The 144179-nt window shown below is 39.9% G+C and overlaps 9 protein-coding genes across 15 annotated transcripts in view; 1 reads left to right on the plus strand and 8 right to left on the minus strand.

Annotated features, from left to right (window-relative positions):
- Positions 1 to 4119: 4119 nt before the first annotated feature.
- Positions 4120 to 7912, minus strand: LOC134869386 (taste receptor type 1 member 1-like). The gene is given in 7 exon segments (XM_063890974.1): positions 4120 to 5048; positions 5384 to 5504; positions 5866 to 6072; positions 6241 to 6773; positions 6776 to 6965; positions 7093 to 7390; positions 7740 to 7912. Coding segments are annotated over 7 exon segments (2451 nt in total).
- Positions 7913 to 18550: 10638 nt separating this feature from the next.
- On the minus strand, positions 18551 to 22544 carry LOC134869221 (taste receptor type 1 member 1-like). Its single transcript, XM_063890703.1, has 6 exons — positions 22372 to 22544; positions 21715 to 22012; positions 20863 to 21588; positions 20475 to 20681; positions 20113 to 20236; positions 18551 to 19726 (listed from the first exon to the last, which is right to left on the minus strand). Exons 1-6 carry the CDS (start codon positions 22542 to 22544, stop codon positions 18798 to 18800), a joined length of 2457 nt encoding a protein of 818 aa, XP_063746773.1. The 3' UTR covers positions 18551 to 18797.
- A 2534-nt stretch (positions 22545 to 25078) lies between these two features.
- Positions 25079 to 28854, minus strand: LOC134868715 (taste receptor type 1 member 1-like). The gene is given in 7 exon segments (XM_063890019.1): positions 25079 to 25176; positions 25179 to 26006; positions 26318 to 26438; positions 26736 to 26942; positions 27227 to 27952; positions 28088 to 28385; positions 28673 to 28854. Coding segments are annotated over 7 exon segments (2460 nt in total).
- Positions 28855 to 34450: 5596 nt separating this feature from the next.
- Positions 34451 to 41475, minus strand: LOC134874440 (taste receptor type 1 member 1-like). Its single transcript, XM_063898484.1, has 6 exons — positions 41300 to 41475; positions 39449 to 39746; positions 38606 to 39331; positions 38153 to 38359; positions 36584 to 36704; positions 34451 to 36330 (listed from the first exon to the last, which is right to left on the minus strand). The coding sequence occupies exons 1-6, from the start codon at positions 41473 to 41475 to the stop codon at positions 35402 to 35404; spliced, it is 2457 nt and encodes an 818-aa protein (XP_063754554.1). The 3' UTR covers positions 34451 to 35401.
- Positions 41476 to 42216: 741 nt separating this feature from the next.
- On the minus strand, positions 42217 to 50031 carry rer1 (retention in endoplasmic reticulum sorting receptor 1). 4 transcript variants are annotated; one of them, XM_063882373.1, is made up of 8 exons: positions 49878 to 50031; positions 47888 to 47969; positions 47030 to 47134; positions 45601 to 45697; positions 45384 to 45462; positions 44346 to 44481; positions 44089 to 44143; positions 42217 to 42731 (listed from the first exon to the last, which is right to left on the minus strand). In XM_063882373.1, exons 2-8 carry the CDS (start codon positions 47966 to 47968, stop codon positions 42721 to 42723), a joined length of 564 nt encoding a protein of 187 aa, XP_063738443.1. In that variant the 5' UTR covers position 47969; positions 49878 to 50031; the 3' UTR covers positions 42217 to 42720. The 4 variants fall into 4 exon arrangements, with proteins under 4 accessions (XP_063738443.1, XP_063738426.1, XP_063738420.1 ...); XM_063882356.1 differs by adding an exon at positions 48285 to 48342 and having other exon boundaries at positions 42217 to 44143; positions 49878 to 49974; XM_063882350.1 differs by having other exon boundaries at positions 42217 to 44143.
- Positions 50032 to 50244: 213 nt separating this feature from the next.
- On the minus strand, positions 50245 to 66210 carry tp73 (tumor protein p73). The gene is made up of 12 exons (XM_063881306.1): positions 65982 to 66210; positions 64898 to 65146; positions 57879 to 58065; positions 57543 to 57658; positions 56981 to 57090; positions 55488 to 55630; positions 55247 to 55335; positions 55012 to 55139; positions 54615 to 54769; positions 54371 to 54503; positions 52872 to 52965; positions 50245 to 52159 (listed from the first exon to the last, which is right to left on the minus strand). Exons 1-12 carry the CDS (start codon positions 66000 to 66002, stop codon positions 51758 to 51760), a joined length of 1827 nt encoding a protein of 608 aa, XP_063737376.1. The 5' UTR covers positions 66003 to 66210; the 3' UTR covers positions 50245 to 51757.
- An 8263-nt stretch (positions 66211 to 74473) lies between these two features.
- On the plus strand, positions 74474 to 89524 carry wrap73 (WD repeat containing, antisense to TP73). Of its 2 annotated transcripts, none has more exons than XM_063881321.1 (13): positions 74474 to 74641; positions 75236 to 75317; positions 75485 to 75637; positions 76545 to 76661; positions 82851 to 82923; positions 83662 to 83765; positions 84064 to 84150; positions 86335 to 86469; positions 87173 to 87250; positions 87328 to 87430; positions 87549 to 87674; positions 88504 to 88695; positions 89018 to 89524. In XM_063881321.1, the coding sequence occupies exons 2-13, from the start codon at positions 75249 to 75251 to the stop codon at positions 89128 to 89130; spliced, it is 1350 nt and encodes a 449-aa protein (XP_063737391.1). In that variant the 5' UTR covers positions 74474 to 74641; positions 75236 to 75248; the 3' UTR covers positions 89131 to 89524. The 2 variants fall into 2 exon arrangements, with proteins under 2 accessions (XP_063737391.1, XP_063737400.1); XM_063881330.1 differs by having other exon boundaries at positions 74482 to 74641; positions 75233 to 75317.
- A 285-nt stretch (positions 89525 to 89809) lies between these two features.
- Positions 89810 to 94272, minus strand: tprg1l (tumor protein p63 regulated 1-like). Its single transcript, XM_063881343.1, has 6 exons — positions 93915 to 94272; positions 93643 to 93734; positions 92559 to 92609; positions 92329 to 92454; positions 91739 to 91892; positions 89810 to 91310 (listed from the first exon to the last, which is right to left on the minus strand). The coding sequence occupies exons 1-6, from the start codon at positions 94134 to 94136 to the stop codon at positions 91116 to 91118; spliced, it is 840 nt and encodes a 279-aa protein (XP_063737413.1). The 5' UTR covers positions 94137 to 94272; the 3' UTR covers positions 89810 to 91115.
- Positions 94273 to 101963: 7691 nt separating this feature from the next.
- Positions 101964 to 144179, minus strand: part of prdm16 (PR domain containing 16) — a 169028-nt gene continuing 126812 nt past the window's right edge. The window contains exons 4-17 of one of the 3 annotated variants that reach the window (XM_063886978.1): positions 125424 to 125564; positions 120626 to 120728; positions 117015 to 117216; positions 116755 to 116902; positions 116404 to 116557; positions 114278 to 115922; positions 114043 to 114130; positions 112084 to 112253; positions 111867 to 111944; positions 111063 to 111232; positions 110098 to 110269; positions 106919 to 107176; positions 106309 to 106486; positions 101964 to 105523 (exon numbers count right to left, since the gene is read on the minus strand). In XM_063886978.1, coding sequence (XP_063743048.1) covers positions 105389 to 105523; positions 106309 to 106486; positions 106919 to 107176; positions 110098 to 110269; positions 111063 to 111232; positions 111867 to 111944; positions 112084 to 112253; positions 114043 to 114130; positions 114278 to 115922; positions 116404 to 116557; positions 116755 to 116902; positions 117015 to 117216; positions 120626 to 120728; positions 125424 to 125564 — 3642 coding nt within the window. In that variant the 3' untranslated portion in view covers positions 101964 to 105388. Of the gene's footprint in view, positions 105524 to 106308; positions 106487 to 106918; positions 107177 to 110097; positions 110270 to 111062; positions 111233 to 111866; positions 111945 to 112083; positions 112254 to 114042; positions 114131 to 114277; positions 115956 to 116403; positions 116558 to 116736; positions 116903 to 117014; positions 117217 to 120625; positions 120729 to 125423; positions 125565 to 144179 lie in introns of all 3 variants that reach the window. The other 2 variants (XM_063886969.1, XM_063886986.1) reach the window with 2 other exon arrangements.

Here is a 144179-nt window from a genome sequence, read left to right on the forward strand (position 1 = left end):
GCGAGGACCTGACAATGCTGCTGTAATAATTGGACTATTGGGGAACTTGTTAACAACAATTAGTGAAGCAATTATGCAATTACTGCAATAAACTATTTTCTTCCTAGAGGGAAACTGAGACATTTGCAAGCCAATGGTTAGGCCTATACCCAAACCGCATAATAGAAATGCAGAGGATCTACATCTCCATTTAGGCTACTTCTTAAGACAAAAACGCTTTTATACGTATGTAAACGAATATTGATAGATTACAAAGAATACTATGTTTTAGCAAGATGCATGGCCATTTAATTGTAAACTTGCCATGTTGGCTTTTAAATAATATAGGCCTACATTTACATTATCATATTATAAAACATAACCTAATTTTTTACATTTTGTCGTTGGCTTTAGGTCAATATATATTTTGGAGGACATTTAGAGACACATAAAGTAATGAAATTGGTCTAAATGAATGTATTTATACGTTACTACGTATTCATGTCAAAGAAGGGCTGTTAAATTATGCAGGCCCCATAATTTGGTGCACCATGAGCGGAGCAAATCGATGAACCGCCTTCCATTCAGATGTACCCGAGGCAGCAGTGGTGTGACCAAACTGCTTATTGTGAGTAACAAGGTCACAGTAAGAGTATCAGGTACATGAACAGGTGCACTGGAAAAATATTTGAAATGTACAAACAGGATTTTCTGAAAAGCCACGCGACGGACATGTCGACGATGCTCTATCAGACTTCAAATAGAAATAGCGTCATGAATTTCTATAGACTGGTCCTCGGGTTATTTAAAGACTTCTTACTTTGGTTTGGGGACACAATAGCCGCTGTTTGCCTGTGTGTGCCGGGGTTACCGCATGAAAAGACCAGAGGTGCACATTAACATCGCTTAAGGTTTTCTCAAGGACCGAAATGAACTGACTGGAAAGTAACTTTATAACTCGCTGGAGGATGAAGCCTTTGTCGAGCTCTGAACAGAAAGACACAAGTGCCTGACAAAAGGGGAGCTCCATTGTTAAAGACTAAAGCACATGGGCATTGATACGCCTTGAATTGCAAAGCATCTGCCATTTACTCTGAACCACTTGAGAAAGATTTGAATGAGAATAAACAAGCACCCTTTAGCGCACTGTATTTAGCCGTGCGTAAAACAACAGTGACCAGGCATAATATGACCAACGTGGAAGTTAAGCGTTTGGTTTGAGATTAAACGCATATTAAAAACAAACGTAAGAGGACATTATTTAGCATTTTCTCTGTATTACCACATTACCCAAGCGCTGACTGCTACTCCTGATGCCTCAACACTGTCGCCTTCCTAACATTTTACAGTATTACTGTTTTTCCTTAATTTATCTCTTTGAATTGTAGTCCACCGGCATTTTAGTTTCCAGTTGATGGATTTATGACAATGAAGTGCACCTAGTCTTATTGTTGGGATCCATCCATCGCACTAAGTCAATCTCAGATCAAACCCACTGTTGGTGATGAACTATAGCACAGGACTAAAAATTAACTCGAACTAATTGTCATTGCTGAAAGGGAACTGACAATGAGTGGACATTCAAACCCAGAAAAACAAGAATGAATTTAGTCATTGGCTTGTCTACTTGTTTATGATTAAATCAGTATTCTCAAAGTAAGGACTGTTTCAATATTTATAATGTCCCCCTGGCAAACGTTTATTGCAACAAGGACCAACACTATTTAAGCATTTTACATTAATTGTCACACTTTTTTCCATAATTACGATTAAAGTAGAATTCGGGATGAAGTTTAGGGAAATAGGAGGCTAATTTGCTTAACATCAGCATCCTTGAGGGGCGAGAATGTGCATTCAAAAGAAGCCATTAAAGGCAGATTCCATATGGCCACCAAACGCAAATGGCCTCTATTTAAAGTGTGTTTTGTTTTTGCTCTCAGCGCAAAAAGAAGGACCAGTTGCCGGCCAACTTTTTCCCAGGGTTTTCCCCTTTATCTGACCAAGGTGGAAAATTGAAAGTTACAAGTGAAAAGCCATGGGGCGTTTCTCCGATTTTCCTCGCTCCATATTTTATAACACCGAAATGTGTGTCCTCTCAGCAGAAATGCTGCATTCATCGACTTAAACTAATACCAATACAAATAATGATATTAACTGAGGTTATTTAAGACGTGATAGAAATAAAAACGTTTGCAGGAATAATAAATAAATAAATGCTAACGATAACGACGCGATTTTTAACCTCGTGTAATATGAACAGTTTAATGACACACAGCCGACCATTTAGCAGGAAACACAACACTTTAACTTCTCCTGTGTGGATAGATAAATTGAATTCTCCGTGACAACGTGTGTGGCGAATGTTGCTCGGAAATTGGTATGAAATTGTCAATTTGTTGGTGTCAGCGTTCAGCTCTCCAAACGCGCCATATGCCTTGCTAAGTGGCACTATTTACCAATTCGTTCCTAGTTTCACGGTCCATCCTCCCCTTCTCCCTGCCAGGAAACTGAATAGCAACAACAAAATGGCAATTTACTCTCTGGAATTGTCACATACCCCCTGTGGCAGGGCTCTTTCCGTTTCACTTTGTGGGGTACCCGAGCTTTCAGACCATCACAGCGTGAATCATTGACTTTCAAATGAAGGCATAATTGTTCGACCGTCACTTCTATCTCAGTGTTTTGACGCATTGCTTGTGTCCGTGACCTACTGTCAGAAAACCTGTCGAAAACAACCAAAACACAAGCTTCTTGTCGAGGTAGGCTACATGTATTAAAGCAGATGAAGAATACATGGTCGGCCTTCCAACACAATTGGAAAGCACCTTTTGATGAAAATAGATATGGTCAAGGCTGCATCTCCATAACAAAAAAACAAAAACAACAACAAGGTCATTTAATGTGTCTAGTAGGCCCTACGTGTCACAGCCAGCATCAGCCATAGGGTTTTGAATTTACACAAACATTTACTGAGATTAAATCTATTCAAACAGTGGAACCAGAGGCAATACACACAAGAAATCAGCTAGCATCACACCTGGAAAAGTGAATCATCACTCAATACTTCCACAATTAAGGACATAACGAGTCAATAAGTTCCAGAAACAAACCGACACGGGCCAAATAAAAAAGAAATATAGCATACGTTTCGGAAAACTATTACTGCAATTTATTAGTTTAATTTAAATTAACTGTTGAATTTATATATGTACAAATCCTGCATAGAATGCATGTAATCTTGCACAAAATAGGCATAAGAACCCTAAAACATGTATTCTCCACCCCAAACCTGAATTTAATCTATAATAGATAATGATTCCTTTTTAAAAAAATCCATCTTAAATGATTACAAACCGTCTTGTTTTTTTGGACAATGTCCCCATCCAGATTATGGCTTCAATATCCCACAGTGGTGGAACTGTCTTTACCATGTAGACAGAGCGACTGCTACGTAGTGCCATCCTGTGGTAAAATGTGTTACTGCAACCTCAAAAACTTGAAAGCAGAAAACCACACTCATCATTGCTTTATTGAGTCATTCACTGTTATATTACTACATATACACACAAATATCTGCATAATAACAGGGACCTAACAGCAATCACTTTAATTGGATTGTCACCAAATGCCTTGAGGCTGATATATAAGATAACTTCAAAATATGTGTATTGTAATAACTTCCCAACAACAAGATCTATATCTATGTCTATATAGTTAATTTTGTGACAATATTATCCTTCATATCTCATGACAGTATAATATAAGTAATTTATTTATCCCCTCGGGGAAATGTATGTTTCTGGAGAGTAAATAGTTTATATGTCTCCAACACTATAGGCACATGATCTCAGAAGTAGAAGCTTACAAATATTGCAAAGCAGTAAATGCTGGTCTGGCAAAGTTTGTATATACAAAAATGTGCAAGTTAACCCTCACAGTAAGTATACATCAACTCTTTAATAATATCTAAATAATTAAGCTCCTTACATTTTTTGACACCACATGTGTGCAACAATTTGAGTTTTTTTTAATCTTAATTTTCAAACTTGTGAAAAATAACTGACCCGAACTGAAACAATAATACAATTAGAAGAAGGCCAGATCAGTTTTGTGTCAGAGACGCATAGTTACTTCAAGCCTCTACTGGCTGATTGTTTTGGTATAATTCTGAATGAGTCCTTGGAAGAACTCATGTGTGTTTCTGTGGGATTGAAAAATGATGATGTAGCATTTTGGAAGGAAATACCACAAGAGAAAGGAGTAGAGACTGGAGAGTATGGCCAGAGCGTTTAGTATGGGGATGTACTTTCCATGGTAAAGCACATATTCAGTGGCAAAGGCGATCCATGTGAGGATCAGCAGGAGCAGACAGAAGGTTATTGCTTTGGCCTCATTGTAATTTTTCGGGAGGTCTTTTCCCATGTAGGAGAAAATGAAACAAAAGGAGCACAAAGACAAGAGAAAAAGCACAGGACCAAAGGTGGCTTTGAGATTAATGTCACAACCAAGTATGGTTTTGTCTGGGTACCAAGTTCTTTCCTCTGTGGTCTCAGGATGCGAACAAGTATAGCCAATAAGAAGTAGGATTGCCTGAATACTGAATGCTGCAGTGATGACCAGCCATGGTCCATGATATTTCATCCACCAACCGTGGAGTTTGGGGAACTTGGCAGCTATTTTGAAAATGAAAACAATTTGAAAAGAGCGCACAAGAAAACAGGCCAGACAAACCGTGTAGAACAAGAGAAATGGTAAGAACCTCAGGATGCAAAAGGAAGTTGTTGGCTTTCCAAAGTAAAAGAACACACTTATACTACACAGACTGAGGCAGCCTAAAATCAGGAAGCACATTGGTCCCCCAGCAGATCTGACAACAGGTGTGTTGTAGTTGATGGCAAAGAGAACAGATATGGCGAGTGTGAAGCCCACCAAGGCCCAGGCCCCAACCATGATCAGTACAGCCCAGGTGTCTGTGAACGGGATGTACTCCACCACCCGCAGGTTGCATGATGTACTTCCTGCTGCAGACCATTCTGTCACGTTGCACTTGATACACCTGTAGGCATCCTCTGTTTTACAAGAGAGAAAGACGAGTTGTCAAGTTAAGGAACACTTTTGAGATAAAAACATTAGTCGGAAAAGCGAGAAATTGAATCTGTGAAACATTGTTATCCGTGAGTTTTTACTTCATGTCAAACTTGCTTTACAGTTGAATATTGATATACAGTAGATGCATCAGTAACAATACAGATAATGTATTGTTCTAGTTTAATTGGTGTGTGCAGTTCAGCGTGAACATTTCAACTTTAAACTAACTTCACAATCAGGAGGAGAAACCTGGTTAATACTTTTAGCCATAAGAAATTATCTTAACAGCTACTTTTCTTTCTCATTTATAATTTACCTGTGATGTTGACATAAGTTCCATTTGGACAGATTTCACAGTCGAAGCAGCATTTGTGGGTTCCAGTATACATTTTTACAAATCCAACAGGACATTCTGGTGAACAAACTGAAGTAGGCACCTACAAAAAACAATTATTCAGCATGGAAGTACATTTTAATTTAAAGTTAGTTCAAGAGAACACTTTTAAGGGTAGTCATAAATAAATATAAATGATAGAGAACTGGCAGTATTTAGGCCTATACAGTGTTGTTAAATCATGAACAGGGTTTTTATCTATAGTCAACGTCCCTTCAAATAACACCATGACAACCCCTATTGGATGATATTCCTAATGTAATGTGTGTATATGTGTTTAAAACAATACCTTGATACATCTTTGTGTGCTCATCCTCACACTCATAGTTACAGAAGAGGGAGGAGATCCAAAAAAAAAGCATTTATATATCAATATAAACCTTAGGAAAGGGAATATAACTTACTTCTCCATTTGTGAACCACTGAATGTTGCTGTTATTGATAAAGAAATGGACTGATCCATGAAATGCATAAAAGCCAATCTCCTCTGCATCACCACTGTGGTTCCAGAAAAGTATAGAATATGATCCGTAGTTAGGGTCACCATTCTCATCAAACCGAATGCTCTCATTTAAAAGTGTAAAGTTGGACTTCTTCAGCTCTGCTAGAACCTGATGTGGGGACAAAAAATAAGAAATGGCCATTACTTCCATTTTAAATAGGCATTTACCACCATAACTGTGGTTGAATGAACTGCGATGTAAAGCTCCTTTTAGAAATACTTGTAATCTGAAATTTTAATACAAAGACAAGAGTAAAGAGTAAATTTTGGGGGTTACCATGTGTGGATACACTGTGATATTCTCATTACATCTGCCGGATCCACATTGCAAGGCATTGTGTAAGGCATGAGCGATGGCATATACAGCAGTGTACACAGGAAAATCAAAAGATGGGTCGGCAGCAAGGACATCTTCTACACTCAGGCTGCTGTAGTTGAAAACCTGATTACAATATGTATTTTGATCTGAATTTCCACAATGAGTCTGTCTTCTTGAAGAATAGATAAAATCATTGACACCAGGTACTTTCACTGCTTTATCTGAAATCCCAATTACAGTTCCAATATTTCCGATTCCTTTTTTCTTTGGGAGATTTTTGTTTAAGGACCATTCCTCATCTGCGACCCACACCTTTTTGGTGATATTCAGTTGTATTGCCGACTCAATGAGAACTTCAGCAGTCCATTTTGGAGCAAAAACAACAATGATGTTTATCTTCTGTGCCTCTATCTGTTTAAACGTTTGGGAGTGGTCTGTATATTGATTCAGGCCTTGGTTGAACGCCAGGCAGATTTCAGTGTCCTCAATCTATTAATGAATAATGCAAGGCCATCTTTGCCATAATCATCATCACTGTTGAGAAAAGCAACCCAGCGCCAGTTGAAGTGCTTCACAATGTTCACAATCCCTTCTACGGCTTTTTTGCTGGAATGCACCGTTCGTAGAAAAGAGGGAAATATCACGTTTTTTGAAAAGACGGAACTAGAAGCTGCATAACTGACCTGTGAATAGAGTAAAACAACACATTTTCCAGTGACACATCATTATTAAATCCAAATTTACCATAACCTGATAAGAATTGATATACATTTGGATAAAACATTTAAACACTATAATGTGTAGGTTTACCATAGGTATGAGATTCGTCAAGAAGAGTGGGGAAATACTGAGGACCTGAGTGCTTCTATAAGGACCCACCACTCCCATTATTTTGGTAAGATTGTTTTTTGGTTCATCCCAAGGTTGGACCAAGCTGTTGACTGAGAAGAGTTTCAAAACATCTGGAAAACTCTGTACAGAGGAGCAGTGATCAAATATCTCATAGCCGAGAGAGACGTTTGGTAGAAGGTTGGTAGAGTTATTGATTTCTTCCACAGAGAATCTCATCACCTGAAACCTCCGATAACTTGGGAGAACGAGTGTCTGACTGGGAACAAGTACAAAAGGAGATTTTCTTCACAACCTCCTATTTCCAACATTTGTGGCTTCATGCTTCAAACATTACTGTTTAAAAGGCTCAAATCACATTATTATTCTTGTACATGAACAGATTCCATGGAACATGCACCAAGATGTGAATTTATTTTGTGCTGCAACTTTAATAATATAGTACTTAACTGAATTGGGATAGTGTTTTAGCTACTGGCTGTACTGTATCTATTGAACTGTAGTTAAATCAATGTCCTAAATGTATATTATTGAAATAAGTAACACAAAGTATTCTTTATTTCTTTCAACTCGAGGTAGCAGCAACTGAAATTAATATTAGGACTCACCTGGAGCAATAGATGGCTTCTGGTCTGTCATGAAGAATGGGTTCCCTATGATGAATATCAAAAAGTCCACCCAACAAATAATCTCCCTCCAGCTGAAACTCTGAGGCAGTGCATTGGGCAAAGGCATGGAGAAATGTTCCCAGGAGACACAGAGAAACTAGGAAATGCTTCATTGTTGTAACTTTCTTCCACTGATTGGTGATAGTTCCAATGTGATGTGAACACTGACGGGATTTGCCTCTTCCTTTTATTAAGTCATCAGACACTTGTTGAGGATGGTTTTCAGCCACTGTGATCATTTCCATGCATGTGGGGAATGCTTACTTATAAGTGATCCGAGGAGGATTTACAAATCAGTATGCAAAAATAGTCTCAAATGCTGCTCCACAGAGTCTGTGATGAAGCTAGTTTGAATTGTATTCAGTGTGATAGATATTAGGATGACAGAAACAATTACAAAATATGTAAGCAAACATTTCTCCATACCAACCAATGGTTTCAAGGACTAACTTTAGTATTAGATCAAGGCCCTTGATGTTTATTTATTACATCATATTAATGGTTCAAATTGCTAATAGATTTGAAGTGCAGATATCATTTTGCAAATATAAACCAGACCGAGGGTCATGTTTTGCCTGACTGTAGACTGAGAAACAGTGGTGCTTTAGGTTAATACTAACATAGGCATGCTAACATTATGTCAAATTAATTATGTGAAAGAGGTACCATGTTTACTGTGAAAAAGGCCCTCTCACTTGGACTGTTCCGTTTCCCCCCCTTTAGTTTGGATTAGTCCATGTAATGGTTTGGCCCAATATCTAACGTCTCCGTAGTTGGTGACGAGAGCTGTGAGTTCCTGCTGCTGTATTTCCAGTTTACCTGTGTTAGTGTGCGTCCATTAAGATAAACCACACACACACACACACAAGCAAATGCATGTAAAGAAAGTTTAATAAAGAAAGAAAGAAGATAACAACGTGATTTACTGTCACTCAATGGTGGATTGGCATCTGGAACATTAGTTTATAATAGACGACGGACAAAGTCATCCAGTCTATTTTTCATGGTCCTTCGAGCCGGAGCTGATTCATCATTGATAAAGATGTATGCGATGTCAGAAGACCCGAACAGTGCGCGTGTCAGGAGGAAGACTACCCTCCCCGCGTACCTGGAAAGCTACGATCTCACAGCCCTCAGGAGAACATCCAGACCTCCACTTCATTCACTATACGGCCACAGGCATGAGGATGAAGAAGCAGAGGAGCATGAAGGAGCAGTGGGTGGTAGGCGTTCACCACCGCCCATCAGTCAGTGCAGCCTTCAAGACCTTCATACAAGGGATGAATGGAATCCCAAGGATGATGAGTCCACTGAGAAGGTTAAGAAGCCTAGCAAGGAAGGAAAGAGAGCCTTATTCAGTGAGTTAGAGCTGATACAGATGGAGAACGAAAATCTTCGCAAAGAAAATAAGAACAACGAGTTCAAGATGGAACAGCTGAGTCGCAAGAGTGCCTTTGAAACAGAGCAGCTACAGCGTCAAGTTTCACATCTGAGTAGTCTGATTCAGACATTACACACAGGCGATTCCCCTGCAAAAGACAGATCAGCCCCTACTCTCCAATCAGAGGTAAAGGAACAGACCAGAAGAGGAGCATCACCATCACCCCCCAGGATGGAGTCAAGCAGGGAATCACGCCTGAGAGAACCATCACCAGCACTGTCTAGGATGTCAGAGGCATGGAAGGAATCACATCAGAGGGAACGCTTTCCAGCTCGGCATAGGATGTCAAGGGCAAGTAGACAATCAGATACAAGAGAAACATCTGAAAGCGAAGATGAAGAGGCATACTGGAGGCGGCCTGCTAGAACTCCACAATCCCGTGGTTATAGCCAGAGGCCCTATAGGCACAGCCAGACACCAAAGTCTCGTCACTCTCCGTCTCGATCGCCAAGCCCTATCGGTGGACGGGAGCAGACTTACCGTGGGCCGAAGCCTACTATTCCAGATATGACACAGCCCAGTCCAAGAGAATTCAGTCGTCTTCGAATAGCTCTTGAAAATCTTCTGCCCAGGCACTCATCAGAAAGGTTCAGATACCAGATCTTAGTTGATCATCTGAAGAACGAAGAGGCACTCCTGATTGCTGATTCATATAGTAATTCAAGACATCCATATACAGACACAATGGGTGCACTCGACCTCCAATATGGGCAGCCCCACCAACTTGCCTTGCAGAGGATAGCAGAAGTTATGGATGGGCCCAATATAGCGAGCGCCGACATCAAAGCCTTCAGGATGTTTGCTCTCCGGGTGCGTTCTCTGGTGGGCATGCTGGAGCAGCTAGGAAGAAAAGGCAAAGTAGAGTTGGAGTGTGGCTCACATGTCTCCCGGCTGCTATCCAAACTCCCACATGATCTCCGCTCTCATTTCCGGCGACATACCCATCCACATGTGGTACCCATACCCACTCTCCTTGATCTGGCTGACTGGTTAGAGTTCGAACTCCAGGTACAAGAGGACAACTCTAGATTCAGTATCAAGAGCACGATAGAGAAGGAAAATAAGAGCAAAGATCAACAGAGGACCTTCAAGTCAAGAAAGGAGTCCTCCACCGTCCTCCTAAGCACAGGTGTGTCGCCTACACAGGTGAAGACAACACCGCCTTCTTCTGACACCAGTAAGAAATATTGCCCATACTGTGACAATGATAAGCATTCCTTTAACAACTGTGCAAATTTCAAGCTGCTTAGCACCACTCAGAAGCAGACCTGGATAAAGAGCAATAACGGCTGTTGGCGTTGCGGCAGGGCACATCGTGCATCTGAATGTGACCTGAAGATGCGATGCAAGACATGCAACAACCGACACCTCCTTGTTCTGCATGACCTCAATGAGCGGTCTAAAGAGAAATCAGGGAAGGAGGGCAAAGACTGGATCCAATCCAAGTCAGAGACACATAAAAGCAACACAGAGGAGGTTTTGTATATAGACAGGCCACTGGAAGGACGGAAAGTGCTACTTAAACTGATCAAAGTTGTGCTGCGGAACGGAAACAGGGCCATCGAGGCCTATGCCATCTTAGATGATGGTTCCGAACGAACCATCCTCCTCCATGCAGCTGCCCATCAGCTGGGTCTCGAAGGCCAACCTGAGGAGCTCCACCTGAGAACTGTCCGGCAAGAGCTACAGACTGTTCATGGTGCTGTTGTGTCCTTCACTATATCTACAGCAGCAGAGCCTCAGCAAACATTCCGGATCACCAGAGCCTTCACTGCTAAGCGTCTGGGTCTAGCCGAACATACTTACCCCGTGCAGAGCCTTCAGAAGAGATATCGGCACCTACAAGATCTGCCTCTAAAGCCCTTTCAAGGTGTGCGTCCACTGCTGCTGATAGGCTCCGACCACCCGCACCTAATCACCCCGGTTGAACCTGTGCGTCTGGGGCCACCAGGAAGTCCAGCAGCTGTGAGGACTCGACTGGGATGGACGCTCCAGGGTCCAGCCCATGGAATGAAGCACTACCTCAATGAGCAGCAGTGTTTGTTCACTGCCACCACATCCACTCCACCAGACATCTACAGCCATGTAGAGAGGTTGTGGCAGATGGACACACTGCCCTGGCATAACGAGAAGCTCAGCACGCGCTCTCGTCAGGATACAGAAGCCATCGCCATCCTTGAGAGCCAAACCACAAGGGTGGAAATAGCCGGAGTATGCCGCTATGCTACTCCTCTTCTTCGGATGAAGGACATGCCTCCACTTCGAGCCCCGAAGGAAGCCGTTCTTCCCCAGCTACGGAGCACAGAGAGAAGACTGGCCCGAGAGCCAGAGAAAGCAGCAGCATACATTGCTGAAGTCAAGAGATTGGTGGAAGCTGGTTACGTCCGTAAGCTACCACCGGAGGAGGAAGACAACCACACCCGCTGGTACATTCCACACCATATGGTGTTCCATAATGGCAAGAATCGGGTGGTCTTCAACTGTTCATTTGAGTATGGAGGTAAGAATCTCAACAAACTCTTGCTTCCTGGTCCAACACTGGGACCCTCTTTACTCGCAGTGCTGCTACGGTTCAGAGAACACGCTGTGGGTATCAGCAGTGATATTCGTGGCATGTTTCACCAGGTCAGACTTCAACCACAGGACCAACCCCTACTCCGTTTCCTGTGGAGGGACTTGAAGCGTGAAGAGCCACCAGACATCTATGAGTGGAGAGTGCTTCCCTTCGGCACAACGTGTTCACCCTGCTGTGCGGTATTTGCCCTCCAAAAACACATCGTGGACCACAGCAGGGAGGGAGATGCCATCAGGGACGCTGTGCTGCATCTTGTCTGATTGTAATTGTCTGAGGAGCATACCTGCTGAGGTGGATGGCAAGGCCTTGGTGGATCAGCTACAAGCTACTTTGATTAGTGGAGGCTTTGAACTGAGACAGTGGGCAAGTAATAAAACCTCTGTCATTGCTCATCTCCCACGAGAGATCAGGTCAGACAGTGCAGAAATGTGGATAGCCCAAGGCCAGCTGGATGCCCATGAGTCTGCCCTGGGACTGCACTAGCATTGCCCTTCAGATACACTGTCATACAAGTCTCGCCCCTTGGAGCACTCTACTATCACCATGCGCACCATTTATCAGGTGCTTGCGAGCCAGTATGACCCTTTGGGTTTTATCGTGCCATATACCACCAGGGCTAAGATGATAGTTCAGCGGCTGTGGGACAAAAGACGGGACTGGGACGATCCATCGTTGCCTGATGATCTGTTACGCACCTGGCAGGAGTGGGAGAGCGAGCTTCCAGTCCTACAGACCATCAAGTTGGCAAGATGCTACACCAGCCCTGGTATGGATTCCTCAGCCATTCAGAGGGAGATACACGTCTTCTGCGACGCTTCCGAAAGGGCCTATGGCTCTGTTGCTTACCTGAGGAGCGAGGCGTCCGGGGGTGATGTTGAAATAGCCTTCCTCAGTGCCAGATCGCGTGTAGCCCCAAAGAAACAACAGTCCATCCCTCGTCTGGAGCTCTGTGCAGCGCTGTCCGGAGCGCAGCTGTCTAAGGTGCTGAAAGAAGAGCTGACACTCCCTATACATCGAGTGACCCTGTGGACGGATTCTACCACCGTCCTCGCTTGGCTGCAGTCAGACTCCTGTAGGTATAAGGTGTTTGTGGGAACACGCATTGCCGAAATTCAAGATCTGACCGACAGAGAGGCGTGGCGGTATGTAGACACAGCAAGCAATTCGGCTGATGACATCACCCGAGGGAAACTCCTTTCAGAACTCACCGCAGACAGCCGCTGGCTTCGAGGACCTGCCTTCTTATGGGAGAAACCAGACCAGTGGCCTCAAGCGCCCATGCAGCCAGCAATCATTGCAGACAGCGAGGAACAAAGGAAAACCATTTTCTGTGGTCTCACCTCTACGGCAGTCATTCCTCCAGTCCCTGATGCTGATCAGTACCAGACTTTTCATGATCTAGTCAAAGCCACTGCTTTGTCTTTACATGGGCAGGACAGCGCACAGCTTACAGCTGACAGTTACAGAGAGGCTAAGAATATTCTTCTTCAGCAAGTCCAACAAGACTGCTTTGAGGCAGACCGTCAGCAGCTCGTGGCGGGTAAGCCTCTGTCCAGTACCAGTCGCCTCCTCTCTCTCGCACCTGAATTTGATAGCACCTCACAGCTAATACGGGTCGGCGGACGCCTGCGTCAAGCTACTACACTGGAGGCTGGGGCAATACACCCAATTGTGCTGGATCCTAAGCACAGAATCACCCAGCTCCTCATCCAGGAGTACGATGACCAGCTTCATCACCCAGGCAGTGAGCGTGTGTTCACAGAAATGAGGAGGAAATATTGGATTCTAAGAGGAAGAGAAGCCATTCGTCGGCATCAACACCGCTGTGTTCAATGCAGGAAGTGGCGCGGCCAGCCCGCCATCCCAAGAATGGCGGATCTACCTCCAGCTCGACTCCGCTTACATCAGCCTGCCTTTTACTCCACTGGAGTCGATTGCTTTGGCCCGTACAGCGTTAAGATTGGTAGGAGAACTGAGAAGAGATGGGGTATTATATTCAAGTGCATGACAACCCGAGCTGTACATTTGGATATTCTCTCTAGCATGGATTGTGATGCCTTCTTAATGGCTTTGAGGCGGTTCGTGGCACGTCGAGGCAAGCCCTTCGAACTACTCTCAGACCACGGAACCAATTTTAAAGCAGGTGAACGTGAACTTAGAGAGACCTTCAACTCACTCAGCTCAGACCTACAAGCCCAGCTTGCCACTCAGCAAATTCAGTTCACCTTTAATCCCCCAAGTGCTCCTCACTTTGGGGGTTGTTGGGAGAGGGAGATAAGGTCACTGAAGCAAGCCCTACAGGTGACTGTCGGCTCTCAATCCCTCTCTGAAGAGGTCTTGCGCACGCTGTTAATAGAAGTAGAGGGGATCTTGAATGCCAAGCCCCTGGGCTACACTTCATCTGACGTGGCTGACCCTGACCCAGTTACACCCAACACTTTGCTGATGGGGCGGCCTGACGCGTCCCTTCCTCAGGTGGTGTACCCTGAGTCAGAACTCCTCAGCCGACGGAGATGGCGTCATAGCCAGTTGCTTGCAGATCACTTCTGGAAGCACTTCATCAGGAGCTACCTGCCAGGTCTACAGGCTCGTCAGAAATGGCACTCAGACCCACCAAGCCTGAGTGTTGGGGACACCGTGATGGTGGTTGACCCTCAGCTACCTAGAGCGTTGTGGCCAGTGGGGAAGATCACCCGGACCATGCCTGGACTTGATGGTCGGATCAGAGTCATCGAGGTGAAGGTGGGAGATCGCTCCTACACACGTCCAGTGGCAAGAATCATCAGCCTACCCAGCATACCGGATTAGATCGTGTAGACTAAGTAGGTTAGATAGGCCCTTTAACAGGTACAGATTTCCTACAGAAATCTGGGGGCGGCTGTGAAAAAGGCCCTCTCACTTGGACTGTTCCGTTTCCCCCCCTTTAGTTTGGATTAGTCCATGTAATGGTTTGGCCCAATATCTAACGTCTCCGTAGTTGGTGACGAGAGCTGTGAGTTCCTGCTGCTGTATTTCCAGTTTACCTGTGTTAGTGTGCGTCCATTAAGATAAACCACACACACACACACACAAGCAAATGCATGTAAAGAAAGTTTAATAAAGAAAGAAAGAAGATAACAACGTGATTTACTGTCACTCAATGGTGGATTGGCATCTGGAACATTAGTTTATAATAGACGACGGACAAAGTCATCCAGTCTATTTTTCATTTACCATGTTGGAAACCTTACGTAAGTTTTTCTAAAAAGCACGAAACACAAAAGGCAAAACCACATTCTCTGGCATTGCAATATCTAAAGCATAAAAAGTATGTCCATAACTTCTGCTCCCATTTAGTCATTCACTTGGTACAACATAGTATGTGAGAACAATGCACCACAGTAACAGAGGGCAAGACAGTTTCAACAAGTCAACTGGTCCCACCTTGCCTTTAATGTCTGAAATGATTGTTGTATCGTTAATCCTGAAGCAGAACAGGCTGGCCTGTTGGAACCGAGGCACAGCCTAAAACTCTTTCATGCCCAAAACCAGGTCATTGCTATTGACAGAAGTAGCAACAACTGCACCACACCTGCTCTCTGGGGCTCGACTCATTCATCCATCTATCAATTTATCGTTATCCAGCCGAGGGCCCAACACTTCCATTGACCTGGCCACATTACCCAGCTCTGGCTGGGGAGTTCCCAGGCCAGGTTGGAGATACAATCCCTGGCTCAGCTCTCTCTTTATCACAACTGTGTGGTTAAGTGACTATAATACCGCTCCCGCTGCAAAAAATGTCAACCTTTCCTGCTCCATTATACGATCACTAGTGAACAAGATCCTGAGAAATGTGAACTCTTTTACTTGGGTTGCTGACTAGTACCCTACCCAGAGTAGATCGCTCTTTGGTTTCCTGCTAAGCACCATGGCCTCAGATTTAGAGATGATGATCCTCATCCAAGAGAACTGAACCACATAATCTGCAAAAAGTAGCAATGCAATCCACAGCCCACAGAACTGCAGCCCCCCCTCCCCTGTGGTTTTGGATGGTTGCATACTTCCCCCTCCTGTGGTGTTGTAAGTTCTCAAGAACCACTACGGTGCTGACGGAAAGTCTTCTGTATTGCTTCTCCGAACTTCTATTTTGGGCCTGTCGGTACCTTGCAACATATTCCAGAATGCTTCCTTCTTCAGTGAGAAGACTTCCCTGACCAGCGCTGTCAACCAGGATGGTCGAGGATTCCCCCCCTTGTGTAACTAAGACCTTATGACCACGGCTCTCAACTGCATCCTTTGCAATCAAAGCTTTGAACGTCTCTCATTCAGGTTCAATGTCCCGGTCCATAAAAAACTCTGTGAGAGCTTGAAGGCATCCCGGATTGGGGCTATCTCCAGACGCTACCAGTTAACACTTGCACAACACGTTTGGTCTTACCATGTTTCTCCAGAGGATGCCACCCGACTTAACTCACCACGTGATCAGTGTACAGCTCTACCTTTCAGTTCATCAAACAACATTGGGTTCAATGAACAATTATAAAATTGATCGCTGTCCCTCTGCCTAGGTTGATCTGGTACCATGTACACCTATGAGCATCCATATGTCAAAGGGTGGTGTTTGTTATTGCCAACCCATGACTATCAAAAGTCCAATAACAAGCCTTTGTTCAGGTTCAGATCAGGGATGCCATTCCTCCTGATTATGCCCTTCCAAGAATGTGTTGGTTACCACAGGCGTTCAAGCCACTCAGCAAATAGAAGACCAAATACACAGATTTTCTATCCAGACCACAGTCAGAGTTTCCACCCAATAACCAGGTGTTAGGGTTCAAGCGCTGAGGCTGTATGTAGGCTTGAGCCCAAACAGGTCCAACCGGTAATGCTTCAACACAGGTCGACTGCCTTTTTAAGAGGTGAAAATAATGATTTTCATGCCATGCAAGTGGCTTAACATCCCATGCTATGTGTTTTGCACCAAGTCAATTAGGGATAATGCAACATTATGTTCAATCAATCAATTACAGCAAACTAAAAAGTGTATAACCTGTTCTAAATTCAAGCGAATAATGGTATCACATTTGAAACTTCAACACGTTTTTCTCTGTATATGTTGCATTAGCACATTCAACACAATGATTTATTCTACCCTTGAAAGGCTGTAAGTGCATACATGTTACCCTTGAGCAAGGCACCAAACAGCCCTCCCACTCCCCATTGTTGGGTTAAATGCAGAGATCAAGTTTCACTGTGTATGCTGTGTGCATGTATGTGTGACAATTAAAGAGGGTTTTGACCTCCCAATCTATCTTATAAAAAGCGTTTTCCTTTATACGTCATTATTAAGCACACAAAATCACTTTTATGTCAAACAGGACTTTAGAAGAATATTATTCGATTACAACGACTTCACCATGCAAATACACCCAAATTCATTTAATTCAACCCAGTGGGTTTGGTTTATGCTAAATGACCACCTCCTCTTACAAGTGATCCCTGCATGATTTAACACAAGACCACAACACAGGTCATTTAAAATAGGAAAATGTTCAATGGCTATGCAGATTAGTCCTGATAAAAGTTCAGGAATTTGAATTTATCGTAGCAAACGCATAGATCTTCTTTGTTCTAATAAGTCAAATTATATCATTCTATATTTGTTGAAAACCCCATTATACAGTACAATGTGTAGTGAAATGCCACAAAACCATGGACCAGGATTGTTCAACAGCATTGACTTGCAAGTTAAAATATCTTATTGATAACTTTACATCAAGATCAAGAATTCTGTCTGATTACAAAGCGAAGTGGTTTGTGTTTCTAAATATAGCAATAACTTGTAAATCAGATGATTCTAAATAGTTGTCACAGTCCATACTTATAATTGGAGTGTTTTAGAAGATTAATGAGGTGAATAGGGCACTTCACATTAGTGTTTGATGCAAGCAGGCATTGCTCTGATAGGTTTGCGCTTTCATAGCAGGTAATTACTTTAACATTTTGTTTCCTGCTATGGAAAGAGGACGTTTTGTTTTAGGTAGTGGTATTTTCTTTTCTGCGTCTGTCTGTCTTAATACTAAATATACTTCTCTGAACCAACATATTTTCTGATAATGAATTTTAACTCTATTTGGAAACTGAATAAATAAACTCTCAGAAAATTGCAGTTGCCATCCGGCTTAAAAATAAGCTAATCATTATTTAAAACTGCATCCCCATTTAAAGCTCAACATTTAAATCCAGAGGTAAATTAATTACATTACTGTATACAGCTTGTATAAATTATGCCATCATGTGGTGAGATTAGTGAAAAACCAGAAAAAAACACTTTTTATTGTATCTCCTTTATTGAATGAACTTCATCGAATAGTTAACTTTATGTTATTTACCCTTTATTGTCATGAGGCTGTTAAGTAATATAACATAATGAGAATTAGCACATATAAAGCATTTTGAACTATTAATATTTCAATTTTGTGTTAATCCATTTAACAACAACCTTGTATTCTCTTGTATATATTGTGCTATTCAAGTGCAAAGATTTAACTCGTCACCACCACTCCTTTTCCTGTTAAAGTACATTTTTGACTTCGTAATGTTCTTGAGCTTATGAGAAGTTCAGTATTGCACAGGTTTAGTCAATTTTACACATGAATAGAGTGGATGATTCAATACTTGCAAAGCCGAACAAGCTATTGCACTGAGCACAAACAAGTCCAACTCATACAACTTTGTGTATTTGCTAGTTTTTACTATTGATCTATTGTAGTATTGATCTTTTCACTTCCCACGAGTAAAACAATATAAATATTTCTTAAATTGTTGTTAATCTTTGAATGATACATGTACACTTTAGTATCTTTAAACATACCTTATCTTGGTGTCACAGGGGGAAAGAATACACCATCAAAAATATATATATGATGGATGCTAAAAAGCAAAGTAATTAGATGGAGGCCATTTCAGTTTTGTGTGTGTAGAGACAGAAATATACTGGAAGCCTCTACTGGCTGATTGTTTTGGTATAATTCTGAATGAGTCCTTGGAAGAACTCATGTGTGTTTCTGTCGGGTTCAAAAATGATGATGTAGCATTTTGGGAGGAAATACCACAGGAGAAAGGAGTAGAGACTGGAGAGTATGGCCAGAGCGTTTAGTATTGGGATGTACTTTCCATGGTAAAGCACATATTCAGTGGCAAAGGCGATCCAGGTAAGGATCAGCAGGAGCAGACAGAAGGTTATTGCTTTGGCCTCATTGTAATTTTTCGGGAGGTCTTTTCCCATGTAGGAGAAAATGAAACAAAAGGAGCACAAAGACACGAGTAAAAGCACAGGACCAGAGGTGGCTTTGAGATTAATGTCACAACCAAGTATGATTTTGTCTGGGTACCAACTTCTTTCTTTAAAGGGCTTCAAGGGATTAAAACTGTAGCCAATAAGAAGTAGGATTGCCTGAATACTGAATGCTGCAGTGATGACCAGCCATGGTCCATGATATTTAATCCACCAACCGTGGAGTTTGGGGAACTTGGCAGCTATTTTGAAAATAAAAACGATTTGAAAAGAGCGCACAAGAAAACAGGCCAGACAAACCGTGTAGAACAAGAGAAATGGTAAGAACCTCAGGATGCAAAAGGAAGTTGTTGGCTTTCCAAAGTAAAAGAACACACTTATACTACACAGACTGAGGCAGCCTAAAATCAGGAAGCACATTGGTCCCCCAGCAGATCTGACAACAGGTGTGTTGTAGTTGATGGCAAAGAGAACAGATACGGCGAGTGTGAAGCCCACCAAGGCCCAGGCCCCGACCATGATCAGTACAGCCCCGGTGTCTGTGAACGGGATGTACTCCACCACCCGCAGGTTGCATGATGTACTTCCTGCTTCAGACCATTCTGTCACCTTACAGTTGATACAGCTGTAGGCATCCTCTGTTTTGACATGAAACAATATGTCATTAAAGGTATGTTAAATAAAATTAAGAAATATCAGACAGCAAATGAAGTAATGTTCCAGTTCTTCCGGTTGAAGTATTCTATAAGTTGATCTATATTTCACTGTACTGCATAATGAATCTAAACTTGTTCCCAATGTTGCTAAATAATAATTAAAAAAACATTATGTGAACCATTTTTCAAACGATTTATTACATAGCAGTCGTTCACTCAATCATTTATGCACTTATTGACATATTAATTCGGCACAGCGGAAATGGAAGCCAATATTTGACTCAACGGTTCATCTTTCTATCCCACTAAAGCTTGAGTAACAGTACTGCTTTAATTAATGATTTTTCTAATAATTTATAATAATTTACCTGTGATGTTCACATAAGTTCCATTAGGACAGATTTCACAATCGAAGCAGCCTTTTTTGTTATTTCCATCTTGCTTTTTTGCAAATCCACCAGGACATTCTAGAGAACACACTGAAGTAGGCACCTACACAAGATTATTTATCAATACATAAAATGTTATTGAATCAGAAATAGGTAGGCAATAAAGTCAATAAAGTCTTTTTATTGACTTTATTTATAAACAGGTTTTGTTAAATTGAACCAACTTATTAGACCCTTTATTTTTAGACTTCACTGCATATTAATGTAGTTTTATACATATTAATAAACTTCATTAAACTGCAGATATTAGAATTAGGAAAACCTTTCAAAAAACAACTTACCTCTCCATTTCCATACCACCGAGTTTTGCTATTGTTGATGAAGAAATGGACTGATGGGTAAAATGCATAAAAGCCAATCTCCTCAGTATCACCAATGTGGTTCCAGAAAAGTATAGAATATGATCCGTAGTTAGGGTCACCATTGTTATCAAACCGAATGGTCTCATTTAAAAGTGTAAAGTTGGACTTCTTCAGCTCTGCTAAAACCTGATGTGGGGACAAAAAGTTCAGATGACTAATACATCCCTTTGTTCACAAAAAAGATGTGGTGTTATTTAAATAGGCTTTGAACATCATATGAGACCTTATTGAAAAGGGTTATCTTTAAGTTAAAGCAATTAAAAAAAATGTTAAGCAAAATTATCAAATTTTGTATTTGTGTGCTTACCATGTGTGGATACACTGTGATATTCTCATTACATCTGCCGGATCCACATTGCAAGGCATTGTGTAAGGCATGAGCGATGGCATATACAGCAGAATAAACAGGAAAATTAAAAGATGGGTCGGCAGCAAGGACATCTTCTACACTCAGGCTGCTGCAGTTGAAAACCTGATTACAATATGTATTTTGATCTGAATTTCCACAATGAGTCTGTCTTCTTGAAGAATAGATAAAATCATTGACACCAGGTACTTTCACTGCTTTATCTGAAATCCCAATTACAGTTCCAATATTTCTGATTCCTTTTTTCTTTGGGAGATTTTTGTTTAAGGACCATTCCTCATCTGCGATCCACACTTTGTTGGTGATATTCAGTTGTATTGCCGACTCAATGAGAACTTCAGCAGTCATTTTCAGAGCAAAAACAATAATGATGTTTATCTTCTGTGCCTCTATCTGTTTAAATGTTTGGGAGTGGTCTGTATATTGATTCAGGCCTTGGTTGAACGCCAGGCAGATTTCAGTGTCCTCAATCCTATTAATGAATAATGCAAGGCCATCTTTGCCATAATCATCATCACTGTTGAGAAAAGCAACCCAGCGCCAGTTGAAGTGCTTCACAATGTTCACAATCCCTTCTATGGCATCTTTATTTGGATGCACCGTTCGTAGAAAAGAGGGATAATTCGCTTTTTGGGAAAAGACAGAAATAGCAGCTGAATAACTGACCTGTTAAGAGATACAAAAACATTTGACATGACACATTGACATTAACAATTATTTGATACATTTTTTTTTAAAGTTTGTGATTGAAAAAAAAAGTTTGTAATTTGAAACAATAATTCACAAGATTACCATAGGAATCAGATCCTTCATAAAGAGTGGGGCTACACTGAGGACCTGAGCACTTCTATAAGGACCCACCACCCCCAATATTCTAGGAAGATTCTTGTGTGGTTCATCCCATGGTTGGACCAAGTTGTTGACTGAGAGGAGTTTCAAAACATCTGGAAAACTCTGTACGGAGGAGCAGTGATCAAATATCTCATAGCCGAGAGAGACGTTTGGTAGAAGGTTGGTAGAGTTATTGATTTCTTCCACAGAGAATCTCATCACCTGAAACCTCCGATAACTTGGGAGAAGGAAGGGCTGACTGTGAAGAAGTACAAAAGGAGATTTTCTTCAGAACCTCCTATCTGATACATTTGTGGCTTCATGGTTCAAACATTACTGTTTGTAAAGATTCAAATGAACATTGTCACTCTTGGGTCCCCTGTAAAGATATCAATATGTTCAGCATGGTCTAAGGTGGGAAATAACGTCATACTGCAACTATATATAATAATATCACAATTACCTGGATTAGATGAAGGTTTTAGCTTCTAGCTTTATCATTTGAACTGAAGTTTGATGTTAATATCTTGAATGTATAATATTAAAATGTGGTTTACCAGGCATTTTTGTTAGTTTCAAATTCAGAAGACGGCAACTTAGATTTATATTAAGACTCACCTGGAGCAATCCATGGCTTCTGGTCTGTCATGATTAACAGGGCGTCTATGATGAATATCAAAAAGTCCACCCAACAAGTAATCTCCTTCCAGCTGAAACTCTGTGGCAGTGTGTTGATCCAAGGCTTGTAAAATCGTTCCCAGGAGACATGGAAAAACTAGAAAATGTTTCATTGTTGCAGTTTTTACCAATATGATGTGAAAACGTATTTGATGTGTCTGTTCCTTTTAGTAAATCATTTGACACTGGTGATGGTTTTCAGCCACTGGTATCATTTTCATGCTTGTGGGAAATGCATAGCCTACCTATAAACAGTGGGCGGAAGATTCACAAATCATTATGCAAAAATAATTTTAAGTGTTGCTGCCCAGAGTTCATGTGAGCCATCCAGAAATATTTTAGCAATCACCATGAGCAAACAGTGTAATGCCTTAAACATAAAACTGATGATGCGCTTGACCAATGTAATTCTCTTCTTGAACTTGAATTGTATGTAGCGAGCAAACTAGCAGCGGACGTAACCATGCACATTAAACTAACAAGCTGTTTTATTTTTGGTAAGCAAAGCACAAATTAAGTATGATCTGTGTAGTGCCTTTTAAGCATGATATATACTTTAAGCCACTGAAGGATGTGAACGGGAGAACGTGTTCGGCGCATGTTCCAGAATATAAAACAATGTCCGATCAGTCGATATCTTTGAATCTTTCGATCCATTTATTTACAGCGATGAATATATCCACACTGCTCGTCTGTTACTGATCAGTGAACGATATCTCTGATACAAACACTTACACACGGTTCGACTTTACTCCACGACACTGTCTCGACACGACAGGACATGGTCAAAAACGGTTTGCTTTTCCCGTCCCACACACCTGATTCTGATCACCAGGTGATTACATATATGCGCTCTGCAAGGAATGCTCTATCCTGTGGTCAAATGTCAGAACTACATTATACATTTAACCTATGCAGATAAAATAAAACACCAAATGCATTATGGCTCCAACCATCTGAATGCAGCTAAAGATATGTTTTAACGTTTTCTTCAATGACATAGAAAGCTTCTATTAGTCTTAAAAACAGCAGTTGCTTACAAATGACTGAATGAGACAACTAGCATTATCAGGCCTTACATGAGTCTGCTTTTAGCTTAACCGTGGTGACGAACAGTCATTTGACCGTGATGTAGCTGGTTTACAGTCTGACGCTGGACTTCTTGCAATTGCATTTATGCTTCAAAAGTCATAAAAACTGTGTTTATATTTGTATATGACAATGCTGAAAAAAATGTGTAAGTGCAATAAACCTGGTTGCCACAGATCATATTTCCAGTAATATTCTAAAATCCTTAAAAAAAAAAAAAATCCTATTGATTTTGGTCTGGGAATCCTTTGCCATGCTAATTTACCGGTCAACCTTCAAAAATAATGCATGTCATCGCCACAGTACTTAATTGGCTTGAGGCCAATGACATCATTGATGATATTCAAAGCCTTGCTGCCTGTTGAGAACATGTGACTGTTAATGCTTTTATTTCATTGTTTACAGTCATTTCCAAGCCTTTACTTTTCTTTTCACAGTGATGGCTTTATCTTGCAATCACTGTGAATTTGTATGCCACGTGAGTGCTTTATATTATATACAATGTGTGTTGCAGCAAGGCAATTGACTAAATGAGATAACACAACATTATTCAATCATGTACAGCAAACTTAATAATGTTGTTTTTAAAAATCAAGTTTTTCACCTATTTCTAAATGTATAAACAGATTTACTATGTTTTTTTTTTTTTTTTTTTTTTTACTAATTTACTAAATGCTTTTATCTTTAAATGATGCACTTGCGCATTGTACAACACATGGACTTCTTCCACCCTCCAAAGGCTGTAAATGCAATCATGATGTTCAGAATATTTTTTTTCTTGATACGTCATTGTTAAAACACCTAAAACAACTTCCGATCTTTAACCAACAAGAAATTGTTGTCTCAGTAATAGTTTTTAAATCAAACAGGACTTTAGAAGAATGTTTTTTGTTCGAAATAATCTCATCATGTGCAGTTGTAGACTTTGGTAGCTCACAAAGATTAAACACAGGCAAATACACACACATTAATTTAATTAACCCAGTATATTTGGTTTATGCTGATGACCACCTCCTGTTACAAATGATCTTTGCATGATTTAATACCACAGAGGCCATTTGAAATATGAAAATGTTCCAAGGCTACGCAGATTAACATGATACATTTTCAGGCTCTCACCAGAATTTGAATTCTTCCTGGCATAGTGTTTATGATCTTTTTGAACCAACTTCAATGGTAGTAAACAAATACAAACATTTCCAATATTATTGTTAATCCTTCAATGTGACATACACAGTTTGGTGTCTTTTAAATATGCCTTGTCTTAGTGTCACAGGAAGGCAGAATTCTGCATCAAAGGCATCTTCCAAAAACAAAAAGTCCACATAATCTTTAACAAAAGTCTCTGTTTATGAGTAGGGAATGTTGTATATCTGTAATTACGTCTTGTTCTAGCTCATTTAAAGGCCAAGATTATTAACATACTCTTCAAAAACAAATGTACAACAAATACATCAAACAGTCCAAACTTTTAAAAGAAGCTTAAAAAGTACTCCAAAAAATAAAGCAATTATTCGAAGGACATCACTTCTGTAGAGACACATATTTACTCAAGCCTCTACTGGCTGATTGTTTTGGTATAATTCTGAATGAGTCCTTGGAAGAACTCATGTGTGTTTCTGTGGGATTGAAAAATGATGATGTAGCATTTTGGAGGAAATACCACAAGAGAAAGGAGTAGAGACTGGAGAGTATGGCCAGAGCATTTAGTATTGGGATGTACTTTCCATGGTAAAGCACATATGCAGTAGCAAAGGTGATCCAGGTAAGGATCAGCAGGAGCAGACAGAAGGTTATTGCTTTGGCCTCATTGTAATTTTTCGGGAGGTCTTTTCCCATGTAGGAGAAAATAAAGCAAAAGGAGCACAAAGACACGAGTAAAAGCACAGGACCAGAGGTGGCTTTGAGATTAATGTCACAACCAAGTATGATTTTGTCTGGGTACCAAATTGTTTCATTAAAGGGCTTCAAGGGATTAAAACTGTAGCCAATAAGAAGTAAGAGTGCCTGAATACTGAATGCCGCAGTGATGACCAGCCATTGTCCATGATATTTAATCCACCAACCGTGGAGTTTGGGGAACTTGGCAGCTATTTTGAAAATGCAAACAATTTGAAAAGAGCGCACAAGAAAACAGGCCAGACAAACCGTGTAGAACAAGAGAAATGGTAAGAACCTCAGGATGCAAAAGGAAGTTGTTGGCTTTCCAAAGTAAAAGAACACACTTATGCTACACAGACTGAGGCAGCCTAAAATCAGGAAGCACATTGGTCCCCCAGCAGATCTGACAACAGGTGTGTTGTAGTTGATGGCAAACAGAACAGATACGGCGAGTGTGAAGCCCACCAAGGCCCAGGCCCCGACCATGATCAGTATAGCCCTGGTGTCTGTGAACGGGATGTACTCCACCACCCGCAGGTTGCATGATGTACTTCCTGCTGCAGACCATTCTGTCACCTTACAGTTGATACAGCTGTAGGCATCCTCTGTTTTACAAGGGAGAAAGACGAGTTGTACATCTTAACTGTTTTGGGGGGCTTTGGTGATGATATTTATAACAAATATTTAGTCCTTTTAATTATCAGAGTGCATAAATTGAATAAGACCGAATAAAAACGATGTGTTAGCTTAGGCGTGTGTTTTTTTGGTCAGAGATTTTTAGGCAAAAAATACAATTAAGTTGAAGATTTTGGTAACATAAAATAACAGACAATTGAGGTAGTGTAGTGTTACATTTGTATATCAATCTCTTACACTGCAAGCTTTCCCAAGATGTTTTTGGGTAATAATAATTCACCTGTAATGTTGACATATGTTCCACTCCGGCAGATCAAACAATTGAAGCAGCATTTGTGCATTCCCTCTTGCTTTTTTGAAAATCCTACTTGACATTCTTGGGAACACACTGAAGTAGGCACCTGTGCAAGATAATTAATTACTTAAGCGAAAAGAACATTGTCAGGGATGGGGCAAACAAGGGAAGTGTGAGTCACATTGCATGACTTTTCCCAATATTTCACAACATTTGTTTAATGTGAACATCATATTTTGTAAACTGAGCTTAAGACATTTGCTGAAATTGTTCCTCCAACTTTTTATTTTCTTGATAATATATTTTGCCACTGTAAATTCAAAACTAATGTGTTTTGCAGACACATACATCTCTGTGGAGAAAGGGTAAAAAACAACAGGATTTGGTTAAGAAAAACACTTACTTTTCCGTCTGTGTACCACTGAATTCTGCTATCGTAGATGTAGAACTCAATTGATGGGTGAAAACGATATTGACCGATCACCTCTGCTTCACCACTGTGATTCCAGAACACTATAGAATAGGATCCAAACCTGGGGTCGCCATTCTCATCAAACTGAATACTTTGATTTAAAAATATAAAGTTTGACTTCTTCAGCTCAGCAAGCACCTGGAGTGGGTGAACAACATCATATGACCGTCAGTTTATTTGTTTTCAGATTTGTTGGATGCATTTTTATACATCTGTTTTTCTCTTTCTCTATCTCTGAAAGGTTTTCCTGATATTATTTGTCAGACATTGTCAACATCTTTAATTTTTCTATGAGAATGTACAGTTATAAATGCTGTGTGATTACAAAAGACAGATACATCCTTAGAGTTATGACATTCCTTGCTGCAGGTTAAAGCCATCAAACACATTAATAAAAATAAATCAATTATTTGTGTACTTACAATATATGGATGGACTGTAATATTGCTATTACATCTGCCGGATCCACATTGCAAGGCATTGTGTAAGGCATGAGCAATGGCATGAACAGCAGAATAAACGGGAAAATTAAAAGAAGGGTCCACGGAAAGGATTTGTTCTGCGCTCAGGCTGCTGCAGGTACAAGCCTGATTACAAAACTCTTTTTTTTCTGCATTTTCACAATCAGTCTGATTTCTGGAAAAATAGATGAAATCGCTAAAACCAGGTATTGTCACTACTGGCTGAGACACTCCGATTACAGTACCAATATTTTTGATTCCTTTCATCTTGTGGAGCTTTTTGCTTAAGGACCAGGTGTCCCCTGCAATCCACACCTTTTTGGTGACATTCAGTCGTATTGCCGATTCAATGAGAGCTTCGGATGTGCTTTTCGGAGCAAAAACAATAATGGTGTGTATCTTCTGTGCCTCTATCTGTTGGAATATTTGGATCCCATTTGTATCGTCGTTGAGACCTTTGGTGTATGCCATGCAGATTTCAGTATCCTTTATCCTCTGATTGAACAATTCCAAGCCATCAATGCCATAAGCATCATCACTGTTAAGAAAAGCAACCCAGCGCCAGTTGAAGTGCTTCAAAATGTTAACAATCAAATTTATGACTTCTTTATTGGAATGCACTGTTCGCAGGAAAGAGGGAAATTTCACTTTCTTTGACAAGGCAGAGGATGCAGCTCCATAACTGACCTGGCAAAGGAATTATGGAGTAATTATCACAATTCTCACCATTAATTTGACATAAATGTAACATTTAAAATGTCAATACTATATGTATATGACTGATTGTTATAACTGCTAAAACAGAATAGTTAGCGAACTTACCAAAGGAATGAGATTCCTCATGAAGAGTGGGGCTACAGTCAGGGTGTTAGTGCTTGAAAAGGGGCCGACCACTGCCTTGACTTTGGACGGATTCTTGTGTTGTTCACCCCAAGGTTTGATCAAACCATTGACTGAGAGGAGTTGCAAAATTCCTGGAAAATTGTGTAAATCTGAGCAATGGTCAAATATCTCATAGCCGAGAGATACGTTTGGCAGGAGGTTGGTAGAGTTGTTGATTTCCTCCACGGAGAATCTCATCAGCTGAAACCTCTGATAACTTGGGAGATTGAAGGGTTTACTGTGCAGAGAATAGACACAACAATCAACATGATCAGTTTTCAGATGTCAACACAGACACAGATGATACAAAAAGGATCTCATGGATACAGGATGTAATGTAACATGTAATGGTGTATAGGAACTCAAATGGATTGAGTGAGGGTCGAAATGTGCCACAAACTCTTGATCTAGCAGTTGAGGTACAGCTCTCAATTCTCGTAAAGGTTATGATCTGTTACATTTGGAGATTGCTATAAGTTTGTGAGTGAGTTGAAGTTATCAACCCAGATTTCTTAAAATACTCACCTGGAGCATTCAGCGGCTTCTGGTCTGTCATGATAAACAGGGTCATCATCGTGATGAATATCAAAAAGTCCACCCAATAAATAATCTCCTTCCAGCCGAAAATCAGAGTCTGGCGCACTGCATTGGGCCAAGGCATGTAGAAACGTTCCCATGAGACAAAGAGAAACTAGAAATTGTTTCATTGTTTTAAATACTTTCTACCAATTTGATGTGAACTCCAATGGCATTAGCCTCTGCCATTGATTAATCAATGCTATGCTTGTAACAGCAATCCCAAAGTGTTAGTGTGCATGACTTAGGTAATGCATAACATCAGGTTTATTACATTTCCTGTAAATGGTTGGAGGAGGATTCACAAATCAGTATGCAAAAAGCCTTTAGGCTGCAGGCTCTCTTTGGTGGCTACATGAAATGTACCAATATGTAAAGCACTAACCTGTATTATGTTTATTATGAATAAATCTGGACCTTTTGTGATAATTCCTCCTTTAGCCAAGATGACAAATGTACTATATGTAGTGCTACTAAAAACTCTGTGGACCTTTAATCATTTTCTGTATTTCTGCACAAATATCACCTAAATGAGATCAGATATTTATCCATCCTAAACCTAGATAAAGAATACCCAGTTGAACAAATAATACAAAAGTTGTTTTTCAATTTATTAAGTTTGAAGGAGTTTAATTTAGATCTAACAACCTAGGGTCTAAGATCACACACGGTCACAAGCAAATACACACAAAATTTATGTATTCATAAATTCAACCCGGTATCGTTGGTTTATGCTCAAATGCTACATCCTCTTACAAATAAGATATGGATGAGTTAAGATTTGACCACACAGGTCATTTGCAATAACTCTGTGGGTGACAATGACAGATGGCCAGGCCATGCCGGACTAAGTTTGAATACAGGCAACCTCCTGATAGGGACGCATTTCTGCTTGGTAGGAAAGTTGGGGACCTCATCTGCAGGACAGAGAGGTGACAAAGTGATGTGATGTTTGATAAAACAAATAATTAAACCATTTTATAGAAGGCATGTGAAGTGAGTATACTGACAAACATTGCGTTTTGATGATTAGCAGGGACTGCTTGCACTTTCAAGAGCTCACCTTCTAATCAGTAGCTTGACAGTACAACATTTAATCAGTTTGTGTTAAGAAGTTTGATTTTCTAAATATAGTGCTTTTTTTGTTTCAATTTTTACATTCATTTCAACTTTATGCTTATACTTTCAATGGTAGCTATCAAATAGATGTGACAACTTGAACAAGACTTAAACCACAACTAAAAACTTAACTGATAAGTCCATAGTAAATGGATCAATGTACTATCTGTTATCAGCAGATGTGATCAAAAAAGCTAATACATGTCCCACACTGAGAACATGTCTTTATTGATTGACAATATAAAGGCATATCTAAGACCAGTTGGTAGAAAGACGAGGTGAATACTAAAATGTTGCCCTCACAAAACCTGATTGACATGAAGTATTCACATCTGTGTAATGTCATTACAGCTATTTCCCTGTACAATGACAATAGAAATAATTAAATCACTGATGGATGGGTAATCATTTTAAACTCGATACAGAAACATATTTTTACGTATTTTCAAGGTGTGTCTGTAGTATGTAGACAGTATCAAAGCGATGTCAAGTGGCGCCTACATGTGGTGACATTAATGTTTCTCAACCTAAAAGCCCCCACACATATAACATGTTGATTAATCGTAAATACGGTAGACAATAACTAGAACTAAAGTTAAGTAGGTGCAAAAGCTTAAAACATATTTAAATCGCTATCAGCATGAGTACAAAATGATCAAAAATAACTGTATTCTTTTTAATATAATTATTATTAGCCAGCCTAAATAAATGAATGTTTCAAGGTTTCAAGGTTTCAAGGTTTTTATTTGTCATATGCACAGCAGATACAGCGTATATGTTGGCAATGAAAATCTTATGTCGCGTGCTCCTCCAACAACTCAACATACATGGTGCAAAAGATAAATAAAATAGTGAAAAAGAGAGAAGAATATTTACAATATCAACAATACAGATTTGAGGATGTGAAATATATACATATGTGGAATACATTGAAAGTATTTAAATACTTTACACTGTTGAATGAGGAGGTATGGACAGATGCATATATTATGTATAACAGATGTATATGGCAGATATGTATAATATATAGATATGTGTACTATAAACAGATATGTATAATATATAGATATGTGTACTATAAACAGATATGTATGGCAGATGTGTATAATATATATATATATGTATGTGTGTACTATAAACAGATGTGAGTAGACATTCACACAGCTCAGGAGTTCAGTAGTCTTATAGCCTGTGGTATAAAACTGTCTCTGAGTCTGGTGGTCTTGGTCCGGATGCTGCGGTACCGTCTGCCAGACGGCAGCAGACAGAACAGATTGTTGCTGGGGTGATGGGGGTCCTTTAATATCCTACCGGCCTTCTTCCTACACCGCTGGGTGTAGAGGTCCTCCATGGATGGCAACTCCGTCCTGGTGATGTGCTGAGCAGTTTTCACCACCCTCTGTAGAGTCTTACGGTTGAGGGCGGTGCAACTGCCATACCAGGCGGTGATGCAGCCAGTCAGGATACTCTCGATGGTGCACCTGTAGAAGTTGCAGAGTATCCTGGAGTCCATGTTGAACTTCCGCAGCCTGCGGAGGAAGAAGAGCCGCTGTCGAGCCGTCTTGGATATGACCCTGGTGTGATGTGTCCATGTCAGGTCCTCACTGATGTTAACCCCGAGGAACCTGAAGCTGCTGACTCTCTCCACAGGAGTCCCGTCGATGGTGATGGGTGTGTGTGCTTCTCTCTGCCTCTTCCTGTAGTCCACAATCAGCTCCTTTGTTTTGCTGACGTTGAGATGGAGGTTGTTGTCCTGGCACCAAGATGTCAGGGCTCTGACCTCCTCTCTGTACGCCGTCTCGTCGCCGTCTGTGATCAGGCCGATGACGGTCGTGTCGTCAGCAAACTTGATGATGGTGTTGGAGCTGTGTGTGGCCACGCAGTCGTGCGTGAACAGGGAGTAGAGGAGAGGGCTGAGCACACAACCCTGAGGGGCTCCGGTGTTGAGGGTCAAGGTGGAGGATGTGATGTTCCCCATCCGCACTGCCTGGGATCTGCCCGTCAGGAAGCTCATGATCCAGTCACAGAGGGCGCTGTTGAGCCCAAGGTCCCTGAGCTTAATGATGAGCTTGGAGGGCACAATGGTGTTGAATGCTGAACTGTAGTCAATGAACAGCATTCTCACATAAGTGTTCCTCTGGTCCAGGTGGGAGAGGGCAGTGTGGAGGGTGAGGGAGATGGCATCATCCGTGGACCTGTTTGCTCTGTAGGCAAACTGCAGGGGGTCCAGTGAGTCAGGGAGGGAGGAGGTGATAAAAGTTTTGACTAACCGCTCAAAGCACTTCATGATGTTGGAGGTGAGTGCAACTGGGCGGTAGTCATTGAGGCAGATGGGTTTTGTCTTTTTGGGGACAGGGACAATGATGGACTCTTTAAAGCATGTGGGGACTACAGACTGGAGCAGTGACCTATTGAAAATGTCTGTGAACACATCTGCCAGCTGAACTGCACACACCTTGAGAGCACGGCCAGGGATACCATCAGGTCCTGGAGCCCTGTGTGTGTTGATTCATTTCAGAGATCTACACACATCTGCACTGGTTAAAACCAGTGAGCAGGGATCCTGGGCCTTTGGTGCCTCCACAGCCGGGGGCTTCTCAAAGCGTGCATAAAATGTGTTCAGTTCATCTGGGAGAGATGCAGACACTTCCTCAGCACCACTCGTTGTCCTTTTGTAGTCTGTTATTGTTTTTAGTCCAGACCACATATTTCTGGCGTTGGAGCCCTTGTAGTTCGACTCCACCTTGTCCCTGTATTGTCTTTTCGCACTGCTAATAGCTCTCCGGAGTGCATACCTGGAATTCCTGTACTCATCCAAATCACCGCCGCTGTGCGCGATGGCCCGTGCTTTAAGTTTAGCTCGGACCTCGCCGTTTATCCAGGGCTTCTCATTTGGGAATGTCCTTTACAGTAATCCGCGGCACGACGTCATCGATGCATTTGCCGATGTAGCAAATGACCGCGTCAGTGTGTGTGTTTATATCGTCCTCCTCAAACACAAAACCACTCCGTGAGGGCCAAAGCAGTGGCGGAGAGCAGAGTCAGACTGTCGGACCAACGCTGCACTGTCTTGTCACAGGTCGGTCCCTCTTCAGTCTCTGGCCGGGTCAAAATGGAGAAGGAAGATGAGATATGGTCTACTTGCCGAAGGGGGGCAGGGGGAAAGGGTTTCCTACGGATCTCATAAACCTGAAAGGAGTTAATTACTTGGTCCAGTCGTATTTTCAGATCAACCAGCACGATGAAAAAAGGACTCATGGAAAAGGTTATTTCGTGTAAGGTGTTAACTCATGGTTGGCTCGGGTTAAAATCCGGCCACAATAATTTGACGCTTGCGGTACAGTCTCTTCCGTAAAGTATGATCTGATACAGGACTGCTAAGTTTGTGATGTTGTTTCACCCGTTTCTTTACCATAACACGGCTGTTAGAAACAACAGGATGTGAAACATCCCACGGCAATAAATAATGCCCTTCACCGAACATGAGGTGCTCTTGGCAGGGTAGAACGTCCAGAGACAAAGAGAAACTCAATTGAGTTTAAACCTACATTTTGTTGAATCCAAGGCATTACCTCTCCATTGATTTCCTAGTTTTGTAACAGATCCCGATGTATGGATGATTAGGTTGCATAAGCAAGGTTATTACGTTCCGTATCGTGGAGGAGGACCCACAAATCCGTTGCAAAAAGCTTACCAGGTCTTTGGGTCCATGAAATGCCACATGTACGAGTATTATGTTTAGCTTAATCTACCTTGGATTTGCTCTTGACCGAAGATTAAATCGTTAAGTAGGCCTGTTTTCAAGATTCCTCGTGGACCAATCCCGCCCGAACCTTGGTCTTTTATCCTGCCTACACAGGTAGAAGCTCCAGAAGTAATACACAAGTTTTTTTCATTTTTGAAGTCTGAAGGAGTTTAATTTGTCCAACCAGCGGTGATACCAGGTGTAAAAATTGTTCTTATTCATATTGGATTTATGCTCGCTTCTTTGAAATTTTTTATCAACATGAGTTACTCTGTTATTTTAATTAAAATAAATGATACATATAAATTATAAACATAAAGGCTAAACATAAGATAAATGTGTTAAAGAATGCAATAGAATTAGATATCCCTTCAAAACACATGATCTTTATGAAGGTTGAGATTTTCAGCTTTGGTAAATACACTGTTGAGGGTTGTTGAGTAATATCTACATTATCTTTGTAAAAAGGTTATTGCTAAATAAAGTATCCTAAATTATTGTAATGTATCTTATTTCTTTAAGTTCAGTTAATGAGTGAGCCTTCAACAATGGATAGAATAACTATTACAAAATATTCTATTAATAAGTCAAATCAAGAGGCAAAAGCTCCTTTTTTTGGGGAAATGATAAAAAACTATTTACAAAACCTGCAACTTGCAGAACATTTAGACAATAAACTAATGAACGATTACATTATATTTCTAAAAAGGTGGACTACAAGTGTCATACAGAATACAGAAAGATTCTAACACAGACACCTGAAAAAAAGGGGATACGGTAAAATTGTCCCCGTTTTTTTTACTCCAGGGGATTGGTTACATCTTGAAGTGTGAACTGAATATGTGAAAAATCAACACATAAACTGACATTAAGCACAGCAATTTTATTCACAAGACAACATGTTGTGTTACACAGTATTTCCAGGGTTTAGCTTTATCCCAGCTTGTAGAAAGCGTCATAGTGAAGTGGCTCCCTCGTGTGGTGAGGTGGTGAATATCAGCAACAGTCTCTTCATTTCTGAAATGATCCACTGTTTTATCTTCAGAGTATCAAAAAGAATGTATTGATATTTGCACAAGAAATGGGGCCTGTCTTTCACAATTAGACCCCATGCTGTAGGTAGAATAAGATACCCCTTGAAAAAGAGAAGAAAAGTAAACCAATTGATGTGATATTAACAGTTCTAGTAGGTAATAAAATCAGAAATAGACAGAGAATGCACAGCCGCAAAGACAGTTAATTAGTTAGAAATCTCCTTAAAAAAACAGTTCACCACCAAATGAGAAATGTATGTTAGTAGAACCTCTTAAATAAGATAATAAAAGGACTTAATTGAGCCATGACAAATACAAATGAAGTTGCGATTGCCAAAGAAAAACTAAAGTCAAACAAAGTTCCCATTGACCATAGGTGTTAGAATGTAAAAAACAATAAAAAGGTCAGTGAAGGGACAAACAAAACAAAAACACAGAACAGATGCAAAAAAACTGTAATTAAGTCACATAATACCATAAATACAATTTATATAAAACTAATTTTCATAAACGTCAGCTGTGATTGCCCAAAATCTGATATTTTCTCCCGTAAATGTGGCAGAGAGAAAAATGAGAACTTTCCCTGATTGATCATTCCCATGCAGGGATAAAGTTACCATCAGCTCCGGATCTGTTCAGTGTTTCCACAGTATACACTCATTTATATACTCTGGAAACATGTTTTGCAAACTGTAGTGCATTATCATAATTTTCGTAAATCAGAGGGCTTGAAGCACAATATTTCTTCTATAAACAGTAACATATATTTACTTTAAGCCTTTACTGGCTGATTGTTTTGGTATAATTCAGAATGATTCCTTGGAAGTATTCCTGTGTATTTTTGTACGATTGAAAAACAATGATGTAGCATTTCGGGAGGAAGTACCACATCAAAAAGGAGTAGAGACTGGAGAGTATGGCCAGAGCGTTAAGTATTGGGATGTACTTTCCACGGTAAAGCAAAACCACAGTAGCAAATATGATCCATGTGAGGATCAGCAGGAGCAGACAGAAGGTTATTGCTTTAGCCTCATTGTAATTTTTTGGGAGGTCTTTTCCCATGTAGGAGAAAATGAAGCAAAAGGAGCACAAAGACAAGAGTAAAAGCACAGGACCAGTGGTGGCTTTGAGATTAATGTCACAACCAAGTATGGTTTTGTCTGGGTACCAACTTCTTTCCTTGGTGGTCTCAAGAGGGGCACAAGAATAGCCAATAAGAAGTAAGAGTGCCTGAATACTGAATGCCGCAGTGATGACCAGCCATTGTCCATGATATTTAATCCACCAACCGTGGAGTTTGGGGAACCTGCTGGCAATTTTGAAAATGAAAACAATTTGAAAAGAGCGCACAACGAAACAGGCCAGACAAACCGTGTAGAACAAGAGAAATGGTAAGAACCTCAGGTTGCAAAAGGAAGTTGTTGGCTTTCCAAAGTAAAAGAACACACTTATACTACACAGACTGAGGCAGCCTAAAATCAGGAAGCACATTGGTCCCCCAGCAGATCTGACAACAGGTGTGTTGTAGTTGATGGCAAACAGAACAGATACGGTGAGTGTGAAGCCCACCAAGGCCCAGGCCCCGACCATGATCAGTACAGCCCCGGTGTCTGTGAACGGGATGTACTCCACCACCCGCAGGTTGCATGCTGTACTTCCTGCTGCAGACCATTCTGTCTCCTTGCAGTCGAGACACTTGGAGGCATCCCCTGTTTTTACACGAGAGAAACACAATTTGTAAATATTACGATTCACTTTGGAAATGTCCTCAAAAAAGTTAATTTCAAACTTGCTTTACGCTGATATACCCTATAGGTAATTGTAAAGCGAGCCTTCATAAAGATATCCACTCAACATAAATCATGTTAAACCTTTTTAGCCCTAGAAACATTTTTATAATGAGTTCCCATCATAGCCAGAGTGACAGCACAGTTTTTACTAATCCTCTTCATCATAACTTACCTGACTTGTTGACATAAGTTCCATTTGGACAGATTTTGCAATCGAAGCAGCATCTGTGGGTTCCAGTATCCTTTTTCAAATATCCATCAAGACATTCTTTGGAACACACTGAAATAGGCACCTGCACAAAACAATTATTTATCATTAAAGTAAGTGCAAAGAGTAGAGAGGAAAGTACAAGAGAACACTGTCAGGGGAGGATACATATATAAATGATAGAGGAATGGCAGTATTTATACCTAAAGAGCTTAAAAATATTGAATAGATTTGTAATTTGAATTCACAATTGAGAATTATTTATAAACATTCCAGCCAAATATCCTCTGATATGCTACTACTACATTTAAAATCTGTATTTAGCTTACACTCATCAACACATTCCTGCTAAGACTTAATGGGCTAGACTCATGAACAAACATAATCCTTTTTGATGCCGTAAACCAACAGTCATAAAATATTTTAGATGTGACTTATAATTGAGTCTATCGATGACAAATAATCTAGAGGTTGACAGATGGGTGTGTAATTTGGAATAAGAACTAATAGTATGCTAATATTTACCCATGAGGTACCACAAGTTCTATCTTTCAAGAACTTGGCTACACTTTTTTTATTATCTGAAAACCAAGCCTACCTGTCAGACCAAATCGGGCAAAGTGACAGCAACAGGAGGGGAGGAAAGAGAGCCAAGATAGAAGCTAAGCTAATCTACTAAAGTAATGGTGTAGCATAATGGATTTAACTATAACTGCTAGTGTTGGGTTAGGGTACTCATTCATTTTGGATCCAGTGGCTTCTTATTGCCGGGTCAGCAGTCAGAACTCAACTCACATCTTATAGATATTTATATCAAATTTCAAAATAAGTTAAATCAAATAAAAGTGGTATGTCCTACTCATCCATGGTTATAATACACTGCTGCCAGTATGGTTTGAAGTCATTGAGTCACTTAACACTGTAGATAATTCAAAGGAAATTGGACTTTGATAAAGAAAATAAAGACGGTGTGTAGCACTATGAAGTAATTATTTCAGCATACATTTTATAGGTTAAATGACATTGACACATATTTTTTGTAGGATCAATGTATGACAAATCAGAAAAAAGGTGTGCTGCTCAAGACAAATGTAATACCATTAAATATGAGCAAGTTAACATGGAGTCATTTGTGTCATTCAAATAGTAATTTATTGAAGAACCATTCATGAATTCCGACGTTAAGAGTGAGGGCTTGGGAACGAGAACTGATGATACTTGAAGTTCATTTATCAGAAAATACTTCTGTACTTTATGTTATTCTGAAGTGGGCCATTGTGCAGGATGAGTGCTTCTTGTTTTAAAGTACATTTAGATGCTTATATGTTTGTACTTTTACTTGTAGTGGAGTATTTTAAGACCATAATATTTGTACTTTTACTTATGTAAAGGATCAGAGTATTCTTCCAACACTGATAATAATACAATTCAAAATGCACTCATAATGTATTAGATGTGGTCTTCTGAACAGTATTACCAAAGTATTTTCAAGTCAGCATATAGTAAACTTATAAAACGGACGAAACAACTTACTTCTCCATCTTTGTACCACTGAATTTTGCTTTCATTGATGGATAAATTGGCTGATTGTTTAAAATGATAAAATCCGATCTCCTCTGCATCACCACTGTGGTTCCAGTAAATGATAGAATATGATCCGTAGTTAGGGTCACCATTCTTATCAAACCGAATGCTTTGATTTAAAAGTGTAAAGTTTGACTTCTTTAGCTCCGCTAGAACCTGATGTGGGGGGAAACAAGTTCAGATTACTTCATTTATCCATAAATGAACATAAATTAAGAGGTTAAAAAATATTTCTGGAGGGAGGTCCGACCCCTTTAGAGTTTTAAGGTTGTTTATTAGATTGTGCATCATTACATTAGATTAAATCATTACAATGCAATAGGTATGTCTGTAAGATAAACCTGGTAAGCATAAATCTCCAAGAATACATTTAATGAATGATCAAATTATTTGTGTGCTTACCATGTATGGATACACTGTGATATTCTCATTACATCTGCCGGATCCACATTGCAAGGCATTGTGTATGGCATGAGCGATGGCATATACAGCAGAATAAACAGGAAAATTAAAAGATGGGTCGGCAGCAAGGACATCTTCTGCGCTTAGGCTGCTGTAGTTGCAAGCCTGATTACAATATGTATTTTGTGTTGCATTTTCACAATGAGTCTGTCTTCGGGAAGAATGGATAAAATCGCTGAAACCAGGTATTGTCAGTCCTTGTTCAGAAACCCCGATGACAGTGCCAATATTTCTGATTCCTTTCTCCTTCCGGAGCTTCTTGTTTAAGGACCATGCATCTGATGCTATCCACACTTTGTTGGTGATATTCTCGTTTATTGCCGACCTAATGAGATTTTCAGCAGTCCATTCTGGAGCAAAAACAACGATGGCAGCTATTGTATGTTCCTTTAATTGTTTGAATATTTGGGGGTGGACTGTATGTTGATCGAGACCTTTGTGGTATGCCAGGCAGATGTTAGTATCCTTAATGTTCTTCATGAATAATTCAAGGCCATTGTTGCCATAATCATCGTTAATGTAAAGGAAAGCAACCCAGCGCCAGTTGAAGTGCTGCAGAATCTTAACAATCAATTCAATGACATCTTTACTGGGTTGCACTGTTCGCAGGAAATAGGGAAATTTCTGTTTTCTTGAGAAGTCAGAACTAGCAGCCCCATAACTGATCTGTTAGAGTATTAGAAAAAAAGGTCACAATTTTTAGTGCAACATTAAAAGTTACCACCAGTTTTTATAAATGTACATAAAACAGATTTTATTATTTGATCCATTTGGGAAACTTACCATAGGAATACGATTCATCGTAAAGAGTGGGGCTACAGTCATGGCCTTAGCGCTTGTATAAGGACCGACCACTGCCGTCACTTTGGACAGAGTCACGTGCGGGTCACCCCAAGGTTGGACCGAGTCATTTACTGATATGTAGTTAAAAATGCCTGGGAAATTGTGTGTATCTGAGCACTGGTCAAATATCTCATAGCCGAGAGATACGTTTGGTAGGAGTTTGGTAGAGTTATTGATTTCATCTACAGAGAATCTCATCAACTGAAACCTCCGATAACTTGAAGGAATGAAGGTTTTACTGCGGACAGAGAAAATAAAGTTAGGATTACACTCATGTTTCAAGTACATTTGTCTGAACAAAGAATTCAAGTTTGATGATATAGCAATAATACAGTTAGATTTGCAGGGAATGTGCCACTATCTATACCAATCAGCCTTAAGATTATGACATCCTTCCTAATAATGTGTAGGCCCCCTTGTTGTGGCAAAAACGGCCCTAACCCGTCGAGGCATGGACTCCACTAGACCTCTGAAGGTGTGCTGTGATGTCTGGTACCAAGAGGTTAGCAGCAGATCATTTAAGATCTGTAAGTTGCGAGGTGGGGCCTCCATGGATTGGAATTGACTATCCAGCACATCCCACGGATCAGTTGGACTGAGATCTGGGGAATTTGCAGGCCAAGTCAACACCTTGAACTTGTTGTGTTCCTCAAACCTTTCCTGAACCATTTTTACAGTGTGACAGGGCGCATTATCCTGCTTAAAGAGGCCACTGCCATTAGGGAATACCGTTTTCATGAAGGGGTGCTTGGTCTGCAACAATATTTAGGTAGGCAGGACCCTAGGTATCCCAGCAGAATATTGCCCAAAGCATCACAGTGCCTCTGCCAGCTTGCCTTCTTCCCAAGGTGCATCCTGGTGCCATGTCTTCCCCAGGCAAGCGACGCACACGCACCAGGCCATCCACATGATGTAAAAAAAAAAACATGATCCATCAGCCCCATACGCAACAGGCTCTGATGCACTGTGTGCTCTGGCACCTTTCCAACAGAACCAGCATTAACTCCTATGCACCATACATATGGCAGCCCACTGCTCCTAACACTAAAATGGGTCAAATGCAGAATTTATTTCCCCTCCCTGGCTGCGCGTTTCACTGCTTGGGAGCGACGTGGTGTTTTCACATTATTATGCTTCTTACGCAACAATATAATATTTAACCTCATCCATTTCTGTGTCCGTGTCTTAATGTGTTTCTATTGATTAAGGTTGTGAGTGTATAAGGTTTCGGATCAATGATAGGATTATTAAGGGTTCCTCCTTCTATTTATTCAACTGTTTCAGCAATTTGAGCTACAGTAGCTCTTTTGCTGGTTCAGACCACCCAGGCCAGCCTTCCCTCCGTATTAAGGATCCTGTCGCCAGTTCATAGGTTTTCCTTCCTTGGACCACTATTGGTAGGTCCTGACCACTGCAGACCGGAAACCCCCCCAGACGAGCTGTAGTTTTGGAGATGCACTGACCGAGTCGTCTAGCCATCACAATTTGGCCCTTGTCAAAGTCACTCACATCCTTATGCTTGCTGATTTTTCCTGCTTCCAACACATCAACATCGAGGACAGTGTTCACTTGCTGCCTAGCATATCCCACCCACTGCCTTGTGCCATTCTAACAAGATAATCACTGTTCTTCACTTTAACTGTCAGTGGTCATAATATTATGGCTGATCAGTGTATATCCATTTACTCGATGTTTAATGCAAGTCTTTATGATATAATCTGGTACACAATGCATTTTTATTAATTATTTTCCACCTTGGAAGGTATCCCTCAGATGTATTATAAGACTTACCTGGAGCAGTCGATGGTTGCTGGTCTGTCATGCAAAACAGGGGAAGTATCATGATGAATACCAAAAAGTCCACCCAACAAATAATTTCCTTCCAGCTGAAACTCAGAGTCACTGCATTGAGCCAAGGCATGTAGAAACGTTCCAAGGAGACAGAGAGAAACTAGAAAATGTTTCATCGTGGTAGTTACCATTTACTGATCTGATGTGGACTTGGGGGTTGTCATATATGTCTTTGTTGGATGAGAATAAACAAATCAACATGCAAAACGCATAGACTCAGACTCCCTGCATTGCATGTAGAAAGTATTCAGACTTTTTCAATTTCTTTAATTATGTAACCTTATTATAAAATACTTCAAAACCAAATAATGAAAAACTACAAACAGTAAAACATGTTAAATGTTATAACTTCTGAGAACATTTATTAAAATACTAGCTATGTGTATATATATATATATATACACACATAGCAAAAATTGGACATGACAAAAGCAGTCTTCTAGATTTAAGGAGCCTATTTGTACAGATGTGTGATGCTGTTGTCCCCATAGGTGCCTATATTTTAAAACCTAACCCCACTGTATAAATATAGCTTTTGCAAACTCTAGGACATTGGTATTTGAAAGGGTTACGTGCCCCGTAAGAGGTCCTCTTAAGTAACCGCAGATATTCTAAGGCCAAATACACTCTAAACTTGCAAAGATTTAGACACAAGGTGGCATATACTATTGAAGAAGATAATTGGCCTTCATATAGCTGTTGCACTCTTTCATCTTTTTTTATTACTTATCTCCAATCTAGAGATGTTTGGAGTGACGGATGTTAATAAATTGGAAATAGACACCCAGATTAAAAGCGATGTTTTTCCTTTACCTCTGCTCCATTAACATCTACAACATATAAGGCAGAGACAACTATGAGGTTTGAAGGGACACAGCCTCTTTAATAGCATTTGGAGTGAAAAAAATTACACTTAAGTTATTAAAATCAAGTTTTTGTTTATAACTGTAGCACAAGAAAACAATAACATGCAATCCATGAGAAACATATTTAATTCATCAAATCTAGAACCCACGTAACCAGTTCTGCTTTATCAATTTCAACTTGAATGGATTTAAACATTTGGAAACAGTATGGTGGTTGGAAGAAAAACGAAAATAAAAATAATCTCAAAGAAATTTCATATTTTAAAATATATATATATACACAAATCCTCCAGACAACCCTTTGAAACACAGACTTTTTACACACAAATGTTTTGATCCCGTACTACAGTTCTGATCAAAGTTTAATAATGACAGATAATCCCCAGCAGTCAGAAGAAAAATGGAGAAAAAGAAAACCAACAGATTTATAGAAAAAAAAAAAGTGTGATCACCACCCACTTCATCCATTTGTTATAATAAAAGCTCTCTGTTTTCTTATGTTTCCTCTGCAAAAGAAAGAGAACAAACGTTTGCTTGGAATGACTACATTTACCACATTTGTTTTAAAGTAAACACAGATCATAAAAGTACTACAACAGCTAGTCCACATAAATTGAATTTACCTTGATACCCAGATAAATGTTTCAAAGAAAAGGGGCATTGGGATAAACATGTAACTGCTTTGACTATTATCTTAGATTAATCCTTGTTAGGGAATAGACTTCAATACTGGTTGTGCACTAAGAAGAAATGTGTATATTTTGAGTAACTATGCACATTGGTGTTAAGATCTGACTGAGAATGACTTGCCATTTCAAGATAAATACACAATGATCCATAGAGGAGCTCAACGACAGTGTGAAATCTGTTAAACTCTACAGCGGAGATAAAGTAGACAGAACTCATTTAAGGTAGGCTACAGGCTACAGGAGGCTAAACGGGTTGGGACTAGTGACATTCGCTTTGAATTTTGCATTCAATGACGTGGGTGGCTGAAGATTTGAGTCCCTGTTAATCATCCATTTCGACATTAGCTCTACTGGCTATGTGAGAATCAGGTAATACAAAGAATTGTTGCCAATTCAAGATAGAAAAATGCAAGATTATTTGTGAAATTGTTCAAGAGATCAATAAGAATAGGTGCTTTTTTGCCTTATCATGAACGCATATTCAAGCGTAGTAGGACTAATTTCTCCAAAGTGTCTGTATGGGTACAGAGGACAACTGGTGAAGACACTTGTGGGTCAGAGCAGTCGCACACTTTTATAACAATAGATGAAGATATTCAACTTGAAGACCATAGCTTTTACTTCAGATTCCTCACACACTCATGTTATCTTTCTAACTCTAATGACTTTCAATATATAACTTGTTACAAATAAGAAGGTACCAATATATTAATCAAAAGTTGGCAGATTTATTTCACTTGTGATAAGGAGATGTACTGGAATCATTATTATTGAAAAAATAATAACAAAAACAAAGAAGAATCATTCATTTCACTGCAACTTTTTTCAGTGTGGTTCCTTCTTGGTGACTTTATACTTACCCCATGGGGTTTCAAAGGCAATAGGCAGTACTGAGTCTCACCAACTACTGAACAAATGCAGGCCTATCCTAAAAAAAAAAAATTCTACCCCTCAATAGACAAAAGGCTAACTCGAGCCATGCTGCTCATATGAAAACGTGTACTGTGTGTTATTTTTCCATGTTAATGTCCCGCTCACAAAAAAAAGAGAAGAAATCTCTAACAACTCTTTGTCATTTCCCACTGGCTGTGACCAATTAATTTAAAATCAGGGGGAGAGGAGGGGTATGTGGGAAGGTTTTAACTAGCAAAAGTTTTCCCTGTCTCGTCCTTGCCTTTGTATGTCCTCTTCCCGTGTGTGAAGGGTAGGTATCTGTACTTGACCATATGCTAGAGAGAGTGGGGAAGAAATGGAAGAGAATTAACAGGTAATTCTAGATTTTCAAACATTCTCGATCAACTTATCTAAAGAGGTATAACATATTATCTGCATTACCCAAATAACACAGCTTGGTTAAACTGCAATGTTCACTGTGACTCTAGAACAGTGTCAATGTAGGCAGTGTCTGTATACGTCAGTTAATGTGTTTACCTTGATCTGCCTCTTCATGGTGATGCAGAAGAGCATGATGAAGTACATAACAAGTATAGGCCAGAACACTGGCACATTGAAGGCTTCAAAAAATGTGCAAATCATGGCGATGACGATGCCTTTTGTCGCCGAATGCCTGCCAAGGAAAGTAACAGTTAAGAAAAGTATAACCAAATTAGTGAGGACTCCACAATTGAATCGTTTCCTGAATGTGTGATGTTAAAGTATCTGTAATGTTAGGAAGGGATTTATGAATTCATAACAGGAAATACGGAGGATGAGTGGAAACATATTTGACAAACTCTCATCAATAAACAAAAAGGTTGTAGGCTAAACTTAATACCTGTGTACTCTAATGCATTGTTTTTTCTCAAGTGCAGTTGTTGCGGCGACAAATGCTGAATTCATGAATTTACCATTTCAGTTACATAACATTTTAAAAACCACACGGCCATAACATGGAAAGAGGAACCAACAACTTTCTTTTCATAAAATACGCAAATGCAAACTGCATGAGGGATGCAAAACACACCTTTTCCTCTTCCTGCTTATGCACACAATAGCACAATACTTTGCATAAACAAATTGCGTGAAAGGCATAACTCAAAGTGTTGATCCAAACACAGCGAAATGCTGATTCATTCTCAATTAGTACCATTTTTATAATTGCTGTAACTTCAACTCCTTTCTGACATTTACTGTCACGGTGAAAGTGTTTCAAGGCGTACAAGGGTCTAATATGTTTCTATGTGTAATGTCTCTTTAGGAGACATTCATGCTAAAGACACGATCAATGAAAGACAAGAATGAAATAGAGATTAAGTTGAAAAGAGGCTGCAAGATCACATCATACGGTTACATGCAAATACATGCAGCTTCATTGAATTCTGCGTGTTTGGTTAATGCAAAAATTCGACTTCTTCTAAAAATGAGCTCTGCATGGCTTAACCATTGACCACACAGGTCACTCTAAAGAATACCATGGAAATCTCGATGTGGATGAGAATTATAAATGGCAACGCGATGAGCTGGACTCACCAGAATTTGAATTCAGGCAACCGCCTGATGAAAGGGCGGAACTCCTCGTTCTGCTTGGTGGGAAGGGATGGGCCCTCATCTGCAGGAAAAAAGGGAACATGGCATACATTTACCTTAAAAAAGGTATATATAAATAGATAGTGGATTTCTTACTGGCAACATTCCCACATACAAAAAAAAGAGACTGAAATGAAAAGTTTTCATTTCGTCAACGTACCTTCGTCAAGCATTGAAGGATCCACTTTTGGCGATAGAAAAGCAATGAACAGGTTGAGATGGTAGATTCCCAAAGCATATGTTACTATATACCAACCCTGAAACACAAGGAACATCACACCACATTAAAAGGCTGTCTGTGCAGCTTTGTTAGTGAATATTTCTTACACAAATGATGAACAATCGCAACGAAACAGAACAAGAAGGCAAAAGACAGATATCATGCATTATATACAGTGGGGCCAAAAAGTATTTAGTCAGCCACCAATTGTGCAAGTTCTCCCATTTAAAAAGATGAGAGAGGCCTGTAATTTGTATCATAGGTATACCTCAACTATGAGAGACAGAATGAGAAAAAAAAATCCAGGAAATCACATTGTAGGATTTTTAATGAATTAATTGGTAAATTCCTCGGTAAAATAAGTATTTGGTCACCTACAAACAAGCAAGATTTCTGGCTCTCACAGACCTGTAACTTCTTCTTTAAGAGGCTATCAGTATAAAAGACACCTGTCCACAACCTCAAACAGTCATACTCCAAACTCCACTATGGCCAAGACCAAAGAGCTGTCATAGGAAACCAGAGACAAAATTGTAGACCTGCACCAGGCTGGGAAAACTGAATCTGCAATAGGTAAGCAGCTTGGTGTGAAGAAATCAACTGTGGGAGCAATTAGTAGAAAATGGAAGACATACAAGACCACTGCTAATCTCCCTCGATCTGGGGCTCCACGCAAGATCTCACCCCGTGGGGTCAAAATGATCACAAGAACGGTGAGCAAAAATGCCAGAACCACACAGGGGGACCTAGTGAATGACCTGCAGAGAGCTGGGACCAAAGTAACAGAGGCTACCATCAGTAACACACTACGCCGCCAGGGACTTAAATCCTGCAGTTCCAGACGTGTCCCCCTGCTTAAGCCAGTACATGTCCAGGCCTGTCTGAAGTTTGCTAGAGGGCATTTGGATGATCCAGAAGAGGATTGGGAGAATGTCATATGGTCAGATGAAACCAAAATAGAACTTTTTGGTAAAAACTCAACTCGTCGTGTTTGGAGGAGAAAGAATGCAGAGTTGCATCCAAAGAACACCATACGTACTGTGAAGCATGGGGGTGGAAACATCATGCCACTGTAGGTGTGAAAAACAATTATGTACAATCAACTCCCAATCTTTCCACCATTGCTCTAAATCATCCATAAACAGTGATCCTTACATGACACAATACCGTAAAACAACAGCACAAGTTTAATAACTACTAGTAGAGGCAAATGAACACTTCAATTGCAGGGCGAGTGTGCGTCACTGTGTTAGTAACAGTTTTGCTTTTCTTACAACTCTTTAGAGCTCTAAAGGCTGGCTTACATCTGTCGAATTCCCTCAGCACATAACAAAATAGTTTATTACAAAAATCTAACATGAAGGAGTACCTGTAGTATGTACACTCTGATCATGTAGATAGCAGTAAGTAGTAGAGTGGCTGCCCATCGCACTGCGTAGAATGGCGTTGACTTGTCTAGCCATGATTGATAGACCTGTTACAGAAATGACAGAAAGTAAACAAAATGTGGCGAGCAGAGGTAGAGAATATAGTTAATGAACAAGTTATTTAACAACATAAAACCTTAGATAGATGACCTGAAACCTCTGAAGTTATTTTCACTTTCACGTTATTAACCAAGAAATTCTGTGTATGTATATAAACATGACCTCAAAGACATTCCTATAAATAATAAAACAAGAGAAAATGATCATTCTGAACTTGTCTCTTAATTTTTCCCACGGCTGTGTGTGTGTGTATATATATACACACACACACACACACACACACACACACACACACACATATATCCACTCAGTTAGTATAAAGCAGGGCAATAGTAGTCATGATTTAAAATACATATATATTTCATTTGTATTATAATTCAATGATCCCCTAAATGCATGAATTACTCTTACTGACAGACCAATACAGTTAGACAAATCAAAGTCCAACCTCCCACTTACAATCACAATTCATTGATAAAGTTTAAGCACTGATACCATAGCTGAGTTGGAACCTTAAGGACTACTACTGAGAGTGGTTATTTTTACATAGAAAAGGAGCGGTGACACCAGTTTCATGAAACCTGCTCAGTATTTAAGCAGAAAATCTGTATACATAAAGTTCTGTAGCATTAGTAGACTGGTTGCTTGAAACATATGCCATCCAGTGTTAAGGTAGGAGCGTCAAATGATGCAATCCATTGTTATTTTAAATCCATGTGATCTTTGCAATAGATACATACCTGTCCAACCCGTGTGAAAAAGGCAGCGACTACAGACGTTTTCCCATGGATTGACTCCCCAACACTGTCCCCTTCTGACATTCTGACAGTGAAGAGGAAACACACATTTTGATTAGTGGTGCATGAAATTAGGCACATCTTACAGAAACAGACTTAAGATGAAGTGTGTGATTCCAATATATTGTGTGAACAAATCTAGCATTTTCCACACTTATGCAGATTTTTAAAGCCAGGTTAGTAAGGCAGAAAGAGGGACGGTTCAAGCCGAAGCCATTTTAAAAAAATGTTTTTAAGGAGAAAGACACTTTAAAATGTATTTAAATGATTGATTACTGTCTTTTTAAGTACTGTTTGACATCTTATCACTAAATACATGCAATGTAAGTTTTTGAAGTACCTTATTACCCTGAATTTGGGATACCACTTGAACAAGACACCTTCGCAAACTGTAACGTCTGAAACAAAATGCAGTGCTTCTAAAATGAATAAAACTGATAGAATTATAATCATGAAATACTGCTAGGACTTTAAGTCACTGAAACTTGAAATCACAATCGCCTGGAAATATGAATGGGATTGTGTCAGTTAAAGGTCAATAACATCTTAAAGTTAACAAAATGAGGTGTGTATAAATATCTACTGCAATGATGTCTACTGTGATAGACGTACGCCAAAGAAAACATGAACCTGTAGAAGAGGAAATGGATATTTCTTTCTATACACACCGGTACAGTATGTGTTTTCTAAATTCTAACTCCACTTTTTGCCTGCTTTTTGACTGAACTGGCAAACAACCTATACAGTAAGACTTGCCCCCACATAAATCAGTGCCCAGCTTTTTGGAACTGTACAGAATATAATCTCTGTAGTTGTTGTTTACTCTTCTAAGTGAGATGAAGTAAATCCAGCTGGGCAGCTTTCTGACAGGTTGACATGATGAGTGCGAGAGGTCAGAATGATATCTATGTAGATTACGGAAATAGCCTACAGAAAAAACTAAAACAATTAATCGCTCCGATAAATGAAAATAAGCAACGTAACGATTAAAACAATCTAAATCTATCAATTGGCGTCATCTTTTGGCTACTTTGGATTTGGACTTTTCCCAGATAAATTCGCATCGTAACGAGTGGATCATGAAATGTCTGTAACGTTAGCCGGTTGCACCATTTAACATTTGTAGCTTGGGTTTACGTTTCAGATATTTGATTCCCAACTTGTATTGTGTTGACGTATCGGTTAAAAGGCCGTTTAATTACTAATTTTCACATGCAACATTATCTTAAAAAGACAAAACCGTGTACAGCTGTTCGTGGTTGTGGCTAACATTAGCTGCATAACTAGCTTACAGGCTTTTTGAAGTCTGCTAACAAACAAGTCATATTTATCACAACACGCTCTTTGGGGAAAGTATGACGTGGGTACGATACAAGCAAATCATTCACTAACCTAACAACGTTTCTTCAGTGATAATATTTTAAAGTCACTCGCGTTAGCTTGCAAATTAAACCTAGAAATGGCTAACTAGCCATCTAAAATATGCATTGCCCTTTGGCCAAAATGACTGCTTTTATGGGTTATGTAGTTTTTGTATAGCACACAGTTCACCCCTATTGGCCCGTTAAAAGCACGTATGCAACAACATTTCCCACAATTCCAGCGTAGCAGCTATTATAACCTGTCAAAATAAAATGTAGTTCGCCATGATATATTTTCATTGGAATTTACGTTCATCAGGAATACGTTGAACTACAAGTACCAGTAAGGAGTATGATAAACTGACAGCTCACTTCCGGAGATACGGCACTACGTTGCCATTTCTCCACAGCTAGCAGCTAGCTCAGTTAGAAACCAAACCGTTCCTTAGTAACCACATTCACTTAATGGCAGACTCGTTTTGAAATATGTTTTCTAAGTTTGAATACATGTGTGATCTTCTTAACTGTGTTTTTAATTGAAGTTAAAATATACAATGACAGTTATTTCTCACCTGAATCGGCCGCTGTGTCACTACCCGGCTCTCAGCTAGCTAAACTAGCCACTTCTCGTGCAAACTGGTGTGAACACGTCAGTACTTCCGCGAGGATTCAAGCTGAACGCAGACTGGGTAGTAGAGCCCGGATAAGGATGAACTACTGATCGAAGGCTTCCGCCTATGGGCTGTAAAGGAACACAAGCCAAAGCGTACACTATAATATAAATAAATACCATATTTGTTTTGATGCATGTCGAATAAAACACTGCCGATATTTAGAAGATACCCATAACATGAAAGTGTACTTTCATATACAACTCAGTGTAATCAATAAAACAACATTTTGACTTTGAAAAAGAGACATAATAATGGAAGGCAAATATTTTAATATCCATGATTTAAAAAAAAAAAAAAAAAAAAACATTGAACAAACTCAGAAACTAATGGGCATTAATGAACAGCAATAGATATACAGGTACATGTTTTAATATGTGTTACAAAACTGCTAACGAAAAACTACTACGGATATAAAAACAATCACTTTTTTATGTACAACGTGGTAATTCATAATACTGATCATAAGCACACATAATCCTAAATGTTTTTACTTTTAAAGCATAAAAGTGCTTTTTTTGACCAGTTGGTAATTAGTGGGTGAAGGTATAACAAAGTATACAAATCAGATACAAATTATTATCATGGTACAATGTCAAGTATTTAAAACAAACACATTTGACACAAATAGAATTGCACCATGATTAATCATGCTTGATAGCAATCTAAAAAATAAAACCATAGATAGATCACTATCTCCTGGAATGTTGCTATTAAATATCCACAAACAAGTGCCATGAAGATACATATTAGTACATACACAACTAGTGATAATCATTATATGAGGACCTTGCCCTGCAAGGTTTTTCAAATACACAGAAAGACAAAAATGTTACAGTCTTGTCTAGTGCTGTGGTAAACAGGGATGCTATTCCCAATTTATTATTCACAATTCTGATTAAATCCTTGTTAATAAGATATAATACTGTTTTTGATATTTTTTCTCTCAACTGTTTTGAAATGGCTTTCTCTACAATGATTACAGTCTTCCTATGACTTAATAAAAAAGGTAATGGATCAAATGTGTAACTTCTCATATCATGTTGACTGAATACACACTATTAATACTAAAGCTCATTGAACAATTTCTGACAATGAAATGAGAAGTCTATGCTGAACATCACATTTCAATAGCCATTAAAAATATACATGGCTATGTGTTCCCATAGCCGTGAGATGAAAAAAAAAAAAGATTTACCAAACAAGAATTAAACCATTCTGAATCAAAATACCCCTTTTTAACCACATCTACTGACTCAAACATTTACAAGATACAATATATACATTTGTACAAATGAGAGGAAACTGACAAAACAATAAATAAGTCAGCTTAGAACAAATGTTGCCTATTCAAACACAAGTTGTGAAATAGTTAGAAGTCTATTGGGACATTTGTGGGATTTTCATTTTGTTTCATTTTATGTGGATGCTTTAAAATAACTAAATGTGTCATGTATTATTGCACACTGCAGTCAATAAACATTTTGGTTTGCAGAAAAAAACACAACACATGTCTGCATGCACTTATCAGAGTCTCAGAAAGTATATTCCTCACTTGTGACAACCTTTTGTTTCATTTCATGTTCAATGTTTTGGGTTGAAAGTGCATTAGCACAATAAAATGATCAAAGTCAACTTGTTTCTCTGCAATATCACAGAGTGTAACATAACTTAAACACCTAAAAGAACATTCAGAGACCCAAACCACATGTGTTTAATGTGTAAATAAGGCTGATGCAGACACAAGTATTGGAGAACCGGTCCAAAGACTTTCTTCAGGCTCAATGAACATCACTTTCCATGAACTCTTCCTTGATGGAGTGCTTGTTACGTGACAGCTTGCAGTCGGGCATATCAAAACCAAAGTCAGCCCACTCATCAGCAGACGTTGCCATCCCTGACGTCCCAACAACACCTGCCCGATTGGGGATGGTGATGGTGTGGCGGACACGAAAGTGCACAGCTTCCATGACGCGCTGACGTTGAAGTTCCCCGCTGGCAGACCCAATCGCCGCCATGGCAGAAGCAGTCATGTTGCTGCTGGAGCGAAGGAGCTGCTGGCCATGATAGTCATGGTGATGAGTAGAGGCAGGCAGTTGGAGGGGAGCAACTTGTTTCATTTCCTGAAGACCTCGCCAGATTGCAAGGCGGAACTGCTCCGGTATTTTTAGTGCACCTAAATCCTGTTGATGGCACAAAGTTAGACATTGGAGTGTGAGAATGTCGGAGAAAAATACGAACAAGGAAGGAAAATAAGAGTTCATGTTCATCCTCTGTTTCCTTATGAAAGAAAATGAGCGACTGCTATCGTAACACTACTCTTCATCACCACTAGGCGTCCTAAAAACTCCACATGGTACCTTTAGTAAATTTCCATCCTCAAATGCTTTGCAAATACCTTTCCATGGTAGCTTTCTTTCATTTCTTCATACCATGGTGTTTTGCTACAATACTTTATTTCTATTTTCTTCCATTTCTCTTTCTTTTTATAAAGTATGGCTGTCACATTATCAGATTGTTGATAATGGAGGCCAACACAATTCACAATAAAGATACAATTGCATTATCTACCAACATTTTGAACATTTCAAAAATAGAAATGCTATCAATCAAAAACCTGACTTAAATGAAATTGTTTTTATAGGCATTTTCACTCTTTTTTGGCAAATTAATTGGGGGAGGGAGACAATGGGAAAACGCAAACAATGACTTAAGAAGCACTGCATTATTCACACTTTACTATCATATGTGTATTATAAACATGATTTCAATATTTAATATTTGATTATCAAAATGATCATTGCTACAGGTATGTTGCTTCACCCTTATTCTGAAGAGCAATTTCTTATTGTTATATTCACTGTGAGATTGTGAGTGCAGGAACGAAGCGGTTACCTCCATGGTGAGAGTCTGGAGGTGGTAGATAGACTGGAGGCCTTGGGAGGTGAAGTACTCAATGACGTTCTGACAGCCCAGACTGGTTAGAAAACTGTAAGAGGAGAAAAGCAGGGCTGCTTAGACTGCCATTTGACCACAGCTTCAAAAGTGTGACTTTGATACAAAATCAACTTCCTCAACACTGATGAAAAGTGTATTTTTACTTGAGAAGAATAAATAATATCCTACATCATTGTTAGGGTCAGAATTTATTTTTAGACACAATTGAAGACAAAAGTAACTTAATATATTTCTCTATAATTTAATCAAGCTTATAACTGAGTGTAAGATCTAGGTCAAAGATTAAGCCTCAGGTGTACAGAAAGTTTGCATCTTGACAGATGCAATGGAAGTAAAACAAAAAAACATGCATTTATATTAATGATTCATAAGGCCATTCTTGCTTTGATGAAGAACCTTTATTATAAATACATGAAATGTTAACGTTTTGGCAACATACAGTGTAATTGAAAAAGAAGCTAACTGTACAATTTAACTGTACAAAAAACACAACAATCTAGAAACCAAAAGTGGACAAAAAAACAATTTTAAATTGCAAAAGCAAAGTCTAAGTATTGAAACAACTGCATTCACAAGTTATCTTAGAAAAATATGGAAACAAACTGTTAAATTAAACAGAACATAAACAATGAACATTTCTATTAAAGAAAATGTGCTGTAGTGCATTGCAAAGGACGGCTATATACATACTGACAGTGAGAACGACTTAAGATTGTGTATAACACCTATATAAGTGTATGATACACATTTTGGGTTTTTGGGTGACATATCAAACCCTCTGGCAGCCGTAGTGGGGTGTTACGATGCTTGAGCTGCTTAGCTGTATGAGCAGAGTAAACAGACATGAATAATGTGCTGTTTTTGGATAGGAGTTCATCACCACATCTGACTTCTAACTAGCTTGGACAAAAATACCAACTGTTTTTCAAATTACTTTTGGTCATATCTTGTACTTCTGCATGGACAGAACAGTTTTTTTTTCAAAGTGGCCAAACTTTGGTAACAAACCTACCATAACACAATTCACTTTAACTTAAAACATTACTGAATTATCTTCTACCATAACATTTAAATAACGTCCACCATATAAAAAAAAAAGTATTTATAGACATTATTTCCATGCAGCCAATTCTTAAGTGGACCTTCATTATGGTACCAGCCACGGATGCAAACAGGTTTCTGATGTTAATTGCAAGCTTTTACAAAGCAGCTGTAGTCAAATAGAACTTTTTTACTGGATAACAGAGTTCCATCTAAACACATTGGGAACTTTTACAAAAACCTGTTTGTCCAAATTTATGTAAACAATGCCAAACAAACTAGCTGTTTTGGCATCAACATGGCACCCATTCGTGTTTAACCCAACAAGTGCATCTAATTGTCTGCAGTTCCTTTACAGGAGGATAAATAAATAGTGTCATTGGAGGGTGAGGTACCTGACGAGGCTGGGGTCAGGGTTATATGGAGGGGGCGGGCTGCAGTGGGAGGCAGACACTATAGTCTGACTGTTGTGGCCACCATTCATATCACCATTCCCCTGCATGTGGTGGCTGTTGAGCATGTTAGAACCTGTGAAAAAGAGGGGTGATGAAATAATAAGAAGCAGAATTGGTTTTAAACATGCAATGAGTGAATGTGATTTGATTTTTGATTTGATTTAGACATGCAGTAAATACCTACCCATATGAGCTATGGAGGTGGGGGTAGTGGGGTGTTGCTGGTGCTGCTGCCCCACCAGCTGGTTAACTGAGGACTGTTTGTTGAGGCCTCCGTGGGTATGAAGCTTGTTCATGTTGGACATTGGAGAGTATGGGTTGGGGGATGCTATATGGCTCCTTGAGAAAATATGAAAATTGGGTTGAGGTTAGAGAAATGTGTTTATTGTTTGTTAGTGGGTGCAAAACAACTTAACTAAATGAGGAAGTCAAAAAGACTCTACATTTTATAACTTTTACCTCTTCCTTATTTTACTCATAGACTTCAGCAAAACATCTTTACAGTCACACTTTTATTATACAGTCTGTGTTCCAGCTGCAGTCTTTGTGCCTATTCATACGTTAGTGTTGGAGTGACTCACGGTCTCTGCAGAAGCTGCTGCTGTGTCTGTTGTCTGTACGAGTCCACCAGCGGCTGTGGCACCAGCTCCACCAGCTCCAAACTGTCTTTGATCTTCATCAGCAACTCAAAGTTCTCCCGGCCACGGACCTACACACAACAAATAATAATAATGACTTGTGAGCACATCCTTTTAAATTTGCTTTCAGTGTTTGATACCATTAGATTGTCATTGCATCAGTGTGATAGACTCTTACAGGAATATAGTAAATTTCTTCTTCTCCATGGCGCCTCTTCCTCATGTTGATATTTGGACTGGGAATATTTGGTGGACTCTGTTTGAAGTCTGTAAACGACAGAACAGAATGATGCTCAGGTTTCAAACTAGATTTCACAATCACAATCTCTTTAAGGATTAATACATCCATAAGGATAACTCACATAACTATTTAAATGTGTGGTTAACATGAACGTGTAATCCAGTTTAATTCAACTTACTGCGTTTGTTGGCACTGCCATTTTTGGCCACACTGTCATTCAGGGCCTGTTGTTCCCTGAAGTGATCCTCATCTGCTTTGCGGTCACGGCCAGGACATGCACATATCCGTCCTTCAAACGACCTTCTGCCCAACACTTGACCACTGCAGGGAGAATTGAGGTTTAAAATATACTTAGGAAATGTAGGTTACCGAGACAAGTATATGTCTGATATAACTATTTATAAAGGCATATAATTCAAATACCAATAGTAGAATCATTTCATGCATATACAAGGGTCTGTCTAATCTTAAAACACATTCGACTTCATACATTAAAACAAAGTGGGAGAAGGAAGGGGGGATAAGTATATCTGAGGAAGAATGGACAACCATATGGGGATATCAGTGGAAGTGTACCAGATCACAGCAATGGAGGGAGTTTGGTTGGAAAAACCTGATAAGATACTTTATTACACCCTCTCAGAAATCCCACTATGATAACAACCTCCCTGTTTGCTGGAGAAACTGTGGAAATCAAAATGCACACCATCACCATATTTTCTGGGACTGCCCCGTAATCATAGACTACTGGAAAGGGATACAAAGTGCCCTACAAGATATGTTTGACTGTGTAATTCCCCTAGAGAGTAAGACCATGTATTTTGGATATATACCTCAAGAATGGTTGAAAAGAGATAAACAGTTAATGAATATACTGCTGGTGGCTGCTAAAAAGGCCCTTACCAGGAAACGGTTATCACAGGAGAGACCAACTGTGAATGCATGGATGGAAATTACAATGGACATTTACAAAATGGAGAAGATAACAGCCCATGTTAATCATAATTTGGAACAACTTGCTTCATACTGGGAAAAATGGATTACCTACATAACGCCCCATAGACCTGATTTTGTTTTTTCAAACCACTGATTGGGCCTATGTCAGGAAGACAAGATCATTCCCTACCTGTTCATAGTTTTTGTCTCCTTTTTGTTTTTCTTTCTCTTTTTAAATATATGTATCTTTTATAAAAAACTGTTCTGACATTTGTGGCAAACGTGGATATATGGGATACTGTATCTGAAGTGTATTGAATTGATAATGTTATGCTGAATGTCTAAATTACAAAAAAAAGAAAATGTAGGTTATTTAACACTCCATTTCCAAGCATGTCTTTAACTTTCAGTTTAGTTTTATTTTGGTGGATCAAACACTGAAAAGCCTCACACAATTATATGGCTGCAAAAATAATACTTGAACGTTTATCATCATGGTAGATGGCACTGAATATGACGTTATAGATGAGCATACAATTAGATGTGTATTAAGTAGTAGGTCCAGCACTTTGGGCTTGGTCCTTTATCAGTAGCAGTTTTAGAAAAAAGGGCATATTTAAAATTATAAATACCAGTGCCGAAATAATCCTAATACAGCACATTACAAAGGGCAAGGAATTTTCTTGTTTGATTCAGAAGAGGAACATTGTTTGAAATTGTGAATTGTGGACTTACTCCCTGGTCTCCAAAGTGATGATAATGAGGATGGGCCTCCTGTTCATGCCGCCCACACAGCTGCTGTTGCACATGAAGTTGTACAGTATGGTTGTGAACTCAGTCCCCACCTGAAAACACAACACAACGAATCCCACCAATAAATGAAAGCTATTTTGTTGATTTAGTTACAGTAAATATGGCCGTTCACCACCAGAGGGCAGTGTTGTAGAGCGCTCTGATGTCAGGGAGGCAATCGTGCTTTCAATAATCTCCTCGAGTCGAACAACACACATGATGAATTCTCACTCTTGCACTTGTTCGGACTTGTCAGGCATCTTTATTTATAGATGTGTTTTCTATTAAGTTCCACACAGAAATTGACAGGATCTTTGATATGAGCTCGACTGACCCATTGTGTGAACAAGCAGAAGCCACATCTCGAAGTCACTTCTCATATTTCATGAGCAAATATCCCAAACATTTATGTTTACTGTAGACTATCAGTTCTGTCCCTAATGTAGGCCTACCTAATGCAATGCATTGTGGGTTTCTGATTCAAAGCAGATGATGGACCACTAACCTGTGGACTTTCATATGGCAAGAAGACACTCTGCCTGCCAGTGACAGGATCATCCACATACTGAGAGAGGTTATTCCCCTCCACTCGGATCAGGTGACTGGCCGGAGCTGCTTGACCTGGTGAGACAATGATGGAAGAAAAGGTGAGGAGTTGGTCCATCTAAGTCCAAATATCCCACATAAAACACAGATTGCACTACATGCAGTGATTAATGAATTATGTATACTGGTTGATTTAACAGTTAACCTAACCCAGAATTGTTCACCCAACAACAAAATAATTGTAATTGGGCATTGGGGTCTATTATAGTCAAAAGACCAGATTTGTGGATCATACCATCATTGAAGTCTCGTCCTAGTTCGTGGTTGGGGCAGCGTTTGACAACTTCTGTGACGTGCTCCGCCTTCTTGTAGACAGGCATAGCTCTGAGGATGCTGCCATGAGGAGGAGAGGAGGACAGCTTGATTTGGATCGGACAGGTCTTGGCGATCTGACAGTAGAGCTTCTTCAGCAGGGGGGAGTACTGAGGGGGAGAATACACACAGGACCAGAGAGGATCGAGTCAGTGGTCTGGTTTGACACAAGGTGTTCAATGATGAAAGAGCTGTCAGCCTTGGGTATACCGAGTTATTATACAATCAGTCAGTCTCATAGGATTGTGTACTAATACTTTGTCTAAAAAACGATTAATATCATTTCCTGCAGATGGGAAGTTTTCATTCCATTTTCATGGATTCATTTCTGAACAACCTATTGCAAATTCAACTCAAAAGACATATAAAATGAGAGTTGTATTTTTGCATTTTCATAAATGCTCTCAAGAAGCAAATGAGATAATAAGGTTAATCTCAAACTCTCTGCTACCAATGACATCATAGCACGAATATTGTATCAGGTGGGGAAATCTGTTGAAATAACATTTGATTTGAGCCATAAAATTAAATTAACAGGGATGAAGATTTTTTTTTTAAATGTTTAATTACAAGGTGGACAATCAAAGAGCTGGATAATAATTTTAGAATAACAGCTGGCTTCGACCACAGGATCCTTTAATTATCACAAACAGTTATGACTGGAGGACCAAGTGTATCATTTAAGGGAATAGAGAGCATGAAAGGAAAAGGAATTGGAAAATACATGAGGACAGTAAATCTGTGGTAAATTATCGTCTGTGTAATAAAAGTAATTATGATAAATGATTATTATCAGACTGGGTTTTTGGTAGCAATGTGAGATGCTACAACTGGTGAAGGGAAATATGTTGAGCGGGGATAAAGACAAATCTTTTGCCATTCCTCAGTTTACGAGCATTTTCACATGCATGCATTCGCGCATGTATGTATGTAAATGCCAGATGCATCCAAAGACACCGGGTAAAGTGATGGAGAAGCCTAAACATGCCCCAACACAATCCTGAAATCTCAGGAATATTCCCTGTGGAAATCAAACAGAGCTTTCAGAAAAAAATTGAGGACTGTTATCCTGTGTATACTTGATACAAAGGGCATGAATACATAATATCGCAATCCTGTGGCTAATAAATTATACTACAGTACAGAGAGTGACAAAATCACACTAATGAATTGTCAAACCCAACCTTTTTCATGGTCCCATTTATAGCATTTTTGGAATCCCATTTATAGCATAAGTTCTCCAAGCTTTTGTCTGAAATATGTTATCAAATCATCTTTATTTGTTGAATAGTCCATGGAGTAGTTCAGTATGTTTTGAGCCTTTGACTTAAGCCCTGATTCCCATTAAACAAATCTGTTAGCCAAGTAGTACCCATTAATTCTCAGTGATTTTAGAATGTCTTGTTAGCATCCACCGTCCATATTGTTAGTGTCCAAGTTGCTGCTCTACCACTCCAGAAGTCCCACCATTCTTCCACTATATTTCTGTTCTCATAATAGTCTTTTCAAAAAATACTTTTCCATTTTATTCCTTCCTTTGATTTCCAGAGTCTCTTCCCACTCATCCATCATTTGGGATATTAGTTACAATTACTTACTTTGGACTTTGTTACTTCTGCACCCTACTGTTATTTAGAGTGGTGTGTCCAGGATTTAAGGCTCTTTATATTGCATGAAAAATTGGATTGTTCAGATTCCTTATTGTGACACCGCTACTAAGCCCCTCACACACAATCACACACACACACACACACACACACACACACACACACACACACACACACACACACACACACACACACACACACACACACACACACACACACACACACACACACACACACACACACACACACACACACACACACACACACACACCCTAAGCCTTGAGCCCTACCCTGAGGGGGCAATGGAAATACCTGGGAACAACATTGCCTTTTCCCACCTAGCTTTTCCTGACAAGTCTCAACAGAACTTCCATACCATGAATACATAATTTCTCAGAGATTCTCTTAGTTATCATTTACAAAGACAAAAACTTTGCTGTTTGCTACGACTATAAAATGTTTCCATCTTACAAACTGTTCTGAAATACAGTCAATAAGGATTTGAAATTCCACTGTAAAACATGTTTCATCTTTTTAAAAATTAAATCCTTTTAGTTCTTTTTTCTAAGCTGTGGGATCAATGGACACTAACTTTCAATATTGTTTGTGAACATCACAAAGTGCATGAGATAGTCATAAACTGCTTTTTTGTGTTTTCAGTCTGGGATACAGAAGCTGGTAAGATGTTTCAACTCGTCCACCACACAGACAAGTGTGCACATGCACCGACAAGGCATAGGCATGCACACACACACACACACACACACACACACACACACACACACACACACACACACACACACACACACACACACACACACACACACACACCTGTGAGTTCAGCTCCATGTGTCATTGTCAGAAGTGAAGTTCAGCAAAAATAAATTTACAGTATCTGATGTGTATGCTGTGGCAGAGACAAGTAATGTTGAGTGATTAATAACCTGGGTTTCCTTTCTGGTCTTATAGAAAGTGAATGAATGGAGAGAAATGAGAAAAAGATCAAAAGAGAACAAACATGCTTAAAGGCTTAAAAGATTATTTGCTTTGTCAATGATCTGGAAAATATCTTCACGGCTAGTGACAAGAGGAAATATACAAAAGGAATAGGAAAAAGATTTGATAACATGAAATGTGAATGTTCAAAAAATTCTTAAAAAACATTTACATTTTCTGACTCTGTTAAACGTTCCAGCCATTAATTTGCAATCTGTTGAGCAATGAAATACATCAGCAGCCCATCTATAAATTCAATTTAATCAAACAGGGTTATCTGGTGATTTACTATATAGTTTCAATTTCCACACAATTAATTTAGCCATCCAGCCCTGGTCCTGCATCTTCGCGGCGGACCAGTGAAGGCAGGTCCTGACAGGCTCCTACAAACAGAGTGATAATTGCCAGACCGTCATCCATATTTACAAGCAACGGCTTGCCCGCCGCAAATTCGCTTAACTGTCCAAATATTAAATACATTGGCACATACAGCCACAGAGCGCTGACGATGTGAACATCCACACAGTCTAAGCTCACTTTCTATACAGTCTGTAATTATACTTACAGAGGCTTATTCTTTGACAACAGGGGGCTCTTTTCTCATTTGGTACCCTGTAGTTCTAACCATGATGTGATTGATGAGTCGTTTAAATCTTCCGACAAAACAATATTGTGGAATTTTACTGTTTTTACTACAGTAAAGGCTTCATATTTCCTGATATTAGACATACATGGTTTACAGCACTGGCACAGACTTCTTGACAGGATGGCACACACACAGTATGACACAGTAGTCCGCAACATTTCCAGACCGTCCATCAAAGATATCAATAAGGCTGTTTTCTTTAAGCCCCTTATCTACCAGTACAACTATAAAAAATAAATTGTATTTGCTGTAAAACATTGATTTGACTCACAAAAATCTCATTTAATTTACTAGTGTGTTGATAAAACACATTTGAGCAAAGAAATGTGTGTGAAAATTAGTTTTCCCAGCTCTGATGCACTGCAGGTAGGCCAATTCAGTTGTGGCCACAGACAATGTATTGGGAAAGGAAGGGAAGGATGCATTATGCAAGACGTGTTGAGACTTGTGTCCTAACGGAGAGAGTCTAATAGCTGGGAAGAGCAGCTTCTGACAAGCCGCCTTGCAGTGCATGCTCGAGCCCGCACCCACCGCATCACACTACCTCCCACTCCTGACACATACTGTACACACACGCACACATGAACTGATGTCTGAGTGCACGGAACAAGGTCTTATTATTTGACAAGGCCAAGGTGTTAGATCTCATTTCCAGCAACGATGATGCTGGCGTCAAAGCCAAGGAATCATCTTCAAGAGGCAAGAGAGCGGCTGAGTTTCAGAGCTATTGTCAGTAATGCACAGTGTCTTGCCGAGACAGGAGGGGGACTGGAGGATTACCAGACTAGCTTAACATGGGCTTGGATGGCTTACTGTGTATGGAAACATCATAATAATAGATGGGATAAAAAATGGAATCGTATCTTCTGTTCCGATCTCTCTCTCTTCACTTCTGTTCTCTTCTATTCTGGTCTCTTCTCCACAGAGGACTGGCCAGTTGTATGCAGCCACAAACTCCAATGTCAATCAATCAGTTGACAACTTGAGAATATGGGATTAAATGAGAAATGCTTGAGGCAATAGGCATTTCTCGTAATCTCCCAAAGCACTTCATGCCACCCGCTCTTAGTGGGAGGCAGAGGGGTGGGAACAAGGGGCCGCTGGGTAACTGATTATAGTCAATATGCCCCTATGGCATTCGGCATTCCCCATTGCTGGAGGCCACAAGAAATCAACAATAAACACAGAGACTGTTAACTCCTTCATTCAAACAAGGTGACTCAGTTTGGTCCACATAGCCATCCTTTTGTTTCAAGCATGTTCAAACCTGGGTCTTGCAGTGAATTTTGCATACATAGACACACCCAGATGTAAATGCACATAAGACACAAATCCTCATGCACCCCGGTTACTTTTTTGGAAAACCCCCTCCCATTAGTACAAAAGTGTTCATTCCGACAGGCTAGACCGTAATCTCCTTTCTTTTCAACTCACACTTCTAACGCTACCCGCCAACATAATGTCAAACCTGGCATAGACTTGGCTTTCTTGGTTTCTTTTTTTTTTTCCTGTTGAATATTAACAAACTAGTAAATGCCTGTATTCAATTTAGTGTATTAAGATCTGGAAGGCTTTTTGTTAGGCGATTATTATTGTCATAGCCTACAAGATCACACATAATCATACTGCATCCTTTTACACATCAAAACAGTTTTTGTTCTGAAGCTTTGCATAATAACATTTAAATACATCTTATGAATCTCTTAATAAGACATGCAGGCTAAAACTAAGCTTTACAGTAAACTTCATGAGAGTTATGAACAATCCCCCAGTCTCTTTCTTGTTCTAATCCATCTGTTTTAATAGCAGGAGAGGAATCTGAATAATCACAGGTTTCCTCACAATCCTTTTCCTCCTGCATCATCATCTGTATCTCAAGTCGTGTGCCCGTCAAAAATGTTGTCCTATGTCTCTGGTTGCCTGGTGCAAAAAACCGTCTTGATATGTGACGGCATGTGATGGCAAAAGGTCTTCTTGGTGTGCACAACTATCCAACAAGCTTATTTTGTTGCAAAAGGGTAGATTTGGTTGCTGCATGGCGTAAAATAAATTAGTCGGCAGGAGCCATGGGCTATTCTCAAGCTTTCCTTAATTAAGTTAGTTGGACTATTCTAAACTGAAATCCAATGGGATGGCAGATACACATAATAAATTAAGTTTAACCAAAGTTGAAACTGGTTTCTTACATATTTTAGGATTTCATTGCAGTTATTTGTCAGTTAAAACCTGATAATACTTGTTGTTTGTCCTCAGTTTCTGTCGTTGTAGTGTGGCCATGAGAAACACCTGAATCAGAGAATGAAAGCAAGGGAAAGGGGATGATAGACATATTTTAGGAGAGGGAAGGATGAAACTTAAGGTGCCAGAGGTGACAGCCATGAGTGTGTGTTAAGACAAGAGGAAGAAAGAGACAGACAAAGAAAAGCAGCAGGTCAAAGACCACCGCACTAATGTCCAGAGGGGGATCTTCTTACATCACTGAGGGCTGAGTAAAACAGCCCAGCATGCATGGTTACTTCCAGCAAACACAGCCGCAGAGGAGCCCCTCAGTTGATCACCCAGTCAACATTCACAGGCCTGAACACTTACACACACACACACACACACACACACACACACACACACACACACACACACACACACACACACACACACACACACACACACACACACACACACACACACACACACACACACACACACACAAAGTGGAGGAAGTGCAGTTTGTCTCTTGGTTCTCTTGTTTCAGGGAGGTCAACTGTGTGACAGACGGAGGTGACACCTTTCCAGCTTGAGTCTTCTCATCGGGTCATGACAAATTATACACTGCTCCCATTTCACCTGTCTCTCACCGCCATCACATCAAAAGGTAGTTGTTTGATAACGTCTTGCCCAGGTATTTTTCTTTATTGGTATTCATGTACCCCATGAAATGGCAAAATGTATTCTTTCAGTATTGTACTCCTATTGCTAAAGCTACTACGACTACAGCTACTGTGTATTCATGGCAACAGCAATAGCAAGATTTTTCTTACATTTATTTCTTTTGATTAGCAATAAATGTAAACATATCATGTTTCCCTTTCTTTTTTTCAACACATAAAAACATGCATAGTAGGAAGCCCAAAATATACCAGATGTTGCATTTCTGTAACTCATACAAAAACGACGATACATACTTACAAGAAGGGAATTACTGACAATCTATACCAGCCTCTTACTATACATTGAACTTATGATGTGTTGTGGTAACAATTTCTATACATAAACTCATTACACATAAACTGTTCATTGAGGTTTGTAGCAAAAACTATAATTAACTTCATGTTTTATGGGACAAAATGGTTCTATATATTAATATTATGACAAAACTTTGTTTGCTTTTAATAGATTGATGACCCAGGTTAAAAACATTCTGGACCTCGTACCAAACTTTCCCTGCTGCATTCATCACATCAGATTTGGCTATGAGAGGTGAGTGGAGGTAATGATGAATCACTGAATGATGCTCTACTTTCTCTTGCACACAACACGCCTGCACATGTGCAGGCTTGAGTGAGTGTGTGACAAATAATGTGCAATTTCATATGTGTGCGTCCAATGGTTACTCAGTAAGACAGAGAGAAAGAAAATGTACCAACACACATACACACAGACACTACATGTCAAAGTCAAGAAAGTGTGTTTACTCACGGTCCATGTGGCAGACTTGGCGGTGCTAGACTGCTGGAAGGACACCTGGAAGTTGTGCAGTCCGGGGTAGTCGGTGTTGGAGGGGATGGCCGGGGCAGGGGACAGGCCCTCAAAGGTGGAGTTGGGCTGTGAGTAGGGTGAGGGAGTGGGCACAGCGGACGAGGAGGCGTTCTCGGAGCTGTAGGGACTGGAGGACGTTGCACGGCTCCCCAGGCTCTCCATGCTGCTGCTCAGCATGTTGTATTGGGACTGGGGAGAAAAAGAAGAGGGAAGAGAATGAGGGAGGCAAAGAAGGAGGGAGGGAGCAGAGAGGCAGAGGGAGGGCACAGGTAGAGGTTCCAGGTTCAAGGGTTTGGAGACTTAAAGGGAGGTCAGATTACAAGGAGTTACAGGTAGTGTTATGCTGCATGTGTGTGGGACGGGTTCATGTGTAACTGTCTAGGTCAGTGTCCATGATGATGACATGCAAAACAACTGTGATTTAGTGATAATATCATGAGATATGCAGGGACACAAACTCATGTGTTTGTACAGTATGTGAATGAGTGTAAGTGAGCGGCGGTTGCAGTGAGGTCCCCACAGAAGTTTCATTGGGGCTATACGAGACAAGTTGTAAAACACAGGCTTAATCTGCCTAATTGCCTGCCATTCCCCTCTTATACTCTCCACTGTGTTTGAGAACAGGAAAGATTTGTAGCCCTGACGTGTGTGAGGTGACACGCACACTGTGAGGCCCTTTTATTGTAGCTTAGAAGGAAACGGCTTTGTGGCTGCATTAATTGTTATTGATTTGATCCCGAAAAGAAAAGTCAGAAAGCACAAAAAAAAAAAAAAAAACTAAATTACTTTAAGTCCTCATGCCCCCCTTCTAATAATAAACATCAGACAATCACTTTCTTCAAACATGATTTCATTATCCACCAATTTACATCAGCTGATTCACCATTAACAAGACAAACTGACCTACACTTAGTGTTTAAAAATCATTGACTTGTATATACTATATGATGACATTTATCCACACTGAAATATACAAGTGTTAACACACACAATAACCCTATGAGCAGAAGAAAAACGTTTTTACCTTCTTTTTCACGTAGTACATCTTCAAGTGCTTTACTCTCAATAGTCAACTCTGCAGTGAAAAATGTCCAAACACAGCAAAGCAACGAGAGTGCGGGCTCATAGCCTAACCAGAGTGTCCAAGTGAGGCGTGCATCAGTGGATACACCACACACTCACACACAAAAACACACACACAGACTCATACAGCCAGGACAGGGAGAAAGGTGAGGACTGGTCTGGAGAGAGAGAAATGATACACTGAGACGAGGGGAGAGAAGGAGAGAGGGAAAGACGGATGGGAACCCAAAAAATGGTACAACATTCTAATTATGGCAAGCCCGGACATAGACGGCAATGCCGGGGCACATGTACACACATGCTCCAAAACACCTTGTGAAGGCCTGCACTAAGTAAACACTGTCTGGTCTGACAGAGAGAGAGAGAGGAGAGAGAGAGAGAAAAACATGATAGAACAGTTCAAGGGTTAGACCCCCCCACCCAGTATTGTATATCAATAAAGAATTAAATCAACAGTCAAGGCTGAATGTTGTTAAAAACAGAAACTCTTTTACACTTTGGAAGGCTTTCAATACATCCTTAATAATTGGATGGAAATGTGGATATTTTATCATTTTTGATCTTGAATATTTGTCACAATCTCTGTCTAAACTCCAACCAAGCAAATGCCATAATTATAGAAAAATAGCATTTATGAAATAAACTATGATTTTTGGCTTAGGAGTATTCAGATATTAATATTTCATTTGTTTGCAGATAATAGGTACAAAAATGGATTTGCTCAAACTTTATCAAAGGTGACTACAATTATATAGTTTTAAAAGTCTGCCTGCACATTGAACAAAAAAAAAACTCCTTGACCAGTCAATCATTTTGTTGTTTAGGGGGGAAAAAATCCTAAACAGGATCTTTATGAAGACTTTTTCTTGTTTCCTTTGCACTCTGAGTGAAGGGAGTACGACAGATACCATGGGAATGCCAGCTGGATGTTTGAAAACATTACGATCTTTCACCTGTTTACCCAATTGCACACCTCATGTTCGTGAGACTGAGGGTACTGGAACTTGGTATACTCACTTATACTGTATTCTGAGTTATAAATTCAACCTAAAGCAATATACACGATCATTTCAGCTCTGTTTTGTATTTTCAACAAAGCATCACACACTGTTGACTAACACAAACAAACTGAGACAAAGTTACATAGGGTGTGTTATCTCAATGCCATGGTTTCCTGAATATGAAAGCAAAGGTACAGGTCAATGTCCTAGACTTAATGCAAACTGTGTAGGTTAAATGAGGAGGTATTATGCGTTGGTGTGCACATATTGACTCTGACTCTGCAACATAATACATAAACAGTAGAAGACAGACGGGTTCAAAACAACTGATGCCTGTTTTGAATGGATTAATAGTCAAAAGTTAAAATACTTATACCATTTTCTCAGGTTTTCAAATGTTAGTATTATAAAATGTTCTTTGTGTTATAGCAGTTGTACTTTGTATAATCAAAGCATGTTTACAATTTACTGATATTTTGAAAAAACAAAACAATTAATAGGTTGATTAATTCTAAAAATTGTTGTCTAAACGATTAAATATGTGTTGTTGAAAGTCTCAATCACGCATTTCAAATGTCTAGTAATGGAAAATAAGGCCACTATAGAATTTGCTGGGATAAAACTGAGTTCACCATCAAATATGAAAATGAGTAGGCTGATGTGCTATGGGGTTAGTTTTCTTGTGAAAATACAGTACAAACGAGTCATTATGTCCTCTCTTTAATATTTGACTGTTTATTCCCTTTGAAATTCTCTGCTGACAGGTATTGTCAAAGGGGCTTACGGGCACAAGGTTAACCCAGGTGTATGTGTCAACAAAAATTTAAAAAACACTTAACAACCACTGCACACACACTCTCACAGAGGGCGATGCGCTCACAGGTGTGCTTGGTCTTAATACCTAAACTCAATTTGCAACAAGTTGAAACAGAGCTAAAACCTCCGCCGCCTTGTGAGCTGTGTGTGTATTTGTGTGTTCACTGTGTGTGTAAGTGCTTATGCTTCCCATCCCAACAGCATCTAGTGTCCCCCTATGGGCAGGCATCCTGGTAGCTGCCACTCAAAACTGAGCTTTAAAGGCTACAATCATTTAGAAACATAGATAAGCAAGCCACAACAAACCTCATCTGTCAAGATGAGTGAAACATTATGAGCTGACTGTAAGGAAAGCATCACTGCGATTAAGACCTCTGTTTACAGCTACTTATTAAACAGTTAACAACACAGACTGGGACACATATGGCCCTGTTTGGCCAATCAATTCATTAGTTTATCTGAATTAATCATATGGCATCATATTAAAGCTGCAGCATGCCTTAACAATGCAAGCTATGTTAAGTACAGGTGAGGATGAGAGGTGGAAAAATGTGTAGCGATGTGATAGAAGGTTGCCCCCTGTTGGGTATTTTTGGCAAAGTGCAAATATATACTTAACCTGCCATCATTCATGCCAACGTTCATGCTGTTTGTAAACAAATACAAATCTAAAGTAAGCATCACAGAATTTTCCAATTCCTAAATACTTGTGAATACAATTGTTGTCAGAGTAAACTTAAGGAAAGTTAGACTACAGACAGTCATTGCATTTAGTGTTTAGATCAAAAACACCTTTTTTTTCAGGGGCACGAGTCCCCATCTATCATTCCAAATGAATCCAACTTGTAGTGTTATCATAATCAAAGAAACTTGATTATAGCAAAAATATATATCTACTCTTGCTATAATAGCCAAACAAATTCAAATCAAGTAGCCATGGCTTCTTATGCATGCAGGATTAAAAATAGAAGGTGACACCGGCTTGTTGTTCAAATATAACAAACAGCATGAGTCATGAACATTTGATTCACTCTTTCATCTGTTTTCCACACATTTGGAAACACACCTGCACCAAACTTCTACACTGCTTAACAGAAACCATTGTAATACGCCATTTTTGAACATTTCGAAAAAAGGCCTCAATATGCCAGAACAAAAAACAATGTATTCCGGTTCACTTACCATGGCACACAGCATCTTAAGGCTCCTGAAATAATAGATGTGTAGCTCCTATTTCTCTGCAACACATCTATCCTAGGACTTAAAGTCTGCTGTGATCAAGTGTGACTGTAAGATTAGAGCTCTCTGCTGCCAGCGGGACATGATGGAGGAAGCAGGGGACATCCTGCCTCTCTTCTCCTCCACTTATCTCCCTTGCCTGACTGGGCCTTCTTCACTTGCCTTGCATAGGTGCCTAATAACAAATCCTTACTCCGCCCCATTATGTCTGTCATGATTATTCATTAACCAGCCAGGCAGGCCCAGGCTTGTCCATCCAAAGATTAGATTCAACCAATATTGCAGATCATAAGGGGAGGACACAAAAAGTAGGCTCATGTTGGATTTTTTTTAATGATTTCATTTTTGGAAGGCATAGACATATAGGGTGGACAAAATATGTCCAAAATAGACAGGGCAGGAGTGCAATTCTGCAAATCTTGACCATTGGTGAAATTCTAACATACTAAACAACATCCTTTTCAACTCCTTTTGTGAAAACCTCTTGTTAAACGTTTTCAACCATCTAAAACATTTGTGCATGATTGTTTATTTGCAAAACACAGCCTACAGATGGCTCTAAGGTAAAGCAGCAAGGGGCTTGGGGTTAATTAGCCCTCCCCCCACCCACACCCCCACAGTCCCTACCGGCTGCTCTGTAGGGGAATAAAGAGAGGGAAAATGCTGCAGAGAAGAGGGAAACTATTAGGGAGGGATTCTTCCCAACACTGGAGGGAAAAAGAGAAAGCAATAGACAGAATGGGAAGGAAAAGATCTTTGGAAGTGTGTGCATGCATGTGCTTACAAAATAATCATTAGATCTGACACAGAGGAGGAAAACATCCTGCATGGAATAGAAATAAGCTGCTGCTTTTCAAAAGCAAGGGATTGACCACAAAAATGAACAGAAACTAACATCAACGGACACTCGTTCCTACCATTACATTGTCGTTCATGTCCCTCATTTGGAAGACGTCCATGGAGACCTCAGCAGCACTGCAGTGGCTCCCTGGGGTGCTGGTAGAAGGAAGTGGACGTTCTCCTGGCTGGCTGCCTGGGGGGAGCTCAAAGTAGGTGCTATCTGGCTCCCTGTGAACACACAACACATGGATAAGTTGATAAAGGGGATGACTTTTTAAAAAATGTACAAAGCACAAACATGTAAAATGACAAACCTGATCAGCAAAGAAATAGACGTTGGCAAAGAATATCATATAGAATAAAAAGTTACCATAAAAGTTAGATAATGTTAATCCTTGATATTAAAACAATAATAATAATAATAATAATAATAATAATAATAATAATAATAATAATAATAATAATAATAATAATATTTAGGGACTTCTGGTTTATGCAATCTGGTATTTCCAAAGTGCTTTCAAGTGGAAAAAAAATAAAAACCTTAAAATAAAAACGTGTATCCAATATAAATAATGCTATTGTGGAACATCTTCAAATGTTGGATGTAGGGTTATTGAACCATTTAGAGACTTTTGTTTAACATTTTTTTTCTTGTCTAAAGCAGAAAAAAACTCCCAGAAGTTTCAATGAATTGTTAACTAGAATTTGAAGTGCTTGGTTGGAGCAAAATACAATGTCTGTTAAAAGTGCAGAAAAAAGCAGAGAAAGCCAAAGATGGAAATACAGCATGTGTTTGCCTTTGACTGTGATTGTGTTACGTCTTCACATCAAAACTTCTTTAAGGCATTAATAGGTTTTCAGCCTAACTTGTCACTTTCCCCCACCATCTGCTGTTTTAGATAGTGCTGTTTTTAAAACTAAGCACAATTTTGGATTGTAGCAAGCTGATGAGAAAATAATATGTGTTTTCTGATCATGGCATGACCAATTTCCTTTTTTAAATAAAACCATTAATGTGGAAAATGTGTTAATGAACAGAAAATAAAACAATCTTCAGCAGGTGTTGTTGATAACTCACAGGGAGCTCCACAGGTGCTCAAAGGTGCCTCCTTCTTCAGTGACAGTGGACTGAGACATCTTAGAGAATGGGTAGTCTGGCGAGGGACAGATCACTCTGCAGAGCACAAACACACAGGAAAGCAGGCAAATCAAGGATCATAAATCATAAAATAATTATTAATAATTCAGGTTATAATGGTGAAAACAAACTACTGGACGATATTAATCACTTTAATATTGTTCCGAAAGGACACACACACACACACACACACACACACACACACACACACACACACACACACACACACACACACACACACACACACAAACTCATCCAGGTGTGATCACACCTATGTGGTCCCAGTGAGGTGGCAGGGTGTCAGGGGGCTTGGGCGTGCCCAGACCTGCCTGCCTCATCATCGTCTCACTTCGGAAAAGTCTGAGCATCACCTCCTCCTCTGTCTCAAAATAACACAGACTGCACTGCAACCTAAACATGTGTTCAGACTTTATGGAGCTTCAGAAGCAATATGTATTGATGAATATAACGTACTCGTGTGGATTTCTAAACTACAATACGCACTTTTGAATAATCGACACTCCAACTTTATATAAAACGTTGCCTTAAGGTGACAGACTAGACATAATCATGAAGGTTTACAAATGTACCTGCAATGGGGGACATCCTTGCTCTTTGCGATGGTTTCACTACAAAAACTTCCAGTTGTCAATGCATCGGCGTTTGTTTGTCATAATCAGCAACAGAAAATCGAATGGAGAACAGGCCTAACGCGTATAGCTGAGACATAGAGGTCTGGTCTCTACTTTCGCTTGGATTTGTCAATGTTCACATTCAACAGAAAATCCTGTCGGACATTTTTGTTCGTACCAAAGTTATATTCACTGTTGCGCACCACAGCAGCGTCATATCTCCTTAGTAACCCCTCTGAAAGACTCTACCATAAAAACTGTGGCAAAGGTGCCTGACTTTAAAGATACAAGCAGCAATCAGTGACTGTGTTTAGGTCGCAGGTTGCTTATATGTGTGACCTTTTCTCTAAATTGGTTCTTTCGTTTTTTATGCGCTCATATGGTTTGGCTCCGCAGCAGCTGCTGCAGGTTCCCGCTGCTCCCGGGGTGACTGCCGCCGCAGAACCAGTAAGCATTCCCATATTGAGATTGATTCCCAGCTTGATCCTCAGTGCCGCCTCGTCAGATCCCAGAGCAGCTCGTATCGCGCAGGGGATCTGACAAAACGACACCGCAGGATGAGCACGAAAAAGGCAGGGTTGGCCTTAGCTCTGCTCCGCACTTAGAGAAGCTTAATTGGGATTCCACCTGGACACAGACGACTTTTTCACTTAGTCTGCAACTAAAACCCTGACCAGAAAAATAACAAGAGCTAATAATCTGCCCTAAAATACTTATTTTTTTGCCTACTTATGAGATACATTACCATACAAACGTATGCCTTTGAGAGCATTAAGATGGGGTGGAAAACATGAATATATTTTCCCCTGACGGAAAACATAGCCACTGTATTGCATTATATACCCCATTGAGCCAAACGCGATACCTAAAAAGATTTCAGATTTAAAATTCGAGTCAAATTTAATGTGAGACAGTTATTGGTGAGCGTTGAATTTGAATAAATGTAATGCATTGACAATAAATGTTAATTTCTTGATTAATATTAATTTACAAAGTATTTTTCAGGCTTAAATAGATACAAAAGGAAACCAACACGCCTGTTATTTCTGTGAAATACAGCATCTGCTTTTTCTGCCCAAGTGTCACATCGTCCTATAGCTTAATGTGCTTCACTGATATTCACCTGTTTCTACTTTGTGTGTCCCCTCCAGGGTTACGGCACCCATGACAACACACACACACACACACACACACACACACACACACACACACACACACACACACACACACACACACACACACACACACACACACACACACACACACACACACACACACACGCACTGCCTTCCCAAGGGCCATTTTATGCAAGGAAATACAGTGTCCCAACTGAGAATTAAATTAATTTAAAAATTGGTTTATATTCAATCCTCCACATCATCAAGTGAAATATTTCGCATATAGGATTCAAAGGACAAGGTTGTCGTTTTTCATCTAAAGCATTTATTTATGGAGACAAATACTTTACATGAAAGGGTAATATTAGGCCTATAGGTTTAAATATAACGAATCTATCGTGTTTAATAGACCATTTAGCAAACGGATGATACAACGTTTAAGATTTGAAAAGAATGAACATTCGATTTTTTTTGGATTTTTTTTTTCAAATAGCCCATATGTTTGAAAAGATAACCTTCGAATGGAAACATTATTTAACACTTATTATATCGGACATGATGTCTTCTATATTTTTTTTTTAGGCCTACATTTTTTTGTTATCGTTTAAAGAGCAGATCTTTATCGTCAGACCTATACTGGCATGAGAACAGGCACGCCTAAAAGACCATTATAACCAAACCTCGAGCAGCTGAAAAATCACACCAACAAAATAACGAAGAAGTAGTTCAACTCAAACACTTCTTATGAAAGGCATACAATTCTAAAGGCATTTAGGACCTACTTGACAACAACATCGTTTTTTAAAAATATATATCATTTAAAAAATGTGTCACATTTTGCGAAACACAAAAAATACGGACATAACGATAATAAACAGAAAACAACAACACAAAGCATCAGTTAAATATCTAAACCAAATAGAGTAGGCGATTCAAATAATTCAACGTACCTGAAGGTTAAAATTACTCCAATCCAAAAACTCAAGATTTATGTTGCGCAGAGCACCTGTCTGTTTATCTTCAAACATGCCAAGAGAGTGACCCTCCATAAACAAACAGCAACAACAAAAAACTGAGATATCGACCGACTTTACAGTATGATAACAGCAGTTGGAGATGTTTGACTTTTCGGAGAAATAGAATTAACTGCGATGACACTAGAGGAAAACTGATTTGCATGCTGTTCAGGGAAGTGTGAGGTTTGCTGAGGGAGAACAAGGAGGAGGTGAAGCGTTTTTTGAGCTGGGAGAAGAGAGGCGGTAGCGCGGTTTGGGCACACATAAGCGGGAAAGCTTTTAAACTGGATTATGTGGAATGTTATTACATTGTCCACTTCATACCCTAACATTCAAATGTGTGAGATAAAACATTACCACCTTACTATAACATGATTATTGATGAAATAATAAAATATGATGATATTAGAAAAATATAGGCCTAGCCTATCAAAATTTACCAAATCTTTTCACCTATACAAAATGCAAGATCCTAAGGTGATGAGGCTGTAATAAAAACATAAGTATAAATTGTTGCCTCGTTTGCCACAGGCGCACATACTCCTACATGCACAGCACGCAGAAAATATAAAACACACTAGTGAACTACAGCTCCCAGAAGGCAATACACTGCAGACGCGTGCTGATTGGACAGCAACTGCATGTCGTCATCGTCCCACACAAACAAACTAGCAACAGTTGGATTGATAGCCTGTGCACCGAAGTCAATTATGCCAAGAAAAAAACTATGTTAATCTTCTCTTGGGACTTTTCGCGGCTCTCATATGATATACAAAAGCAGGGAAACTGCCATTAGCGGTAAGTGTTCCATTGAGGATGAAATAAATTAAGGTTAGCTACCTGCTAAGTTGCTCGTAGTGATGCTAACGTCAGTAAATGGTGAAGTGACAACTAAGAGCTAACTAGTAAGCTAGTGTTCGTCTCTCTATTTGTGCCGTAGACCTTATTTCAAATATATCGATAGCTAAACTATCAAATGGCAATGAAGATGCGAAAAAGACTTGGTTTATGTGTGGCCCTTGTTTTTGTTTAGCTACTACTTTTATTGCGAGCCAGCTAGCATCGATAACTACCTGCGGCTAATTTCTCTCTGCAGTGTATGTGTCTTGAAACGGACTTTCTCAGATTTCTGTCTTTTATGCAGTGCTTTCCTTTTATAATGCATGTTCTTGCAAGAGAAAAAAAAACTATAACTAATGTGTAAGCACTGTGTGATTGAACACAGCGTATTTATGTATTAGTCTTATAGCGCCGTCAAGTGTTACATGTAAGCAATTACACCACGTGACTCGGAGCAGTCAAACCAGTGATAACCGTTTTTATGAACGTTTTTATTGGGCTTAAAAAAACAATCTCGTGATAACGTGTTTTCTTTTTCAATTTTCAAAGCAGCCGTGATTGTAAGATGAATTTCTCTGAGGTTTTCAAGCAATCCAACCAACTCTGTAAAGTTTCCCCAGATGGGAAATATTTGGTAAGTGGTTTAGTTTGAAGAAAGTTACATTTGTTCATTTGATTTCTTTGTTATGTGTTGTGCATTTCAGTAGGACATAAAACGAATTCCCCTAGTTAGATTGCTAGCTATACTGAAGTGTGTTTGAAGTCCTCTCTCTGATTTGTCTCTTTGGCTATACCTGTTAGGCTACCTGTGTGCAGTACAGGCTGGTGGTGCGAGATGTGGGGACCCTGCAGATCCTGCAACTCTACACCTGCCTGGACCAGATTTCCCACATGGACTGGTCTTCTGACTCTCTCTTTATTCTCTGTGCTATGTACAAGAGGGGACTGGTACAGGTAAGCTATCAGTAGAGGACGGTAATGTGATTTGTGATTCAACATCTTTTGTGAATACTTGTAGTTATGTACTCAAGGTAGACAACCTTACTCTCAGATAGCAAAACACTATCTTCCTAATGATTTTTGGATCGCTCAAAATGTTTTAAAAGACTTGTGGCAGACATATTCAAATGTTCGTTGTCATATACATGTAAAGCTAAAGCAACATTTTAGAGACAAAGAAGAGAAAGAATAGAAAAGTTTTGTTTTTGACAAATATCTTGAATCATAATTGAGATATTTTATATTGCTTGATTTGTGACTGTATTGCTTTGAAAAACTAGCGATAACGCTTATAATGCCAATAATTGACTACATCCTGTGTCAACAAAACGTTTAAATAGTCACACTGTACTGAGATCTGTTTTTAAAAAAAAAGGTATAATAAGATGTACATGACTCATGAAGTTGTTTCAACAGTGATTCTTATCATTGTATTTTCTATTCCTGGATACAAACCAATATGTAGATTGATAAACCATACTGTTTATGTCTCTTCAGACTTTACTCTCACGTATACCAAGGCCTTTTATCTTTTTGAAGGCTCAAAAAAATGCCCATATTTATTTGAAGTTGCACCCTTATTGGCAGGAACAAATTCTTATGATCACTGTTTGTCTCTTTTAAAGAGCTGCATTAGTTAAAAAGAAGCTTTGCATGCAACAGTAATGCCAGTTTCCTGAGCATCCCAGGGCAAGTAGCTCACCTTTGAAGGGGTATCCAGCGCCAGTCTTTCATGGTGTCTGAATTTCAAGTGTTTCTTATTGTTTGAAATCAAGTTTAGTGAACTGCCGGATGTGTGTCAGGGATGTCATCAGTGATGGTTGAACGCCGTCCTTCTGTCACTCTCTATCTTTCTCTTCAGGTGTGGTCGCTGGAACAGCCGGACTGGCACTGTAAGATTGATGAAGGCTCAATAGGACTAGTCTCCTCGCGCTGGAGTCCAGATGGACGTCACATTCTCAACACGACTGAGTTCCATGTAAGTGTGAAGTTTGTGCGTGCATGGGTGCGTGCATTCATGCCCACGGAAGTGTGTTTATACATATGCTTGTCTGGTTTCAACTGTTGCTGGCCCGCAAGGAAGGGGGACCTGAAAATAGCCAGACACCAGAGCTTGTCTTGACCGCCCCTACACCCCCCACCTGCTGCATGTATTCAGCCTGATTTCATAGTTCCCCTCCTGTTAGCGTCCTGTCATACACGGGTCTCAAGTACCTCTGGAACATGGGTGCAATGTGTATGATCCCTTCCAATGTAGGTCTGGTATTTTCGTTGGCAGCAAATCCATTTAATGATGTACTAAGTTCAGCAACAATAGGAAAAAACACAAAAGACACCCAAACCAAAAAGCAGTGATTTATATGGATGAAAGCATGCAGTCATAAGTCAGTGAACATTTTTATTTCAATTTCATTTTAATGCAAGCTTTAGCCGGCAAAATAGGGTTCTGCAGTGGCAAATTTGAAGATGAACCAGACTTGACCGGAACTGGACCTCATGTCAGTGCCCTGTCAATGAATCAATGACTATGTTGCAGCAGACCTGTTTGAAGCTGATGCCTATGTTATAGAGTTTATAAAAATCTGGTATTCCATACTGCAATTAATGTGCGATAACAGCCATGACGGCCAGTACAGAGGCATGGGCATGGAAAGAATTATCTGGGTTTAGGTGCCTCTGAACTGTATCATTTGAGAATTTAGAAAACGCTTCAACAAAAACAGATACAGATACATGTGATATGAGTATATTATGGTTTTGCAACGTATAAATGATTGTAGTCAAATAGCAAGACAAACCTTGAGGAACACCAGCTGCAAGAGTTAGATGCGTTTGGCAGTAATGCATGATACATTTCAAGTATTGTCCAGTTTTGATTTCCATAATAATACAGGGCATTCTTGGGGGACATTATTTAATTCCATATAAAATGTTGAATAGTAAAACAAAGGTACCTAATTTCCACTGGAAACATTTAATGGAATTACTTTTGTTTGTTATTTAAATAACATTTCAAATCACTTCATAGTAAGCATGTGTTGTTAGGGGTGACAAGCTATAGCAGCTACCTTCGGGTAATTTGTAATATGATTGGGGCACCATGGAGGGCCAGTGTCAATCATGCTGAACCTGACTCCAGGATTCATTTGACAGGTGTTGTGTGTCTGGGTCTGCAGAAGGGTGCAGGGAGTGCAAGTGTCTGTGGCATGTCTGCTTTGTGTCTGTCTGCATCTTTAACAACAACAAAAGAGGGTATGGAATAAGCATAGCACTTTGTTCCTCATGTCTTAGAAAATGTAACTTGATCTGCAGGCATCTTTGAGCACATGAAGCTCAAATAATCAATATCAAAATCCCTCCATATCATTACTCTTGTTCAAGATCTCTGATAAAACATTGTATGTTCATTTTATGTCATCCCTGACATACAATGTTGTGAACATGTTATCCATGCTTCATTCTTGTCATGGCAACATGTTTTATAAATCATTAATGTGTATTGTTTACTGACGACAAGCTCGTCATGGTAACCCATGGCAAAGCATCCTCTCTCCTGTGCTGTTGTGTATAAAAAATGTGTATTGCCCTCTGCCCTTATTACTCGACCAAATGTTAGCAGGAAGTTAAGTACTGTAGTTACTAAGCATCCTTTTGTAATTGAGGTTATAACAACAATTTAACCGAGGCAAAATTGGCACCGGATGCCACATTTCCAAGGGGCCCACTGAACTTACCTTCACCTCAGCCCAACATTTCATTAAGGCTGTGCCAGACGGATGTTCGTGTCAGGTTTGAATTTCAGCCCCACTCATAAACAGCCAGCTATATTAACTTGTTTAGGGACAGCTGCCTGTGGTGTGGATCGTGCCACTGTGTGTATGTGTGTGTTGGTTGTGTGTGTGTTTGTCTGTCTGTGTCATTAAATCTGCTTAGCTAGCTGTGTGTGTGTCAGGCTATCTGCTTGTAGCTGTTACAATATCTGTTTTCTTTTTAGATCCAAATATAAAACCCCACAATCATTTATTTAGCACACAGCTGACATTGTAACAGCACTCGGAAGACAAAGCATATTGTGTCTGTAGTACTAACATGGATCACAATGGCAGCCTTACACATACTACAGCTAAGCACTTCTTTGCCAGTGAGTTAGAAATACGGTTGATCTTTCAAGTAGAACTATGTTTTTGGAGGCAGACGTGTTAAAAAGCACCAGTTGTTTTGAAGTATGGGATGGCGCCATGTCACAGATTTAATAGATCAATAGTCTCATTGCTGAAATCTAGCCTAGGTATCGCGCGTGTCTCCTAGTTGAATTCCCGTCATTTATCTTGGGAGCTCACAAAATGCCACTCACACATCCATGTTAATCCTCCTTTACCAGCTGAGGGGTGATAAACTGCGAGTGGAAAAAACTGCAGCCAAGGACATCATTAAACATCTCTAATGGTTTTTACATTGTAGGGATCAGATTAGCCATAGCATTCTTGGCCAGTACTGCTTGAGCCTTGCTAACGTGTAGCATTGTTGGCAACCGTGCAGCTGGACCAAACTGCAAACGTATGCAGCTGCTGCGCTGCTACACGGGACAATAGCTCTGCCATACCTATATGTGAGCTGCTATGGGCTCCAGTTCCTTGGTAGAATCATGAGGCTGTAACAGGAGAAATAGGCTATATAAGTTGGAGATGGCTTCCTATGAGGAATGCCTGCAGTCTAATCCTCTGCTGACAGATAGGCCTATACGGCATCAAATGCAATCGCCCATTCTCTAGCACTCGTAGAAGCGCGCAACAAGAATGGCTGACACAAAGGTTTATTCCAGTTGGCTGTCACTAACTCTGGTCTACAATATATCATAGTCGCCCACAGCCTGTCCTGTTGGAAAAAGTTCCCCAACTCTGTGTTTATCTGGTGATGTATACGTGCTAATAGATACTAAGTGGATGTGATGGTAGATATTGGCTAAATGTTTTCCTTTTGGCAGTTCCTTAAGAAGATTGTCTTGTCATAAAACTGTACAACAATTCACTTATTATGTATATCATATCCTGCTTTATATATACATATTTTTGATAGTGTTTACTTGTCTGACAATTTATAGATTTTTTTTATCTTCATAGTCAACAGTATATATGTCTTTTCTCTAATGCCAGTTTATTTTTATTTCTACTTCTTCTTTGAGTTGTCTACACTTCAGCATTGTTTATTTCATCTTTTTATTTCTAATTACTTTCTATGTCTGTTATTGTATTATGCTGCTGCAACACACAAAAAAATAAAATAATCCCAATTTGGGATTAATAAAGTAATTCTTATCTTATTTATTTTATCTTATCTTATAACATGTCAAAGGAATTACAGCCACAAACAACTTTGCTATAGCCATATTTTATATATATATATATATATATATAAACATACACCGTACACTTAATTTCCTTTTATAGTAAAACCTTCACAACCACATCATTTGGTCCATATGTAAAGGAACGTTAGGAAGCATCTCCTATGAGCAGGCCTCGGACATGCAGTGATCGAAACCATATTAAAATGTGCTTATCAGTTACTTATCAGTTACGCTAACCCCAGACGTTAATTTTTCCAGCAGCTGTTATTGCGGAGTTTTGCCTTTTCACACCACCCTCTTCCTTACCCCCATCCCTGAGCTGTAGCTCACATTGGTGAGGATACTCCATCTTAAGTGTAGCTTTACTAGCTTAGGATCTTATTGCTGACCACCCCACATGGAAAAGCATTTCCCACCTATTTTCTTCATGCTACCCTTCCTCCAGCCAGTTTAAAGTTACACTGCCTTTTTGGTCTTGGTCTCCCCGCACCCCCCTGTGCTGGGTTCAAGGCATCTAAGATGTGTAAGTCTGTTTTTGTTTGAGTGATGTTGACATTGGTTGCCATGGCACCATGTCTGAGGGGATGTCCAGGAATCGTGCAGTGAGGTGTTATTACAGATACCACACAGCTGGATGTCCTGACCAAACAGGAGGGGTCGACACTTCAGCCCAGTTGGGGGACAGACTGGGCCCAGTTCAAATGTTGGTCTGGACACTATGATGAAAGCCTTGCCACTTTAGTGGATTTAGCTCTGAACATTCGCTAATGCAAAATACAGCATTAAGGGTATTCCCAATCATCTATTGCAGTTGTTTATATCTGTGTGCATGGTTCTCTGCAGAATATCTAACTGCGATAGTGCTGACAATTGCAAAAATGTTTTATTGTTCTGTTACAAGCTTGAGTTGCTTAAGAATAAACAATACTTACTGACAGCGTATGGTGTCTGTGAATGAGTACCAACGTTGGTTTTCAAATTAATCAATATAATTATATTTTCTATTTTTTTATTTAACCTGTAATTTGTCATTTCTGTCGAGGCGACTTGTTTTCTTGAACATTCAACATTCTTGAACATTCAAAGCACACAGAGCTTACTGTACCCACATTATATTTACTTACTGTAGGCTTTAAGGGAAGGCTTGAGTGCCATGCATTTAATACACTCAGTGTTGTGCTTGCATGGCCTTCATATTTAGATTTTTTGTTATGACTAGGAGTGGACAAATCAAAACAAATCTTTGTGTTGTAGCATCAGGACAAAACACTTAACTATTAAACTGTACAGGTGTGTCAATCTCCAAAATTGTCTCACCAAAGTGTGACTGTAGAACATGAATGCAGATGTCTACTCTGTGCCGTGCATGTGTATGTAAATGTAAAGCAATTATGGACTGGCACTCTTCTCCCCACAGTGTTTATGTAAACACTGTGGGGTTGCAGCTTTCTCTGTGAACACCTTAACACCAATGCAGCTGTACACAAGTACAGACCATAGTTTCTCTAGCAGTGTCTCAAAGGCTGTCATGTGCTCCTTGTTTCTTGAAGGGCAAGATACCACACATCGTACCGGTCCTTGAGTTAAAATATGCTGCACTTTTGGCTGAGTGCCAACAGCCTGTGTTGGCGTCACTCCTGTTGAAGTGAGACTGGTGGGTATTTGAGTGACTGCTTTCAAAACTGAGCATTAACACATGTGGCCTCTTTGTTATGCCGACTTGTAGCCGGATAGTTGTTCTTTGGCACTGCTTTCATTTGAGGGAATGTACACAACCTGCTGGCTATTCAACTACTTGTTAATTTGTCACACGTGTCTAACATTACATCAATGGACTGGTCATGATGTCCTGTTGCCAAGCTGTTGATTTGGATCTGTCAATTTAATGGGTGCTATAGTCCTAATTTAAAAAGAAGGCCTATAATATCCTTCAATCCCTCTCAGTCACTGCAGACATATGGGTTCTCTACAGGGACAACCGTCTAACGGTGGTTGGGTTCCCTGTCAGTGTCTCATTGCCCTCACAAAGCGGTACCGTAGACCTCTTCAAAGACACAAGGCACCGTTCTGTTCACAGCTGTTGAAGGTCATGATGGGCCTTGCTGGCTGTAGTCTGTTCCCAGCTGATAGACAGGTATTTGAGTGTAGAGGAGCACTTAGAGGCCCCGTTAGGCTAGTGGCCTGGTTGATTGAGCTCCTACGAGGTCGCAGTTGATGCCCAGTCACCTTGAAGAACACTTTTTAGATCCGTTTTTATTAAGATTGTGTTAAGGGTTTTCCCCTGGAGGTCTCTAGGGTTTTCTTGTTCAAATAGTAATGCAGTTTTTTTTTCAGTGATGCCTGTAAAGCCTCCATTTGCCTCCCCGTCCCTAATCCAAAATGTTTACTTACATGTTAGGCATGAATTGCTGATATTTTAACCTATCACTGTTGAAGTCGACTGGAAAGTAACAGAAAATGACATGATACAAATCAGTTTGTGTAATGCCCAAAACATTTTTCAGTTTATCCACTAGAGAGCAGTGAAAGGTTCTTTTTAAACTAGACAATTGTCCCACTCATTGTGCACTCATTTTTCACAATTAACGGATCCTTGTTGTTTGTTGTTTATGTGTGTATGTTACAATGCTAATATTATCTGATATATTGGTATTATAATTTCTTTAAACTCTCAATCATCATTGTATATATCATCACACACTCACTTGTCAATGTATTTATGCTCTTTTTGCCGCTGGACAGCATGATGTGCTTGTCATACTTTCACTTATGAAGTAATCCACAGTGCTTTTTCCCTTTTTCCCTCTGGTGCCTTGACAGCTGAGAGTCACCGTCTGGTCCCTCTGCACCAAAGCTGTGTCTTACATCAAGTATCCCAAAGCATGCCAGAAGGGTCAGTATGAGCATGATATCGTTTTATTTATTTTCTCATGGCTTATGAGTGTATGTGCATTACCAGGAGTACCTGAGGGCAGGGCCCGTGCTCCGAGTATCTCAGCATGCCCCATGAATCACATGCCGTCCTTTACCTTGTGGCGCGACCCTGGATAGGAGGCCAAATTCTGGTCCTCTTTGCTGACAGCTGTGCCCCTCCTCAGTAAATGGGGCATGCTCTTCATAACAGGCCTGTCAGCAGCTTGAGGAAAAATGATTGTCCGTGACTCTCCCCATTTTTCTGCATGCAAGTCCCTCTGCAACCCATGTATCCTCTAAACCCTCATCTCAATAATATGGCTATCATAGACCAGATGATGCCAAAGTGTCTTAATTAGACCATTAGATAAAATAAACATGGAGACATGAGGTGAACTTTTCAGTTATCAGAGTAGATAAGTGACTTTCAACTCAATAGATGGTTTTATTGTGTCTTTGTGTTGAATAAATTCAGCACAAATAAAATGTGAAAACTAGAATGGTTGTTTTTTGATGTCCTTTTATAGAGCTGTACTTGAGTAGCTTGTACAGTGTAAGAGTTCAACTTAACTAAATGTCTTTCTAGGTTAATTGGTGTGTATGTTTTTAACGTATTGTGTTTTTGAGTTAAACTTGTCTGTTGCGGTGTCATTGGAAGATGTTATCATACTTTTAAATAGTTTAATTGCAGCTTTCTCCCATCATCTTTCACCCATAGGTATTGATTTCAGCAGAGATGGCTGCTACATGGCCTTGGCTGAACGCCGTGACTGCAAGGACTTTGTCAGCGTATTTGTGTGTGACGACTGGCATTTACTCAGGGTAACATTCAAATTGTGTATTTTATGACCAGGATTATACATTTGAAATCTAAGTAAGCATGAGTGAAATAAATCAAAATGTAGGTGACCTAAAAGACATGCAGTTTCCTCATGTGACCGTAGGAATATAACTCTGTAAAGCATCGGAAGAAGGACTTTATTTGCCCAACGTTAACAAGAAGCTGATCTTAAACATGATTTGCATTAAAGTAATCTCTGCTTATTCATTATTTCAAACTGTATGTGGTGCATGTGTTTTTGTCCGTAAATGAGTTTGATGTAACTGAACTCTCTCATAGCATTTTGAGACTGAGACTCAGGACCTGGCTGGGTTGGAGTGGTCTCCGAATGGCTGTGTGCTGGCAGTGTGGGATAGCTGTCTGGAGGTGAGCTGTTTGCTTTAAACACATAAGATTTCACAATAGGATATGTCAGAATAACTCCTGCTATATTTGTTGAGCAGGTACTTAATGTTTCACATAAGGAATCTGAAGCTGCTGGCTAAAAAACAGTCTATTGAGAGTTGAAACCCAAATACACATACAAGAGACTTTAAGTTTGACTTTTCAGGCATTCTTAACTTGTTTGACATTATATATCATGAATAAATAAGATCATCTTAGATAATAAATAGCATGAGAAGTAGCTGGTGAGAAAGTGCACACTAGATCAGGACAAGAAACTGAAGAAATAGGAAACTATACTGTGAGTAAAACATAATCTGTATAAAAGAGACTAGTTAGATGGCAGAAGTGACACCCTAAATCTCCCACACAGCATTTGAAATACTTTGAAGAGCACCTATTGATAAAGCTGACCTCTGTTGAAGATGTTGCTCAATCTAGTACAACACTGTAATATACAGTGGGGCAAAAAAGTATTTAGTCAGCCACCAATTGTGCAAGTTCTCCAATTTAAAAAGATGAGAGAGGCCTGTAATTGTTATCATAGGTATACCTCAACTATGAGAGACAGAATGAGAAAATAAAATCCAGGAAATCACATTGTAGGATTTTTAAAGAATTTATTTTCAAATGATTGTGGAAAATAAGTATTTGGTCAATAACAAAAGTTCATCTCAATACTTTGTTATATACCCTTTGTTGGCAATGACAGAGGTCAAACGTTTTCTGTAAGTCTTCACAAGGTTTTCACACACTGTTGCTGGTATTTTGGCCCATTCCTCCATGCAGATCTCCTCTAAAGCAGTGATGTTTTGGGGCTGTCGCTGGGCAACACAGACTTTCAACTCCCTCCAAAGATTTCATATTGGGTTGAGATCTGGAGACTGGCTAGGCCACTCCAGGACCTTGAAATGCTTCTTACGAAGCCACTCCTTCGTTGCCCTGGCGGTGTGTTTGGGATCATTGTCATGCTGAAAGACTCAGCCATGCTTCATCTTCAGTGCCCTTGCTGATGGAAGAGGTTTTCACTCAAAATCTCACGATACATGGCCCCATTCAGTCTTTCCTTTACACGGATCAGTCGTCCTGGTCCCTTTGCAGAAAAACAGCCCCAAAGCATGATGTTTCCACCCCCATGCTTCACAGTAGGTTTGGTGTTCTTTGGATGCAACTCTGCATTCTTTCTCCTCCAAACACGACGAGTTGAGTTTTTACCAAAAAGTTCTGTTTTGGTTTCATCTGACCATATGACATTCTCCCAATCCTCTTCTGGATCATCCAAATGCCCTCTAGCAAACTTCAGACGGGCCTGGACATGTACTGGCTTAAGCAGGGGGACACGTCTGGAACTGCAGGATTTAAGTCCCTGGCGGCGTAGTGTGTTACTGATGGTAGCCTCTGTTACTTTGGTCCCAGCTCTCTGCAGGTCATTCACTAGGTCCCCCCCGTGTGGTTCTGGGATTTTTGCTCATCGTTCTTGTGATCATTTCGACCCCACGGGGTGAGATCTTGCGTGGAGCCCCAGATCGAGGGAGATTAGCAGTGGTCTTGTATGTCTTCCATTTTATAATAATTGCTCCCACAGGTGATTTCTTCACACCAAGCTGCTTACCTATTGCAGATTCAGTTTTCCCAGCCTGGTGCAGGTCTACAATTTTGTCTCTGGTCTCCTTTGACAGCTCTTTGGTCTTGGCCATAGTGGAGTTTGGAGTATGACTGTGTGAGGTTGTGGACAGGTGTCTTTTATACTGATAACGAGTTCAAAAAGGTGCCATTAATACAGGTAACGAGTGGAGGACAGAGGAGCCTCTTAAAGAAGAAGTTACAGGTCTGTGAGAGCCAGAAATCTTGCTTGTTTGTAGGTGACCAAATACTTATTTTACCGAGGAATTTACCAATTAATTCATTAAAAATCCTACAATGTGATTTCCTGGATTGTTTCCCCCATTCTGTCTCTCATAGTTGAAGTGTACCTATGATGAAAATTACAGGCCTCTCTCATCTTTTTAAATGGGAGAACTTGCACAATTGGTGGCTGACTAAATACTTTTTTGCCCCACTGTAAATGTGTGTTTTATTTTTTTGGGCTCTTTATTTTCAAAGTATATTCGGGCAGGAGGGGAGATAAATTGAAAGTAATATTGTCTGCTTTTTTCCTCTCCACAGTACAAGGTGTTGCTGTATTCCTTGGATGGCCGGTTGCTGTCAACCTACAGTGCCTATGAGTGGTCACTGGGTGTCAAGTCTGTGACCTGGAGCCCCAGCAGCCAGTTCCTTGCCATTGGCAGCTATGATGAGAAAGTATGGAAGCCCTCTTGATGGGTGATAACATTGAGAAATAAGATTATAGCTTGACACAACATAACAGGTTAAAAGCCATGTGTTTGTAAAAGTCCTCCACTGAGTTGTCATCGCAACAAGATAGTATATTATTACACTAATTTCTCTTCATTGTCGAAACCTGGTACCATATGATTACTTACAATGCAGCCTGACCACAGACAGCTCCGTCAGAGATGTGTGTGTTATGTTGGTAGCAGTTAATTTAGCCTCCTGGGATGTACAAGGCCATACACGCCTATTGAGCTCACTTTGTTCTTACAAACTGAAGTCCCATACTAAGCTGAATCAGATTTTGCACAGTTCCATATTTGGCCACAAAAAGCGTTACAAGTTATAGATTTTTTCAGATACAGTATGTAGACCTAAAAACAGACGTTGGTGTGTAAAATTGGTTATTTATTTTGTAAAAAGAATGATACGAGCTTTAAGTAAAAATCTAAGGTCTTTTCTTTCCCTCTCTTTGGCAGCACTTATACAATGTAAAGATAAGTGTGATTTTGGATCTCACTTGCTGCTTGTAATTTCTCCTAAAGTGAAATCTGTTGTAATGGTATTCATCAAGATTATTACTTAAAACTTGTAAAACTGTATTTCACTGGACAATGATATGCTGATTTCTCAGAGAACAGTTAATGACGGTACTTCATTTCCCTCATGTCAGGTGCGCATCCTCAACCATATCACATGGAAGAAAATCACACAGTTTGAGCATCCAGCAACCATCAGCAACACAAAAGCAGTGAGTATTTTCCCATCCTTCATGATGAGCCTTGCAGGCGTTGCAGTTTAGTTGTTAACTGTTTGTTGTGTTTCAAGGTTGTGTATAAGGAAGTGGTGAAAAGGCCAGCTGTTGGCAGTGATGACCTATCGCTACACAACATCACAATCGGCACCACCCTCTTCAACACACAGAGCAAATGTATGTCAGCTTTTGGATAAAAAAACATTCTATCAGCAATATTTGAATAAAACTACTGAGCTCGGTAAGCAGACTTTGTTTAATCACAAACTCTCATTTGTTTTGGTCTCCACTCCAGACGAGATCTGCCCAACGCCAGTCCAGCTTCCTGTAGTTAAACCAGACCCAGACCGAGCCAACCCTAAGATTGGTGTCTCCACTGTAGCGTTCAGCTCAGACAGTCGCTATCTAGCCACCAAAAACGGTAAGGCTCTTCACTCTTATTTTTTACCATCATTGTATTATATATAAAGTAGAATGGTACACAGGGAGCAACACTCGCCAAAAGTGCATGATCATTCTTTCCGAGTTGGGAATTGTTCTTTCGACAACATTTGAATCAGTTTTCTCCCAGGTTTAAGAATTTGATAAATCTTTATTTATGCCCCTAGGGGGGAATTCAGTTTTCACTGTTTTTATCTAGGCCTACATACATTATCCTCACAGTACACAGGTAGGTGCAAACATGTACATGCATCTTGAGAGGTGCCAGAGCGAAGAGATTGCCATCTCGCCAGCGCCAGGGAGGAGTTGGGGGTTCAGTGCCTTGCTCAAGGACACTTGACATCTCCAGCTACCAGTCCACACTCCGTATTTCTTTGGTCCGATCGGGACGTGAAGAGGCGACCCTTCAAAGCCCAAGTCCCTACAGACTGAGCCACTGCATGTAGTTCACATGAATGTTTTAATTTGATATAACATGAAGCAGCACACACACCCTGGCAGTTTTACTTTTGAGTTAATGTTCTGTTTTATTTCTTTATGATCTCAAAATCTGAATCAGAATAGTGAAGTGAAACATCATTTGTGTATGTGCTTTTTAATGTATTGGATTATTCATTGGCCCATGCTGAAACCTTTTTTAACCCTGTTTCAAAAAACATGTGGCAGAAAACAAGCTCCTTGCCGTAGGTTATAACAGTATTCATTTCTTTGATTGTAAACGCCGACTTTATTTGTGATGCAATATTAGTGACTCTTTGCTCTATACTGAGAGTGGCTCTGAGTTTGTTTCTTTGTTTTCCTGACCGCAGACAACATGGCCAACGTTGTCTGGGTGTGGGATATGCAGAAGATGAGCCTGGAGGCTGTGCTCGAGCAGACATCGGCCGTGCGCTGCTTGCAGTGGGACCCCCGACGCCCCCGACTGGCCGTCTGTACAGGAAACACCAAACTCTACCTCTGGTCCCCAGCGGGCTGCGTTTCTGTCCAAGTCCCCACTGAAGGTGAAGTCCTCAAAGAGATCAAAATGTCAAGCAGCTTGAATACAAAGCTTATGATGTTCTCAGATACAGAATAAAGCCGGTTACGTCTAATGTCCCCCTAATGTCCTGGAACTCATGTTATATGACATTGGTTTGAAGGCAAAGCTAAACAAATCTTTGGTATTTAATTTGTACTCTTTAGAACAACAAATTCAATTGTGCGTTTGTCTTTGTACAATGACAGTGACAAGTCCAATGTGTTTTTGTAATGATGCAGTACTATTTTCACCTTTTTATTGTGTTTATGAAAATTCATCATATTTGCCCTTCTCCATCTTGCCAGGTGGTTTCCAGGTCCAGTCACTAAACTGGCACTGCAGCGGAGACTCTCTGATCTTGCTCGGGAAGGAGCAGCTGTGTTTGTGCTACATGGACCACGACCAAGAGGACAAATAAAATTCACAAATACACAGGTCCAAGATTGACTGGATTACAGTTCCTGCCGGGAATCTGTTAAGGTGATGGCAAAAAGACTCCTTCTTGCACATGTCGTGCTATAGCTTCTCGACAAGTTTCAAGGGCCCTCAGTGCAGGTTACTGGGATACTCCTTTTCTTGTCAAGTTAAAAATAAAAGGAAAACCTGGCATGACATTCCTCCTGAGAGCATAGAATGGACAAATATCACTTTTTGAATGACCAAATGCATACAGAAGCACTAGTTCCAAACACTGTGAGAAGATAGTGGTTTACATAGTTTTATAGATTTCACTGTACATTTAGTTGTAAGTATTTTGTATTTCTTCTACTTTGAAATTGTTTAATTATTTTCAATAAACGTGTCATAAATAATGCAGTTTAAGGCCCGTTATTGAAATGTGTGGATCAATTTTTGTTTACCATTTATACCCAGGCACTAAACATCCAGTATGTAGACCATATTACTTGACATTAAGGAATCAACTATCTGATGTGTTATTTATAAAGCTTGAATGTTGAGCCATTTTTTACTTGGTTAACATGCAGGCATTTTCTTTCTCCATTTTCAAAGCTGAATGTCATTCTTGTGCTACAAATATTTAAACCAAAATGTAAGCCTTCACATTTTTGTAATAATCTTTAAATGAAATACTTCAGAAATGGCAATGACATATTTATTTTCTAGAGGCATCAAAATAACAACATAAATAAAACTAAATTATTATTTACAAAGCCATGTAGAATATTCCTTTAAAAAAAAAAACATATTTCATGCAAACCCAACGTGCAGGGAACATGCAGAGGTAAAGACCAGAAAAGGCATTTTTAGACACAATTATTCACTTGCGTTGTGGAACATGAAAATATGGCCTGTAACTGTTGGTGGCACAACAATATATTATAGGTGAGTACAGGGAAAATAATCCTGTTATCCTATCCATAAGATACATACAGCATGTTGTTAATGGACTGATGCAAAGTTTTGTATGCACGTATTTGACTTTGTAACCGAACCATTATTCCACTGCACAGTTCAGTGCCACTTAGTGCTAATTTGCCTAAAACCAATGCAAGATGTTTAAGTTAAATTACAAACAAACAAACAAACATAAAGACACGGTTTTCAAATTCAAGTTGCATAAAACATCTGTAAAATACAAGAACATTTTAGCTGTGTTAGCTAATGCAACTCTACAAGTAGAACATGAGTACCTGCTAGGGGCAGAGACATATTTAGGCAAATATAAGCATAGAGAGCAAAACATTGGCCAATAAGAGAGGAAGGTCACTGCAATAAAAGTATTATCTCAAGTTTCATCGACTTTGAAGAGTGTATTACAACTGTTATTTTCCCTACTCAACCCAGAGCCTTTATTTATAGCAGTGTAGATCCTGAAACAGTTTCCCCTTTAGTAACATTTATTAAATAATCACGTGAACTGATCATTCAACTTTAGCCATCGTTTGCTTTTCTATTCTGTAAAGCTACCCAATGCCCTTGTGATCTGAATAATGCAATCCTTGTTGTTTAAAAGCGAGGTTAAAGAAATCAAATCCTTACCCAAGAAATAACCTCTTGTTTGTTTGCATTTCTCTACCAAAATCTTAACTCCCCTTACGCTTTGAAAGTCTCTCAATTAGTGGTTAAACAAGAAGCAAAAGACTACAGTAAGCGGAAGAATTGATGCACGAACTATGTCCTTTCTCACAAATGTTTGTCACATGGACTGTGGGCCGCTAAAAACACGAAAAACAAAGACAGTCCATGCAGTGTTGCACATCATTTACCTACAGTAGGCTGACCTCTTGTCTGCAACACCTACTTGAGGGAGGTGTGGACTTCTCATGGGCTCAGCTTACACACAGTTTGAGTACTACACTGTCGTAAAGCTTCCCTCAGACAGGGCAGTGTAACACAGACACATGGGTTAAACTCTATTGTAATTTGGAGAAACTGTGACTTTTAGAAGCCGATCTTGCCCCTGGTTATGGAGTATCCCAACTTTGCCTCGTTATTGATGAAGGACATAATTCCCAGATAGGTCTCAATGAGTAAGGGTTTCTCCAGGATCAGGACACCGTTAGCCCGACCAGGGATGGGGTGCTCCTTGTGGGCTTTCTTCACTGCCTGCACCAGCTGGGTCCGGAAGTTGTCCAACTTGGCAAGAAAGAGAAAAAAGATCATGAAACCTCAACAACTCCTCCAAAAGCTCCCAGTCAATGAGTTTTTAATTGACATAGTATGCAACTTATATCTACACTTGGTGTCTAGCTTGAAAGCAACATATCATGGAGCGTCTCTAAACTGTGGTATTATGGATATAATTGAGCTTTTGAAGCTAACATATAGTGGCTTCATTTAATACATGTAGCAATTCTAATAACTGAAGGGGAGAGAATTAAGTCAATCACTCCAGAGCATTGCCCAAAGTACTGTTGTGGCCTTGCTAGTAAGAAAGAAAAGCAGTGGTCACCATTGTTTATCTTTTGAAATGTGCAGAATGTCAAGCTTTAAATTCTCAGATGTTTTTATTAGATGGTTACAAAAAAGTGCATTGCTGTTTTATTTAGATAAAAGGAATATACCTGGCAGAGAGAGGCCACTTTCTCATCGGCGTGCGCCATAGGGTGCTCAGCGAGGGTGGCGTAGGGCATTTCTGTAGACCAGGGGTTCCAGCGGTTTATGAATGAGGCCCGAGGACGTTTGTCCCACTGAACACGAATCCCGTAGCCTTCTCTCCTTTAAGAAAACACATCTGTGTAAGAGCAGTGGGATATGTGAGGATCACCCAGCTACTTGTAGCACTGGCTTACCAAGCTGTTTGAAAATAAATCCACTTTTTAAAAATCAGAAATCATACAGGATCTAATTTCAATGCTCTCTTCCATTTCTTTATATTAAAATTACCCCAAACTCTTTTTCATTCCAGTAAGTCATTTTGTTTACCTTTCCATAGATGATAAAACGTTCAAGCTTATGATTACAAAAAATACTATACTAATAATGATAATAATAATACATTGTATTTCTATAGCACACTTTAAAAACAACTACTACAACTACCAATTGCGATAACCTTTTAAGGATTCTCCATAGCACTTGGAAAAGCTGGAGTTCTTTTTAACACTGGCATAAATAACTTAAAAAATGTTCTGTTGGAAGACTGCTGGCATACTTGTTAAGGGATTTGGGTGGAAACTCGAACTCGCCCACTGAGATGGTGTCTACAGCGTTGAGAGAGATCCTGACGACCTGCTGACACAACAGGTTGAGGAAGTCGTACTTGCACACCAGCAGTGACCTGCACACACAACCAAAACATGTTAGTACCACCCTAATGTTATGTCATTTTACGTGGTATATTTTCTCAAATATTGGGTCAACAAAATATACTTTTTTACTTACCTATCAGTTATAAGCACAAGTCTTTCTTTCTCATTGTTCCAGTGGTCAATTCTGCAAAAGACCCACATACAATTGACAAATATTCCAACAGCGTTGTGACAGTTTTAGAACACAGTAAGAAACCTGGCCTAACGTTATTTGTCCTTGTTAGAGTCGCAAACAGTTAAAAATATAAAACTACAAGATGAGGAGGAAAAAAATAAATGGATGAGCAACTCGTGAGTTAAAATAAGCTACAAATCAAACAGCTCAGTTTTGACAATGTAATCTGTAGCTTTTAACAAATCTCCAGCTGATTCGTCTTTGAGCACGTGCACAGATAGACCTCAGAGGGGGCTTGAGCACCTGCCCTTTTGTACTCCTATTAGACATTTTTTAAACTGGGGTCTGACTATAGCGTGTGCAGTCTAACCGGCCTATGATGCTACAAGACCTGCATTGTGATCGTCTATGGCACTTTACCCTTTACTTGGTTTACATGTGTGCATTCAGAAAATGATTGATCATTAATTAACTGTCATGTGCAGTGCTTGAACAAACCTCAGTCATTGGTTTGTTTTAAATACATATATTTCAATACCTCTTTAACACTGTCACAAAAGTAGTAATTCCAGGGATATATTTATTGAATTAAAAATGTTTAACCAAATGTGTGCCCATTTATGAATTTGTGACCCTGGCCCTCTAACCCCCACTGAACGTGCCTGTTTATACATATTTTAAACGGAGGTGGAAGAAGAACTTTGATCTTGTACTTAAGTATAAGTACCAGAGTCTAGGAATACTCTTTTTACAAGCAAAAGTCCTGCATTTAAAATGTACTCAAGTAAAAGTATAAAAGTATTAGCATCAAAATATACTAAAAGTACCATTAGTAAAAGTACCTGATATGAAGATTGGCCTATTTCAGAATTATATTACATGTTTTGATTATAATTATTGATGCAAGTGTTTATCAAAGCTGGTAAATGTGCAGCTAGTTTTAATTCCTTTGAATGCTGCAGATGAGCTTGTACATGTACTCCAGGTGCAACTAAAGTCTAATTGTACTCAAGCTCATCCAAACAGAGTGCTGGGTACTTACTCGGCTAGCAGCCAGACGCTGAGCACCTCTCCATCCTCGGAAGGGAGTGCCACGGTCCTGATGTCGCTCACTGCCTGCTCAATGGTACCTGGCTGAGATCAGCGTCACACAACCGTCAGTTATCACCCATTCCTCCCTGTGATGTGCTGGTGCAGCTATTATACGCAGCGTGCTATGACGATGGTCGTGTTTGTTTACCTTTTAAGGGCAGTTTGTTATAGGGGCACACTGAAGAGACACACACACATCGCTGTTGGTGGCGATTAACTTACCCTAAACACGAAGTAGTCCTTCACTTTCGCTTGCATTGTGGGGTTCTGCACATGAAAAGGCGTCAGCGTCTGTAACGGGGGGCAGCAGGCCACGGAGGCTCCATACCTGAGGCTTCGTCCGGCCTCCGGCGGCGTGAAGGCAACCTCGACCCCCTCTTCGGTTTCTGCAGGGTGGAGGATCGCTGCACTCTCCGCCTCCACCGTGTCGTTCAAACGGAGCATCGTGCAACAGTCTCTGCTCCCTTACTAGGTGTGTCAAGTGTTAGATTAGACGGTGTCTTTCGGAAGATGAAGACTCGCCCATTGCGCACGAATAATGTTTTGATTGTGCTCGGAGGAAGTAGTGTCTTCTTGCCTCACTTCCCCCCCTTTAATTTCCTTCCTCTTAAAGAAACATAACGGGCTCATTACAGACGTGTTTAGAATAGATGGGCCCACTTACTCTATCACTTACTTCAACTATGGCTAAATAATGTTGGTTGGTTGTCATTTTTATTTTTTACACACCCATTTAACGTTAGTGTGTGATTTACATGTCTCCACATTTGAAACCCTCAGCCTCGAGTTACAGCTTTAAACTACAGGGTTTATCTCAGTGGTTGCTTTGCCAGAAAATGATCTTTAAGCCATCATCGTGAAGTTAGTTTTAGTTTAGTTTAGTTGGCTTTAAAAATTCGAGCTGATTGCTCTTGTCCATATAGGGTTTCACGAAGGAACCACCAATAAACTAACGTTTTAATGACTCAAATCAATGTTATTTGTGTTGCCTCCCTGATTACTTGCTCATTTTAGTGAAAATGATGCCAAAAATCTTAATAGCTCATCCTTTTTTTTCTTTTCCATTTCAGCCATATTGTAATATAAAATAATTGTAATAACTTTCATGTGACCCATTGACTCCAAATCCATACCAATATTGTCTTTACCTTTATTGGATTCTTCTTCTTTCTTGTTCTTTATGTACTTTGATGAAAATTCAGCATTTGCAATTGGAATTTGTCAATTGATTCCAATTCCTGTGACCGTATTACTCCAAATCAATGCAGAATTGACTTACTAAATTAACTGAACAAGTAGGACACACCTCCTTTAACCGAAAATATGGTTATACAAATTCAGCAGTTGCTTTGTTTAATTTAAGTCTTGTTTCTTTTCATAGCTCCCATGGTTTGTGAACCAATGACACAAAATCAATTCAGCATTGTATTACTACACAGGACCAATAAGCCAAACCTTTTTTTATTATTGGATTTAGTGATTTCTGTTTTATATGAATATTGTTATGAACATTAAGCTGTTTTTTTTTTTTTTAAAAAGCGTTATTTATTTTCTATAGCTTCAATCTCATGTCACCCAATGATTCCAAATCAATGCAGCATTTTCTGGCTGTACTGAATCATTAGAACACACCTCTTTTTAACAGTCCCAAGAGCTTTTTGTATACTATACGAACAATTTAAATTCAAATTAGCGTATATTTAATTGAATCGACTCAAAATCAGTTGTAGCCTATCACTAAACTGGACAAGTAGGACATGTCTTTTTGGGGGGAATTTGTCCCATATGTTATTTGATAATATTATTTATGAAGGTTTTTGCTTTTTAAAGTTAAAGTAGTTAACCTTTATACTTACCATGCTGAATTTATTGAGGAAGCAAAGAGAGAATATTTATTTATTGCTAACATATTTTATGGTCACTTAACTTTGGTTACAGATAAGTATTTGTTTATCTCAGCCATTGAACAACCTCATTGAGATCACTTTATCTTATTATATCATTAATGTTTAAACAAGTACAGATGATAACTACGTTGTTTGCATTGGGTTGTTTTTACTGACACTGTTAACAGCCATGAGGTGATTTTAATGTTTGTCTATGCATACTGAGTTTTTAAATTGTAATGGAAACTTCACACAGAAATTTCCTATACATACATCAACAATCAAGAACTGCGTTTAAAAAAAAAGACAAAAGTAAAAGCTTGTTTCCTATTGTGTGCTGTGTTTTCAATCATGTTTACCAGATGCTCCAACATGTTATCAGAAGGACATTTTTGGTACATTGAGGCTGTGTTGGTTCGATGAATTTGGGGTAATACACTCTGTTAATTCCTGGAAATGTCCTAGATTTTGATTTCTAAGAAGGTGTAGGAACTCAAAAATACCTACTTTAAAAGATGAGGGACCTGCAGTCAATCATATAGGTACTGTAATTGTAGATCATGTATGTAAGTGTGCTGGGTTTTTCGTGCTGTTTTCCTGATAACATGCTCAAAGTACTAAATGTTAGCAACATTTGTTTTTCCACATCTTTATGGTCAATATTTTCAGTAATGATTGATCAGCAGAAGCACTATATAAAGCTGGGATTATCACATAAACTCTAAAGTAGATCTGAATAGACTGCCACTGTGATGATGGAGATGACCATGTGTTTTCCTCTGTTGCTGCTGATCTGCTCTCTCTCTACGGCTCAGCTTCAGGCTGACAATGACAATTTTCACACATCATAATGAATCCCAGGGAGGAGAACCAACAAATGTGTCTCAGCACCAACAGACCTTCCCTCAAGACATCCACGCTGTGCTGAGAGAGATGAGCGCCTCTTTGGCAGAACAGAGGGTGGAGATGAGGCACCTTCAGAGAAAATGAAGGTACTGTAGTGTGTAACAAGGGGAGGGAACATGTACGACAATCCTATTCATTTTCTTTTATGTCACACAACTTCATTTCTAAAGGAAAGAGGTTATCAAAAGACTAGTTTGCATGCTGCTAACAAATGCCAAAACAGCTGAGGCTTTTGTTCAATAAATAACAACATAGGCCTACATGCATTTGGTTATTTAATCAAGCTCAAACTGCGAAGCTGAAAGAACTGGACTTACAGAAGACTGAGCTGGAGAAGCAGAAGACTGAGCTGGAGATGCAGAAGACTGAACTGGAGAAACAGAAGACTGAGCTGGGGAAGCAGAAGACTGAGGGGGAGAGGCTAAAGCAACAACTTCAAGGTATTGTGTGGACAAGGATTCATTCAAGGATTCAAAGGTTTATTGTCATATCATATGCACAACTACAGTGTAGTTATGGAAGAAATGAAAACGATAGAAATAGTGCAAGCTCAGGTGTTGAATGGTCTTATGGCCTGTGGAAGGACATTTTCTCTGAGTCTGGTGGTCTGGTGATTGCACAGAATGGTACGGGATGTATGGACGAAGGACATCTGTGAGGTACAGAGGGGAAAGGATATGGAAGGACTTGTGATGAGGAGGAGTTTGTATGTTATGCGAGACTTGACTGGGAGCCAGTGGAGGTGACGGAGGGTAGGGATGATGTGCTGCCAGGGCTCGGTGTTGGTGAGGGCCCTATAGCAGCAGAGTTCTGGACATACTGGCACCTGTCCAGGGTTTTGATGGGAACCCCGGACAGAACTATATTATATAAATATGTGTCTTGATAATGACAGTGATGATGAAATACTTGTAACTATCAAACACTGTTTCTGTTCGACACAAATAAGTAATGATGCCACTTTTCTCACAGTACAAGTAGCAGCACTGCTCAGTATGAACGCCAGGTCAAATGTCACAGAAAACCAGGTGGAGGCTCTGAAGAGAGACAGAAAAGGTAAAACATAGATCTAAATTGTTAAATTGAACAGGCTCATTCCCAAATATGTGCATATTTTGAAATCTTGAATTCACAGTAGGTAAATAAATGTTCTGTCTGTCTGTCTGTCTCTCTCTCTCTCTCTCTCTCTCTCTCTCTCTCTCTCTCTCTCTCTCTCTCTCTCTGTCTCTCTCCTTCTCTCTCTTTCTCTATGTCTCTCTCTCTGTTGGCTTCAGGCTCAGGAACTGTCGGACCATATAACACTCAAACTATTTTGGTCTTCAGATACGTAATCACAAACATTGGGAATGCCTACAACCCAAACACAGGTACTCAAACTTATACATCAGAAAATCGTATTAGGATTTCGGCTATGCTGAAATCAAATGATCATCAAACAAATCTCAAGTTACCTTCACTAACAAAAAATGTTCCACAGGTTTTTTCATCGCACCAGTGAGAGGAGCCTACCACTTTGAGCTCTACATAAGTGCACACGGACATTCTACATATCCTTCATGTGCTATGTTGATCATGAAAGGAGTGACTGTTTGTATTGCATTTGAACATCAGGCGTCAGGTTATGGGAAATCTGCAAATTGTGCCACGCTGCTTCTAGAGGTCGGAGATGTTGTGTATTTGAGTTTGTGTGTAAACGCAAGGATATATGACAGTGAAACTCATCATAGTACCTTCAGTGGTCATCTGCTTGTCACCTCCTAAAAGCGAAACATTTTCAGCTAGAACTGTGTATCAGTAATCATTCATTCTGCGTTTCATCACATGAAAAGGAAACCGTATTTCTCCTTGTGTTGGTAGTTGCAAAAAAAGTGTAATTATGTTTTCTTTAATATGAAAGCTGATTGACAATGCTGAACAATAATCTTTTTAATAAAAAATCTGAATGATTTTTTCATTCAGTTTTGTTGAGGGATTTGCATGAAATACACACTGATAGACCGTGACAGAATACTTGTACCCTCATTTTTTTTCAATAAAGGAATAATTCATTTAAAAAATGCTGTAAATATTCCAAATCACCATTTCTAGAAATACTGCCGATAAATCCAATTTTGTTTTTTTTGCCTCGATCAAGATGACAAAGAGAAGACACATACATTTTTTCAGAGTTCAGCATCCATCAAAACAACTTTACTTTTCCTGATCTTTTTTATTTTATTTACATTGCTTCATTTCGTTCTGTTATGGTGCCAGGGGGAATTCAATTTGTTCTTTCCAATGCATCTTACAGTACATAGCTGTGTTTTTTGTTTTGTTTTTATTTATCTCAACATACACAACAACTGTATCAGTTACAATAAATGAAAGTGTTGATGTCAGTGTTTGTCATTTACATGAAACCTGAATTACAAAATCAGTCAGTCATATTAAATATATATATTTGTGTCATATTCTTATACCTTTTAATAAAGGCACAAACAAATCACTGCAATACTCCCTCAGGACTTCTTCACAGTGTTGTTGCAAAATAAAAGATAATGTCATTGTTAGCCAAAACGTATAATAAAATAAAAGTGTCTTATTTGTTTGGAAATAATAAATCAAAGATTAACCAAATGGTATAACTGAAACCCCAATGTACATAATGATGAAATAGTAATTATGTCATGAGTAAACACAGAAATATTACTACAACGATACGGGACACAATGCATTTCTTCCAAACTAAATGTGGAACCAAAATATTGATGACATAATTTCTGTCTGCGACCAGGCTACAGACAGAACTGCATTGTAAAGCGAGGCGTTCAGGAACAGATCTAAATGCTACTGCTGTCATTATTCTAAGGTATATACAGTTTTCAATCAACATACGCATACTTTATAAAGATTTGAAGGAGTTGATGTTTGTATTCTGATCTCTTGACTGATATTTCTTTCTGCTAATTATTAAAAGATACTACTCTCCAGGAATTGGTAGCTCATTCATGTACTGTATGTGTGCTGTGTTTTTAGTGTCATTTTCCTTAAAACATACTCCAAGCACTAAGTGTTATCCAAAAGATCTTTTGCACATGTCTCTGATTAACATTTTCAGTAATGATTGATCAGCAGAAGACACTATATAAAGCTGGGATATCCACAGAAACTCTAAAGTAGATCTGAATAGACTGCCACTTTGAGAATACTACTTCCAATGTGTTTACTTAGATCTTTAACTTTATCTAACAGCACTAACATTAATGACAGACACAGGCTGTGGAAGTTCAACATGGACTCCAGGATACTCTGCAACTTCTACAGGTGCACCATCAAGAGTATCCTGACTGGCTGCATCACCGCCTGGTATGGCACTTGCACCGCCCTCATCCGTTAGACTCTACAGAGGGTGGTGAAAACTGCACAGCACATCACCAGGACGGAGCTGCCATCCATGGAGGACCTCTACACCCAGCGGTGTAGGAAGAAGGCCGGTAGGATATTAAAGGACCCCCATCACCCCAGCAACAATCTGTTCTGTCTGTTGCCGTCTGGCAGACGGTACTGCAGCATCCGGACCAAGACCACCAGACTCAGAGACAGTTTTATACCACAGGCTATAAGACTGCTGAACTCCTGAGCTGTGTGAATGTCCTACTCACATCTGTTTTTAGTACACACATACATATATAAATAATCTTTTCAATAAAAAATTGATCATTTTCATTACTTTGTTGAGATTTGCATGCAATACAGAGGTCAAATACTTTTCTGTTATTTCACAAGGTTTTCATTAACAATTTGCTGTATATTTCCCATTCCTCATGCAGATACTCCATAAATCCAGTGTTGTTTTGGGGCTCGTCGTGCAAAAACACAACTTTTTCAATTCCATCCAAAAACTTTTTTTCTATCTTTTTTATTTTGAGATCTGGACCATTGTCTGTATGGCCAGGGGAATTCAATGTTCTTACGAATGCCATCTTCGTTGCACTGCGGTGTTGTTTGGTTTTGTTTTTATTTATCTCAAGCAACCAACAACTTATCAGTTACCATAATGATAGAGGAGTCAGTGTTTCATCAAAAAATCTCACGATAAAAATGGTTCATTTCTTATCCTTTTAAAAAGGATCAAACAATCGTCCTGCGTCCCTTTGTGCAAAAAAAAGCAAATGCATTGTTCACCCTGTAAAATAAAAGTGTTTTTGTTTTTGGATATAAACTCAAGCCAATGTTATACTAACCCCAAACGACAAAAGTGAGTTTTTATGATAAAAGTTCTATGGTATTACATCTGGACCAATGCATTTCTCCCAAACTTGTGGAACCAAAGGCCTTAGCAAATTCAGTCGGGCCAGGGACAGAACTGGCATTGTAAAGCAGGGGGAACAGTCTGTGAACTGCAGGATTTAAGTCCCTGGCGGCATAGTTTGTTTGATGGTAGCTCTGTTATTTGGTTTCTGATCTTTTGCTGTCATTCACTTTCTCCCTAATGATTAGTATCTGGGGAATTGTAGCTCACATGTTCTTGTGATCTTTTTTGAAGTGTCATCTTGCTTGGAGACCCCAGATCAATGTTACCAGAAGGTCTTTTGCACATGTCTCTGTTACATTTTCTAATGATTGCTCCACAGTTAAATTTCTTCCACAGAACCAAAGTGATCTAATATTGCCATATTGAGTTTTCCAGTGTGTTTCAGATCTTAACTTTTATCTCAGCTACTTATGACAGCTCCTTGGGTCAACTGGCCCCATAGGGGAACTTTGAGGTAGCACCTCGGTATTGAGGTATGTGGTAGGTTGGTCTTTTAACTGTAACGAGGTTGAAAAATGCCATCAATACCAGGACGGGAGGATCCAAGGAGCCTCTTACAAGTTAGGAAGTAAGGTCCGTAGGTTTAGATCAGCCAGAAATCTTGCTTGTTGCTTGCAACGGACTGCAATCGGACCAAACCACTTATACTATATATATATATATATATATATATATATAATATATACATATATAATATATATATATATATATATATATCTATGTATATATATATATATATTATAGACACATCTGCCATACATATCTGGTTATAGTACACATATCTATATATTATACATATCTGCCATATACATCTGTTTATACGTAATATATGCATCTGTCCATACCTCCTCATTCAACAGTGTAAAGTATTTAAATACTTTCAATGTATTCCACATATGTATATATTTTACATCTTGACATCTTTATTGTTGTTATTGTAAATATTCTTCTCTCTTTTTGCACTATTTTATTTATCTTATTTGCACCATGTATGTTGAGTTGTTGGAGGAGCATGGGACATAAGATTTTCATTGCCAACATATACGCTGTATCTGCTGTGCATATGACCAATAAAACCTTTGAACCTTTGATGCAATGTATCACTAGTTGGCATGCAACCAGAAGTTTTCTCTAAGTTACTCCTGACAGACACTGACGGCTCATAGATACACTGTAGACTTGTCATTTAAAAAGCACACAGGTTTTATTGCATATCAATTTCATGTATAAATTCTTCATAGCATTGGAAAGATTACATTTGGTATACATTGCTATTCTACAGAATTAACATCAGAGTCATATCTTTCAATGAAATTTCTCTAAAGTACATCTTCAATAATCACAAGCATCAAAAGAACTGCAATTTTCAGAATTGTTCAATATTATTCTACAATCCTTTATTGTTTTTCATTATGTCTTCTCCCACAAGTCTTTTCTAATGTCTTTCAGAGCCAGCTGCCCAAACATCTGTAAGGCAGTCAAGAACTTGAAGTCAAACCTAACAATCTAACCACATGTACAATAAGTGCATCTACGGATTTATTTTTTTCTTTTCTTTTTTTATCATTTTTTGATTTGATACACATTTCACAAATGGACATCATTATGACTGCTAAACACGTCATGCACAATATCTTTTTTTTGTTTGTTGTTTGTTTTCAATAAACATAACAGAGGCGATATACAACTCAGATTCGAACAAAACAAGCACCATCCATTTAAACCCATATTTTTCAATGATTTCTTTTTTTCAGACAAATGCACCATTGTTTTTTCATTCTTTAAAATACTATACAGTTAAAAAGAAACAGTAAGTATATTTTTACTTTCTCCTGTAACAGTGGGGGGAAAACAGCAACCATGTTCTATTATGCTGAAACATTTTTCAGCGACCATCTGCCAGAATACTTTCTGAAGTTGGCAAAATGGAATACTTCAATGCCTTCAATTCCTTAGCTTTCCACAGCGCGTACTTATTACAGTAGTCCATGACATGAGTTACTACATATAGTCAATTTTAAAACGTAGCAACCAAAGGCTTTATGTTTTATAACCACGACTTGTGAAAACAATGTGTTTACCATGAATTAAATCTCATTCAGTAGAATTATAAAAAAGACTTTTGTCTTTAGAAAAATGAGATGATGTAGCAGTCCCAGCATCACACTACCACCTGCTGGCATGAATAAAAATTACAGTGCTTCTGTTTCAATTTTTCTATCTATCCATTCGAGTTGCTCATCTATGCTGAGAAAAAACGAACCAGTCCGAAAATGTTTTTGTGTTCTATGTTTTCTAGAGACCTAAGCCTGATCAGGTTATGGCTTGGACCCATATGGTTTAAGTACGACTTTGAAAAAACAGCATCAGGCCTAATTCTGAGAGTCCCAGTACGCAGGGAGGACCAAGGCAACAACAATCCACAATGCCCACCCCCCTGCTCCTGCAGCTATCTACAGTTATCTACAGTAAATGACTCATGCCCTTCATGGCACAGCTACCTAGTGGACAACATGGAATGAGTTTTTATTATGGTTTCAGAAAAAAGGGATTATTAAGTCCAAATCATGATCAAGTGTTTCCGGGTTTTTCTATCTCAAATTAACTACATATTGTTTTGCATGTGTTGGAAAGACCAACTGACATAATTATGTACATTTTAAATCCAGGTGTTGTTTCGTGTTGTTGGTTTTATAAGTCTTTGCCTCCCGCTTGCATGACAGGCGGTTCTGTTGTTTCTTGCAGCGAAGACCAGATATTCATGCAGACTTTGTTGTTAGACTTTAGACCATGTAACATAGGAAAACTAATATAAAAAAGAATAATATTTTTTTACACTGCATGTTTAAAATAAAAAACCAGAGGGGGGAGGAGCTTGATGTGTTAGAAACTAGTCAGATTCAATAATGTGACAACGTAATGGCCTCCTCTGACCTTCATAGTGAAAGGTGTCCAAGTATCCTTCCGTAATACTCCACCCAATTCAAAGACACACTCAGCATACTGGGTAAATGGTTGAATTGAAAAAGGTTAAAACCAAACACTGCAGGACGTTACATTGCCAAATAGTATCTGAGCTAACTACAGCTATCTTTCACTATAAATAAAAACAATTAATTTCATGGGTTCTTTCAAATTTTGGCACACTAACGCATCAAAACCAGAGATTCAGAATCTCCCTCTGATAGACGTTCATTCCTTCAGTATCAAGAGAAGAGGGATAAAATGACATGTCTTCATTTTCACTCCTCGAGTCATGACAAAACAACCAGAAATAAATACATACACACACTTCTGAAATCAGATATATATAAGAGCGTAATAATAAAACAAAAAAGAACTATGACAGCAAATGCAAGCCCCTTGGAAATTAAATGATTGTCAGAGAACAAAACATTTTCTATGGGTTATTTGGCACATACCACTCTTGCTATGAACATCTAGGTTATTTTGTACATCATATGACAATATCATACAATTTTGGTCCTTCTCTAAAATAATTATATTAACAATTTAGCACTGTGGTGCCTACAACAAAACAATACTGTGGTATCTAAGAGGAGAGAAAGTGAATAAAATTAACAAATGACGATGAAATAAACAAGCAGAGAAAGACTTTCCTCATTTTTTGAGTATGATTTAAATTCATTTTCAGCATGATCAAATTGGGTAACCAATTACAATGGCTAGTGTCCCAGATAGCTCATCAAAATCACCAGTTGCTTTGCACATTTGAACATTGAACATCATTCTCCATGTAATCATCAAAAATCAACAGTCTACTGGAGCTGTCATTTCCTCAAGTAACTTTTAGTGCGGTGCTATTGTTGATTCTGCAGGTAGAACTGAAACAAAATCAGTTAATGAGTCGCACGTGATTGGTGGGGGAAACCTGGAGACAGTAGTGCACGCGCCCACTATGTTCCTGCTGAAACAGCACCACCATGTGGACATGCATTGCTGATGCAGTGCCGATGCTGCAGTGCTTGTAGAAGGAGGTGTACACAGACTTTAGAGACGTACTAGTCATTAAGTGTTTTTATGAGAGCTTTACGCAGAGTCTCTGTGGTGCTGGAGTGAGCCTTGTGGACTTGGGGATGATCAGAGTAATGCAGAGTTTCAATGCTGTTGAGAAGCATTCATCATGTCCTTCACATCAACAGGAGCTTAGCAGTGCTTTCTTTTTGACAGAGTCTTGCGAGATGCCTCATTTAGGGACGATCTCTGCCTCCTTTATCTCACTCACTCACTCACTCACTCACTCACTCACTCACTCACTCACTCACTCACTCACTCACTCACTCACTCACTCACTCACACAAAGACGTGCACACAGACACACAGACACACAGACACAGACACACAGACACACAGACACAGACACACACACACACACACACACACACACACACACACACACACACACACACACACACACACACACACACACACACACACACATATTCTTTCTATCTTAAATGTTTATGACACTGAATTCTCTGGTGTCCACGTTTCTACTACTTCACTCAGTCTTTTGTTTCTATCCATTTGTGAAACTAACGTTCCTCCTACTCAATCTCCCACTTCGTCTCTCTCACTCGCTCTCTGGTCTAGATGTGGTTGAGCGGGTGAAAGCTGCTCGTCTCAGACGGTCCACCTCCCAAGCTCAGCCAAGCATCCAGAGAGTTCTGGGAGGGCGCGTGCAAAGGGTTGTTCTCCGAGAGAGACAGCATCATTGCATAAGCCTGCACGAGAAAAAAGTGGCTTTTAAATGAAGGAAACTCAATATTTTCAAACACATACTGTATTTAGAAGAAATTCTCTTTGCTCAATTCTTTTTTCCCACACTGACATGTTTATGACATACTGTGCTATGACATTAAATATGTCCAAACTATGGCTTTTTGTGACATTTGCATTGCACTAATCCATACAGAGTATTTTTTGAGATGGGCCGATAATACAATCACATTTTCTTGGCATACTATACTAGGACCTTTTATGGCATACTTGACAATTTCAAATGACCTACTGTAGTGTGACATTTTCACGGCAACAGAAAAAGGTGATGCGGTTTTAAAACGTATGAAAAGGGTCTTAAAACATTTTTTTTTTGATTAACTGTGGTAAATAAGGTCTTATTTAGGTGTTATTTCAGGGGCCATCATTTTTACTGGTGATGTTTATTGGTCATTAGTCCAAATATGTTTCCTTGCTTTATTGGACTTCTTGGTAGAAGAATTCATCATAAAACTGAAGATCACAGAGAAGATAAGATCAGTTTACAGGTAAAATGTTAGTAGGTTGGGAGAGAGGAGAAGTTGTGAGGGTGCTTTAATCCAGCTACAGTTAAAGCCATTGTTAAATGAAAATAAAATATTTTTTAAGCATCTGGAAAGCTAAAAGAGTCCATCACCTCTCTTATCTCGAAAGCCACAGGAGGCATTTTGTCCTTCCTTATTTCTATTTAGGAGAGCATGTTTTTCTGTCCCTCCTTCTTTGAGTGGACATTCACAAGCCAGTCACATACCTGGGTTTTAGCCTGCCTGTACAATGTCTCTTTCAATGCCTCCGACTCTAGTGAAGTGTTAAATATGTCTTTAACATCAAAGGGTTGCTCGTCACTGGCTGCTTTACGTAACCCCTCCAGGCTCTTGGGAAAGCTGGGCAGACCCTCAAGGTCCAAGAGAGAGCCCTCTTCTATACACCTGCACACCGAGGGGTGGATGGACGGCGGGAAATAGGGAAGTATGGACGGGATGGGAGATGGACGGGTGGATGGGAAAATGGATGGACGTAAATAGATTGATGGAGTGTTAGTGCGATGGATGGGGGGAAGGCAAATGAAAGGAGGAAGTTGAGGTGAAAGAAGAGAAAAGAAGAGGTACGATTAATATAAAGACAGGGAGAGGGAATAAACTAGGAGAAGGTTAAAAAGAGAAGAGCAGGAGCGGAACGTCTTTTTTTACTGTAAAGGGAATCTATACATTAAATCCATGTTTCACGTCTGTAGTATTGCCATAAGCTACAATCAAAAGAAGGTATAACGGGTGGTTGCTGTTAAAGGTTTGTTGTAGAAGTGATCAGCGTCTATGAACACTGACATTTGTGGTTTTCTGTTAAGTCAACAAAATGAATACCTGCGAGTGTGTTCATAGCTCATAGCTAACGGAGCCGTCTCCGTCTCTTCCTCCTCGTCGTCTTCCTCATACAGTCCTGTTGTGACAGGAGATGGGGACTCAGGCGCTTCGTCGTGAGACTTTTCTGTCAAGCTGCCTTCCTCCTCTTCCTCATCATCGCCCTCCACTTCCTCTTCCTCCTCCTCCAGCCCCTGGAGCCCTAGCTTGGAGTTTGACAAACTGTGGCTGGGTGGGCGTTCCTCCTCGGCCTGGTCTGATCTGCAGAGGGATCAAAGGGCAAAGTAGAGAAGACGTGTGAGGGATATTAGCAACAGTTTCTTATAAGCTCCCGTATAAGTGACTTTCAGAATAGGAAACATGTGAAGTTATGTGTATCTGGTCTGCGGCAGTGCTTGTCCCTTGTAGAAAGAAAATCTCAAACATTGCTAAAAATGAAAAAAGACTTACATTTTGAAGGTAAAAAAAAAATGTCCGAAGTAATTTATGACTCTTAAAGAATTTATTACACAGCTCTCTAAGCTTCTTTGAATAATTTGATAAAAATGTGAGCAGTCTACTCAGCCAATCAGGGAGAGTCAAAGGAAAAGGACACTAAAAATCTAAATCATGGGTAGTGTTGTAATCAGGGCTTATATCTCTGGTGCTAATGCATGTTTTAAATTTTCTTCATTGTCAAAGCCTTGTTTTGCATTTAAAAATCAACCAACAATATTATTTTAGTTTGTCTGTCCTGTCTATAGCTGGGAGGCTGGAACCATTTCCTGACTATCTAAAAACATGACTCATCACAAGCAGAGAGCAAACATAAATAATCTGTTGACAGCAGGCACAGTTCGACTCCACACACACAGTGTTGGTGCCGACAGTCTGCCCGGAGCGCTTTTCAAACGGCCCACACATGATTAATTGGCCCGCTCTTCAGAAACAGAGCAGGAGAGGGCCCGCCTCAGACCGGCTCCTCTGCATCCTTTAATGGTGGAACATACTCTGTGTGACTGAGGAAAGACGATGGCTGATCTGCAAACAGGCTATCAGCACACCACCATTATAACCTGCCATCTGTACATTTTCCAGCCAGCACCCCAACCCCCCTACCTCACCCCCAGACCACGATGTCATGGCTCATGATATCATTTCCTCTGGGAAGGCAAATTTACCCCTTCCATTTTCTGCCACACAGTGGACATTCATCAACTCGGACAGGATTACCTTTGGGAAGGGGTGCATAGGGACAGGATTGGGTCACACACAGTGGGTGGGTAAATTTGGGTAGGGGGACTTTGGGGGGGTAAAAAAGTTCTCCTCTTTCAATCTAGATTAAATATCACCATAATCAAATTGTGGAGCTGGTTGGCGGGGGAAAAGCCCATGCCTGTGTACGCAGAAAAGAAGCGTAGCTCTGACATAAGGGGCCCTGGGTTTTGTCATTCAGTCTAAACACGTCAGTTGGGTGTTTGTGTTAGCGAGCTGGGGGTATGAATATAGCGGGTGGATGGGGGAAGAGCTCCATCATCAGTGGATCTCCTAGATAAATGCCTCAACCTGAATCCCCCTCAGGGTCTAGACTGCCAGTTGTTATAGCCCAGTCCCAGACAAGGAACCAGCTCCAACTGTAAATTTATCCAAACCATTGAGCTCCAGCCATGGCCTGGGTCCTCATTCCAGCCCTAATTATGACCTGGATAACGGTCCAGAGGAGATCCTCTTAAGAACTGCAAATCTGCAAATCTGCAAAACTCCCTAACTTGTTTGTTTGAAACTGCTTACCCTCAGAGCAGCAGTGCTGCCTCAGCATCTCCTCATTATGTAAACTGGTCCGACAAAGTTTTCATGTGAGAAAAGAGCCACCACTTTTATTTTGACTGGCTATGAGGCTGACAAACGAGAGAAACTATTCTGCGCGGGCGGTTAAGAGCGATTACAGATAGTCATCCATGAAAATGTTTGCATTCAGCGTTTGACTTCAGTCACTCAAAGGGAAAATAAACAGCAGGCTGTCTGGGGGAGGACAGAAAGCATTATACTTAGTCTGAATTACAGATATTAAAATGTCAGACCGGCTTGTTGTGGATGAGACTCAGTATTGATCCCAGATGGCAGAGGGGCCTAACTGCCACTGGGTCTGCTGGCCATAATGCATGTTGACAAGAGAGAGGGGGGTGGAGGAAGAGACAGACAGAAAGTGAGACTACCAGAAAGGAATTCACATTGAGAACTAGAGCGGGACAGAGAGTGTATAGAGTCAAGAATATAAGCAATCCCCTTTCTTTTCTGAAATCTGGCCTGAAATTTGCTGTCTTTTTTCAGAAAAACATTCATACCACATGACTATTGTACTGTACTGTAGTGTACTGTTATGCAAGTAAAGTGAGTCAAGAAATCTTGCCCGAAATTTCACAACAACTGAGAAACTAAGACAAAAAAGTATTATAGGACTGAACACAGCGTGCTCAACTCTTCTTCCAGTGGACCATATTATTCACTTTATAAGTTATGGCGTGCAACAAAAAAAAAGTGCAACCAAACACACACCGGATGTTCACTCCTGCCACAGTCTAAAGGGTCTTTACTCTCGATATGAATTTAAATTCTTCCCAATAAACAGCTCTAGCTAAACTTTATACACGGCTGAAATTTGACAGACTGGAGAAAAAAAATCAAGCAAGTTTTAAAGGTGAACTACAATACATTTTGAATAAATCAGCATGCATGGAATATAGCAAATATAAAACATCATGTTTATGTGCTGTTAAAATACACCTTTGTCCCGAAATGTAATTCAGCAAAAAAATCTCAAAGTAACTCTCATGTGCAAAATTTAAAAGAAATACTGCATAATGTCAAAGCAACAGGTATAGCTCTGTTTGTTTTCTTTTGCATCATTTACAATGGCTTATAAAAGTTGCAGTTAGTTAATTAGTTACTAACTCAAGCTAGTGTCAGTATGCAGGTCAATGATGCCATACAAATGAGCCCACTAGAGGGCACTGTGCACCAAGTGCTTGCAGGCTGCTGTTGTGTACAGGGAAAAGGAAGGGGGTAAAAAAATTAAGAGTACTGAACTAAACTGTTGCTTTAGGTTAAAAATATGTGTTTGTCTCTGTTCTTCCATATCTGTCAGGTCTTTGCAAAAATCGTAATACAAATGTGCGCTGTGCGTGCAAGTTTTTTTTAATTACCTCTTTTCTGTGGAGCTTGAGGCCTGGTTCATCTCACTGTTGGAAATGAAGTTGCGGATTTCTGAGAAGTATGAGTCCTCCTTCTCATCTAAAAGTGCATGATTTTCTGGCTCGGAGTTTGGAGAGGAGATGGTGGTTCCCAGGTTGGAAAGCATCCCGGACTGTTGGCTCACTGTTGGGGGAAGGAGTGAAGACATACACAATACACACATGAACGTGATTAGAATGATGATCATCAGACATACAAAATAGATTAATTAATGAGATTGTTAAATAAATTGAGGATATTTGTAAACATTATTTACATTTGTATTGTATATCTAAAATGTGTATATGCAATATTTAATATATGTTAAGCAGCAGAAGTAATGGCTTAATTTGAGTTGACTGTTCACTGTTCTAATCAAAGAAACATTAAGAAACAAAACATCTGGGCATCCGGCCACAGAAACTTTGGTATGAACTGCCTAATATTAACATATTCAAGTAAAAATATGGCAACTCTTGGTATTTGCGTAAGAAATTGCGTATTGTTGGCAATGTACAGCTCCACTAAGTTATAATATGTTGCATAAAGTGGAAACCAAGCGTATTGCCTTGTTTTATTATTTTGTCATTCCCAATTTAAGTAAGCACAACTGTGAAGGATGGACTACTACATGTAAATTCTCAAACACATTCATTCAGTCAACAACTCTCTGTTCCTTCCATATTCAGTGGCACCCTGGAGGCTGTTTTTGGCAACACAGTAGGAAATTTAAGTGTGAATTCTTTAATTAAGTGGTTTTCCTACTTTATATCATTCCCAAGTTAAAGTGAAGATTTAGAATTTTCCAAATGGGTAATATGAGGCAATCATTCAAACCATTAGCATAACACATAAGTCCCTGTTAAATAACTTTGTTTCAGCTCTCACAGCTGAACTTTTCTCAGAGAAAATTGAGTAATACAAGTTGAAAACTGACCAGGAATGTTCTCATGCTCGTGCTTCTTGAGATGGCGGTCAAGGTTGGTTTGCTGACCGAAGCAGCGGTTGCACAGGTGACACTTGAAGGGTTTCTCCTTGTTATGGATGTTGCGGACGTGGCGTTGAAGATTTGATGAGATGCTGAATGAGCGGTCACAGTATTTACACCTGCCAAAGGAGAACAGAAGGTTGTGAAGGTGGCTTTAAATAAGCATGGCATATTTAACAGGGACAGTATTAATGGGGATTTTACTATTCACCTACTGAGGTGAACAAAGTGTTCCTTTAGGCTTGTTTGTTAAGAAAAATACTTTTGATTTTAGAAAAAAAAGCTAATAAGTGTTAGGCATTAGCAGTAGGCTAAAATACAAATTAGGATATTGGAAAAGAGCCCTGCAGAGTAAAAAAAATTAAATCGAAATCAATTAACATACAGTTTTCAATTGCATTTTTATTTTAGATAAATAGAAACAGATGAGGCCAATCGTCCCCTAGGATGCACCGATCTGATACCTCTAATCATGTCATCTGGCTGTAACAGTTACTAACATGATCCAAGAGCTGTCTTTTTCAGAAAAACATTCATACCACATGACTATTGTACTGTACTGTAGTGTACTGTTATGCAAGTAAAGTGAGTCAAGAAATTAATTCAGCCAAACAAAAACACAACAAAAGCAGAGCAGAGCAAAGGGATTACAAGTGTGGGAAATAGGAGCAACGCAAAGGAAAAAAACATTGTCTGCGATGGCAAAGAGCATTTCAAAAGGATTAAAGAGTAGACCGAACCAAAGTAAAATACCTGTAGGGTTGTTCCCCTGTGTGTGTCCGCAAGTGTCTTGTGAGGTTTGCCGAACGAGGAAAGATTTTCCCACAGTACCTGGAGGGCAGAATGGACAGAAAGGGTAGTTGAGTTATCAGTGTATTTTATTATCATTGCAAAAACGTTATGCAGTTTCCATCTATGAAAAAACACACAGCAACACTGTGAGTAATGCGGCGATCTACAAGGCAATTACCTGCAGGAGTAACGCTCCTTGCCTTTGCGGAGGATGGCGTCTGAGAGGGAAGGTGGAGGGGAGCGGAAATTGAACAGTGGATGAGCGTGTTGAAGCGAATTGTGTGGCATGTCCAGCTTCAGAGCGCCAAAGCTCTCCAGCTTCTCTGTCATGTTCTCCATGGCTGACATCTGAAGTAATAGCAGAAAACCAAAAAGGGAGCAGGTGAGATCAAATGTTTTCAGAATATATTTTTCAAAAGATTTTACCTTAAGTGGATCAAATTAATTGAGATAATATATATATATATATATATACAGTGTGTGTGTGTGTGTGTGTGTGTGTGTGTGTGTGTGTGTGTGTGTGTGTGTGTTAAAAGAGCAAAGGAAACTTTGAAAACAAAGACACAATGCCAGAAAAAAACGAGAGCGAGGGAGGAGACAGAGAGCGGAAGCTTTGAGGAAGCAGTATATCAGGTTAGCCTTGTTTGTGCTAAAAGCGAGTCACCTCCCTGACCTATAACACATTCACAAACACTCAAGTACACCCCCCCCTCTTACTCAATACACCCTCACCTCCTGATTCGGTGCTTTGTTCTTTACCTCTTACAGTCTTCTGCATCAGCTATTGTTGCAGGCTAAATGAGGCATTCAAGAGCCCTAATTGGAGCTGTACAATATAGTTTGAGATACCCCCAACTGATAGCCGCTTCCCCGCTCCTACAAGCTTGTGAACAAAGGGGGCGAGTTATGTAGGAGTTTATTTGCCAAAACAGCTTACATCCTTCCTTTTTTAGTGAATACAGGACGGGACGGACAGGGACAGACACTCCGTCTCGATGTGTTTATTCGCAGTCTGAGAACGGGTGGAGGGGAGCAGAGTGATTCGGTCATGAGACTGAATTAGAGGTGGCATTGTGTTTAGATCACTGGGAGGATCACAGCTGGGAGTCTGATATGGGGCATTTTTTTTACATGGAGTGTGTGAAAATTGTAAAAAATTGGGGATACTGATTAATGATGAGATGTAATTTCATCATCCTGTGATGAATAATGAAATGTTACGAGAACATGGTGAATGTAATGGTGCCATTATATTATTCTTTGCATGCAAATTGCTTTCCCTATTAGCTATTTTATCACACATTTGTTAGACTAAACTACATACATGTGTAATGCCATACATGAAAATGCTTGTTCATGTTTAAATGTATCTGTCTGTTTATGCACCAAATGAGTGTTTTGCAAAGTCACAGTTGATAGAGGACACAGATTTCCAGGTCAGATTAAACTGTTTCCCCAACGAGAGCCCCCCATTCTCCTGGAGACAAACACAGGATGTCCTTGATGGACACGGTGCTATTATCTAGCCAGCCAGCCAGCCACAGAAAAGAATTTGGAGGGGGTTGAGTTATTAGCTGGCCTGTGGGCTCCCAGTACATGAAACAATGCCACAACTAAGATTAGCCTGGCCAAGAGAGGCAGTTTGTTACAATTCAAACGGTTATTATTCTCTTTTTTATTAATACTATCATTGCTTGTAATCAAGATTTGTAGAGGTAGGGAGGGTCTGGGGACAGTCAAACAATGTGACTGATTATCAAAGGGGCTGCGATAACAGACTATGTCTTCTGAAAAAAGGTAGAAGTGACGAGGTACACAGGCGCCATTCAGTAAACAAAGGAAGAAATCATACAGAACCCTTGAGAAAATAACATCAACAGTGTGGAATGATGGTGCATAGGGCCCTATCAAGTCAGGTTGCAGCAGCGTGGGAGGCAAGAGTGAGGTATTTTCACATAATACATGGTTTGAAAATAATAGTCGATTGCATCTGGGAATAATCAGCCTTTATGCAATACCTGGAGGTCAATTCCCCTGTTTGGTACTCCCTGTTCGAAGTGCACGTAACATTTACTGTTTCTACCTAAAATAAACCAACAGCCTTCCTTGTGTATGTGTGTATAGGGTGTGAGTTTACCTGTGGATGGAAGAGTGGTGCTGAGGGCCTGAGGAATTTTTCCTTCAGAGCTCCTACGGGGTCGAGTAGCTTCCTCTTTTCCACCCTGCTGGACCAACAACAAGGCAGAGGGTTACGTACCAATTTCATATATAACCTCCAATCAAATAATAAAACACCAACCTTTTAAATGTGTGAACATTTAAACATGTTCATGTGAAAATAGAAGTTTCTGTTTTAATCGGGGCTGAAATACCTGTATATGGGGTCCATGAAGAATGCGGAGGGCTTGGCGTAGTGCAGGGGTGGTGGCTGGTGTGGCTGGGGCAGGTGCTGCTGGTGCTGGGCGATGGAGGATTGGTGCAACGACTGGGAATGGGGGTGTGGAAATGCAGCTGGGTTTTCGTCCTTGATGGAGACCCCCTTTCCAACTCCGTATAGGTGGTTCTTTCTATTGTGTGGCTCAACTGCCACGCCATTATGACCACCTCGGCTCCGGCCGCCAATGCTGAGGTCCAATGGCTGTTCTTCACCGCTAGATTTTGCTAAAGGTCCACTACTGCTCCCAGTACTACTGTTGGGGTTTGAGGGGTGGGTTGGGGTGGGAGGAGCTAACTTGGTCTCCTTGGGCTTTGTGGTGAGATCAAATGGTGACTCTCCTGATGAGGCAGGAACTCCTGGGGCACCAGAAGCCATCTTGTGCAGCTGCTCGCGCGGTGACTTGGGCTCTGCCTTAAAAAACATGCTAGGATTGAGGGCACCTCGATCAGCGCTGAAGGGATAGAGGGAGTTGTGAAAGTTGGGTAGAAACTGGAAGGGAAACATGGAATGGTAAGGCAATGGACCCATTTTCTTCTCCTGATGGAGACCAATCAAACCTGGACCAAAATATTTCTCAGCAATAGAGGCGATGGCTTTGATGGAATCTGTTGTGGCTGCATTGGCATTTGTGTGGGTGGGCGGGAGGGCTTGCTCATCAGGCGGAGGGAAGAAGGAGTGATGGGATGATGCAGATGAAAGAAAGGGACGATCAATAGCGAAGTTACCAGAACTAGACATGGCTGATATCAACGCACTGTTCGTGTCTTCTAACTGGTGGCCTTCCTTACTTGATATGGCTTCAGACTGCTTCCTCCTTTTACGACTTCGCTCATGTTCACTCTCTCCCTCACTCTCTAGGTCAGAACCATCACCTGAAGCCGTACCAGTGGTGGTGTCCAAATCTGTCCCACTGGTGGTATTAACGTCTTCGAGGTCACTACCGTCAGACATGTCTGTGAGCTTAGATTTAGTCTTAGCTTCTCCAGAAGACAAATCCAGTTTGTTCTCTTTTTCTTTGTCTTCCAGCTGACTCAAACTGTTTCCTCCATTGCTGTTTGTGGAGCTAACAAGGGACAGTGGAGGGGCATCCAAGGGACTCCGAGGAAGTTTCACCTCCTGACTGCCACCGCCCATTGGGCTTTTTAGCAATGAGCTAGCCGGCAATAAAGGTGGTCGCGGATAGAGTGATTGGGAGAAGATACCTGGGAAACCATGAGGGAGGGATGGGAATCCATGGGGTCCAGGGGAGAAGGTCATGCCAGCGTGAGGGTGAGGTCGGGAGGGAAAGTAGTCAGTGAAGCCTAAACCTGACTGGTTTAGACCTGAAAGGTGGGGATGATGGGACTTGACCTTAGCCATGATGGGACTGGAGCTCATGGGGATGCCAGGGTTGAACATCCCTGCTGGAGAGCCATAATGGTTCTTGCCCTCACAGAAGCGGCGATGCTTGTTGAGGGAGGAGGTAGTGCTGAACAACTGTCCACAGTCCTTGCACTTAATCTGTGTGCGGCAGTCAGCATGCATGCGCTTGTGGCGGCAGAGATTGGAGAACTGGGTGTAGGATTTGTGACACACCTCGCCTGGGGGAACAAAAAGAGGCAGCCCATCAGGGCCTGGTTAAACCCATTTTAACACTGTCTCTAACTTTGTATACCGAATCAACAACAACACAATTACTGAATGGCAAGTAACTGATGAAATACAGAAAATACAAACGTTATTCATTTAATAACCAAAAAATGAGGCATTACTATCCACTATTACTATTAAAAGTAACAGTCAAAACTAATCTAAACAATATATCATCAGGTTTCCTGGGGAAAAAAAGATTAGAAGATGTGAATAGGTCAAATCTATTATTGACATTATACAATTAAATTCATCACAATACACACAATGATCCCTGGACCTGTAAACTTGTTTCAGTCTATGTAAAACAAAAGTACATGGACAAGTAAGATACAGGAGGGCGATGGAGAAGTACATGAGGTAAAATGAAAATACGTCTAAAATAAATACACTGTATCAAATAAGGCTTTAACTTTTAAAGTTCTGACTTACAGATAAAGGGTTTGACACTGCTGTGGATGTGCTTATGCTGCTTAAGGCCTGACGAAGTGGCAAACGTCTTGCCACACTCAGGACATGTGTGAGCGCGTGCCCCCACGTGCTGGGAGCGAATGTGACGCTGAAGGTTGCTAGGATCTGTGAACACCTGAAATTTAAAATAAGCATATGAACACAAACTGTACGGCATAACAAAGAATATTTAAAAATGCTGCTTTTTCAGAATGAATAAATCAGTGTCCAGTACCATTGTGTATGCAGCCTAAAATACAAGTCCAGCAGAATTTCTGAGGCAGATTAAGGCTGCGTGTCCAGTGCACAACTTACGTGCCGGGTATGCTGTACCTTATCACAGTTTTCACACTCAAAACGCTTGCCACTGTCATGTGACATCTGGTGACGGATGAGGTTGGACTTCCAGTTGAAGGCTTTGGGGCATTGGTCACATTTGTACTCCCTCTCTTCTGTGTGAACTATCATGTGTTGGCCCAGACTAGATAAGGAGAGCACAAAACCATCAGTGGATTCAATGAATCAGACAAGTTGCTATGAAAACCCATAGGACAAATGGATAACAAATTAATAGTAATCACATGTCTGTGTACCTGTACTCATTTGGGAAGATCTTCTCACAGTCTTTACACTCGTGAACAGGCTCGTCGCTGTCCTCGCGCTCCTGTTTGAAGTCCTCTCTCAGTGTGTCAAAGATGGAGCCGGTACTGGAGCATGAATACTTCTGGTGCCGCCGCAGCTCAAGTGTTGAGGAGAACAGCTCATCACAGTCTTCACACCGGTACATCTGCTCGTCTGCACGTATACACAGAAACAAAAAAAGGTTGTTTACCCAAAACACAATTTATGAAACAATTCCTGCTTGGATAAATATACTGTATAACATCAATTGAAATCCTACTTAAATGCTTAAGGATACATTACAACATATAACATTTAAAAAAAAAAAAAAATCCAGTTTCACCATTCTGTGAAAAATGTTTTCGTAATATATCATCCTCAACCAAACCTTTTGTACTAGTAAACAAGAAGGAACATCTATTACCTAACTGTATGTTAGTTACAGCTAAATAGACTCCCATTTGGTAAGAGCAACAATCCAGCAATTGACATTCACATAAAATGGAAATCAATTAGCAGTGAAATGTAGCCTTCATTAACACTGTTAATTGCTTGTTAAAGCAAGTGTTTGCTTGAGACTGTAGGTGTAATGGCCCACAGGGGAAACAATAGGGGCTGGTCTTCCCCTTCCATGATGATAACCTTTACAATACTTCTCACCAACAAGGTCAAATACATAAAACTCGGCCAGCCTTTTCAATAGCAAGTTCCTGAGTCAGATGCCAAGTTCAACAGATCGGGGAAAGCCCAGTGGAGTGTCTTTGTGCACAGGCAATAATGTGTGTGTGAGTGTGTGTGTGTGTTTATGTGAACTTTCTCCAAAAAGAATGAGCCACCAGGAACAGAGGTAAGCAGGGGAGTAGTGGCGCCAACCCCATGGTGATTTCAGCGCCAACCTGCTACAGTATACCCCCTTTGCCATGACCCGAGCAGCCACCGCCTGAGTCAGCCTCCCCCCCTGAAGTCTCAACAGTCCATGCACACCCATCAGTCATTTCAAGGTGCACTAAATGAGTTTATCCAAAATGACTTACAGTGCATGGCTCACCTATTTTCTACTGCATGTAACCGTTTATCCAGCTGGAACTTCTTGGACACATTAAAAGGGCATTAGTGTAGCAACATCAATGTGTCTAACCTTGGGGAGAAGGATAAATAACCTTCTGGTCAATGGGCCATTACACTGAGCTCAAATGCTAAACTAACTTGCTTACTTTGACACCAGTGTGAGCATATTTCATGGAGATTGAGCGATTAACACTGAGAGGGGTTGCATTTGCTCTGAAGCTCTAAGCGCTCATTCTTTTGTCTGTCGCCTTTTAAGACGTTTGTTGAATTTGAAAAAGAGTGTGTGTATGATGAAAGTACTTGCAAATCCCACTTGCAACTGGAATGTTGGAGTTGATAAATAAAAAAAAAACTTTGTGTGGACACTCAAAAATGCATGCATGAGTGTTTTGTTGATGATTCGCGTTAATAAAGGTGCATGGATATGTGCACCAGTGTGCCTGTGTTTTTTCCAAAAGTCTGGTCTGGGTGTGTGGGGTGGTGGTGGTGGTGGTCGGGGGGTTTATAACGGGGAGACTAATAGCTCTCTGGGAGACGAAAGGAAGCACAATTATGTGCAGTTTAGCAGCTAATCTGGGAGCATGGGTGAGGTCTCAGGGGACTCCTCAAGTCCTCTACTTCAAATTCCTTCTCCGATAAGCCAGACACAGAGACCGGCTCTGCACTGCCAAGCTCCCACTCAGCCCTGCTACCTTTTCTCTCTTGAACACACAATCAAATACACGGATACCAAACAGACACTCATCCCTACAGTATAGGTGCTTTAACTGTCTCTCTTTGTCCAACACTCTTTCTGCCTTTTTGTCTCTCTCACACACAAACAAACATCTTCAAACAGTAGAGGAAGTGTAACACTGTTGGTGTCTGCTCTCATCCCCCTTCAGACCAACACAACAGTGAATACTATGACACACACATTCTGGCAGGTGGAGTGTCTCACTTTTCTATCTGCTTGCCTCCCCCCTCTGTATACTCATTTACGAGTCTGCTCCATCTTTTACTCACTCCTATAACATGGCAATCTGCTTCTTTTCAATAATCAAGCTTGCTTTGAGCTCCCGTTTCCTCTGGCATGGAGATCTATGCACAAACGGTGCATCATGCAAAGGGGAAAAAGCTGGTGAAATGCAGAACATCTCACGAAAGATCTTGTTCTCCTCCTTCACCATTTTATAGTCAATGACAAGTAAGAGTAATCTGATTTTTGTTTTCATCCGTGGTTCCAAAAAGACTGGATACACAACAAAACAATGTTACCTGACAACAGCCTTTCGCCACAATAAGTCCAAGATGTTTAAAGAAATACAGCGGAACTACGGCCCCTTTTCCGCTTAAGTGAACTTTGAAAGAAAAGCCCAGATCGACAGTGAACAGCTGTCCAAGTTAGATTATGAGATAAAATATTGGGTTTATTCATTCTGACATATAGAGGCACGGTTGAAAGGTAGTGAGTACAGTGAATCGGGTTACCCACTCAGAGGGAAGACAGGCAGTGAGAGCACCTAAAAACATGACGCACTTTGAAATGTGAGCCAGTATGAATACAGCACTGTACAGCAAGGTGTAGCAGAGCAATTAACACACAGGACCTTACAGATTTTAGTGTTGTAACTTAGAGCAAAGATCAAACTAAAATATACATATACATTTATATGGAAGATATATGGAGAACACAAAAGTCATATTTCTCCACATCAATTGTAATTTCCATCATCTTTAACACATGTCTTACTAAAAACAAGTGTAAGACTGGATTAGGAAACAAATGTAAAATGTTGGGCTGCTACATCAGGTTTAATCAACTTGTATCCTATTAATGGTTTGTCAAGTATGGACCACATGTGATGCTTCTATTAGCATTTTTGATTGTAGCTTTGTAGTTGGATAACTTGAATGGGTTAGGTACATTTTTTTTATTATTAAGCTCAGAAGACAGTCTGAGAGGACATTAAAACACTATACAATTTCATTTAAAAAAAAAAGCTGAAATACTTAGTTAAACTTGACCAAAACCTTCAGGCTTAATTTGTAGGGGGAGACAGCAGCGTTGACTTGTGAATAGTAAATATTATTGTAATTATAATTTGTCAAATTCTAAACTCTCGGATGCTGGTTCCCATTTATACAGTGTTCATGAGGATATGACTCTGTAATATTTTCGGTTTGATCCTGACTTTCTGTTAGTTGGACACTTAATGGATGGAATGGATGGCATTACGTTGCCGCATTGTAAGCGCACAATTCAGACCAGACGAGTAGCCTTTATTATTATCAGGCCTATTTTAAATGACAGGTCCAAAAACGCCTTCAACCAGATGCTTTAATGTGGGATTTAATTCCATCCTAGAACTTTATGATTCGAGTAATTCACATTTCTTGAGGAAAAAACTCTTAAAGGGGGCGATTTTCCCTCGTCACATTAGCGAGGTTATGCAGTGTGTTGACCGCGAAAGCAGCACAGGATGCAGGTTGGAGTTTGTTTAAAATGTGCGCTAATGACGTGCATTAATCTTACCTTGTAGGTTGGGTGCCATGGATCCCTCGGGGAAAATACCGTCCTTCATATACACTAAGAGCTCCTCCCCTGCTTCAATGTCCCGGACAGCTTTATAATACATCTGAAGAGAGAGAAAAAGAAAGAGGGAATACATAAATATCAAGATGGAATTAATATCGATAGTTAAATGAAAGGTCCTAAAGCCGAAACGTATAATATTAGCATATTGATTTGGTGGTAACAATACAACACCACACGTCTTAAATACGGCACATTATCCATAATATACGGTAGAGTTATAGAAACATATTTATTGCATCCAAAAATATATTTCTTGGCCTAGTTAAAAAGCGCGGGCTATCTGTGTTTATTGCATGACACACGACATGTATTTGTATTATTCTACATTTAGTCAAAGTTTATAAATAAACACAACGAATACAAAACGAATATGCCCGCCCCCCCGTTATGAATCACCTGGAAAATAAAACAGAACACAGGTCTGCGCTCTTTCAAATAATTACTCAAACTTTTTTAAAAATGCAGATGAAATCCAGACGATACAAATACTGCTGTAATGAGTCTAAACAGTCTGAAAGAAAAGTGGTGAGCGAAACGAAAATAAACATCAAACAGCTCAGCTCTGATGCGTTTCTCATTTACAGCTGCAGTAAAGCGGGAAATGTTGGGTCTTTAACTGCACACAACTATTCATTTGATTGAGGTCATTTGCATTGTGTGATCAGAGATAAATCACTGCTGGATAATGAGTTTTTTCGCTAGAAGTAAATAGTAAGTAAGGAAAAACTGAGGAATCAATGGCAATATTAGAGGCCATTAGCCAAGGCCTTATCACGTCTCTTCCCAACATTTAAAATCCGTTAACCAACCTAATATTTAACATAGAGTCTACGGAATATTCATTAAACTGCATAATAATCTAAAGTGTATACTTTTACAATAAAAAAATACCAAAGCTTCATGCGTCCCAATAAAACAGCGCAAACCACTTCAATCTGCATGCAGAAACTGTGACCTCTCCAACACAGGGGGGCGCTCTGCACCAACTGAACAATGTCTCCCCAAAAGGTAGGCAGAGCACACACTCACTCATTCAAAACACACACACAGTCACACACAGAGGCCGGCGAAACCAACTTCCAAGACCTAGTGCTCTTGAGAGGACACAAGGAGCAAAGGCCTAAAATCAATGAAAATATAAGGGTTTATCATTAACAATATTATTATTAAGCAAAGCGGCATCTTCTCTACGTTTTTTCGACCTGACCTTTCTTTTCTCCGTGAGCCGGAATAGTTGAGAAAGTTGCGCGGCGCTGCGGAGAGCTTCCAGCTGCAGGAGCACTTCAGTCCCGGTGGAGTTGGCGACACAACCCATAGTAGTTCTACTGGAGAGCGAGCGGGGCGCTGGAGCTCACAGGGCCGGGGAGAGAAGGTCTCTGAGCGGCCAGGCGCGCTACGGACAGTCGGTGCTCGCTTCCTTTAGCTGGATAAAGCCCGACGCTCCTCTGCTCGTCTACTCTCTAATCTAGTCAGTGAGCGCGTCTTTGATGAGGATGATGAGTCTCTCTCTTTCTTTCTCTCTCTCTCTCTCTCTCTTCCTGACTCTCTCTCTCTCATTAGTGATTCCCTGTTGCCCCTCGGTGCTCTCTCGGTTACCCGTCGGCCACTCCTCCTCGTCTTATCTCCAGCCAAAAGGATTGAGGGATCTGCGGCGCAGACCCCTCCCCGCATCCCCGATCCCTGCCGCCGCTTCCGACTCTTGATAAATCTATTATTGATGTAAATAATGGATAAAGCTGCCTGACAGACCTGCTCTTACTATCGGTCACTTTCAAACACACGGGTGAAGTACACGATCAACTAGATCAGCACAGAACAAATACCAATAGACCTTTTGTTTATTGATGTTATTTTTGTTGAATCAAAATGCAAAAACAATCATTCGTTTACTTTGTATAACTGCACCAGCAAAACGATGGGAGCAATTTATTAAACCCTTGAGGAATTCATTTGGGTCAGAACAGTAATGTTAACTGGGATGTTTAAGGATAATTTATTTCACTATGTTTACATAACCTGTAAGAAATAAAATGATTTTTGATGCACTAATCACGAGGCACTTAATTAAAAATGCTATTCATTATTTATACTTATTCAGGTTTTTTTCCAATCATTTTAATTAATATTTTGATTTCGGGAAATATATATTTAAAAAAAACATTCAATACGGGAGACACGAACGACTGATTGGGAATTAATTATAACGGTAGAATATGTAGCACTGTGTTATAATTTCTATATATTTTTTTATTTTATGTCTTTTGCTATCAATTTATTTTAAATACTTTAAAAATGTGATATTAATAACAAATATGTCTCTGGGTTACAGATTAGAACGTAGTCATCAAATATTTGATATAAAGAAATGTATCATACATTCACAATTAATATTTGTATTTTTCTGCAGCATTTTGTGTCTTCATGTATCTTTGTTGTGTGTTTATTCTACAGTAGGGCCTAGAAAATCAGACCTTTCCTGACCTCTTCCCATCTCTATCCGTTGTTCAGGGGACAGATGCCTCATCGATCAATGCCAGCCATAGGGCCCACAATAATCCCTCACTGGGGCCTCACAAACACACACACACACACACACACACACACACACACACACACACACACACACACACACACACACACACACACACACACACACACACACACACACACACACACACACACACACACACACACAGTGTCTATTTATTGATGGATCCATCTGGGGGTAGAAGGGCAGATCAAACGGCATTGAGAGGCCTCCACTCCAAAAACACAAAAGATAAAGGGTTGACAAGAAGGTGGACAAGGTTCATCTTCTCATCAAAACCCAAACACCAACTCAACTTGGTCAACTTGGTCTTGGACCCACTTGCTTACATGCCAGTTAAGGGTGACACATTTTGCTTTTGGTTGAGGACTGACTAAGAACAAACAATAATGTGGCTGTTTGCAGAGGCCTGCACAAAGTACTAGTACTTTTTTTTTAGACAGACTTGCATTTTTCTTTTTAGAAAAGCTACAAGACCCAACATTATATCATATATTATATTATATTTCAATATATTCTGGGCACATTTATTGCATCTGATTTATACGGACTCAACTACGGTATATGAAATAATGGCAAATTATTGCATGACCATAAATATATTAATTATGAATGATTTTGCACACATATGTTCATCTTACATCATTAATGACAAACAAATAAACAAATAAAATATCCACTTGCTTTTTAAAAGGTTACTACCGCATTTGAATTTGCCCTGTGTGCACAAATTTCCATAAACTCATGCATTGTGTATGCTGATACAAAAGAAGAAAAGAAAAATCACTGAATAGTCTGTTAAATTATACATTTTAGCACTGAGTGGCTGTGTGTGTGTGTTTGTGTGTGTTAGTAAATAAATGATAGGGTCATACCTGTGAGCCACTACACCAAGCAACTGGTCAGGCAAACAAAAGCAAAGCCCTTCGCTAAGTACAAATAACTGCAAAACACATCAAAAAACAATCATGCACGTGGCCTCTCTGGGTCTGATAATTCTCCACAATTTTCGCCGGTGCCCTGATTTCTTCTTTGACATTGTGTGGCAGTGGCAGGGGGCACTGATGTGAAAATCTTAAAAGGATTAGGCGGGTTGGTGTTGCCAGCCAATTGGTGCTTGTCAATCTTGGAGGCCCTTGTGTGTTCCCTCTCTCACTTGGCCCAAGCCCCCTTTCTCTCTATCGGTCAGGCTGAAGCTTAAATGGACACACTAGCTTGTCCCCTCAGTGTGACAGAGTGACAGGTGGCAGATCAAGACGTTAGGACACAGAAAGGAGACAAAGACAGCGAGGAACAGGCGGCTAGAGACCGAGACAGGAGGGGGAAAGAGCCATGTAGGCAGGGATTAGGAAACAAATAAGAGTGGAGTGACAGGAATGTGGAAACACACAGGCAAGTCATATGGATGCATTTGGATACTGTCATACCTCCATCATGTTTCCATGGTTTATTTGTTTTGTCTTTGTGTGGGGTTTTCATATTGCTCTTGGATGCAATTTTTTATGTATATACCAGTTCATGAGTGTCAGGTAATGACATGTAGCAACACCACTGGTATTTCATTTAAAGAAACTGGGACAAGAGTCAGCAAAGCAAAACTGAAAAAACAGCCTCTGCAGGAAAAAGGGAAACAGAGAAATACGCTAATATAATGCAGCCGTAGGTTATGGCACACACATTGCATTAGGGTTGGGGTTAGGGCCTAGTTAAGCAGTTGGGGTTTTATGGGCACTGGCTGGGCATCTTTCCAAAAGTATCGGATGCCTAACCCAGGTTTCCGCAGAGGGAGAGAGAGAGAGAGCGAGGATGGGATATATGAAGCAAAAACTGAGAGAAACTGCTGCCACCACAGAAGAAGACTGTGCCTTGGATAATGGTTATTATGGGACTCAGGAGTGTCAGGCCATTTTTCAACCTCCTTACAAGGGTCATTTCCTAACAGCACTGGCAACTGGCCCAGCCACAGACACACAATAGAGCCATTCCTTGGTCATTACCAGCACACATTTCGCTACTACAATTGTTAACACACACACACACACTTTAGCATGCACGCAGCGATTCACACAGATCTACCCAGTGTCCACTCTTAGCTCATGTGAAACAATAACAGCTACCCCCCTTGCCTCACGCTGTCAACACACTGCTGGACAAATCAAAGCAGGACATCCCTGTCATGTCACTCACCTGGTCTCCAGTGAGGTGACAGGCGGCGAGGTTCTGCTCCTCAAATGACGGGGCAGAGCGGACGTATTTAAGCCAGCTGTTGCTGGTGGCATCCGGGCCTGGGTCCAGTGCAAACTTGACGTTGCCCATGTCATCGACCACCTGTTGGAGAGCAACAGGTTAGATATTATTACAGAGACACATTTCTCTTTTTTTTTCAATTACTAAATCCCAGGAAATATTTTTTAAAGAGGTAGTGGAAAAAATGCAACCTTTTTTAAAGAACAGAACAGGGTACAAAAAAAGATGCAGCACCAGGAGTTTCATGTCAGTCAACTTTAAGACAAACAGAAGCAACATGTCAGTGGGTGTTAGGGATACCTAACCCTGTCAATCCCAACAACAAGAAGAGGAAAGAGGGAAAGGAAGAGAAAGCAGGAGGGAGTAGACAAACTATGGCTTCTTTCACTCGTCTAAAGACTTTCTCTGGCACATATTGATCACCCTTTGTAACCCCTACGCCCCCCTGAGACTCCAAGAGCGGGTTTCATGTTACCCGCTTTCACAGAGAATGAAGGAGGATGGAGGTAGAGGTAAAGGAGGAAGAGGAGGAGAACAAGGAGAGAATAGCGGCTTATTGTGGAGAAACAGTGAGGGGAAAAACCATTGAAGAACTAACAATGCTGGATGTATGCATATGAAAATAGGATCAAATTCTTCCCCAAATTTTACACTATGATATATTTTGAATGATAAGAAATACAATTTAAAAAAGTCATAACATTTGCCAAAAGAACAAAAATCAAACCCTGCATTTATGAAATGAATGAAAAATTGACAGCGTAACGATTTAAAGTCAAGACATGTTTCTTCTGTTGGCTCCTTTGAATGCAATTGTGTGCGTGTGGTGGAATTGGAGTTTCTGTGAATCTGGGGGTGGCGCGACTGAAACCCCTAAGCCCACCCTCTCAACCAAGCTGTGGGTGAAGCTCCAATTTCTCCTCGGCCCCGCATGTGATACTGATCCTGTGTGAATTCTCTGGAGAGAAGTGGCCCGAGACAGAGCAAGTCCTCTAATTACAACTTCCAATCAGCACGGCCGGTGCCCAGCGCTGACCTCTAGCTTGATTCTCTGTGCTCCTAATCACAGTCAAATGTCTGCTGAAGGAAATTGAGGTGTGATGGAGAAGAACCAACCAACCATCTGACGTTTTTAGATGTGCAAAGTTCGTGAACCTCAGTAACTGCCTGGTTTTTCTAAAGGCATATTTGTGTTTTTTTCCCCAGCTCGTAAAGTGTGAATGGTCATGTTCTTGTTGTCTGGGTTAGCGCGTGCAGAAGGTGTATTTTCGTGGGTGGGGGTGCAGGTGCCAAGTTTGGTGAGTAAATATGTAAAGGGTCTGGTTGGAGGTGTCGAAGAACTGCCATGTGCTTGTTTGTACAAATATGGCAACCGTTTCATGCAAATGCATGTGCGCTTCATTGAGATAACAGAAATGTTTCTACTTTCAAGCCAAGGTGTGAGTTTACACTCCTCACTAAATGCACTTGCTTTGGAATAACAATGCCTGTCATTGCCTCCAAACCGTAAACCCTGTTTTAAAACCCTGTTTCACAAGCTTAAAATAAAAGCTGTGGCCATTGCTTATGTAAATGTTTTGGCTGATCGTGAGAGATGGAAAAGATATTGTTTGTACAAATCGTTCCTGTTATGTATTTTCTGTAAGTCAGAAAAAAAGTGATAATGTAAACTGGAAGAGCATCTAAAAAACTCAAACAAATGGTATCCTTATTCTCCATTCTACACGTCTACAGCTACAGCCTCCTCTGCTTCCAGTTTACAACTTAAACACTTGGCTTGATCGAGTCCAGGCCTTTATTTTATGTGTGAAAACAGTCACTGAAAACTAACCAGGCATACCCCCCTTCCAACACACAAACTACTCCACCCAATATCTCTTCTGCAGGCAGCGGAGTCAGAGTGCACTTGTCATGGTGTTGCCAGGGAGCTGCGACAGGTATCGTACATGTTTTATGAACACATGGAGAAAAGCTGGGATCCAGGTGGAGTCAAGGTGGGATGGTTTCTTTTTTTAGGAGTAATAGGTGTGAGGGGGAGTTAGGGAAGTGCGATTCTGCACAGACACATGTATATGAATACTACCATGCCCAATATGTAGGCATGGCAGTATTCATACACACACATTTTGTCCCCCCCCCCACCAATAAACACGCATTTAAGGGTCTGATCACAGGCTTAATGAGCTGCAGACCTGTGTGTCGTGCGTTTTCGTATGTGCACATGTGTGTGTGTGTGTGTGTGTGTGTGTGTGTGTGTTGTCTGGGAGCCCTGCTAACACCCTGTCTCCGAGTGGAAGCCTGATTTATAAGGCTTCAAATGAGGTGCAACAGAGAAGGAGAGCCAGAACAAGCCCACGGCTGATTGTTTGTTTATTTACCTTTCTTGTTCATTTTCCCCCCTTTTCTACGTCACATTGGGGTGGGGTGATGTTGGAAATCATCAACTCCACGTGTGAAAGGGTTTCAACTAAACAATGCAAGCCAAGCAGCTCAAAGTCAACTCATTAAGAACTCTCTCTTCATCCTGATAGAGGGTACACACATAAATGTGACACTTAAAATATCAGAAAATGCTGTTTATACTTTATATTTACAAAATATTCCTTACCAATTAAAGTCTAGCCATTTACTTTCAGGCAATAACTAATTCTCATATTTTTTACATTTGGGCATATCATTGATAGGCTTCCAACTTACCTCTACATACCAATACAATTATATCCTGCTCCACACCCTCACACTTCGCTACAGTTATTCCAGTTTTATACAATTTGGATATTTTTCTTAGTTTTAACAATCATCAGTGTTTATTTACCTCACTCTGAGAGTCTGACTAGGCAATAAAAAAAAAAAGCTATTAGACAATCACAAAGGTTTATACATATATAAGCCAAACCTATTTGGAAGAGGAAATAAAGACAAATTAATGTCAACGCTAAGGTTCCAAACTATCCATTATAAAAATCCTTCCATTTAGCGATCGACTTCCTGATTCAACTTTGAGCTAATTCATTTGCGGTACTTCTGAGTGCACAGTTGCCTCTGTGGTGAAAACATTTCAGGTGTTTACTTTTGGTTTGACCTCTAAATAAGGTGGTTCAGAGTTATAACTGATACAAATTATATCCGGATGCATGAAAATAAGATTGAAATAGTAACAAAATGAGGGAACATTATTTCTTGAGGCCAGTAAAGTAGAAAACAGTGACTCTTATGATCTTTATTCATATGAATACGTTTCAATATCACTTATTTTTAAATAAAAAGCATTGTGCAGTGTTTGACCTACGGTTTAGTTTCATTTAAAAGCATCACAAAATCACTTGCATGACAGCACACACACACACACACACACACACACACACACACACACACACACACACACACACACACACACACACACACACACACACACACACACACACACACACACACACACACACACACACACACGCACACACACACGCAAAGACACAATGAGACTTCAGTGAAAGAGAAGCGGCTCTGAGTGGACAGGATGCAGAGCAAACTCCACAGGAAGCTCTGATAAGAGCACGACACTTATATCGCTCCTCAAAACACAAAGGGGAACCTTTGACAGCTAGGAACCTTTAATGGACGACTCGGCATGCCCTCTCCTTTCGCTAGTTATATCTGACGGATGTGTATGGCATGCAGGGTTGAATTAGTAGTGGAAAGTTGCTTGTACGGGTAGACGTTGGTGACAAGGTACATATTATTTTCTGTCTGATGGAGGCCAGAAAACGGAAACAGCAGCTCAGAGCACACTGGTGATTGTGATTTTGATGTGAGACAGAGATAGAAACAGACAGCATTTGAGACATAACTGCTGGGTTATTATGGGTCTTACAGAATACTTTTATGAAGTGTGATCTTAGAGCTTTGTTGCCCTACTACGTGTGTGAACAACACCCTTAGTTTGCATGTTTTTGTGCATGTGTGTGTGATAGTTTCAAAATTCAAAACATTTAGTAACTTTAACTCTTTGAAACATGTTTTGCAGGCTTCAAAATAGATAAAGGATGCTCTTGTTTTACATGATTCAATTTAGTGATCATGAGTGATCAGTGATATTTATTTTTCTTTTACACCTCAAAGGGTATCAAGTCAAGCAACAAGGGCTATCCATCTATGTGAATGTATAACACAAAGGTCTGCGGAAGACAGGGAAGCAGCACTGTGAACATGTGAAGAGAAGACTGAGTCTCTCCTGGTTTAGTGAATTGTCTTCTGAAGTGTTCCAAACAGAAACAAAAAACAAGGGAAAGATTGCCTTTTAATAGATAATGCTTTTAATGTATGTAAAAAAGGAGAGAAAGTTCGATACATGCACTTCTCCTTGAAGCAGCTAGGGGGCAGTCTGGGATGAAATCTCTCCAGGTAAAAGAGCAGAAGTGGAAATTAAACTTCCCTACACTCTCTGCAGCTGTACACATATACATACACAAAAGGTAATATAAAATATAAAACAATATAAAAAGGTAGTCCGAGTTGGAATTACATGAACGCATACACACACGCACTCACGTTCCGTTTTACCCCAACGAGAGGGCCAGCCATGGTGACATAGCAGTGACAGTGACAGATTGAGTGGCTGTGAAGTGGGCTGCGGAGCTGGTTGTTAGAGGTGTTGCAAATTAAGGTGCAGGATGACTAACAAGAAATAAAGAAGTGTGTGTGAGAGTGTGTATCCTTTCTTGAAAAGGGTCTGTTTCCAGTTGGGAGGTCCCTCAACATGCACATACACACACAGGCAGACTAATAAAGGGGCTGACAGAGTACAGATCCCCACATCCTCGATGTGTTTGTGCACATGCACATGTTATGTGTGCGTGTGTGCATGTGCCTGTGTGTGATGGATGGGGGCCTGCAGAGATGACCCTACTCTGCCACATCACTCAACAGACTAAATGAGTGTGTGTCCGTCCACATTAGTGTGTGTGTGCATTTGTGTGTGTGTGGAGGTGAGAGGTGGACAGGCACACAAGGGGTCCTGTCAGTAAACCCCCTCTTAGAGCAGGAAGGAAAAAGACAGAGAATTAAAGACAGAAAGAAATGGAGAGAAAGAGATTATTCATAGTTATTAACTTCAGTGGACTCTAGGTGAAGATGATGTGGGGATGACGTAATGAAACCCAAGAGGATGAAAAATAAGATTAAGGAGCGATGTGCAAACACAATATAACTTCAAATCTCTCATGAATTCATAAACTTTGAGTTTTGCATTGGCCAATACAATGTGATGAAATCAGAAGCTTTGAAGTGATTTTGAAAAACAAAATATTTCTGACCTTTATAAGAGTCAATGCTAACAAAATGTAAAGTACTTGCACACTATACATACATTGTTTTACAATGTCAAATATTAAAATGGATGTGGGAGAACCCACACACCAGAACAGATGCAAGAGAGGTGATATATTTCCTCATAAGTCTTCTGTTTATTTGGGTTTATTCAAAATCATATTGAAAGCATATGAAATATGATTTTTAACATTCATAAATCCAGGGGAATAGCTGGACCATGGACCATTCAATTCTTCTTTATCCAAAATTCTCAAGTCATAAGAGTCCTTTTTTTCATCTCTTTGTGTCCCCACCACAGCATCTTTTCATTCCTGATAGTGAAGAACTTTTAATAAACATAAAGACACCAATCTACATGAAGACTATAACACAAAAAGAACAGTAACTGTCAAATGTGAAGAATATGTTTGTCCAGCTAAATTCAAATTATATTCAAATATTATTCAAATTCTCTCTTCAAACTGCTTAAATGTGGGAACACTTAAGAGTGTGTACTTCAACAGTCTCATAATATGGCTTTTGTTAAGACATACATTCTATAGTGTAAATACAGCCAGTGGATTGTCAGATTTTGTTGTCACACACATCCTTGAAAATAAATCAAATATTTTTTATTTTGAGTCTAAATACAGAGAATCAGTAGCAGAGCCAACATGTTTCATCAGGAGGAGCCATACTGGGAGTATAGATTGGACCTTTAAAAATTAAGTGTGTGTGTGTATGTGTCTTGTGTGTGCGGGTGAGGCCAATTACTGATTCTTGTAATAGTACACCTGTGTAGCCATGTCTGGCAGTCTAATGACAGCTAAGGAGGAAACAGGCAGTAAATCCACACACACACACACACACACACACACACACACACACACACACACACACACACACACACACACACGTGTGTTGAAAATGACATATTTACTGTTTGTCTGTCAAAGGCTCAAGTGAATACCACTGTAAAAAAAGTGCATGCCTTTGCCATGTGTGAGTGTCTGTTGTATCACTACTATGTATGCAAGATGTTAGAGTGTGTTTTCATGAGTGTGTGAGTGGTGTGTGTGAAGGTGAGGGAAGGCGTGTTAAATGTGACCCATTTTATCTGGGCTGGGCAGCCATCGACATAATTAAAAACCAGGCAGGCAGGCCGGGGAGAGCCTGGGGCCTTGTAAAAGCCATCTGGGTTGTAGTGTGTGTGTGTGTGTGTGTGTGTGTGTGTGTGTGTGTGTGTGTGTGTGTGTGTGTGTGTGTGTGTGTGTGTGTGTATGTCTTCACATATTGTGAGTGTCAGAATGTGGCCCGGCTCACTAATGACCCGACTTGCTTCTCTTAAATCAGCGTCTCTACAGTCACCGTCACACAGCTATCATTTGTGGTGAGTGTGCATGTGCCACACTGAAAACAGCATGTGAAAAGTCCCAGTGTCTTTCTCCCACAGACGGAAAATACATGTAAAGTCAAATCTAATTTTGTTTGAGTTTGACCCACCTGACCTTTCATTTTATGTAAGACTTGAACAACAGTTCCTTTGCAGGTGGAACAACCAGGCTAGATGTGATGATTTATGAGCATTACTGAATTTGGTAGACATTAAACAAATTTAAATTCATTATTCTGAAGTTACCCTTCAGTTTTGACTTTTCAGTATATGTTTTCCACTCTGCAACACAACAAGTTGCCATTCATCATTTTTTTTTAAAATCTACCAATGATTATAATTCAAATGTAAACCTTGAAACCTTGAAATGTAATGCCTGATTTAAGACAGATGAGGAGCATTTCATGTATGTTGTCTGTGGATATGTATTAATGTTAACATGCATATTTTACAAAGGGTTATTTTTTGCATCACGCCATTGTGTCCACCTCCGCACCCCTGCAGCTCATCTGAATGAGCAGGTTGCCATGTGCTGGGTTGCCAGGCTAGTGTAACTTTAAACAGGAAGTGTGCACACTTTAAAAGAAAAGAGCAGTGGATTTTCAGGCTGGACCTCGTTAATGAAATGGCTTTGTGTTATTTACAGCCCCTTGTTAAAAGGCTGGATGAGTGTGTATAAGAGTGTCTATGTGTGTTAATGTACATGCTTGTGTATGCTATCTTATATGTGTTGTGTGTACGCGTGTGCACACATTTCGCCTGTGTACATGTGTGTTTTTTATGTATGTGTAATGTGTTCAGTGTACATGTGTGTGCATAAAGGTTACCATCATGCTATGTCTGTTTTACTGTTGGACAGCCTTTTACAGGCCGGCCTTTATGATATGTATTTAGGGCAATTAGTGAGCAGATATATTGGCTCATTATAGTAAAGCAGGTGCAGTGTAAACGGGGGAATATACGAACAGTACATCAGGGTCACAGTCTGTCTGTGCTGTTTGAAGGCTAACAAGGTATTATGTGTGTGACAAACAGGAGCACACTCAGTGAACTCAGTGAGAGCCAGACTGAGGAGACATTTTCTCATACTGGCCTCTGTCAAAGAAATCAAATGATGAATGAAGAACATTAATCAATTTTTTTTAATAATAGTTAAAAGGCTCAAAAGGAGAACACAGTGAGTTAACTTGAATAATAACTGAGAGGCAGACTCAGTAAAGTATGTGTTTATTGGCTGGAGGGAACGCACTGTGAGGAAAGTGGTTGTTTATTGGCTACAGAGACTCATGTTTGATCGTGCTGCTGGGCTTGTCTCAACAAGAGTCGTGTGACATCGACACACACAAACCTACAAACACAGATGTGTATTTATAAGCTACTTAGTGAAGGATTAGATTTTTCTGATTACAACTATATGGATTTCATATATATTTGATTGTAAGAAAGAGACAAATGTATACTTTTTAATCTAAGCGTCTCCACGTTGGGGAAGCCAAAGTTGGGTATTTAAACATTTTACACAATGTTTGAAGTGTTTTCTAGAGGAAAATAATTGTACGTTAGTGTGTGTGTTTCTTTTATATGTCATTGCATTAATAACTGTTTCAAACCGAGCATCTATACATTTCAAAATCCCAAAACTAAAATCTATTGAGGAATGCATGTATTGCATATTGGCAATCGTAGCTTTTTTCTCAAATAGTTGATATAATTAAGGGATATAAAAAAAACCTTCCTGAGGCCAAGCAAAGCATCTAAATCAATCAAGTGTTATGCATCCATGCCAAGAATAATGGCTACTAATAATGAGGTGAGGAAGTAAGCATTCAACACTGACACAACTTGACCTCCACTCTATCGACTGACATCGGAAGTGAAACACAAAATGGGACAATTCCTGGAACTGTGCAAACACAAATAGGGAAGTGGTGCTCGGTACAAATTTGTAGAGCATGTAACGCCATCAATTATTTATTAACACCCGAATAAAGGAATACTTCCTTCAACAACATTTTGCTTTTGTGATACAATATAGAATGCTGCAGGGACAGAGAAGAAAATACATAAAGACAAGAACTATTCATTTTAGTCATATTTCTAGTGATTTAAACCAGACAGCATGGGTTTCCATCAGGAACAAAAAAATAAATATATCTCTCTGCATGTCAGTTTCTGCACAGTATCAAATCAACATTGGCCTCAACATTTATCCCATCAACTGCTTTATTCCTTGAAAGACACTAAACAGAAGATGTCTGTCTCCAACCATCATTAAGTGTAATTTTTGGTGGAATGTCATTTGGTGCAGTGTCCTTGTGTGTTATGAGATCAATGAGTTGGCAGGACAGCAACGAGTTGAGGAAAGTTCACAACAATCAAACTGAAGAGAATCAGGAAGAGAGGGGTAGATACCCAGACATTCATCTTTAAGTCCTCCTGTCTTTCTCACATCATCACTGACCATACTCCACCTATTTTCTTTTGCAGAAGGTTTGAATTTGAGAGCTAAAACTGCATACAAATGCATTGTTAGGTAAAGTGGTACTGGAAAAAAGCAGCAGTTGGCCAGGACAGCATGTGGCCGAAACCCTTGTGTAGCTGCAGGCTCGGGACTTATTGGAACCATCTGAGCAGAAGTCTAAGTTTACCCTAACAACCAGACTCCACTTTCTCCTTCTCACCTGTAGCGGTTTGCCATGTATTACTCCTGTAGAGAAGTCTGAAAATAAAACCTTCACTACAGAATTAAACATTAGAGAATAAAAAAAACAACTTGAAATGCTCAATAAAAAGAAATGCTTCATTACTATAAGGTAAGACTTAACTTGATTTATAATACAATTGTTCCCTCCATTTAAAAAACAAATCTACAGCTGTGAATACATAAGTAAATATCCACAACCGAAACAAGTTCAAAGAAAAATCCCTGCTAAATTATATCTAGACCAAATATCAGAAAACCAAAGGTAATGTCTTTAACATACAGTATGTGAGAGATGTAATGAAAAAGCGGGAATGTTATTTTGCCCTTTTATAAACAATTGTTACCCATCATTACCAACCTGATTAAAACAACATTAAATGTGAAATTCAAAAATAAAGGGCCTCATTGATTTTTGGTGTTACAGATCATTGTTGCCAGAACAGGTAGCTAGCTTTTATTTTATGAAAATAATCAACCTCTTTATTGGTGTAAAAGAGTAAAGTCCAGAGGACAAGACATTTTTCTAACTCTTGAATGTTCTGCCAGGTGGAGGAGAGTTGCTCTGCCTAGAAGAATTAACTGTAGCCATAGAGGCATACTTGATGCCATGTGACATGTTACTCTCCTCGAACAGGATTAGAATAATATCTGGCTATTCTCATCTCTACCAAAGGATAAGTTGATGTGCGTGTTCTCATGTGGGCTCTGCGTGTGGCTGCTGAACATAGGTCAGCCCATCTGAGTGTGTCTCAGTCCAACACTAGCCTTTATGTCTGTCTACACACATGCAGGCCCAGCCCTCCCCTCCTCTGTCCTACCAGGGGCTGAGACTAACCAGGACAGGAGGGTCCAATAAAGCTTCCTCTCTGAGTGTTGGGCCTGCTGGCGAGAAGCAGAGGAAAGGACCTATTTCACTGTTGTGTAAACCATTGTTTCATTTCCACACTTCTCTCTCCCTCTTTCGGCTCTGATATTTCACAGGGTTTTTGGCCCGCGTTCAAGTGTGAACACAATACAGCTATTGAGATCATGGCTCGCACCTCCTGGCCTGAGCCGGGCTCAGCGCTAGCTTTAGCGCTCACACCTACCACCTCCTGTTCAAACTACTTCTTCCTTTTCTTGCTTAACCTTAATTCTAAAGTCAGAACGCTGCACAGACTGACTCCCACACCCCTTTGCCCCCATCTCCTCATCTTTAGCCTTCACTCTTGCTGTGATGGGCCCCAACGTACAGGTAATGGATCCCGCTTGACCACCTCCATCCAGAGGCCCATATATCCAACTTTTAATTAGGAACGCTCATCCCCTCGTCTGGGAGAGAGAGAGTCAGAAACGGTAAAAAGGGCTGGGGGTAACAGCGTGTGATTGTATCATGTGTGTGTGTGTGTGTGTGTGTGTGTGTGTGTGTGTGTGTGTGTGTGTGTGTTGCAGAAGAGCCCTGCAGCCATCTGGTTTATGTTAGACACAATATTAAGAGTGTGTCAGTGGCCGAGGCCTGGCTGATGGCTATCAATCTGCCCTTTAATGTATGACGGGATATATTGAGGGATGGATGGATCTGGGCCCCCCTCAGGGAAGTTAATGGCTAAACGGGGGCATTAAGGTGATTGAGGCCCATGGTGGGGATGGGACCCGTGGTGGAGCTGCATAGTGAAGATTGAGGGACTTCCTATCTCCTATGGCCTTGAAGCTATTGAAAACTACTGGGCAGCTGTTGTGTTATTCAGAGAGGAAAAAAACACCACAAACTCACCAGAAAAACCCAATTTGTCCTAATTGATTCATCACTTAGAAAAATGTTGTCAGCAAAAAACATGCAATTTGACTTTGGCAAATTTTTCACTATTTTTGTACATTATTAATATTTTGTAACAATATATATATTTTTATTTGTACAAAAGGCATACTTAACATATATGCCACCTCAAAATAAGTACAAATAGACTCATACTCATAGCTTAAATTATTATTAAAGGTTGATCAATAATTAAGATCATTTTTAGTTGCTGACAGGAAATAAAAATAATGAGCCATCATAGATGACAATAAACTATCTGTGTGTTTAATTTCTGAGAAAGGAGTAGGGGTAGAAGGAAGAGAGGCAGTAAGAGATATAGAGAGTGATTAATGAATAGGAGGAGCAGCTGCTGACACAAGCCTTCTCCGGCTGTCAGATAAGAGATAACTAGGCTGCCAGTGTTTAGACACACTGTTAGTAGTGTCATCAATCACACACACATATATTCACACACAGTCACACATTGTGACAGTGTGAGGAGATGAAGGAGGATTACTGGGGGGTGACACAAAATATTGCTCTATTAATGCTTCAAGCATGTCAGACTACATCCTTTTCCTTACAGCTCATCAAACACACACAATCAAACACACACACACACACACACACACACACACACACACACACACACACACACACACACACACACACACACACACACACACACACACACACACACACACACACACACACACACACACACACACACACACACACACCCTGTAGCTGCTGGTGAGCATTCAATCTTGTTCATCTACACTAACCATCACAGAGCCACCAGCTACAGAGGGCTACCTCTCTTAATGGGCATTACCAATACATATGTGCATGGACTGTGGGGGAATGTTAGCATTCATTTTAGTGCATGAAGTTAAATATTATATTATTTCAGTAGAGATAACTGATATTAGAGCTACAGCGTGCATATATACAGATATACAGAGCTGCACTGGGTATGGAGGGGTCATGAAGGACAGAGAAAGGGCTCAATTCCAACTTTAACTCCCACCTGGAAACTTCTCATTAAAACTCTAACAGCCCCCGGCATTCAAGTTGCCATTAAAGTCACTAGCAAAAAACAATGACTTTCAAACTAAGCCTTGACTAATAATGTTGTCACATAACTTGCTGTACAAGTTACTTGCGGCCTACAAAGGCCAAAAAAACTTTTTAGAGTGGTCTTGGACTCCCCATGGTCACATTAAAAGCCAAGGCATAATTTGGCCATTCACTAACAACTCTTAGGGAATGCTACCCTCAAGGAACACAATCAGGCATAATTGGCCAATCAGCATCGGGAACCAACACAACAATATACCTCACACAGTGAGGCTGTTGGATACAGTCATGTGGACAAAACGTCAAGCGCAAAAATAAAAAGGAAAAGGACACAACGCAACATTACTCTCATGAGAATACACATGCTGTTTAAAGGCTGGCTGATTGAAAATATATGATGCATGCAACGTTTTATTTGGTTTAAAATCAGTGAGATGCTTAGATGTTTGCTAAGTGGACAGAGAAGACAACATTTTGTATTGCTGCTCATGAATGCATAGAATCAATTCTTCTATATTTTGGTTGTAAAGTGACTCTTTGGTTTACATTTGGAAAGCCAATAATGCCATTGATTTTTGCTTGAATCCATCAAGAGTTTATTGGAAGATGATAAAATGTCCACTAAACCATGTGTTGTAAAAAGTGGATTGTATTAGTGTATAATATATTTGAAACAAATTGTCTCCATTCAGTTAAAACCATTTTTATCAGCCAAGGAATCAGCTGCATTCAAAACCTGCAAGAGAAACATACAAGTCCAGTGTTTCCTATGGTGTATAATTGAGTCCATGAAAAGTAGTACATTTCGAGACACCAGGCTTTCACCTAGCAACAGCTAAATGAATAAAATTGATGCCAGTAAATAGGTGTTGATCTATGAGGCTGTTTGAGTATGATCAATAACACTGAGGACACTTAAGGTGCAGTGTGTCATCGCTCAGCACTCAGACATCATTATCTATTATTGACTATTGATCAGTTCAGCCAAAAGGAGTCAATACAACCATAGCAGACTTAATTTGATAGACTTTGAAAGTCAATAGAAAGTATTTTAATTTGATGAAATGAACAGGGTACACTCATTCTGTAGGTAGAACAAATATCCTTCAGTCCAAGCAACAGTGTTACCCTTTGATTTGGCACTAATACAATACTTGAAGGTACCGTAAACATTAATGTCCACAATGAAAAAATACACAATTTAATTTCTGTATGCATTTGTGTGTATTAGTGTATTTGTGTGTAAAGTATCTCTATTAATGTGGGATTGAGCTTGTTAGTTGTACTAATTACTTCAAACAGTACAATGGATCTTTTTAGCCTGAAGGGCGTATTCACTATGACCTCCCCTTGTGCTGGGGCTCAGTGGTCCTTGGGGGTATTTAGGAAGTAAACATGTTGACTGCACCTCTACACCACCATACCCCCATCCATTTACTTCCCCACACGTGCAATTAACGAGCCACTAGCTAATTTGGGGTTGGTGCATATATGTAAATGAAAGGCAAACAAAAGGAGTGGGTGATGGATGTCAAGAAAGGGGGTTTGGGAAGGTTCCATGTGGGACACTTAGCACCGCAACACTAATTAAAAAGCCATAGCACTGAGAGCACTGAGGTAACTCATTAGCTGCAACCTGCTTCCGTGCCACACAGCGCTTGGTGCTTATGCTAGGAAAGCCTCATAGAGAAAGAGAGAGTAAAAAAATTGTAAGAGAATGATGGACGTGGGCATTGTGCTACACTGATGTGTCCATGTGGGCATATAAGGCCAGCCAAATTAGCTTGGTTGCATTAGCCCTCCTGTGCCATTACCCATTAGTTTAGTGCAGGGGGAGCAAGCTGAAGAAAGGTTACCATAAGCATGGCAATTAGGACTATAATAGGATAAACAACAACCTGGCTGATGGAGGGAGTGAAGCAGAACACAGTGTAGGGAATGATTACAGAGGCCGAGTGTGTGGAGGTGGGTTACTTCAGCTATATTGATCCGTGGCACTGCGGTGGAGGGAGCTGAAAGTGGCACCCACTGAGCCTGCAAGGCTTCTCTACTCAGAAGAGACAATGCCAACAGTGTCCACATGGGAACACAGGCACAAACAGATCCCTCTTATTCTCTCCTACCTGCAAGCACACACACATATGGACATTGTACATGTATGTGATTTGTGTTTGTACAGTATGGAATGTAGCCCATGTGAGTGACCCGTCTCCATTATGCCCGTGGAGTGTTTTTGCCGCTGGCAATTCATTTCATCTCAGTATGAATCGTCATGGTCTTTCCCCTGCTGCTCTTTATAAAATGCTGCCATCTTCTAACATTTACTTCTTCGTTTTAACAACTAACCTCCAGAACTACCACAGAGGAGGAACAGGAGGGAGAACAAGTGCTGTGGGATCAATGGTGCAAAAAATTGTTTTTATCGAATGCTGCTTGGCTCATATTTCCTGCAGACACAGATAGGAGAAAGGGAGTGTGCAGACCATTCTTTCTATTTGTGTGTGTGTGTGGAGGGGGGGGGGGTGGGTGGCTGGGTAAGAAAATAAATGAGATTATTGATGTTACATGTCAAATATAATGGCTGAGATTTGAGCAAGGAGGATTGCTGATGGGCTTGCTGATCCGTGGAATGCTTCAATCGGGAGAAAGGCCAACAAGTCACAGAATTTAGATTGTGACCTCGAGATGTGTAAATATATGATACTGTGGGAATGAGACTGCTCAATGTCAAAAATGTAATGGTTAACTTTAAAACCTAAAATCTCAGAAACGCACATGACGTGCATTCTAAAACCCCAAAACAAACTTTTAGAGCAACACTATGTGAGATGATATTTTGATATTTGTCTTTGCAGGTTTTTTGTTTTTTCACCTCTCTTCTTTTCCAACAGTTCCTCCATATACAAATCTTTAAGGCCTTAAATAAAGCATGCTTTATATTTCATGTGCTTCTAGTTTTAAACATAAAAGAGCTGAATAATTAAAAATACATTATAATTTATGAATGAATAAATTAAACTTGGGTATCCTTATATGACTTCTTACTTGCAATTAGAGGAGTCACTTCAGGAGAATTCCCAGATCAGGTAGCCTAACACTTCATTGTATAATACATTACCTTAACCAATTCAATTCAATTTACAATTTGTGTTAAATATGCTTGTTACTTCAGATACAACCCTTCATGCTCTTCAACTTTGAGACTAAAATGGCTGAATAACGCTACACAAGATGCATAGGCTAAAGCAAACATTTAGCTGAACAAGATAGATAAACAGATAAATCGATGTGTGTGTGTGTGTGTGTGTGTGTGTGTGTGTGTGTGTGTGTGTGTGTGTGTGTGTGTGTGTGTGTGTGTGTGTGTGTGTGTGTGTATGTGTGTGAATATATGTGTTTTGGATAGCATATAATAAAAGTCCAATAGCTGGTGGCTGTAGTCCAAAATAGAGAGATGTGCAGAAATTGTATGAAATTAGAGATAATCTGCCAAGGCCAAATGGACATCTGGCCAGTGTGTATGTGTGTGTGTGTGTGTGTGTGTGTGTGTGTGTGTGTGTGTGTGTGTGTGTGTGTGTGTGTGTGTGTGTGTGTGTGTGTGTGTGTGTGTGTAACCACTCACAAAGACACATTCAGAGTCCTTATGGCTCTGGAGAGGTTTGGGCTTCTTGATGGAGTCAGAGATCTCATCTCATTCACTAAGCAAACATTCCAACTTTGCAGAGCTTTTCAACACTTTCCACTAATTCTGCTCAGTTCCAGCGTACATCCTTTTCAAAAGTAAACAGTTTCTTTATCCTGGAGGAAAATCTGAAAACCTGACTTATCCTTCTTAACAGGTAGCATTTTCCAGCTTAGTGGCCAAGATGTCCCTCTGGCTCAATCATTATTCAAATGTCAACTTCGGGACAATTTGTTCTTTTCAACAGAGATGTATTTGTAGCAACTCATCTGAGAGAATGAGAGCTGTCTCTGACGCAAGTGGGTCTGCGCTGTCCATACACACACAGGAAATATGGGAGGATTCATTACAAATATTCTTTAAACGTCACAAAGCAATGTTAGTTAATGCCTAAAAACCTGTTTTCAATATTATTTTATAAATTCAAAAGAAAGACCAAGATATTTTTATCAAACCAGCTTAGTTTTACATCTTTTTTAAGGGGACTTTTAGTTTCCTTTCATAGAAAAAAACAATTGCAAATCACATTAAACAACATTATTACTGGCGAAAGGTACAAAATCAGCAATACAAATTATTGAAAAATGAATTAACAAAATCTTCGTCATATAAATGTTATCTAATCTTACACACATTTTGATATGTAGTACAAATACTTATCAACATATGTGAAAAATGAAATAAAAATGAATGCCTGCTACAAGACTGCTGTGTCTGTCAACTAGCCTCCGGGCCCCGGCGTATCTCTCTGCGGAGCACATCCTGTCCATCCCCAGTTAATGCAGGACAATTTGCAATAGGATCCCACAGTCCCCCTGCCAAGTCTCTATATTTTCAAGCTGACCGTTTTATGGCAATATCTGTAAAATAAGCCCTCCACCTTGGCCTTGGGTTCACGCCACCTCCATAATTCCTGAGCTTATGACAACAAAGCATGAGAGTCAGGCTATATTGAAGAGGGAGAACAACATCTTCACTTCTATGTTTTATTACAAACTTTAATTTCTACTTTACTTCCAATATTCAAAAGAACACTTCTTTTAAATGACAATGCTTTGAGAATTATGTTTAGATGCTTGCCAGCAATCCCCTCTCAGTCTTCACCCGTCTCTGACACCACACTCATCTGAGTGTGAGTGTACTCAGATATGGGTTGAGAATGTATCTAATGACTCCAGCCCTGCCCTATCAATCAACAGCCTTCTGTGGACAGTGGAAATCGATGGTTCCACACAGAGCTACCTGAGGTCCCCCACACTTCCTTTGTCATAACCGCTCAATACGTCAATGAGCAGAAACTACAACACATTTCAGTCAGGAGGTTATTGGCGTGCGTGGTGGGTGTAAATCTTTTTGGTGCTTTCCGATGATTGTGAACTTCTCCATTTCAAAGCAGCATTGTGTTGTGTCAAAGATCACCTATTCAAGTCTATTCATTGATAATTCATTGTTCTGTTTCTCTTTGTTCTTCACATATTTTATGTTGCATGATCTTTCTTTGATCGATTCAGTGTTTTCTCTTGTTGCTGTCTGACTTTCTCTCCTTCGGGCTCCCAACTCTCTTCTCTCTGGGCACTTATTGACATTTCCTTGCTAACCTTCTCTTTTACGCTCACCTTACTGTGCGCCGCCTTATCAGATGCGCAGGAGGTTTGGAGTTTCATTCGACTTCGCCCCCTACTCTTCTCCTTTCCTCCGGGTTATTCATCCTTCCTTCCTGTGCTCTGAAAGTCAAGCTTGCCTTTACAAAACCCCTGCGGTCTTATCTGGGAGACCCCTCGACCCCACAGTCATTGCAGCAGCCAGCATAAGAGAAAAGAGACCGCAGCTCCGTTGGGAGGAGGACAACGGGACCAAGGTGTGTCTGTGTGTGTGTGTTTGTGTGTATGCATGAATTCAGTGGCATTAGAGCAGCCTATTTACTGCCCAACTGTCTAAACACTTGCGATAACATACAGTGGTGCAGCAATACACTACAGTACCCGAGGGACAAGGCTGCTCAACATGGAGCGAAACTAAGATCTCGGGCAGAAACCAACAATTATTTTTATGATTGATTTATCTATTGATTATTTTTCTACAACGTTACAGGTTCCTGAGCCCTAAAAAGGAATAGACTGATTTAGCCTAGTTAAACGAAATGAATCAGGTTAAAGAATAATTTTACAACACCTTAATAACTTGCTTTGACACGGTTTCTAACTCAACATATCTTTTGACTATTTCTTGACGAGCCAATCAAATGGAGTGATAATGTAAGATAGAATCTCATATTTCCTTCCCATGCATGTGTTTGTGAGTGTGCATGTGTGGTCTTTGTCACAGTCTCTGCAGGTGCACAGGCACATATCCTATATTCATATCCTTATTCTATTCTGGCAAAGAGAGTTCCCCAGAGAGAGCACCTGCAACACACACACCCTTCCATACGCACACACACATTTCCTCATATTCTACCATTCTCTTGCTCTCTTAAGCAGGTTCATTAACAGCTACACCGTACACCTCATTCATCATTGCACAAACACACACATATTTTGATTTATGAATGGAACAATGTAGAAAACAGGAATGGAAGAGCAGGAAAGAAACCGACACCAGAGGGAATATATAGGAACTAGAAAGATATGAATGGGTATTGGAAATACAATGAACCCCAGGGCTCAATATTGAAGGCTTCTAAACAAATAAAAATCACTGAAAAACACAGCGTGTGATAGGAATCGCTGTCTTCGAAGGCAAAGGGTGGATGAGCT

Source organism: Eleginops maclovinus, chromosome 1, assembly GCF_036324505.1.
Source record: "Eleginops maclovinus isolate JMC-PN-2008 ecotype Puerto Natales chromosome 1, JC_Emac_rtc_rv5, whole genome shotgun sequence".
NCBI classification, from domain to species: domain Eukaryota; kingdom Metazoa; phylum Chordata; class Actinopteri; order Perciformes; family Eleginopidae; genus Eleginops; species Eleginops maclovinus.

What these genes read in the sequence shown, in the direction of transcription:
- LOC134869221 (XM_063890703.1), bottom strand. Translation starts at nt 22,544, where the DNA reads ATGAAACATTTTCTAGTTTTTCCATGTCTCCTGGGAACGATTTTACAA. An exon ending in TCACAGTGTATCCACACATG is followed by an intron (nt 20,682 to 20,862) that starts GTAAGCACACAA and finishes TCCCCACATCAG; the next exon opens with GTTTTAGCAGAGCTGAAGAA. An exon ending in AACTTATGTGAACATCACAG is followed by an intron (nt 19,727 to 20,112) that starts GTAAATTATTAT and finishes ATGTCAAAACAG; the next exon opens with AGGATGCCTACAGCTGTATC.
- LOC134874440 (XM_063898484.1), bottom strand. Translation starts at nt 41,475, where the DNA reads ATGAAACATTTTCTAGTTTCTCTCTGTCTCCTTGGAACGTTTCTACAT. An exon ending in CGATGAATCGTATTCCTATG is followed by an intron (nt 39,332 to 39,448) that starts GTAAGTTTCCCA and finishes ATACTCTAACAG; the next exon opens with ATCAGTTATGGGGCTGCTAG. An exon ending in AACTTATGTCAACAAGTCAG is followed by an intron (nt 36,331 to 36,583) that starts GTAAGTTATGAT and finishes GTGTAAAAACAG; the next exon opens with GGGATGCCTCCAAGTGTCTC.
- rer1 (XM_063882350.1), bottom strand. Translation starts at nt 47,968, where the DNA reads ATGTCAGAAGGGGACAGTGTTGGGGAGTCAATCCATGGGAAAACGTCT. An exon ending in TTTTCACACGGGTTGGACAG is followed by an intron (nt 47,135 to 47,887) that starts GTATGTATCTAT and finishes TTTCTGTAACAG; the next exon opens with GTCTATCAATCATGGCTAGA. An exon ending in TTGCCTGAATTCAAATTCTG is followed by an intron (nt 44,482 to 45,383) that starts GTGAGTCCAGCT and finishes TTTCCTTGGCAG; the next exon opens with GCATTCGGCGACAAAAGGCA.
- tp73 (XM_063881306.1), bottom strand. Translation starts at nt 66,002, where the DNA reads ATGTACTACGTGAAAAAGAAG. An exon ending in ATCACTTTGGAGACCAGGGA is followed by an intron (nt 55,631 to 56,980) that starts GTAAGTCCACAA and finishes TTCTCCCTGCAG; the next exon opens with TGGTCAAGTGTTGGGCAGAA. An exon ending in CAGCAGCTTCTGCAGAGACC is followed by an intron (nt 54,770 to 55,011) that starts GTGAGTCACTCC and finishes TATTTTCTCAAG; the next exon opens with GAGCCATATAGCATCCCCCA.
- wrap73 (XM_063881321.1), top strand. Translation starts at nt 75,249, where the DNA reads ATGAATTTCTCTGAGGTTTTCAAGCAATCCAACCAACTCTGTAAAGTT. An exon ending in ACAAGAGGGGACTGGTACAG is followed by an intron (nt 75,638 to 76,544) that starts GTAAGCTATCAG and finishes CTTTCTCTTCAG; the next exon opens with GTGTGGTCGCTGGAACAGCC. An exon ending in TCAACACGACTGAGTTCCAT is followed by an intron (nt 76,662 to 82,850) that starts GTAAGTGTGAAG and finishes GTGCCTTGACAG; the next exon opens with CTGAGAGTCACCGTCTGGTC.
- tprg1l (XM_063881343.1), bottom strand. Translation starts at nt 94,136, where the DNA reads ATGCTCCGTTTGAACGACACGGTGGAGGCGGAGAGTGCAGCGATCCTC. An exon ending in CTTGTGCTTATAACTGATAG is followed by an intron (nt 92,455 to 92,558) that starts GTAAGTAAAAAA and finishes TTGTGTGTGCAG; the next exon opens with GTCACTGCTGGTGTGCAAGT. An exon ending in CCACCCAAATCCCTTAACAA is followed by an intron (nt 91,893 to 92,328) that starts GTATGCCAGCAG and finishes GTTTTCTTAAAG; the next exon opens with GAGAGAAGGCTACGGGATTC.